The sequence below is a fragment of the Engystomops pustulosus genome, chromosome 4, assembly GCF_040894005.1.
Source record: "Engystomops pustulosus chromosome 4, aEngPut4.maternal, whole genome shotgun sequence".
NCBI lineage: Eukaryota > Metazoa > Chordata > Amphibia > Anura > Leptodactylidae > Engystomops > Engystomops pustulosus.
In genome coordinates this window covers 138,422,915-138,567,093 of record NC_092414.1, presented here as the reverse complement: position 1 = coordinate 138,567,093, position 144,179 = coordinate 138,422,915, and the positions used below count along the sequence as shown (strand labels likewise).

Here is a 144,179-nt window from a genome sequence, read left to right as displayed (position 1 = left end):
GTGTATCTACTGTCTATATCTGTATATACTGTGTATATGTGTATATATGCATCTACTGTCTATATCTGTATATACTGTGTATATATGCATCTACCGTCTATATATGTATATACTGTATTTATACATGCATATATTTGTATAAGCCTATATATGTGCACATTTAAATATATATATATATTATGTATATATGATTTATGTTTATATGCTGTGTATGTGGTATGTATGTATATGCTCTGTATACTGAATTTGTGTGTGTATTTCCCGTATGTGTGTGAAAATGCTGTATATACTGAATGTGTGTGTATTTGCTGTATGTGTGTATATTCTGTATGTATATGCAGCATGTGTGTATATGGTATTTTTATACTGCATGTATGTGTATATATGGTCAGTGTATACTGTATGTGTAAATATATATATATTTATTGTATATAATGTGTATGCCGTATGTGTGATGTATATATACTGTATGTGTGTATATACTTTATGAGTTTGTGTATACTCTGTGTATGGCTACATTCACACTACCATATGGAGGACGTATATATGGCCGATATACGTCCTCCATAGACGGCAATGGGCACACGTGCGGCACCGTACCGCACCGTACCGCTCCGTGCGCCATAACTTCCTATGGAAAGGGGCGGGGGTGAGCTGCGCTCACCTCCTCCTCCTCTCCCCGTGCACTGCCGTTGCCCGCTACGGTACGGTATGGGCGGGCAACGGTAGTGTGAATATAGCCTATTAGTGTATAAATGTATATGGGTACATAAATGTGTGAAGGTGGATATAAAGATGTGTTATTGGGGACGAGGCGGCTGTATGTAGCTGTGTTACTGGGGATGAGGCGGCTGTGTGTAGCCGTGTTACTGGGGATGAGGCGGCTGTATGTAGCTGTGTTACTGGGGATGAGGCGGCTGTATGTAGCTGTGTTACTGGGGTGAGGCGGCTGTATGTAGCTGTGTTACTGGGGGCGAGGTGGCTGTATGTAGCTGTGTTACTGGGGATGAGGCGGCTGTATGTAGCGGTGTTACTGGGGGCGAGGCGGCTGTATGTAGCTGTGTTACTGGGGGCGAGGCAGTTGTATGTAGCTGTGTTACAGGGGGTGAGGCGGCTGTATGTAGCTGTGTTACTGGGGGTGAGGCGGCTGTATGTAGCTGTGTTACTGGGGGCGAGGCAGTTGTATGTAGCTGTGTTACAGGGGGCGAGGCGGCTGTATGTAGCTGTGTTACTGGGGATGAGGCGGCTGTATGTAGCTGTGTTACTGGGGGCGAGGCAGTTGTATGTAGCTGTGTTACAGGGGGCGAGGCGGCTGTATGTAGATGTGTTACTGGGGACCAGGCGGTTGTATGTAGCAGTGTTACTGGGTGTGAGGCGGCTGTATGTAGTTGTGTTACTGGGTGTGAGGCGGCTGTATGTAGCAGTGTTACTGGGTGTGAGGCAGCTGTATGTAGCTGTGTTACTGGGGGCGAGGCGGCTGTATGTAGCTGCGTTACAGGGGGTGAGGCGGCTGTATGTAGCTGTGTTACTGGGTGTGAGGCGGCTGTATGTAGTTGTGTTACTGGGGGTGAGTCGGCTGTATGTAGCTGCGTTACAGGGGGTGAGGCGGCTGTATGTAGCTGTGTTACTGGGGGTGAAGCGGTTGTATGTAGCTGTGTTACTGGGGATGAGGCAGCTGTATGTAGCTGTGTTACAGGGGGTGAGGCGGCTGTATGTAGCAGCGTTACTGGGGGTGAAGCGGTTGTATGTAGCGGTGTTACTGGGGGTGAGGCGGCTGTATGTAGCAGCGTTACTGGGGGCGAGGCGGCTGTATGTAGCTGTGTTATTGGGGACGAGGCGGCTGTATGTAGCTGTGTTACTGGGGGCGAGGCGGCTGTATGTAGCTGTGTTATTGGGGACGAGGCGGCTGTATGTAGCTGTGTTACTGGGGGCGAGGCGGCTGTATGTAGCTGTGTTACTGGGGGCGAGGCAGCTGTATGTAGCTGTGTTACCGGGGGACGAGGCGGCTGTATGTAGCCGTGTTACTGCTGGGATAGTGGATAGTGAGCAGGAGGACGTGTATGCACGCTGCATTCAGTGGGGGCCTCCACCAGATTTTACGCCCAGGGGCCCCCACCAACCTTAATCCGGCCCTGATTACACCCCTATCCTGAGAGTCCATACCACTTTTGATACATGACAAGATCTTGCTGGCTTTAGAGGCATCTGATTGACATTGCATGCTGTTATTTAATTTATAATCTACTAGTACCACTAGGCCCTTCTCAGCGAGTGACTCTCTCAGATTTACTCCACCAAGGACATATGTTGCACGTGGTTTATTATCCCCCAGCTGCATAACCTTAAAGGTCTGTAATTGCCTAGCAAAGTTTTAGAGCTTTTTTAAATATTGGCACCACATTTGCCTTGGGCCAGGCACTGTACCAGCCATTAGGGAATCGTATTATTTATTTATTTTCCCCTTTTTGTTTTAACTTTTTTCACTATATTACTTTTGTGCCAGCGTAGGACATGAACAAGTGATCATTTGATCCCTTTTTAAGTGTAATATACCGCATTCAGCATAGGCTGACAGGATGATGATTTTGGCATGATCTAACAGGCATCTAATGAAGGCAGTCCTAGGGACCTTCATACGACCCCAGGGTTGCCGTGGTTGGCACCCCTGTGCCCAGTAATGCCTTACTGACGCAACGGTCACCATGGCCGCGGCGTCTATAGGGTTAAACATCCAGGATTGACAGTATCACATTGACAGTATCACAATTCCCGCTGTTGGTGTAAAAATCTGACTGTCACACACAGCAAATCTCCCGCAGCAATTGCACGGGCTCTGCTTTTTGCACATGCACATCAGGATATGGCAACAGGGCACATTTCCCATGTACATGTATGTCTAATTGTGTTAAGGGGTTAATAAAAGTCCAAAGTTTGGCTATTGAAGAGGAGCCAGGCAAATCTAAATACATTCAATAGATTTCTGCCCATGTGTGTAAATGAGTGTAAAAGTTACCCATAAGTAAATTACAAAAGCAATTTTTATGGATAAAATATTATTTTGATGAAAAATTTGGTGTTTTATGTTTGATGGATTTATAAATTTAAGCCTCGTTTCATAGTGTGTGCTGTTGTCTTGTTAAGCAGTGGTAAAGTACAAGTGGGGAACATTTCCAGGCTGTCAGCATTTTTAACATAAAAGCCTTTAGCTTTGCCCTGCGTGCTTGAATATAGCCGGTAATGGAGTTTGGAAAAAAACAACTCTCACGTGTGACTTTTTTCTGATGGAAAATAGAGTCTAATTTCTGAGAGGTTCTTTTTATAACTGAAAAGCCATGGCTAGCACACCAGTGATCAACATCAACTTCATATCATGTGTGACTTTCCATATGTCTATTATACTTTATTTATATGTCATTTTTTGGTCCACATGGGTTGTAAGTGCAGATTAATCACCTTTGCTTTAATGCTTTTTACAGATTTAGGTTGGCTGCATATGAATGTTTCCAACCTGTGGAACTAGACCCGTATATTTATTTGATTCCATTACACAGGATGGGAGTCCTTGCCCCATACAGAAATATGATGCAAGGAATACTGTATGTTGACCACACTGCAGTGCTTAGTTCTTACAGTACTGGTACTACAGTTTGGCCGGCAGACATGGAGTCCTTGCATCGTGATGTAAGGACTCCCACCCCATGCAATGTGTTCAGTCAATGGGATCGGAATAGCATACAGGTCCATTTTCTTGCATGACATGACCACAGAGTACATAAAAGCTTAGTACATAAGTGAAAAAATATTTAAAGTTACACATATCCATTGTACAAAGGTCTTCCAAAGCATACATTTCTCATGGGACAAGCAACATTTCACAATTTTCTTATCCCTTTCTCAACAAAGCATCTTAACAAACGCATCGCCTAACCAACCCCCAAAACATCAAACATTTTTAAGATCCCCCAATCCCTCCCCATAGTGTGCTTAGTGTCTATTCATCTACCTGGTTCCTGGTGACTGTACCACAAAGTATATTGGAATATCTTTATTAATGCTCGGATTTCCTCTGGTGCATAATACTTTTCAATAAAGCCTCTGTTTCTGAAAAAAACTTGTTTGTCTCTTTTTCTTTGTGTCTCACTGTTTTGGTTTTATCATACAACAGCTGCTTAATTGTGCAAATAATGGGGCTGTGGACTGGAGCCAATGTCTAAGTATACATTTCTTCACCACCATAGAAATAACATTTATTTTCTCCCACTGCTTACATCTTACTTCCTAGAGCATCATCTTCCAAGATTCCCTCCCAGCTAGCAAAAAATGTGGTCTTCCATTTAGCCAGCATTTTCTCCCTTATTCTAGCATGTATTTTCGATAAGCATTAGCATGGTGAAAAGTTCCGATCTACCCTGGTTGCAAAATCCCTTACCCTCAAATTACATAGTTGTGTGATATATATATACGAAGAGAAATGCCAAAGCTTCTTGATACAATACAATAACTGTCCCACCGAAATTTAACACCTTATTCTACCTCTTGACCACTAAGCTGTTACGGACTTGATGGAAAACAGCGATAGGCAAATAAGCAGAGTAGAGTTTCAGCAATACATTATCACCCAGTAACTGACTGCTCTGCACATGTTTGGGCAGACCTGCCCATTTAAGGTGTAATAAAACAATGGGGCACATTTACTTACCCGGCTGAAGGAGATCCCGAAATACGGAGTGTCCAATGATCATGCACTCCGGTGCGATTCACAAAGATCGCGCACCTGATTTCCGGCATCTGTTGCTTCCCCGCTCAGGTCTGCCGGAGTTCACCATCTTCTTCCTGGTGTATGTTCGAATAGGTTGAGACAATTTTAATTGTCAATCCCGACGACCCGTCCCCCGATTTCTGTTGCTTGAAAGCCAACGCAATTGCACCACAATCCGATCACGTGCGACACAATCCCCTGTTAAATACCTGTCAACAGTGGCGTAAGTCCTGTAAATTTCTAAAATCTGACAAAAGTGCGATCTGTGGGACCCTTAGTAAATATGCCCCACTGAGTCAAATGCTTACCCCCACATGCTCCTGTTCCAATACCGTGTTAGACTAATGTTGCGTACTGTGCACCCAATCTCTGATATGCCTTTTATCAAAGGGACTTGGGGAGTAGAATACCTCGCTCTCCTAAGATAGCGCTAATTTATTATATGCTATGTGTGGCCTTTGACTTTCCACAGGAAATAAACAAAAACCCTAAGTAAAGGCAGGGTCTGCAATGGATAAAGCAACCTCCCTAAAATAACCATGTGGAGAAGAGAAAGAGAAAGTAAAGACAAAGGTAGCATTGCCCTCCACTTTAACAGTATTTTTTGAATTAGCAGTGCATAATTGACATTATATAAGTATGTTGGCGCTTTACTTATCTTAATGCCAAGATTTGTAATGTGATGCATATTTGTGATGAGGCCAATGCCACACCTCTATTTCAACAAGGTGGCAGCCCCTGCCAATGACACTACCCTTCCTAGCATTAAAAGTTAACTCTTGGTTACATTTTATCTTGTAATCTGAAAGGGTGGCAAAAAAAATCTAATTTATCTTGGACTGTGCCTAGATGCGTTTGGGTTAACCACAAAGATAGTAGCATGTCACCGGCAAAACATGCCAGCTTGACCTCTTTCCCCCACCTTAATACCATCATATATTCTGTCCTCCACAAGATGCTTCGCCAGTGGTTCCAGGAATAGGTCAAACAGCAGGAGGGAAAGTGGGCAGCCCTGCCATGTCCCTTTCTGTAATTGGATAGTGGGTGACAAAAAGCTGTGGGTATAAACCCTTGATACAGAAACCGCATGTGCATGTTATTCAGAATTTGTCCAAGACAGCTCCCATACACGTCCAATTCACGTTATTAAAAGCCTTTTTGGCATCTCCATTCTCCACTGCCTCCTATACAGTACATATATTAATAACGTCTAGACTTTCCTGGACAAAGCTCACCTGATGCGGACTCACCAGGGAGAAGTGGTGCCAACCTATTGGACAGCAGTATGTAAAGGATTTAGATGTCCTGATCAATGATAGATATTGGCCTATTTGCTCCTGTATACAATAAGTCTTTATCTTGTTTAGGGAGTACTTTAATATATTCTGTGTCCTCATTCTTCAAGTATTCCCCCCTTTCCATTGTTAATTTAAATCCCTCTGTTAAAGCGGGGGATTTCTCAACTGTTAAGATGTTGAAAAATTCAGCGGGGTAAATGTCCGGCCCAGTGCCTTTCCATTGGCTAGGTTTTTTAAAACATTGCTGTGACCTCCTCCACAAGTAGGGGAGCATTCAGAGTCGCCTTGTCCTCCAACAACCTCAGAAGAAGCAGGGACTAGAGAAAAGCCTTACCTGTCTTTTCCATTTGCGTCACCTTGTGTGTACAGCGAGTCATAATATTTATATATTATCTCATTTATCACTTTTGGATCAGATAATCAGTTACCATCTTTCAACCTTAGGCCAGCAATATGAGTTGGCTTTTAGCCAAAATGACTCCCTCCTAATTTCAGAACCTGTAAAAGTCTGCTGCAACCTGGTCTCGTTTAAATCTCTGTTTCTTGTCAGCCCCAAAATCACTCTTGGACTCAACCCAGTTTGGATTTGTGAGGTTTACACAATTTTTCACTGGTGTGTCCTAGACTGCACTGATACAACATGATACATAATGCAGCTCTGTACAATTATTTTCACTCCCTCCCAGTATAACAAAGGGTAATCTGCAATACCCGCATGATCCCCACAATATTCCACCCTCCAAACCTTCAGTAGCAAGCGGAACACCTTGTCTTGTGACAGAAAGGTAGCAAAACGGCATTTATAATTAGCCCCACCTATAAATGTTATTTGTTCATTTATTTTGTTGTGACATGTTGTGTCTGTAAAGTAACTGCTTGGTATTGTGGTCATTGTTTGTATGCAAACATGACAGTCTCTTTGACTGCCTCTACACACACTTTCTTGTGAATATTAATATTTGCCCATCTATTTTATGTTGATGTATTAGTCTTACAAGCCTGAAGGAACATGGGTGGGGATGAACAAAATACACAAATCTTAACTGGCTGATGACTTCTATAACATGATTGTTAGCTTATTGCAGTCAGGAAAGATTTTATGTCCATAGACAGAATTATGGTCTGTTGGTCATGCTTCACAACGTAAGCTATGTGATTTACAACTCATTTCATGGTATTTGAAGCGTGCCTACCCTGCATAAAGGAACACCAATAAAGCATACTGGAGAGCTTCTGTCCTTTATTCATTAGGCTAATGGAGCTTTCGTTTGTAACACCCTTTTATTCTGTATGTGGCTTTAAAATTTGCTTTAAATCTACTGACAGGCAAGATAATAAGAATTGTACTAGAAGATTTTATTTCAAATTGGTTGTACCACCATGGACATTTATCAGCTATTTAGAGGTCAGTTGGTAAACCTCTCATCGCTGAGACCCCCAGGTTTTGATTAACCTTAAAGCCAGATTATAGGGGCACACAGGTGACAAGCCATTGAGTAGGAGGAGGGGGGAGGGTTATTAACTCCCTGCACAATCCTTATCCCTGGTCTCAGCTGCAAGTGTAAAGATGGCGGCGCTCTGTGGATGAGTGGACAGAGCCTCGTAGGTCAGGCCTGGGTCCTCCATTGTGAATTCCAAGGTCTGGACATAACCATGAAAATAGGACCAGTGAGTGCCAACAGGTGAGAGCAGCAGAGGTGTGAATGGATAAAAGTGCATATGTGGGATGGAAGACACAGATTTATGTTCTTGGGGCTGTTAAGAAATGGGTGATTTAAGATGTTCTGCTGCAGCTAAGGTTAGTATTATGAGGTTCAGCAGCAACTGAGGTGTGTATTATTAGGTTCTGCAGCTAAAGTATATATTATTAGGTAATATACACTGTGGAGTGCCATGAAGTACAGGTCGTTATAAACTCTAAAACTGCTATGAAGTGCTATGAAGGTGGTGCTGCAGCTGAGATGTGTATGAAGATGTTCTTCAGCAGCTGAGGTGTGTATTCTGATGTTGCATAGCAACCGAGGCGAGTATGGTAAGCCAGCTGTGCCAGAGGTGTGTATGTAGAGGTTCTGTGGCTGAAAAAGTCTGTAAAATTATTGTCACAAATGGCAGCCCTAGCGGATCCTGCTCTCCCTAACAGCAGCAGGAGCAGCCCAGTTAGTGGGTGAAGGGGACACTATAATCAGGAAAACGGATAGAATAATTTGTCACCAAGACCACCTCAACCAAATGGTTTGCTGTCTCCCTGGTGCCAGGGTTCGGCATGTGGTGGAAAGGTTGAATAAATTACTTGGAGGGGCTGGGGATGACGCAGCTGTCGTGGTCCATGTTGGTACCAATGCCAGAATAGGTGGTAGTTGGAGGAGCTTAAAAAATAGTTTTAAAGAATTAGGTTCAAAGCTTAAAGAAAGGACCTCCAAGGTAGTATTCTCTGGAATTCTACCTGTGCCATGCTCTAGCCAGAGCAGACAGCGGGAGCTCAGGGAGTTAAATTCATGGCTCAGATCCTGGTGTAGAGCATAGGGATTTGGGTTTTTAGAGCACTGGGATGACTTTTCATTGGGGTATAAGCTGCTTTCCACAGATAACTTACACTTCAATGGAGGTGTGCTGGGGGAGAAGATCCTAGTAGTAGTAGCAGAGTATTTAAACTAGGATCGGGGGAGGAGGAAAGAAAAGAAGCTAAAGTGGTAGACAGGTCGGAGAGGAGACAGCCAATGTTGGTTGGCGTTGAAAAGTGCAGTTAAAGGGGGAGTAAGGCAAGTATCCCAGCCAAATGGACAGTATGGATAATGGGAGACTTTAACTATCCAAATATAAATTGGGGTCAGGGCTCTTCTTTATCTGCTTCTCCTGATCTGCTTCTATGAAGAGGTGAGCAGATGCCTGGATGGAGGAGCTGCTGTGTATATTGTGTTCTTGGACTTTGCAAAGGTATTTGACACTGTCCCTCATAGACGCCTGATGGGTAAAATAAGGTCTATTGGTTTGGAAAGAATCATTTGCAATTGGATTGAAAACTGGCTGAAGGATCATAACCAGAGAGTTGTGGTCAATGATTCCTACTCAGGATGGTCACCAGTTATGAGTGTTGTACCCCAGGGTTCTGTGCTTGGCCCATTATTATTTAATTCATTTATTAATAATATGGATGTAGGAATTAATAGCACTGTGTCTATTTTTTCAGATGACACCAAGCTGTGTAGTGTGATACAGTCTATGGAGGATGTTCACAGGCTGCAGGGTGAGTTGGACAAACTGAGTGTTTGGTCGTCCACTTGGCAAATGAGGTTCAATGTGGATAAATGTAAGGTTGTGTACCTGGGGGCTAATATGACCTTGGGGGAGTAAATATTGGAGTGTTCCTTGTTAAGAAAGAGCTGGGCGTACAATTCTTATTAATAAAGAATTATTATTGTTATTAAAATCAGCTGCATCTAAAAGCCAGCAAGATCTTGTCATGTATCAAAAGTGGTATGGACCACTTGTCAGGATCGGGATGTAGTATTACCACTGTACAAGGCATTGGTTCGGCCTCACCTGGAATAAGCTGTTCAGTTCTCTGCACCGGTCCATAAAAAGGATGCCCTGGAGCTGGGGAGGGTTCAACGAAGAGCCACAAAAATGATAAGGGGTCTCAGTTATGAGGAAAGATTAAAACAACTAGATTTATTTAGTCTGGAAAAGAGACAAATACAAGGGGACATGATTCATTTATAGAAATATATTAATGGTCTATACAAAAATATGGTGAAAAGTTGTTTCAGATTAAATCAAATCACAAGACAAGGGGGCGCTGTCTCCGTCTGGAGAAAACAAGGTTTAATCACCAGAGGCGACAGGGCTTTTTTACTATGAGAACTGTCAATCTGTGGAATAGCCTGCCTCAGGCGCTGGTCACATTCCTCATTCAATCCCTTCCCTCCTTTGGTTGTACTTGATGGACATGTCTTTTTTCAACTGTATAAACTATGATACTGATATATATGATGGAATACTAAAATGAATTATATATAGATGAAGGGGGTGGTACTATAAAATATATACATTGGTAGAACCTGCTTGTGAGTATATAATTCATTCTATCTCCCCCTTATGTATATAATTAATGCTGGCACTCCCATATTTACAGTATATATTTACAAGTCACCCTGTATTCATAAATAATCCATAGCTCCGATTCCCCCTTATTAGTGGCTAGTAAGAAAAAATTATAAAATAAATGCTCATCCTTCATCTGCCAATGGTCGACCGGCTTCCTCTTCTGCGCAGGCTTCCACAGAGATGCAGGCGTGCGTGCTGCTGTCATTCCGCACACCTATGTCATGGTTAGGCTTCAAGCAGAGGTATCTCTGACGGCAGCCTCTCTGACATTTATCCTTTACTGAGACGGATGGTGTGGTGCCAACACTGGCTCTAGTGCCTCTGGCTCATTAAGTGGTATATGTCTATATATCTGTGTAGCTATCTATCCGTATGTAGGCTTGAAAAAGGATCCTGAATAGGGTCAGAAACGTTGCACTTGGGCTAATAAAGCACCCATCCGTTTGTTCACATTCAATCTGGAGTGCAGTCTCTTTTCTTTTTGGATTATTATTGTCTGGTGTGTCAAGACCAGTATTTTCGGGATCTGCACCCACAGAGTTTTTTTCATGCTTTTTGGTGCTGCTGGATTTCTAATGTTTTTTATCTGTATGTATGTCTACTTGAGGATAATTCTCAGCATCTCAAATGTAATGAAATAGCGGGTTCACCCTATCAGGACCAGGCGAACAGGTCCTCCAATATATATCCAAAGAAATAAGCCGCACCCCAACTAACAAAATTTGCTGCTTGCTGCGTTGGAGTTCTGCTTATTTCCTTGGATATATGTATGTCTTTCTATATGTAAATCTATCTATCTGTAAATCTATCTACAGTATTTTTCTGACTATAAGGCGCACTGGAGTATAAGGCGCACCATCAATACATTTTTGCTAAAACGTCTAGGTTCATATATAAGGCGCACCGGATTATAAGGCGCACCTGATTATAAGGGTGAATGACCATCAGGTGGCAGACCTGCGCAGTACAACGCAGCTGTTGTCTGTCAGTACAGTTCATATATAATTTGTGCACCTTATAGTCTGAAAAATATGGTATATGTCTATATATCTATATGTATCTTTGTCTATCTGTATGTCTATCTATCTACATGTCTGTTTATCTGCATGTCTGTCTATCTTTTTTCATGCGGCAGCCTGTACCTTCAGTATTTTCTAAAGTTACATCTAGCCCCTAGATTAACTTATCCAGCATCGTATGGAAGCATTAGTTGCTCACTCTGTAATAACCCCCCAGCTTAGTGAAGGTTGGTCATGTGAAATGATGTTCATCCCAAGTGACTCAGTATAATTCCGATGGGAAAATGGGTAGCCGGAATCCTGAGGGGATCTCCTTTGTGGGCCCGGTGTATCAGATTTCTGTCTGTGTATATCTGTCAGGTGTTGGAGCTTAGGCAGCAAGAAGAAGCAGAGCAAACTAGAATTTTAACTTACCTGGAGCAGTAACATTGATGTGAATTTGAAGATACATTTTCCAGCAAAAAAATAAACCCCACGGCTTCTCAAAGGGGTCCATGCTAACCTTGAATTCAATTATAAAGTATAAAGCTATGACTCAAAATGTTGTTTGTTTTGTCTTTTTGTTTCACAGGATTACATGAAAAAGTCTATAGTAAATGACTTACTTGTACTAAGTCCGGAGCCCCGGAAGAAGCCATATCAGGCGAAACTCGGAGTCGGGCGGTATACCGAGCGTGTTTGTTTTATCCATAAGGCCTTTTTAATCTTTACTCTTGTGAGTATTACCATTAAAACAATTTTAACGATCAAAAAAGTACTGCACCATCGTTTTTTTCCTTTCTCTTCCCAAATCGAATAGTAATTAGAAGAAGGAACGAAGAAAGTGGAACGAGTAGTGGAGGAACAAGTTCCCGGGTGGGAACAATTAGGAGTAGCACGAGCTACCTTGAGAATCCCCAGGAGGGACGCCGTGCCGAGCTACCGTACCCTGTATGAGGATTTTTCATGCCCTAGGCATGCAACGCTGAGAACATTGGGTATGGACTAAGGACTGTCCCCGTGAGTACCAAAAATCTCTGGTTGGAAAGGTACTGCATCTTTTTTTCCTAAATGTGGAGTGGATGAACGTAGGATTAATCAATTTTACTGGTTATTTTTTGGATCTTTTTAACCTGTATCCTCCTTGCGCCGTTTTTTTCCATTCTTTTTTGCGAGTAAGGGTAAACTGAATAACGTTCTTTTACTTGTACTAATGTTCATAAATGTATAGTATAAATATAGACAGGTACCGGATCTGTAATTGACAGCTTTGTTGTATCATGCATCGATGTCCACATTTTCATCATTTTTAAGCCACCTCAAAAAAAAAATCATAAATGAATGGGTCCTTTCATTACCTGGCTAGTGATACAGGAAGAAATATATAGTCTTAATTAGCAGCCATTGCCGCATTCGGGATCCACAGCAGGAGACCTGTCACATACTTGGTACTGCTGCATCTGCCTGGCAGGGAGATCTCTCCTTGGAGAGAATGGAATGGACAAAGGCACCAAATTCCAAAAGTCAGTCCAATGGAGGCTTAGCGTTCCCTGTCTTGAAATTGCACTATTTTTCAACCCCATCTTAATCTATCAGGAGGGCATTTTTTGGTTATCAACAGATCAGACATTATATACTTTGTATTTTAGGACCCGAGACAGCCTTGCATCCTACCCCCTTTGAGTTATTATGTGCCAGTGGCCCATCCACTAAAGGTCTGATCTCCAGTATTTATAATATCCTTAACCCCCCACTGTACCCTGCTTACCGACACATGGGTATATGAATAGGTGGGAATCTTGGGTGGATAGGCAATTTTCATTGGAACAGTGGCAGATCATATGGGCCAGGGTAAAGAAAACTCCTGTTAACTCCCTCTATAAGGAAAAGCAAGTTAAAATATTAAACAAATTTAACGTGAATATCCTGCTGACGCTGCGTGTTTGAGACGTATATTCTGGGGATGTCCAGCCATACAGACTTACCGGGACTCAGTTAGGAAACTTATTCTGGAATTGCTCTTGCTAGACATTCCTCTAGATCCTGCAGTGTATATACTTAACTTACTACCTAAGACTGTACAAGATTCCGGTGTCAGGCTGCCCCTACTTTTCTTATCGCGGCTATGTAAGTGTTTAATCTCCCTATTCTGTAAGAAATCTGTTCCATCCTCCACTATGGATCTATATGCAGGTATCAGGGACATGAGGCTAATGGAGCACTTTACTGCTCAAATGAATATTCAGATGGACAAGTTCAATGCTGTTTTGTCTTCATGTGATCTCTATTGCACAACACACAGACTTGGATAATTGTGCCGTCCACTTAGTTATTTTCTCTCCCTCCTTGTACTAAACGTGAGACAGGAATATTTGTTTTATGTTTTTGTTTCTTATCATGTTTTATATGTTATATCTCTACTTGGAAATATATTATTACATACTTTATATATATGGGAAATGTTTTTAATTTCATAAATATTGGATGCCTTCTTTCTGCCCTTGTCAGGGCTGATGTGTATGTGAATATTAAAATTGAAAACAAAAAGTTGATTAAAAAAAAACAGGTGGCAAAACAGCTGTTTTATTCTGTTCCACTGCAGGAAAGAGTTCATGCTATTTTTACCATAAAAATGAACCCATTACAAAATACAAATCTTACTGCAAAAAACAACCTCATATGCTCACGTCAGATAAAAAATAAAAAAATTATGTCCTTTGGAATTTGAGAACAGAAAAAAGTAGAAAAACCCTGTGTCCTGAAGGCCATTGGTACGTCCAGTAGCGGTGGGGACAGTATGAAGCGGGCTCACGGCCTGAGAACAATGCACAATGAAGCAAACACCTGTCCAAAAACACATGCGATCTGTAGGCTAGCAAAGATGGCTATGGTATTAACAAGCTGGAGGCGGGTGGGTGCTGCCATCTTGGCTCGGATCGCCCCTCCCCATGACGTCGTAGTATGGCAGTATATGCCGTAGTATGGCAGTATATGATAGGATCATTCAGACACCCTAGGGTTAAAGTACCTTAGGGGGTCTAAAAAATAATTTTAAAAAACCTAAGTTAAAAAAATTTAATTAAAAAGACCTAAAAATTCAAATTATCTCCCTTTCCCTAGAACTGATATAAATATAAATAAACAGCAAAAATCATAAGCATGTTATGTATCGCCGCGTCCTAAAATGTCCAATCTATCAAGATATTGCATTTACAATTGCATTACATTTTGCAAAATATAAGAAATTCAATAAAAAGTGATCAAAAGGCTGTACAGTCCTCAAAATCATAAAGTTCATCATCAAAAGTCACAAAAAAATAACACCACCCACAGCTCTGTACACCAAAGTATGAAAAAGTTATTCAGAAGAAGACAAAATGAAATTTTTTTTTTTGTACAGGAGGTTTTTATTTTTGTAAATGTATGAAAACATTATAAAACCTATAAAAATTTGGTATCTATGTGATTGCACCGACCCAAAGAATCAAGTAAACATGCGATTTGTGGTGCTTAGTGAAAGCAGTAAAATCCAAGCCCACAAGAAAATGGTTCAAATGCGTTTTTTCATTATTTTCTCTGCATTCAGAATTTTTTTTTCCCGCTTCCCAGTACACAGCATGAAATATTATATACTGTCACTATGAATTGCAATTTGTTACACAGAAAACACGCCCATACACAAAATTTATAGAATTTTGAAGGTGGGGAGTGAAAAATGAAAATGCAAAAATGAAAAAGGGCCTGGTTGTTAAGGGTTTAAGGTGTTAACCTAATTATCTTTGTATGTATCCCAAGCTAACATCAAAGTACATAGTGTAAAATTGGAATCAGTTCAGTTCTCATGACTCTGCTGGAATATCCTAGGTAAAAATTATATATGAAAATTGTTAAACCTTTTCATTTCACAAACAATATCAATTATTTGTTGAAAGTGGACAACAATTTTAACTGCTCACAAGCAATTCATTTAATCAGGGTCGGCTCCAGGTTTCAGTAGGCCCCTGGGCGACAGAGCCTCAGGGGGCCCCTCTGCACTCTGAACTCAAAATTCAGAAACTAAAACAGTCTCCTGTTCTCTACAATATTCCCTGTTTATCATCCCAAGCAGCCCCCACATTGTTATTTTATATAAGCCCCCCACCCTAACACCCCATGAATTCATTAGATACAGCCCCCCTCACAGCCATGGACTCCTTTTATACAGCCTTATGTGGCCTCCTCAGCAGCTCTGGGCCCCGGCATTTGCCCAGGTACGCCCAGTGCTGGCGCCAGCCCTGCCTATAATCAATTGCCAGGTTTACTTAATATAATGGCAACTGCATACAATTTATACATTTGGGCATTACACTGGTCTTTTCTCCCTGACTGCAAAAATCATGAAAATTTTTAATTATCCATAATGATATAAAACTAACATATTATAACAACCTATGGATACATAAAAATAGCTGTGATTCTTAATAGATCTTGCAACTTCACATTGAATTAGAGGGTAAACATTTTTCTGTCAGTCCTGTAATTTCCAGCTTCTTTTCTTTCCACCTTTATTCTCCTTGTCCTGCAAAAAGATGCATTGTCCATGCTCTAGTAATCACACATATCACCTCCTATATCATCTTCTGTAGAAGTGATCGTATTTTACACACACATAAAACTACCCAGGCTAGTTCAGTGTAATGGAGATGTTTGTTTTCTGTATTCAGAAGCAGATGGCAAAATAAATGGAAATGCAAATCATATGCCGGCTGTCTACATCAGTCTTACAGAACACATATTGTAGTGTTACAGATTGTGATTTCTATTTAGATGGGAGTCAAAGTGGACAGACACATGGAAATAACACATTTTGATTTGGTCTTAGAGGGCATATGTTTGAGATATAGAATTATTTTTAATTATATTAATGTACAGGATTTTTTGTCAGCTTATTATTATTATTATTATTATTATTATTATTATATTCTTAGCTCTTATTTATGTTCCAGATTTTTACAATATAGTAATAAAAATAGACTGAAATGAAAATTGCACTTTGATTATTACTGTAAACGTTGTTGTACATGTGTACAGTTTATTACAGGATGATATCAGAATGTATATATTTATATGGTGTTTTATTTGCAGTATGAACTTCTTTATTAATTATACTTTAAGCCATTTAAGACACTGTTATTTTATTGACTTCTAGATGTTTGTTTCCAATACTTGACCAAGGAATATAGAGGAGTTAATGTAGTTAAGTATGTGCATTGCACACTCCATAATATTTTACAGTTCAGTGTCTGTCAGGTTGTATTGAGGGATCTTTCACTCTCCATAATGAGTTCTGTCTCTGTAAGCTTTAAAGGGTCTGGTTTATAGCTTGGCTTTCAGAGTTAGGGCATGGTTCCTCTGTTCATATAAATCTAATACTCTGAAGCACAAATTGGATCTTGATTACATTAAGTGGACCTTCTCCTATGATTGCCTCTGTAGATTTTATTATAGGACCTTGCTGATGAGAAACATTCTTTTGATACTGTGATTCCCTTCGGTCTGTGTACTGTATATATGTATATATAAATAATTACTTTGATTATTATTCTTATTTATCAATAGACCCAATTTAAAACCCCAAACTATACAGAAGGGGAAGGAGGGACCTGTTCGTAATGCCTCAGAATGTAAATGTAGGGCAGATGGAAACACAGGGAAGGACGATAGCCATGGGGTTATTATTAGAGATGAGCGAACATACTCGTCCGAGCTTGATGCTCGATCGAGCATTAGCATACTCGTAACTGCTCGTTGCTCGGACGAGTATTTCGCCCGCTCGAGAAAATGGCAGCTCCCGCCGTTTTGCTTTTTGGCGGCCAGAAACAGAGCCAATCACAAGCCAGGAGACTCTGCACTTCACCCAGCATGACGTGGTACCCTTACACGTAGATAGCAGTGGTTGGCTGGCCAGATCAGGTGACCCTGGGATAGACTAACCGCTGCCCGCGCTGCTCGGATCATTCTCTGTCTGGATGCCGCTAGGGAGAGAGCTGCTGCTGCTCAGGGAAAGCGTTAGGGTGTTCTATTAGCTTACTGTTAGGCAGGAGTGATTCTAAAAGAACCCAACAGCCCTTCTTAGGGCTACAATAACGTTATATATTTTTTTTTTTTTTATTTGCAGCTAGTACCATATTGTGAGGAATTAGCAGGGGGACTTGCTACCGTTGTGTTTAGCTCTTAGTGACACACATATCCACCTCAAACACCAAAGTGGGAAAATTTATTAGGGGTTTGAGTAGAATTAGGCACAGTCTGCCAGTTTCTTTTTATTTTACGTTTATTTTTTTCATAACTCAGCGTCATCTCATCTGGCATAGTAGTGTGCTGTAATACTTGGCTAGAAAATAGCCATAGGAGAATACAAACGTCTTAATTACGCCTACAGTAGCGTTATATATATTTGATTTCTGGTTGATCTGCTGGTGACTGTACTTGCTGCAGTGCATCTACTATCAAATTGGGAGCAATTTGGAGTCAGACTTGCGACCACTGTGTTTTAGTGACGCACATATCCATCGCAAAGACCGAAGTGGGAAAATTTATTAGGGCCCGGGGTTGTATTTCAATTAGGCACAGTCTGCCAGTTTCTTTTTATTTTACGTTTATTTTTTTCATAACTCAGCGTCATCTCATCTGGCATAGTAGTGTGCTGTAATACTTGGCTAGAAAATAGCCATAGGAGAATACAAACGGCTTACTTACGCCTACAGTAGCGTTATATATATTTGATTTCTGGTTGATCTGCTGGTGGCTGTACTTGCTGCAGTGCATCTACTATCAAATTGGGAGCAATTTGGAGTCAGACTTGCGACCACTGTGTTTTAGTGACGCACATATCCATCGCAAAGACCGAAGTGGGAAAATTTATTAGGGCCCGGGGTTGTATTTCAATTAGGCACAGTCTGCCAGTTTCTTTTTATTTTACGTTTATTTTTTTCATAACTCAGCGTCATCTCATCTGGCATAGTAGTGTGCTGTAATACTTGGCTAGAAAATAGCCATAGGAGAATACAAACGTCTTAATTACGCCTACAGTAGCGTTATATATATTTGATTTCTGGTTGATCTGCTGGTGGCTGTACTTGCTGCAGTGCATCTACTATCAAATTGGGAGCAATTTGGAGTCAGACTTGCGACCACTGTGTTTTAGTGACGCACATATCCATCGCAAAGACCGAAGTGGGAAAATTTATTAGGGCCCGGGGTTGTATTTCAATTAGGCACAGTCTGCCAGTTTCTTTTTATTTTACGTTTATTTTTTTCATAACTCAGCGTCATCTCATCTGGCATAGTAGTGTGCTGTAATACTTGGCTAGAAAATAGCCATAGGAGAATACAAACGTCTTAATTACGCCTACAGTAGCGTTATATATATTTGATTTCTGGTTGATCTGCTGGTGGCTGTACTTGCTGCAGTGCATCTACTATCAAATTGGGAGCAATTTTGAGTCAGACTTGCGACCACTGTGTTTTAGTGACGCACATATCCATCGCAAAGACCGAAGTGGGAAAATTTATTAGGGCCCGGGGTTGTATTTCAATTAGGCACAGTCTGCCATTTCCTTTTTTATTTTACGTTTATTTTTTTCATAACTCAGCGTCATCTCATCTGGCATAGTAGTGTGCTGTAATACTTGGCTAGAAAATAGCCATAGGAGAATACAAACGTCTTAATTACGCCTACAGTAGCGTTATATATATTTGATTTCTGGTTGATCTGCTGGTGGCTGTACTTGCTGCAGTGCATCTACTATCAAATTGGGAGCAATTTGGAGTCAGACTTGCGACCACTGTGTTTTAGTGACGCACATATCCATCGCAAAGACCGAAGTGGGAAAATTTATTAGGGCCCGGGGTTGTATTTCAATTAGGCACAGTCTGCCATTTCCTTTTTTATTTTACGTTTATTTTTTTCATAACTCAGCGTCATCTCATCTGGCATAGTAGTGTGCTGTAATACTTGGCTAGAAAATAGCCATAGGAGAATACAAACGTCTTAATTACGCCTACAGTAGCGTTATATATATTTGATTTCTGGTTGATCTGCTGGTGGCTGTACTTGCTGCAGTGCATCTACTATCAAATTGGGAGCAATTTGGAGTCAGACTTGCGACCACTGTGTTTTAGTGACGCACATATCCATCGCAAAGACCGAAGTGGGAAAATTTATTAGGGCCCGGGGTTGTATTTCAATTAGGCACAGTCTGCCATTTCCTTTTTTATTTTACGTTTATTTTTTTCATAACTCATCGTCATCTCATCTGGCATAGTAGTGTGCTGTAATACTTGGCTAGAAAATAGCCATAGCAATAGGATAGCATCGTTTGGTTTTAAAAACTAAAAAACACAAAAAAAAAAAAAAAAAAAAAAAAGTTAAAAAAAAAATACAAGTTATAACTCTCATTTTCAAAATGTTTAACCCGAGGGCTAGGGGTAGAGGACGAGGGCGGGGACGTGGGCGTCCAACTACTGCAGGGGTCAGAGCAGTGGCGTAACTAGGAATGAGTGGGCCCCATAGCAAATTTTTGGCTGGGGCCCCCTCTAACCATATGTCCTCAGTGTTACATGGGTTTCCACTATCTTTTTCTATAATGGAGGGTAATAACAGACACCGGCAGTAGATGAAGCTCTGCAGAAGGTTTCCTTATACCCCGTCTACTGTATTAATCGCTGTAATAATAACGCCGGCGGCTGCTCATGTTATTCTGTTATAAGTAATGGTAACAGTTCTGGCGCTGGGGGAGGGGCTTCTATTTACTGCCGGTCTCTGTTATTCTCCATAATGAAAGAAGATATTGGAACCCCTTGATAGTGGTGAGAACCATCAGTATGGCCGCTCCTGCTCAGTACCAGCGTATGGGCCATGTGTCCTCATCGCCGACTAGTCAGGAGGTTTAACCCTTACACTGCTTGTCTGAGTAGCCATTAGCTGCAAGAAAGTAGGATAAGAATTAAATCTCTGGACTTCTTGCTTCATTTTACTAAAGTCACTAAGAAGCAGGAACAGGAGCAGCAGAACCTTCCGATTCATGCGCTACCTGCTGCAGAACCTTCCGATACACGAGCCAACTGCCACTTGCGGAACATTATTATACACAACTCAGATAGAATAATGTCACCTAAAGGGGCTGTTACTGCTTAGTCTGAACGTGCGCCACATTTATTACTGACTGCGTCACATTTATTACTGACCGCTCCACATTTATTACTGACCGCTCCACATTTATTACTGACTGCATCACATTTATTACTGACTGCGTCACATTTATTACTGACCGCATCACATTTATTACTGACTGCGTCACATTTATTACTGACCGCTCCACATTTATTACTGACTGTTCCACATTTATTACTGACTGTATCACATTTATTACTGACTACATCACATTTATTACTGACTGCGTCACATTTATTACTGACTACATCACATTTATTACTGACTGCTCCACATTTATTACTGACTGCGTCACATTTATTACTGACTGCATCACATTTATTACTGACTGCTCCACATTTATTACTGACTGCTCCACATTTATTACTGACTGCATCACATTTATTACTGACTGCTTCACATTTATTACTGACTCCATCACATTTATTACTGACTGTATCACATTTATTACTGACTGTATCACATTTATTACTGACTGTATCACATTTATTACTGACTGCTTCACATTTATTACTGACTGTATCACATTTATTACTGACTGCGTCACATTTATTACTGACTGCATCACATTTATTACTGACTGCATCACATTTATTACTGACTGTATCACATTTATTACTGACTGTATCACATTTATTACTGACTGCTTCACATTTATTACTGACTGCATCACATTTATTACTGACTGCTCCACATTTATTACTGACTGTATCACATTTATTACTGACTGTATCACATTTATTACTGACTGTATCACATTTATTACTGACTGCTTCACATTTATTACTGACTGTATCACATTTATTACTGACTGCGTCACATTTATTACTGACTGCATCACATTTATTACTGACTGCTCCACATTTATTACTGACTGTATCACATTTATTACTGACTGTATCACATTTATTACTGACTGCTTCACATTTATTACTGACTGCTCCACATTTATTACTGACTGCATCACATTTATTACTGACTGTATCACATTTATTACTGACTGCATCACATTTATTACTGACTGCATCACATTTATTACTGACTGCTCCACATTTATTACTGACTGCATCACATTTATTACTGACTGTATCACATTTATTACTGACTGCATCACATTTATTACTGACTGCATCACATTTATTACTGACTGCTTCACATTTATTACTGACTGTATCACATTTATTACTGACTGCTTCACATTTATTACTGACTGTATCACATTTATTACTGACTGCGTCACATTTATTACTGACTGCATCACATTTATTACTGACTGCTCCACATTTATTACTGACTGTATCACATTTATTACTGACTGTATCACATTTATTACTGACTGCTTCACATTTATTACTGACTGTATCACATTTATTACTGACTGCATCACATTTATTACTGACTGCTTCACATTTATTACTGACTGTATCACATTTATTACTGACTGTATCACATTTATTACTGACTGCGTCACATTTATTACTGACTGTATCACATTTATTACTGATTGCTCCACAACAGCTGCTGCAGAACATCATATTACTGTAGAATTTCAGTGGTGGGGGAAGATATGAGGGGATGATGCACAGGGGGTCTGTAAGGGACACTTAGGAGCTTCTTAGCTGCTCCTGCACACAGGACACTAAGGGGTTAAGGCAGAGTGTGAGGAGACACTGGGGGAAGGGAGCACTTATCTCTGGATGATTCCCGCTGCTATGGAGGCGGCTGCTGTGGCTGCTGCTGCTTCTTCAGGTACTGACATCTCTCAAGTTGAGTCTCCCGCGCTGCTGACATGCAGAGCAGGGATTGGCTGCAGCCAGTCTCCTCCCCTCCCTCTCTCCCTCCTGATAGCAGGATCCTCCGTGCAGGCTACACGGAACAGAAGGCTGGTGCCCGCCCCTAAATCCAGCCCTGCATCTCAGTACCGGAGCGCTGCCCATTACAGGGGCGTAACTACAGTCAAGAGGAGCCCAGGACACACAGCCTTGTACGGGCCCATGACCCTGCCGGGCCCCGTAGCAACGGCTACGTCTGCTACGGCTGTAGTTACGCCCCTGGGTCAGAGGCCGTGGTCCTGGGCGGGGTGAGACACCACCTGCTTATGAGGGAGCAGGGGAACGCCGCAGAGCTACACTCCCTAGGTTCATGTCTGAAGTTACTGGGAATCGTGGTAGAGCACTGTTGAGGCCAGAACAGTGCGAACAGGTGATGTCGTGGATTGCCGACAATGCTTCGAGCAATTTGTCCACCAGTCAGTCTTCCACGCAGTCCACCCATGTCACCGAAATCGGCACTCCTCCAGCTCCTGCACCTCAGCCTCCTCCCCCCAGTCTGCCCCCTCCCAGCAAAATTTGCCATTTGAACCGGCATACTCTGAGGAACTGTTTTCTGGACCCTTCCCACAGTCACAAACCACTTGTCCGGTTGCTGATGAGCAATTTTCCGATGCCCAGGTTTTCCACCAGTCGCAGTCTGTGGGTGATGATGACCTTGTTGACGTAGTGGAAGAAGTGTGTAAAGAGGTGTCCGACGATGAGGAGACACGGTTGTCAGACAGTGGGGAAGTTGTTGTCAGGGCAGGAAGTCCGAGGGGGGAGCAGACTGAGGGATCGGAGGATGATGAGGTGACAGACCCAAGCTGGGTTGAGAGGCCGGGTGAACACAGTGCTTCTGAGACGGAGGAGAGTCCTCGACCAGAACAGGTTGGAAGAGGCAGTGGTGGGGCCAGACGGAGAGGCAGGGCCAGAGCTGGTGCATCAGCGCCAAATGTGTCAACTAGTGAAGCTCCCGTGGCGAGGGCTCCTGCGGCGAGGGCTAGATTTTCAGAAGTCTGGAGGTTCTTTAAGGAAACACCGGATGACCGACGGACTGTGGTGTGCCACATTTGCCAAACCAGGATCAGCAGGGGTTCCACCACTACTAGCTTAACTACCACCAGTATGCGCAGGCATATGAATGCTAAACACCCCACTCAGTGGCAACAAGCGCGTTCACCTCCGGCCGTGCACACCACTGCTCCTTCCCCTGTGTCAGCTGATAGTCAGCCCCCTGCCCAGGACCCTGCCACAAAAACCCCATCGTCACCTCCACGATCCTCCACAGCATCCACCAGCGTTCAGCTCTCCATACCCCAGACGCTGGAGCGGAAACGCAAATATAGTGCAACCCACCCGCACGCCCAAGCCCTTAATGTGCACATCTCCAGATTGCTAAGCCTGGAGATGCTGCCCTATAGGCTAGTAGAGACCGAGGCCTTTCGCAGCCTCATGGCGGCGGCCGCCCCTCGGTATTCGGTCCCCAGCCGCCACTACTTTTCCCGATGTGCCGTCCCAGCCCTGCACCAGCACGTGTCAGACAACATAATCCGTGCCCTGACCAACGCCGTTTCTGACAAGGTCCACCTGACCACGGACACGTGGACGAGTGCTGCCGGGCAGGGCCACTATATATCTCTGACGGCACATTGGGTTAACTTGGTGGAGGCTGGGACCGAGTGTGACCCTGCGGCTGGTCATATACTGCCGACGCCGAGGATTGCGGGGCCTACCTCGGTCCAGGTGTTTGAGGCCTACTATGCCTCCTCCTCCTCCCACCCCTCCTCCACCTCCTCCTCCGAACGACCATCCGTGGGCATGGCGCCATCAGTCGGTAGCTCTAGGCACAGCAGCAGTGCCGTCGCTAAGCGACAGCAGGCGGTGCTCAAACTGCTGAGCCTAGGCGATAAAAGGCACACCGCCCAAGAACTATTACAGGGCATCACGGCGCAGACTGATCTGTGGCTGGCACCGCTGAACCTGAAGCCAGGCATGGTTGTGTGTGACAACGGCCGTAACCTGGTGGCGGCTCTGCAACTCGGCAGACTGACACATGTGCCATGCCTGGCCCATGTGTTAAATCTGATAGTTCAGCGTTTCCTCAAGACATACCCCAATCTGTCTGATTTGCTCACGAAGGTGCGCCGCATCTGTGCGCATTTCAGGAAGTCCAGCACAGATGCTGCCACTCTCAGGGCAGCGCAGCGCCGCCTCCAACTGCCCGCTCACCGACTGTTGTGCGACGTGCCCACGAGGTGGAATTCAACACTGACCATGTTATCCAGAGTTTACCAGCAGCGCCGAGCGATTGTAGACTGCCAGATGTCAACTTCCACCAGAACTGGTAGTCAGGTCAGTCAGCTTCCTCAAGTCTACAATGAGGAGTGGACGTGGATGTCTGATATCTGTCAGGTGCTGAGTAACTTTGAGGAGTCAACACAGATGGTCAGTGGCGATGCCGCCATCATCAGCCTCACCATCCCGCTGCTTGGCCTGTTGAAAAACTCTCTGGTCAGCATGAAGTCGGAAGCTTTGCGCTCCTCACAAGAGACAGGGGAAGAAGATTCCCTTGTTGATAGCCAAAGCACCCTTAGGTCTGTTTCTCAGCGCATATCAAAGGAGGTGGAGGTGGAGGAGGATGAGGAGGAAGAGGAGGAGAATGTTGGCGAGACACAAGAGGGGACCATTGTTGAGTCCTACACTGTTGAGCGTGTATGGGCAGAAGAAGAGGAGTTGGAGGAGTTGGAGGAGGAGGAAATGGACAGTCAGGCCAGTGAGGGGAGTGAATTCTTACGCGTTGGTACTCTGGCGCATATGGCAGATTTCATGCTAGGCTGCCTATCCCGTGACCCTCGCGTTCAAAGAATTTATTCCAGCACCGATTACTGGGTGTTCACTCTCCTGGACCCACGGTACAAGCAAAATCTTTCCACTCTCATCCCTGGAGAGGAAAGGAGTGTGAGAATGCATGAATACCAGCAGGCCCTGGTGCACAAGCTGAAACAGTATTTCCCTTCTGACAGCGCTAGCGGCAGAGTGCGTAGTTCTGCGGGACAAGTAGCGAGGGAGAGTAGGCGAGCAGGCAGCTTGTCCAGCACTGGCAAGGGTACGCTTTACAAGGCTTTTGCCAGCTTTATGTCACCCCAGCAAGACACTGTCACCTGTCCCCAGTCTCGGCAGAGTAGGGCTGATCTTTACAGAAAGATGGTGAGGGAGTACGTAGCTGACCATACCATCGTCCTAAATGATCACACAGCTCCCTACAACTACTGGGTTTCAAAGCTGGACATGTGGCACGAACTGGCGCTCTACGCCTTGGAGGTTCTTGCCTGCCCTGCCGCTAGCGTCTTGTCAGAGCGGGTTTTCAGTGCAGCTGGTGGCATCATCACCGATAAGCGTACACGCCTGTCGACTGACAGCGCTGACAGGCTGACGCTTATCAAGATGAATAAAGCATGGATTTCTCCTAATTTCAAATCTCCAGCAGGTGAAGGAAGCTCAACCTGAATAATTTATCCACTCCTCCTCCTCCTCATTTTCCTCCTTCTCCTCCTCTTTCTACAGTAAAGCAGAGGAAACTGGCTGTTTTTTGACAGGGCCCACTGGCTCTAGGTATAGTACTTTATGCATTTAATTTTTCTGGAGGGCCACCGACACGGTCCTCTGTTTTAAACAATTTTTGGGAGTGCCACATACAGGCACTCAATCTATTCAATTTTTCTGGAGGGCCACCTTTCCGGTCCTCTGTTTTAAACAATTTTTTGGGACTGCCACATACAGGCACTCAATCTATTCCATTTTTCTGGAGGGCCACCTACCTGCTCCTCTGGTTTGAAAAATTTTTTGGACTGCCACATACAGGCACTCAATCTATTCCATTTTTCTGGAGGGCCACCTACCTGCTCCTCTGGTTTAAAAACTTTTTTGGACTGCCACATACAGGCACTCAATCTATTCCATTTTTCTGGAGGGCCACCTACCTGCTCCTCTGGTTTGAAAAATTTTTTGGACTGCCACATACAGGCACTCAATCTATTCCATTTTTCTGGAGGGCCACCTACCTGCTCCTCTGGTTTGAAAAATTTTTTGGACTGCCACATACAGGCACTATCCAAATTGAATTGTCTCCATAGCAGCCTCCACACGTTGTCTCCATTGCTACCTCCAAAAGTCGTCCATATAGCTGCCTCCATACATCGTCCCTTTATCAAACGAGGTTTGTCAGGCCGAAATTTGGGTTGTTTTCATGGATTCCACATCAAAGTTGTTAACTTTGTCGCCACCCTGCTGTGTTATCCACAAAATACACTGGCAAACTTTTACCATTTACGGATATTATTTCAGCGCTTCTTGCGCATCTGTTTACATTCCCCTCACCCGCCATATCCTAAACCTATAAGAACGCTACTACACTTGATCTTATACAAAAGGTTCTTAGAAGTGCTGTTTGGGGAGTAGCCTAGAGACAGGGGCTTGGATTGGCGAAAGCTCGCCTAGCAGCGGAGCGCCAGCTCCATGCGCATCATGCGCTTCTTGCGCATCTGTTTACATTCCCCTCACCCGCCATATCCTAAACTTATAAGAACGCTACTACACTTGATCTTATACAAAAGGTTCTTAGAAGTGCTGTTTGGGGAGTAGCCTAGAGACAGGGGCTTGGATTGGCGAAAGCTCGCCTAGCAGCGGAGCGCCAGCTCCATGCGCATCATGCGCTTCTTGCGCATCTGTTTACATTCCCCTCACCCGCCATATCCCAAACTTATAAGAACGCTACTACACTTAACTTGGTGCAGGCTGGGACCGAGTCTGACCCTGGGGCTGGTCATATACTGCCGACGCAGAGGATTGCGGGGCCTACCTCGGTCCAGGTCTCAAAGGCCTACTATACCTCCAAATCCTCCCACCCCTCCTCCACCTCCTCCTCCTCCGAATTACCATCCGTGGGCATGGCGCCATCAGTCGGTAGCTCTAGGCACAGCAGCAGTGCCGTTGCTAAGCGACAGCAGGCGGTGCTCAAACTGCTGAGCCTAGGTGATAAAAGGCACACTGCCCAAGAGCTATTGCAGGGCATTCCACATCAAACTTGTTAACTTTGTCGCCACCCTGCTGTGTAAGCCACAAAATATACTGGAAAACTTTTTTCATTTACGGATATTATTTCAGCGCTTCTTGCGCAGATGTTTACATTCCCCTCACCCGCCATATCCCAAACTTATAAGAACGCTACTACACTTGATCTTATCCGAAAGGTTCTTAGAAGTGCTGTTTGGGGAGTAGCCTAGAGACAGGGGCTTGGATTGGCGAAAGCTCGCCTGGCAGCGGAGCGCCAGCTCCATGCCAAGAACCAACTAACATAGTTTTAACTGCAGTACCTTTAATCTACTACTAGTTCACTGCCTCCATACATCGTCCCCTTATCAAACGAGCTGTGTCAGGCAGAATTTTGGATTGTTTTCATGGCTTCCATGTTAACTTTGTCGCCACCCTGCTGTGTAATCCACAAAATATACTGGCAAACTTTTATCATGTACCAATATTATTTGAGCGCTTCTTGCTCACCTTCTTTGGTTCCTCTCTGCTACCCATTGGTTTGAAGCCTGAGTCCATTTAGGGTATGTCGCCATGCCACTCTCTAGCCTTCCGCTGCTGCCGCTGCCTCTGCATGCCGTCCCCTATAGTGTCAGGGTCAATTATTGGATGTTTTAGATGCTATCTAGCTTCATTCTGTCACTCTGTCATGGCCATGCTGTTGCCCATAATTTTGGCATAATGGTGCGATTAAGCAGCCTCAGAGGCATCCATGCATGCTGCCCCTGCTGTTTCCTGTCCATTTCCGTGGTGTTTCCATCCTTTTCTGAGGTTCCCAGGTGTTTGGCCAAGCTTCCCTGTGCAGAGCCTTGGTCCCCTTGAAAAATGCTCGAGTCTCCCATTGACTTCAATGGGGCTCGTTACTCGAAACGAGCACTCGAGCATCGGGAAAAGTTCGTCTGGAATAACGAGTACCCGAGCATTTTAGTGCTCGCTCATCTCTAGTTATTATGTATTGTATGCAATAAACATTTGAAAGTTCAGTTTGTGGGGGACACTCTGGAGCAATTTTGTCAAAGGTTCCAGAATATGATGCACAAGAGAAGAGACTTGTTTGAAGTCTGAAGACAAACAATATCCAGAAGGTTGTTTAAAAACAAATTCACAAATAAAATGCACATATTATTACAACCTATGGATGGATCAGAAAAAAGTGATGTTTATTAATAGATCTTGCACCATCATGTAGAATAAGGCCCCTTTCACTCAAACGTTTTACTCAAGCGTGAATCCCGCACAAGCTTGTAACAGCACTGTTACAGTGCTGGTGCTGCTATAGAAATGGAGAAAGTAGGGTGTGCCCAGCATGAAAGATTTACAACACAAAGGGGGGCAAAGGTGTGTCAGAGGAGAACAAAATGACACATAATAATAATCTTTACTTACTTAATATGCACAATACTATCTAGCCACATGAAAATATAAAAACAATTAAATCAGTACAAAATATTAGTACCGATAACCAACACTAAGATTAATGCAATGTCAATCTAAGGTGGCTCAAATGCTAATATAAAAGTCCTGATACTAAAGAAGTTATTGAAGGGGCAGGTAATGTAGGTAAGGAAAATATACACGGTAAAATAAGCAGACGACTATAGGGCAGATGTGTTGCTGCTGCTGTTCCATCAGCAGATAGAAAAATATGATGCAAAAACTTCACTGTGCTTGGTCCATGGGATCTGATCAGCAAATGTTCCATGGACTGAGCATGTTTGTGTACAGCAACCTCCGAGTAAACATTCTCTCTCAGTCCCGTAGTATTCAGAGGATAATAGGAGTCAGAAATAGAAGGTCTTATACAATCAGAGATTATGTAAGGGACAGTATGTGATAAGGTCAGCTATACATATTGTTAACTGAAAAGCACAGTCTATATTGGCGGTTCCCATGTTGTAAGTTGACTTTTGTAATTTGGTCTTCACCATGTTTGAACATGAATCAGCTTTTCTTTTTATTTCCAGAGAGCATATTATAGAGCAACTGAAGTGGAGCATATAGAGTTTCATAGAAAAACATTCAGTAGAAATGATATTTAATTAGATCCCTGATTATCGATATTGTGGATTACAGTATCTGATACTGCTCAGTGATAGTGATGACTGGGTTTGTTGTTCAGGTTTGACGAGTTTGCATGATATCTACGATAATGATGATGATAATGATGAAAACAAAGTATCAACTTCTATAGCTGTCTGCAGTGTAGAGACTGACAAGGATGGATGCCTTGAGGACTTGGTGGCCGAAGATCTGAGGGGGATAACAATGTCCTAGAACCAACATGGATTGAAGGCACGGATACAGCAAAAAAACATGGAAACACCTGAGGCTCTCTCTGTTGCTTCAATCGTCTCAGCCTCTACCACTGCTTCCTTAGTGACAAGACCACCTGTCTTCCCACAATGGGAGAATGTAAAACTACCAGCAGCAGCACCACCAACATCACCAAGCTTGTCCACAACATCTCAGGGAAGCTTGGCTTTCTATCCCCCAAACAATGGAGAAAAAGCTGAATTTTGCCTGTGTCACTTATGAACCCCGATCCTGACTTGGGAGTATTGCAGGCTATAGAGATCAGATGTGCACTGTGCAATGCCATGATTTGCAAGGTGCACATCACAACTGACAAGTGGACAAGTAAGTATGGGTATAGACGTTACATCTCTCTAACTGCCCACTGGGTTTATGTAGTAGTGTCTGGGTCTGAAGAAGGAAGAGTTTTGGCATATACATTTCCAGAATCTTGTAGCAGCATTAAATGCACATCCCATGCTTGGCACATGTACTGAAATTGGCGGTGCAAAGCTTCCTGGCCTATTATGCACATATGCCACAGCTGCTGCATAAAGTATGTACTGTCTGCATGCACTTTCCGCGTTTATGTCCTGCTGCTCCTCTGCAATACAGAGGAACTGTGGCCTTCCCACCATCACCCAATATGTGATGTGGGAAGAGCAGTTCTACTTTACTTATGTTGGAAAGGGTGAGTTCCAGTTAAAGAATACCTGAGGGAGTCGAAGTACTGACCATCATCGTTTCCTCCATGAGGAAAATTTGTGCCATGCTGCAGTGCTTCCAATACGCCAACAATCTGCGCTAGCAGGAAGAGGTGTCAGGCCTGTCCACACATGGCTTGCAGGGTGGATTGCTGTAATGGTGCCAGGACATGTGACCCTGCTCTTATACAGCAATCACAGCCATTTTTATACAGGGCGTGGCTGTGGCTGAAATCTGGATCTGTAAATATGAACCTGTAATGCTATAAATACATGAATATAACAAAACTTAATGTCATCATTCACAAAATGGAGCTTAAATAGTTTGATTTTATGATTCACAAAATGTTATGGGCTTTCTAAAGTATGCAGAGTTATCACCAAGATGGCCGCCACTGGGAACTACAAGTCCCATTATCCTTTAGTTCTCAGTAACTCCTTCTCCCTCCTATGCTCTACCCCCAGTGATGATGTAACAGACTGTCCTGCTATATTACTATAGTAATGTTGTGTAACTGCCATCACTGCACATCACCTCACTGAGGTGATGTCTCACCACAACACCGGCCATACTGGATGCACTGCAACCAACTCACTACAGCCAAACATAGTAAGGATCACATGGCAGCTGCAGGACATGTGATGTCGATATGTGACCAGCAGCCATCTTGTGTCTGCTCTGTCCAGAGGAAATCAATGGACTGAATAAAGGGCCAGTAGCATTTTAATTCTTCGTTACAGTGTATGTCAACACCATTTTTCTGCTAAGGGGAGCAACATTTGAAATAACAACTAATTACATATTATCTTATATTTTAAGGACCCATTTGTACATGAGTTATGCTTATTCTGGAATATCCCTTCAAGCATATGACTGACATTTGGCTTTGGGGTTGTGGGTGCTGAACTGGCTATGCTTGGTACAGACCCGAACTTGGGGGTTTGGGTTCACTCAACATTACTAAGTGACTGTCAGCTTTCTGTGCAGGAGTATGCATAACAAGATTGCTGGGAATCACTAAATAGTACCACCCACTAGACTTTGAAGCATTACAAATGAATTACAGTAACATAAATGCATAAAATACAAATTGTACTGAATCTTCTGCCACAAACCAATATCAAGCTGCTCAATAATAGAATGTATTTATAAATTAAACATCTTAGTGCCTCTGCCAGTGCAATGTTAGACATAAATGCACATTCATTTTCACTGCTGAGGCCTGCAGCATTTTCAGGCAAAAGATTTAATACTGTAAATTGCTTAGAGAAGAGAAATTATTTACTAAATGCTGCTTTGAAAATAGATTTAAAAGCACCTTGAAAAGCCCCTCCAGAACTAAATTTGCCAGTAAAAATGATTTAGAACATTTTCTGAAAATTTCTTTTACAAGGTAAACCAACAAACGGTCTTTTTTTTGGTCTTGTAATGTACTAAAATATTAAAAAAGATAATGTTAATAAAGATAATGGGGCACATTTACTAAGTGTCGCGTGGATCGTCGGATCGTGCATGTTCTCCATGGCTAAAACTGCTTGCACAGGTATTTAAGAAGTGTCTGCGCTGCTATTATGTTGCATGTGAGCCTCTTGTGGTGCAGCTGTGCTGGCCTCCATGCGGCACAAATTAGGGGGTATGCCGTCAGATGGTCCGACTGATTCGGACCGAGCACCTTATTTAAATTTCACATTGTATCGCATGGCCTTTATTAAAGGTACACCACAAAAAAGATGGTGAACTCTGTTGGTCATGAAAGGTGAGTCTTGAAAGGCTTCATTTGGGAAATAAACTCCTTTCAATGTGTCAGCCGTTACATGCCAAAACATTGAAGAATATAAAGGTTCATGTAATAAAGCCAGGGGCTAGTTCACACAGAAAGACACCATTTTTTTTTACCTCATATGCAGAGCATTGCCCTATTGTCCAACAGACACAATTATGTGTAATGAAGATAACTTAAAGAATAACTAAGAAAAGCATACATTCATCTTACAAACTATTATTTGTCAGTAGATGTTCTACAGTGATGCCTACAAGATTTACAGAGGATATTTATTTAGTTGGTATAAGAAGCCTAGAAAAGGTCATGGCCTTAAGATGACCCTTCATCATCATAAATGACAAGAGAAGCTCCTAACCTATTGATCCAATTAAGGAGGTGATTCCTTGGAATTCCATTAGTGTTTATGGGATCAAGTGATGTGTGGAGATAGAACAAACTACCTGATGTATGACCAAAAGATGTATGCAGAAGAGTACATCTTTTTATATAACACTGTTTGTGCTACCTTTCTGCCTATTAGAAGTTAGATACAACACAAAGGCCTGTCCATCCAAAAAATGCAAGTTGACCAATCAAAATTTTACTTCAAATTTCATATACACCCTTACATGCCATCTGAGAAGCTACATTTATATTGTACCATCAAAAGCTCTTATGTGTATCCCTGAAGGCAGTGAATAGCTGCAATAAAACATGTGAATATAACTCAGGATTGATGCTATCAGTTACAGATGGGCTATTAGGAAAGGACAGCTGGAGAGAACCTGCCAAGATCCCAAATTCCACTTGCCTCACGAATATGCAGTTTGCCTCACGAATATGCAGGGTGAGCCAGATTATTGAATACTGGTGCACGGTTTTCAATTATCTGGTGCACCCTGCACTGCCCGGAAAGTGTGCATCATCATTTTTAGGTGCACATTTAACCTCGTAAGGCTCCATAATGTTAATAATGAAGAGGGCTTGTGGGGTAAGCCTTTGTCATACAGACGTGGGGTTCACTGCATATTGCAGCAAACACCCACCGCTAACACCCACGATCCGTGCTGGCATGGGCGCTGCCATCTTGTTTTTTCAATCCCCCTTTTCCCTAGAACTGATATAAAAATAAACAGTAAAAATCACAAACATGTTAGGTATCGACCTGTCCAAAAATGCCCAATCTATCAAAATATAAAAATGTCCCGGAAGAAGCCTTGCTGGCGAAACCCTGGGTCGGGCGGACATGAAAGCTAGCGTCCCGCTATTTGACTTGTGATATGCACATTTTTAATTTACTCTTGTGAGTATGATGAACTTAAATACATTTTAACTTTGTTGGAATGTACCACACCATCTTCCTTCATATTTTCTTCGATGGTGCTAGTCTGAATGGTGACACACTTTCAGCAGGAGAAACTGAGGATTAGTGCCGTTCATCGGTGGTTAAAGATGGAATAACGAGGGAGAAGAATAATACTGGGAGCTCCGGTCATAGTGAAATATTTTTCTCTATTTCTTTGAAAATATAAAAACGTTTATATCTGTTGGTGAAACCCATAATGGAAAATAGCGCCCAAATCTCCCAAATGCCACTTTTACGCCATAAAAAAATGTAATAAAAAATTATCAGAAGGTCGCACAGACCTCAAAATTACAACTTATCTTGCAAAATATAACATCTTACACAGCTCCATACACCAAAGTATGAAAAAGTTATTAGCGTCAGAGGATAGCGAAACAAATTTTATTTCCGTACACAATGTTTTCATTTCTTAAAATGTATTAAAATACAATAAAGACCATATAATTTTAGTATCACCGTGATGGTAGCAAACCAAGCAATAAAGTAGACTGTTATGGCAGCAGATAACACCTGCCACACAGGAGGTCTGGCCATGTGCTGTAGGTGAATGATGTTGCGACAGAGGAATAATGGCGCTCAACAGGCAGGTGTAGAACTCAGCAAAATTCCCAATTGTGGGTGGGTCAAACCCCTTAATTTATACATTTTTAAGCAGGGTGCAACATCTTAACTATTAGCATGATTGGTTAACATACATTTGAACAATAGTTTATGGTTGGCTATTAAAATAACACCTCTGATTAATTTTCAATCCAACTTCTAATTGGTTAATACAATAGTGTAATACATTTGATAGGTTACTGATCAGCTCCTAATGCATACTTCACATAATGTATATTGGCTATTTTGTTATTGCTGACAGGTGCACAACTTATCTAATCTTAACACATGGCTACTAGCTAGTGAAGTTTCAAAGAGTCAGCGAGGTTAGCCGGCAGCTAGCACCATATTGTTGTTTTGTTTACAGAGAAATTAGAAACCCATAAAGAGAAACTGGGGCACATTTACTAAGAATGTGGGAAACTGGACTAAAAGTATTCTGCCAGTGTATAATGCTGGGTGTGCCAGATTCATTAAGAACATGCGCCAGAAATCATGAATCTGTCGCATCCCTGCACTGGCCCGACAATTTTTTTGTGGCGCACCTTTAACATAGGGCGTGACAGACTTTGCATGTTAAATTTGTCGCATGGTCTGACTGAGCGCCGGAACGCCACCTAATTTGTGTCACATGGTGGCTAGCGCTGACACTTCTTAAATACCTGTGCAAGCAGTTTACACCTAAAATAATGTGGAAAATTCATCAGAAAACAGGCACAAAGCCCTTAGTAAATGTGCCCCATAGTCTTTATCCAGCATATCTTGGGGGGAAGCAGATATCTCCTGCATCAAGACGTACCATTTGGAGTGCACAGTGAAAGTAGTAAAAACTGAGCCCACAAGAAAGTGATGCGTTTTTTTTGCCAACTTCACCACATTTGGATTTTTTTCCAGCTTCCCAGTACACGGCATGGAATAATATATAAAGTCTCTGAGAAGTACAATAAGCCCTCACACAGCTCTGTGCATAGAAAAATGAAAAAGTTATAGATTTTTGAAGGTGGGAAGCAAAAAACACAAAACTGGCCCAAACATTCTTTTCAGTGCAAAGTCAGGCAGAAAACTGGAGCAGCCAGTTTAATAGATTTGAGCCAATGTTGGCAACAGTTTATGCCACATCTTAACAAAGGATTGTATGTGCGATTTGTTATCTTTTATTGTGGAGGAGTTTGCACATATGTATACATGTAAGATCACCTTTTTGGTTCCACTGAAATTGGTAGGTTGAGGCTTTAATCATTGGTTAGGGGCATATTTAGGCCCAACTTGTCTAACCATTTTTAGGACTTTACGGATTTCAAATTCATTGTTAAAAAAAGTAAAAGATCCAGCAGGTTTCATCCCACTTTGTGCCATTGGGCTTGCCTAGTTCTTTATCAAAAGTCATTATCTATTGATACTTGGAGAAAAATTACTGAAGACACAGAATCAGCTCAAGGTGGTTGCCACTACAACAAAGTATCCATTCTTTCCTGTCCAAGTGCATTATGACAAAGCAAATTATGTTTACTGCCATTTAGTAATTGTTTAGTACTACAGCGACAGACCCCTAGAGGGCCTCCTAGGATAGCCTACCGGGGGAGCTGAACCATACCACTAGGCAGAGAGGTCAGGATGTATCCTGCTCAGCAGCTAACAACTGGATGCTTAACAGAAAGAGAGAAAGCCTCTAACCTCTGTTCTCTCATTTATACGAGAAGGAAAGAACAAGCGGAAAAGCCAGAGACAATACAGGGAGCTTGGTGGCTTGAACGTACAACTTCGCATGCTCAGAATGTGTGTATAGGCACTGGATGACTGCATGCAACTTTCACTAGAAAGGGGAAGAGCCAGGAAAATGTGTCTTCTAGCTACAGTGTCAAAATATAGCACAGCTCAAAAGAGGAAAGAATACTTATTCACTTACTGAAGGGGAACAGTGCTGAGCTCTTAATACACCTGTCCCAGGAGACGGGCAATGTTGGAAGAAAGGAGAAGGATGTATTAACATATGTTGTAAAAGAACTAACCTTGTAACCTGATTTTTTTGGTTTCCATGGGAAGAATTGACCTCTTTGTGTGCTTCTGCTAAGGATGTAATGGAGGGAATGGTTATATTTGTGCTCCAGTGAGTAGAGATATTTATGGTGCACTTCTCACAGAAGCAGGAAAGCTTCAGACCAACAATAGCCATCCAAAGGGAGAGATTCTTTGGCTATAGCAACAACTTTGACACCCTGGAGGAACTTACCTCCTGCTGGATCTGCGAACCTCCTCTATGCCTACTCCTCTCTGTGCTAACAAACTTTAGCTGCTGCTGTTGTCTATGTGATCCTACACTCAGAACATCCACCTGGCAGCTCCTGTTATCCTGGAGACTATCACACATCTAACCAGGTGCCTGGCAGAAGGACCAATCTCATGTACCATGGGGGATCTGACTGTTCTATTATTTGTGACCGGATTTCTCCTGGTAGACTGTAAGTAATGTAGACTTTGTGTTTATTTTGTTAAAGAGAAGAATGTGTCGGCATTACTGTTCAGTTTGTTTGAGGTCAATGAAATCAAGCTCGTAATTCTAAGAAATGACCTTATCTTAAATGATAGGGCTCAGTAGATAGGCTAGCAACAATCTAGACAACAATCTAGTAGATATTTAGCCTGTACGGTTTATTTTCATTGCTTATCATCTTGGAGCATGTTCAGACTTTGGTTGCATCTATTATTACAATGACACTTTCTTTTCTGGGTAAATAATATACAGTGGAAGATACAAAACACTAATAAATACGACAGTACCGTTTGTTTTCCTCAAATATTGTCCGCATATAATAAGCATACAATAAATACCAATAGAAGGTACCTTGTCATAATGGGCACATCGATCTGATATGACATGGCTACTTGCTAAAAACAGTTATTCTGTATTACAGGCAGTCCCCGGGTTACATACAAGATAGGGTCTGGAGGTTTGTTCTTAAGTTGAATCTGTATGTAAGTCGAAACTGTATATTTTATAATGGAAGTTCTAGACAATTTTTTTTCTTTTGCCCCAGTGACAATTGGAGTTTCAAAATTTTTGGTGTAATTGGACCAATAATTATCAATAAAGCTTCATTACAGACATCTTACAGCTGATCATTGCAGTCTGGGACTATAGTAAAGCATTCAGAGAGCTTCACCAGAGGTCACATGGGGCAGAGGGGTCCGTCTGTAACTATGGGTTGTCTGTAAGTCGGGTGTCCTTAAGTAGGGGACCGCCTGTATAAGTAATGTCAAGTTATCCTCTCTCCTGTATGTGTCTTCAAGCCTCTCAGCTAAATTTTGCGGTTTGTCTTCCTCTTTTATCTTCAGCTCTTCCACGTATAAACTATCTTTTCCAGTCTTAATAAAATATGACCAAAATTAAGAGAGCCTTCCTTATCATTGATTTTCATGCAGACGATTAAAGGATGTCTACCATCAGATCACTGGTGGTAGACTGTCCACACTATTATACTTGTTACTTTACGGGGATTGATTTCAGGCTTTTTCTCCCTTTCAGGGGTCCGAACTTATTAATAAAATAATAATAAATAATATAATAATGAAAAATAATAACAAAATAACTTTATTAAAATATGTAAATGAGCCTGAGGCGCCCAGGTTGACATCACCGGAGTGCCTCATGGCTCCGCTAGCGGCTAATTATTCACGCCCCCACCACTTGGTATTACTCCCCTGCGCCGCCCCACTCTTCACAGACAGTGACATCAACTGGCTGCCTGCAAGTTGCTGCACATGCGCAAGACTTGCAGCTATCCGTCTGACGCCGAAGAGCAGGGCGGCATGGAGGAGTGAATACCAAGTGGCAGGCGCGTGAATAATTAGCGGTCGGCAGAGTCATGAGACACTCAGGTGACGTCATCCTGAGTGCCTTAGCTTCATTTACATATTTTTATAAAGCTATTTTTCATGGCCTCCAGGACCACTGAAAGGGAGAAAAAAGCCTGCAATCTATCCCCCTAAGATAATGAGCATAATTGTGTGGACAGTCTACCACCAATGATCTGGTTATAGATGTCCTTTAAGTTCCATTTGGTCAGGGATCCGCTTGTTTTAATTTCATATGTGGCTCTCTCAAAGAGTGCAGTCACAGGAATATTATGAAACCTCTGAGTCATTGCTAATTCATTTATATTAATATGTCTATAGTAAGCTATGTATGTAGATATAAACCATACACATTGTAACATAAGAATACATTACTAGAATATTCCCCTCTCATTTTTTTAAAAACACAGAGAATATTAAAAACCAACAAGACACTGGTCACATTATGTGCTATGTTGTATCTATTATTGTGCCTTAGAAGTAGCCAATTCATAATGCTAGCATCTATTGCTAGAATTTATTGAGAAGATCAAGATCAAGATAAATCACATTTAGACAATGGTGACATCTAGTGGCTTTAAACATATATATAGCTTGTACGATATTGTATACGTTATATGACTTAGATAAAATTTCATGGGATAAGATTTATTGAGTTTACATGTATTCTGTAAAACGACGGGATACCAACATTTTAGGTATAACATTTTCAAAAGATTTCAACATCAGTAACACAGAAGGTGTATCATTTAGACTAGATGAAATGTGGAAGTCCTCAGTTGTTGATACCTTTTATTGGCTAACTAAAAAGGATTATTTAAGTTGCAAACTTTTGAAACTGCTTTGGTCTCTTCATCGGGCATGGTATTGATATTGTCTTATACCATGCCTTATAAAGAGACGTAAGTAGTCTCAAAAGCTGGCAACCTAACATCATCCATTTTAGTTAGCCAATAAAAGGTATCAACAACTGAGGACTCTCAACTTTTACATATTTAACCACTGGCTAACATGGTACAAAGAATCTTTTATCCTTTCGATTAGACTAGTTACATGAATTATAACACAGTGAATGGGGCTATTTCATCCTTCACCTTAAGAAAGCCAAAGAAGCTGCTGCAATTTGTTCTTAGCATGATTAAAGGGGCTAGCAATATGATTGATGAATGAAGAAACAGGAATACCTGAGTTTCAACAGCAAGTACCCCATAGATCAGGAAAAAATGGAACCATTGGCAACGGGCAAAAACAAGGTAAATAAAATAGAAAAAGTTTATTGGAAAAACATTAAAAATCTGATCACATGGCTAAAGAAAAGGTGACGCGGTTCGGAACAGAAGAACGAGGCCCTTATTCATACCTGTACCATGGAGTACTGTCAGCAGGTATATAGGAGGAAAAGGAAGTAGTCAGAGTGCTCCACCCTACAACACAGGCTGTGAGCAGTATACACATAAATGACGGCAGGGTGAATGTCAGAAGAAAAGCAGAGAACAATGGAACAGTATAATGAAGCATGCCAAAATGCAAGAAATGAAAAAAGAATATAACAAAAAATTCTAATTAAGTTAAAAGGGAGGCGAAAAAGATATGAAATGATTTTCAGTTTATATATAATTCAAATGGCTTTTAAAGTTTAGACCTAATGGATGGCGTGTACTAATAGACAGGATCCATTTGGCTTTCTTCAGATGCAGCGTTTTAACTCTGTCTCCTCCTCTTTTGTTGGCCGGTACATGACTTTAAGGGAGGACATGTTACCTGTGTTTAGACAGGCCAGTTATGCTCCGTGTGCTAGACACTGTTCTAGGGTTGGCACCTGTGATCTGTTCCAATAACCGGTCCTTAAGCTTTCTAAAAGTGCAACCTACGTACTGTAAACGGCACAGGGAGCATTCGGCCAAGTATACAACATAGGTGGTTTCACAGTTCATGTGCCTGAAAATTTTTCGGTGGTTATCAGTAGGCGAAAAATAGGTAGTTTTAATCATATATTTGCAGAAGTTACATCTGCTTCCCCCGCAGCAAAAACTACCCTTATATTTTAATTATGTGGGGGTATGGTCAGTGCGTGTAAACACATTAGGGGACAGGGAAGAAGCCAAAGTTGGTGCTCGGCGAGACACACACATTATGCTTTGAGACAATATGTTGTCATACTCTAGAATAGGCAGATGTTTTTTGATTATATTAACTACTTGGGTATACTGTTGGGAATATTGTGTGCTAAAGGTGGGTTTACACACTATATTATGTTGTTCAAAAGGTTTGTCTTGTAAGTAGTGTGAACAGGGCTCAGAGTTCAATATGCGTTTTGCACATTCACATGTAGAGGAGGAATAACCTCTCTGTTTCAAACGCACGGTCATATTATTACTTTCGATTAAATAAAAAGCCTTATCAGATGAGGCACGCTTAGCCCGAATAAACTCACCCATGGGTAAGTTTCAGGATGACAGCTCTCAGGCCCGAGAATGGTGTTCCCACCAGTAGGTTTGCGGTAAAGACTATTGTGGATAGTAGCCCAGTTGGAATCTCCTTTCAAAAAAACATCTAAGAATGAAATTGAAACACCACCATATTCATAGGTAAAAGATAAATTGAGATGGTTATGGTTGATATAGGAGACAAAATCGACAACTGCCTCCCAGTGCCCAGTCCACACCAGAAGGCAGTCGTTCATATACCTGCCGTACCATTTTAGATATTAGTAAGAAAAGGATTGTTGGAGTTATACAGGTATTGTTGTTCCCATGTAGCCATTTAGATATATTGGCCAATGATGGGGAAAAATAAGCGCCCATTGAACAACCGGCTACTTGGAATAAAAAATAAACATCAAACATGAAAACGTTTTTTTGTAACAAAAAATGGAGTACAGTAATGATATATTTTCAAAGTTCAGTGTCATATGCCGAATATTTGTCCAAATGGTAGGCAACTGCTTCACACGCTGAATGATGAAGGATTCTAGTATATAGAGCGGTGACATCACACAATATCCATGAGTCCTGTTCATACCATTTCATCTGATTGACAGCGGCAAGTATCGCTTTGGTGTCTCTGATATAACCTGGGAGTCGGGTAACCAGAGGCTGGAGCAGATTTTCCAACCAAATCCCCAATTTTTCTGTAAGAGAGTTGGAAGATACAATAGGGCAAAAAGCTGGAGGGAATCCCCCTTTATGAGTTTTGGGCAACATGTAAAAATTTGAGCAGACAGAAAAATCTGGGATTAAATACTCTGAGTTTTTTTTTTTAATCAAAAAACCTGACTGTAAGCCCTCTGCAACCAATTTCTCCATTTCTGATTTAAATTTTCAGGGAATCGATCAATAGGAAGTCGTCAATAGGTATTAGTATCCTGCAACATATGATGCACTTCTTGCCATTAAAATTTCTTATCCAAAACTGTGACTTTGCCCCCTTTGTCAGAGGGATGATAATATAGGGATTATTCTTTAATTCAAGAATGGCAGACTTCAAATGAATTCGACTTGATCTGCAGTAACCTGGTGTGAACTCTACACTGAATGTTCTGCATCTGGTTTTATATTGATGTGTAAAAGCTTTTTAAAAGATTTGGTCTTTGGGTTGCTGGATTTTGGGAAACCACTGATATGTGTAATATATTGCGTTTTTTCACCAATTTCACTGCATTTGGAATTTTTCCCCGCTTCCCAGTACACAGCAGGGAATATTTAATGCCACCATTATGAAGTGCAATTTGTTATGCAGAAAACAAGCCATCACACTGCTCTTTACGTGTAAAAATAAAAAAGTAATAGATTTTTGAAGGTGGGGAGTGAAAAATGGAAATGAAAAAACAGGAAAGGGTCTGGTCCTGAACCGGTTAATTTGCCATGAGAAGAATCTAGGACCCATTTTGGTGGGCATGCATCATCTATTGCTCACACAATATCTGTGGCAGATTAAAAATGTTTAGCAGTATATCTACAATGCTCTATGGCAGTGGTGGCGAACCTATGGCACGGGTGCCAAAGGTGGCACTCAGAGCCCTCTCTATGGGCACCCAGGCCATTACCAAACAGGATTCAAGTTATCTACTTGCACTCCCAGGCAGCCCAGGACTTGACATGCTTAATGTTATTATAAAGCAACAGCGCTGCCTGGGATTACAGGAGGGGTGGGAAGGTTTGGACAGATCAGAAATTTCATTGTTGCTCGTTCTCCAGGCAAAATATTTCTTACTGTTCTGGGGATCATTCTATCTACTTTATTGGTGTCCTCAGAACACTGATATGATTGAAAGTTACAACAGAGCGGAGATCAATAAGTTAGGGAATAAGTTGCCATGTTGGCACTTTGTGATAAACAGGTGGGTATGGGTTGTAGTTTGGGCACTTGGTCTCTAAAAGGTTCGCCATCACTGCTCTATGGGGACGGGGGGAAGGTCTCACCTTCTCTTGGTGACAGGTTCCCTTTAATGGAATCATAACCTTTGAGGAAATCTACCATCAAAATACATTAAGATTAACCAGGGATTATTACTAATAGATCCATGAAGTTATAGGGTGCACCCAGCAGAGCACACAGAGCTGGATCATGCTACTACTGAAAATAGAACAGGGGAGACGAGGAGCAGTGGGGAGAGGCAGAAAGGGAGGACTTAGTGTCGCTTGCCCTGCCTGGTTGAAGAAACAGGCTTGAATGAATAACATGATTGGGGTGTTACTCTTCAGGATTCACACTCTTTAGGAAAGACAGGGCAAATAGAAGAGGAGGTAGTTTAAGTGTGGGGAGGCTGTTCAGACCCCCCCCATCATCCGTTTTCCCTTATCCCCCGCACTGTGCACTGTTACAGTACGCACTTACATTGAACGCACTTTTTAGTTTTTTAGTGTGTTAGTAGGAGTGAGAGTAGGAGAAGTGCATGCCGTGTTTTGAGGAGGTAGTAGTGCACGCCTGTTTGGAGGAGGTAGTAGTACACGTGTGTTTGGAGGAGGTAGTAGTGCACACCATATTTGGAGGAGGGAGTAGAGCACACCGTATTTGGAGGAGGGAGCAGGGCATGCCGTGTGTGGAGGAGGTAGTTGTGCATGCCATATTTGAGGAGGCAGTTGTGCAAGGCATGTTTGGAGCAGGGAGTAATGCACGCCGTGTTTGAAGAGGGAAGTAGTGCACCCTGTTTTTAGAGGAGGTAGTTGTGCACTCTTGTTTTTTCAGGTCTGCGAAAATCATTGCCCTTAAAACGTATACAGTATTGGATTTGTATAGTTTTCTTGCCTCTGATACAGAATCTGCTAGTGGGAACAAGTGTCAATTTTATTTGTCATCATCGTCATCCCATAGTGACCCAGAGGAACCCCTGAGAAGGCACCATTGGACTAAAGAATGCTTGGGGCTTCGACTGAAAAAGTGCCTGGGATACACAGAGATACGAAAGGGCTCGGAGCAATAGACTATTATAAGATTTTTTTTAGTGAGGACCTAATTGGTATGATAGTATCCCAGACCAATCTCTATGTTGCACAACATATTGCCCCAAACTCCACTTCTTTTAACACATTGGAACCCTGTCACTGCAGCAAGGATGGAGAAATATTGGGGAATGGTACTGCTTATGGGACTGCTAAAAAGTAAAAAATCAGGGACTTTTGGAATACAGACATTTTGTGCCACACTCTAATGTTCCGCATGGCGATGAGATAGATGCGCTTTCAAGCCTTCTATAAATTTTTACATTATGTTGATAATACACATTACCATCTCAAAGATATGACCCCAGATATGATCGTCTATATAAGGTTAGGCCCATATTAATCCATTGAGTGCCAAATTTATGGAAGTATATACCCCCACACATATCTATTGAGTCCCTGGTAAATTTTAAAGGGAGACCACATTTCATTATAACCCTACATAAATTTGCACAAAATTTGCACTAAAATGGCACATTTGAGAAAAAAATGCTAATTTTGATCTGCATCATTCTTTTTGCATTAAACTTTGACCCACATCTCGGGGGTCAAAATTCTCAATACAACTCTAGATAAATGCTTTGAGGGGTGAAGTTTCCAAAATGTTGTCATTTCTCAAGGTTTTCTATTGTACTGACACCTCTGGGGCTCTGCTAACATGACATGGCACTCCACTTCCCTTCTGAGCCCTGCTGTGTCCCCAGCAAGTAGATTATTGACACATATGGGGTATTGCCATAACCGAGAGAACCTGCATCATTATTTTTGAGGTGTCTGTCCCTAGGTGAATGAGTTGGACAAAATATATTTGGCACTAAAATGGCATATTTGAGAAAAAAATGGAATCGAAAAGAGGCCACCATCCAAAAAAAAGTGCATCGCAAAGTGGCTCAAAGCCTTAGTAACTGTGCCCCAATGTGAGTAAGATCAGCACTCAGAAAGGATTTGTATAAATATGTTGGAACAATATACCAAGCAAGATTACGCTATTGGTTGCTGCTTATACCTCACATATGCATTATATAAATAGCTTGCTGCATATCACACTTTTCATCAAACTTTGCAACAAACAGTACTCCGTTGTGTGTACGTAAGGAGTAACACTGTTCCTTGTGATTATGAGACTTATCCCTGTAGCCCTGACTGTGAGTTTGCTGTGCACTTGTAGCTCCTGGGAGGAGACTATCTTCTGTGAATCACTGCTCTCTTTTACCTGATCTTTAGCAAGATGGAATTAAGTTGAAATTTAAAGTAAAATACGGACAACGATGAAAAGTGGGCCAATGACAAGGCACCAAAGTATGTGGACAAAGAAGCACTTTCCTCTAATAAGATATATTACAGAGTTTCTTGTAGTCAATTATGCTGTTGATTTATGCAAAGTTGGTTGTAATTGAAATAACCCTCACATTATGCATTATGCACACCTATGCAACATTTATTTTCTTTAACGTGAATAATTTAACAATACTAAATATATATGTTATGTCATTCCTTTATCTAGATAGCATAGCAGCGGATGCTGAAGAAAGATTAATGGACAACCTTCTACGGAAAGATAGATATAATAAACTAATCCGTCCAGCTTACAATAATACCCAGTTGGTCTCCATCCAGCTCCAGTTGTCACTGGCTCAACTCATCAGTGTGGTAAGAGTCTACCTTCTGTCTTTCACATGTGAGGAAATGCAAATAACCAAATATCATATCATCGCTATGCTTTTATGTCTACAAACAGAAAGGTCCGAGAAAATAAGTACATAATTATGGAATAAAAAGCAATGTTATTCTATGTGATGAATTTAGGACACTACATGTAAAGTTTTGTAATGTCTGACGTGGAAATATCAATAATGGCAATATGTCTAGAAATGGATCTAATTGATCAAACTAATGGACATTATATACCTTTCCATTTACAGATTGCATCTCCCAGCCCTAGCAAATTATATCATCTGAAGTTAGAGATGCTGGAATCTGTCAGTCACAGGCACGTCCTCCCCCCCCCCCAATCCTCCCCAGTATTTATGAAAATGTATCCCAGATTATGGAATGGGGTAAAATAAAATGTAAAAACTATACTGTGATAATAATATTACTCCTCCACAGTTTGTTATATATATATATTTTTTTTCTTTCTTTGTGTTTCATTCTGCCTGTTATAAATCATTAGGCTCCATTTGTTTAAGACCAGCCAGAAGATGAGCCTGGCAGGGTGGTTATAAAACCCTAGAGAGTCTGTGTTTGATCAGAGAAGCATGGTCTTCTAAGTGGTAAAATTAACACCTTTCGGCCAGAGTAGTCTAGCTAGTGGGGGATGAAAAGAAGCCACAGACTGCATGTTTTTCCCTCCAAATTCAGACAAAGGGGAATATCATAGCTGTCCATAACTGGGACATAATTCATAATTATAGGTCCCAAGTTACACAGGACAGTTATGGGGTCTAGACACACTTCTGGACCGAAAATCAGAACATTAGCTGCAATGGAAGGCAGCCAATAGCAGAACACCCCTGATATTAGGCTAAGACACCCCGAGTTTGGTATGGGGTTAATGGGAATAACATGCCCGTTTTGTTGGAAGCCATGGCACAATTGTGCCATCTCCCAATCAAAAGTTATGGGGTTCTGATAAAAACCCAGACCCAAAAAGTAGCTCACTGATGGGAGGGGGATAGAAAAATCCCCCTCACAGTGACATCACAGCCAGGGGTGGGGGTCAAAAAATCACCTGGGCTTAAATTAATGAAGCAGCCACATAGTAGTGTTCAGTCTGGGTGACTCTATGACAATAGAAGGCTGGATCGATGCTTATGCCCTGTCCTCGGGCCAAAGAATTTCTTCCTATTCCACTAGCAAGAATTTTTTGTTTCGCTCTTCCCTAACTGTTTGTAAGTATTGTATGTGTATTGTTTTAATCCTTTTTTCATCTTCTCTGACAATTTAATTCTTTGAGTGTACTGCATTTTTATGTAAATTAAAACTTTTTAATAAGCCTCTGCTTGTAGCCTTAAAGAATCTGAGTCTCTGAAGGGAATCACGTTACCAGAGGTCATTATTAGCATAGGCCATGTAGTAAACGATTTCATGTTCTGAGTTTATAATTGTAATATAGTGTAAGTAGTGAGTGCATGTGCTGAGTTATCATCAGGGTGCATTGTCTGTGTGGTTGAGGTGCCTACGACCTTCTTTGCATAAGTAACTCGTGGGTGGTGGCAGTGCGGATTCTGTGGAGTAAATTTAGCGTAAGGACGACATTTTGTGGAAGTGGGCGGAGCTTAAGGGCTAAATTCTGGGACTCCATAGAGTAGTTATCCCAGTGTGTGAACTCCGGTGAGTCGGGTTCGTGACAGATTGGTGGCAGCGGTGGGATAGTGTATAATTTTTTATTACACTGTTAAGGCTTTAAGTGTTTGGTTTAAGCAATTAACCCTTTCACTTAAGGGCTGAAGTATTCCTAATACTATAGTCCACAAGCAAGAGACTCAGTGCACTCAAAACTTGTCAGTCAATATACATACGTGCAAAACAGTTCCCCTCCCCCTCTTTTCTTATCTATCTTTTGTTTGCTAACTTGAGACCACTGCTAAGATGGCAGAGGTATACAGAAACAGATCCAAGGCTGATCTGCTGACTCTCTGTGCGGAGAGAGGGCTAATAACAACGGGCCAGAACGCTGGTGGCGTTTGATTTGCAGTCCCATCCTTCTGCAGAACCGGACCAGGGACCTCCAGCCTCAGAGGAACCGATAGGAGATGTCCTGCAGCAACCGGCTGGGCATGGCGGCGCCAGCGGTATGGACACTTCTTTTTCTCTAATTCTCCAGCAGATCGGTGACTGTGATCCTAGCCTTAGGATACAGCTGTTGATGCAGGAACGGGAGAGACAGGCAGCCCGAGAAGCTGCCCGAGAAGCTGCCCAAGCAGAGCATGAATTTGCTGAACACCAAACAGCGCTGGAAACTGCCCGAGCAGAGAGGGCGGCTGAGGAACGTAGACGTGAGTTTGCTGAACGCCAAGCAGAGCGGGAGCATGAGCTGCAGATGGCCCAGATACAGCTCCAACAACAGCAAAGAACTTCACCATCATCACAGAGTGAGTCCGTGGACAGTGTTTCTTTTAGGCCCCGCCTGGATCGTTTTCCTGTCCTGGAGAATGATGGGGACCTGGATGTCTTTTTGCAAGGATTTGAGAGGGTCTGCAGGCAATTTCAACTGCCGCCTGCTGAATGGGCCCGATACCTTACCCCTGGACTTAAAGGCAAAGCACTGGAGGCGTTTGTAGCCTTACCTGCCTCTGTGGAGCCCGATTATGAGGCAAACAAAAGGGCTCTGATACAGCGTTTTAACCTCACTCCAGAGGTATACAGGGAGCGTTTCCGTACTGTCAGGCGGACAGATACGGATAACTATGCCGAGTTTGCCAGGAAACTGCTAAACCTGGTGAAACAATGGTCCAGAGGATGGGGTGTGACCACTCTAGAGGAGATGGATGACCTGATCGCCATGGACCAATTTATTCACACCTGTACAGTGGAGGTGCGACAGTTCATACGAGAACGGGAGCCAAAATCCTTGGAAAAGGCTGCCCAGCTGGCAGATGTGTTTGCTGCCAGCAGAGTGCCCGAGAAACCTGCAGCTGCAGGATGGAAGGGGGGTAAGCCCCCTGTTAACTCTTCTACAGTTTCCCACAAAGCTTCTGGGGCATCCCCTTCTTCGTCATTTAAGCCAGCGGGAGACCAACGCAGGTGTTTTGTTTGCAACCGATCGGGGCACATCAGCATTACATTCCCACAGAAGAGGAAGACCACCCCTTTGCCCAAACCAACATCGTCTTCACTATCTGTTTTGTTTGTGGGTGGGAGTAAGCGGGTGGTTGGTGACAACCTACAGGAGGTTACTGTGGGTGACAATGTCACAATGGGGTTGAGGGATACCGGTGCAGAGATGACCCTTGTGCACCCCACACTTGTCAAGCCGGAGGATCTCATCCCAGGACGGACTCTTACAGTTGCGGGGGTTGGAGGCCTCACCCCTGCATTGCCCATGGCCCGGGTGTACCTGGATTGGGGGGCGGGGAGAGGGATGACAGACGTGGGTGTAACGGATAAAATTCCTACCAATGTGTTGCTGGGGACCGACCTGGGGCGTCTGGTCTCTAGATATGTAATCCAGGATGCCGATGAGGACACAGGCATCCCTGGTGCCCCACGTGAGTTAACATCTGATATTGTTGGGACTGTGTCTACTGTAGACTGTGACGATGATGCATCATGTGATATTGTTGAAATGTGTAGTAACCATTTACCTGTTTCTAACCTAGCTTTTAATGCCATAGACCATGAATGTGAACATAGTAATGATGTAGAGTTTAACTGTGTGGCTAAGAGTGGTAGTATGTTAACACCCACAGCTCTGCGCCAAAAGCTGGAGTGTGGTGTGTCCGTGTCCGCTGTAACCCGCAGTCGGAGTCTTCAGGAAGCTCACCGTTGCCTGAGTCCTGAACCTCCTGCTGTCCGGGTTACAGAGGAACAGGAGCAGACTGACAGCCTGTCACCAGTGGCTGAGACCAGTCAAGGGGTTAAACTATTAACCAGTACAGAGTCAGAGCGTCGCCAGTTTCTGGACGCCCTGCACTCAGATGAGAGTCTACACAAGCTACGTGAGAGGGCTGGTCAGACCCCTGAGGAGGGGGACAAGGAATGTATTACATGGGACCAGGGTAGGCTATATAGACAGAGCCTTCACACTGACCCCCAGCAGGATGTATCCCTTGATAGGCAACTGGTGGTACCTCGCCCTTTCCGGGAGCAGCTTTTGAGAGTTGCCCACGAGATACCACTAGCAGGCCATCTGGGGATAAGTAAAACCAAAAGTCGACTGAAGCTGAATTTCTATTGGCCCAATATGGGGAATGATGTGGCGGAATATTGCCGTTCCTGTATAGTATGTCAAAGGGTGGGGAAAGCCGGCCAGGTCCAGCGAGCACCCCTCATCCCTTTACCCATAATTGAGGAGCCTTTCCAGAGAATTGCTGTTGACATTGTAGGCCCTGTGAATGTCACCAGCAGCTCAGGTAAACGCTTCATCCTGACGGTTGTGGATTATGCCACACGTTACCCAGAGGCCGTGGCATTGTCATCCATCCGGGCTGACAAGGTGGCAGATGCGCTCCTCACTATATTCTCTCGTGTAGGGTTCCCCAGAGAGATGCTCACAGATCAGGGGACCCAGTTTATGTCTCACCTTATGCAGTGCCTCTGTAAGAAAATACAGGTGCAGCACTTGGTAGCCAGTCCTTATCACCCGCAGACGGGTGGACTCTGTGAGCGGTTTAATGGGACCCTCAAACAGATGCTCCGGACGTTTGCAGATACCCATGGGAAGGACTGGGATCGTTATCTACCACACCTGCTATCCGCTTACAGAGAGGTACCGCAGGCATCGACTGGATTCTCTCCCTTTGAGCTTCTCTATGGCAGGAAGGTACGGGGCCCACTAGATCTCATGAAGGAGTCATGGGAGGGAGAATTAGGGTCACCAGAGGTCTCTGTAGTTGACTATGTTCTGAAGTTCAGGGACAGACTGCAGGCATTGACAGGGATGGTGCAGGAGAAACTGACTCAAGCCCAGGCCGACCAGAAACGGTGGTATGACAGGAACGCCAGGGAGAGAGTGTATGAGGTGGGCCAGAAGGTGTGGGTCCTGATCCCCACTACCCAAAACAAACTCCAAGCTGCGTGGGAAGGCCCATATCCCATTCATCAACGCCTAAATGACGTGAACCATGTAGTCACGATCGACCATGTTCGCAAGAAGCACAAGGTTTTTCATGTCAACATGATCAAGGCTCATCATGATAGGGATACGTGCGTCCTGCCAGTTTGCAGTATACCAGAGGAGGGAGAAAGGGAGGCCTTGCCTGACTTAGTGGCATCCGCACAGGAGGGAGGGTCCATTGAGGATGCCATAGTCAGCGCTAAGCTGTCTGGATCTCAGAAATCCCAGCTGAGAGAGACCCTCAACCCATACCTTGACATTTTCAACGGTAAACCAGGAAAAACCCCACTAGCCTCTCATCATGTAGACATGGGGGAACACCCACCAGTCAGACAGGGTGCATATCGGGTTTCTACAGAAGTAAGGGCTGACATTAAGAGGGAGGTGGAGTAAATGCTGGGACTGGGGGTGATCCAAGAGTCTCAAAGTGCGTGGGCATCACCTGTGGTGCTTGTCCCCAAAAAGGACAAGACCACACGCTTCTGTGTGGACTACAGGAAGCTGAACAGCATCACAGTTTTTGACGCTTACCCAATGCCCCGCATAGATGAGCTTTTGGATCAACTCACCAGCGCCCAGTATATCACCATCATGGATTTAAGTAGGGGGTATTGGCAGATTCCCATGACAGTGGAGGCGCAGGAAAAGTCCGCCTTCATCACCCCCTTTGGACTATATGAGTTTAAAGTCATGCCTTTTGGCATGAAGAATGCCCCTGCCACATTCCAGCGCTTGGTGAACAAACTGCTAAGTAAGTCTGAAGGGTTTGCTGTGGCATACCTGGATGATATTGCAGTGTTTAGCCAGACATGGGAGGAGCACTTGACACACCTGTCACAGGTGCTCAAGCGCCTCCGGGAAGCCGGTCTCACCATCAAGCCTGGGAAGTGTCAGATAGGCATGTCTGAGGTGCAATACCTAGGACACCTGGTAGGTGGGGGGACACTTAAGCCCGAGCCAGGGAAAGTAGAGGCCATTGCAAATTGGCCTACCCCCAAAACGAAGAAACAGGTGATGTCATTTCTAGGAACAGCTGGGTACTACCGTAAGTTCGTCCCTAACTACAGTACCCTGGCCAAGCCCCTCACAGACCTCACAAAGAAGAAACTACCACAGGTAGTCAGCTGGACTGCCGATTGTGAGCGGTCCATGGCGGCTCTGAAATTGGCTCTGACTAGCTCTCCAGTCTTACAGAGTCCAGATTTCAGCCGCAAGTTCATAGTCCAGACTGACGCCAGCGCCTATGGCTTGGGTGCGGTACTCAGCCAGGTCAACCCAGAGGGAGATGAGCACCCCATCCTATACCTAAGCAGGAAACTCTTACCCAGGGAGGTGGCCTATGCCACCATAGAAAAAGAATGCCTTGCCATTGTGTGGGCCCTACAGAAACTACAGCCCTACTTATATGGCCGAAAGTTCACCGTGGTAACGGACCACAACCCTCTCAGTTGGCTTCACCGGGTATCTGGGGATAACGGAAAACTGCTGACAAAGGGGAATATCATAGCTGTCCATAACTGGGACATAATTCATAATTATAGGTCCCAAGTTACACAGGACAGTTATGGGGTCTAGACACACTTCTGGACCGAAAATCAGAACATTAGCTGCAATGGAAGGCAGCCAATAGCAGAACACCCCTGATATTAGGCTAAGACACCCCGAGTTTGGTATGGGGTTAATGGGAATAACATGCCCGTTTTGTTGGAAGCCATGGCACAATTGTGCCATCTCCCAATCAAAAGTTATGGGGTTCTGATAACAACCCAGACCCAAAAAGTAGCTCACTGATGGGAGGGGGATAGAAAAATCCCCCTCACAGTGACATCACAGCCAGGGGTGGGGGTCAAAAAATCACCTGGGCTTAAATTAATGAAGCAGCCACATAGTAGTGTTCAGTCTGGGTGACTCTATGACAATAGAAGGCTGGATCGATGCTTATGCCCTGTCCTCGGGCCAAAGAATTTCTTCCTATTCCACTAGCAAGAATTTTTTGTTTCGCTCTTCCCTAACTGTTTGTAAGTATTGTATGTGTATTGTTTTAATCCTTTTTTCATTTTATCTGACAATTTAATTCTTTGAGTGTACTGCATTTTTATGTAAATTAAAACTTTTTAATAAGCCTCTGCTTGTAGCCTTAAAGAATCTGAGTCTCTGAAGGGAATCACGTTACCAGAGGTCATTATTAGCATAGTCCATGTAGTAAGCGATTGCATGTTCTGTGTGAGTTTATAATTGTAATATAGTGTAAGTAGTGAGTGCATGTGCTGAGTTATCATCAGGGTGCATTGTCTGTGTGGTTGAGGTGCCTACTACCTTCTTTGCATAAGTAACTCGTGGGTGGTGGCAGTGTGGATTCTGTGGAGTAAATTTAGCGTAAGGACGCCATTTTGTGGAAGTGGGCGGAGCTTAAGGGCTAAATTCTGGGACTCCATAGAGTAGTTATCCCAGTGTGTGAACTCCGGTGAGTCGGGTTCGTGACATATACCTTACACTTTATATGAAATCTACCAGCACATTACAACTTTATTAACCATTAACACTGCTGACAATTATATGTTTATTAGCAGTGTTGCTCCGCTAATATAGTAATAAAATATACTTCATTATTTTTACTACATTTATTTAAATGAAACAAAATTGCTTTGGGGTGTTACCGGAGCACTGCCGAATTTTGGATTGGCTCTAGGCTATAGCTTCTCCTGCTATTAAACGTCCCCCAAAGCACTTGTGACCCCTCTCCGTGTTCCCTCGCCTCATCTTTGTAGGCTATCATCACATCAGCAGTGCTGAGGCATAAGGGAATTGAATAGTTCCTCTATTATTTTAACACTTTCCCTACTAGTGGGTGGGTAACTTTTGGAAACCCTTTATAAAAAAAAATAATGTGAAGTATAGTTTAGTTTTAACATTGAGGAAGTCAATAAGTAGAAACTTAACATGTATTTAAAAAAACATACAATGATGGGACAAATAAAATATTGGATTATCAGTATTAATGTATTATTTATATTGTACAGCCTGATATACACATCCTGATCAGTTTATGTTTAAATCTCTGGAAATTCCCTTTCCCTTATATATGTTGCATGGCTGAATGAATGTTATCTGGCCAGGCTGTAATGTGATTAGAAGCCTCCTTGATTATGTTAGCCTCCAGTGCATGTTCCTCTTAGTGAGAGATTGCATCTGTTTTCTCTCATGTTTTCTGTTCTGTTCTTTCCTATCCAGATGTCCATGTTTGTTATATTCTTCTCTGTCACTGATAGGTATCTTTTTGGTAACTGTGTGCAGCATAAACCTATGAGTTTCCATGTGTGACATAAGCCCTAAAGGACATCTGTCAAGAAACATTGTGACACTTTCTACTTACAATGATCTGACACATCAGAAGGGAAGGTTAAAGGAGAACATGGCTTTCTGAAGTCTTATGTCATGCTTCTTGTCATTCCCAATTTGCTAATCATATCACAACAAACATATAAACAACAAATTTAACAACAAATGTTGACTGGATGTTGAGACATAAATATTGTACAAGTGCCCTACATAAAGACAGAGCAGCTTAATTTCTGAATCACAAGACATTTCAGGGGTAACTTTAGGTCTAAATCTTTATATACCTACCCAGGGGTGTGCAACATCTCCCACCGGGGCCTAGCCTTTTCTTGGGGCCCGGAAGCAGCTGGGGCCCAGAATACCGGAGTGGCTTGAGGTTGCGGCCTAGGCACGCTGTGGCCACAGTGCTTGTTATGGGGACCAGAGGGCTGTCCTACAACCTGGCAGGTCTCCAGCAGTTGGTGTGTGCAAGAAATATGGAGGGAGAAGCTGATGTACTGGTTCTCCCTGAGGCAACCCCTCATTGTCTGTAATATATGTCCCTGGGTAATGGATGGGGAGCCCGTGGTGGTGATACAGCCATATCCAGGGATCAGACGGAGGCAACAAAGTGCAAAATAACACACAGTTTATTTAACAACAGCAGGCAACAGGCCTAAACGGTCTCACAGCAGATTCGGATTACTGGAGTGGTCTTGGAGAGGAATAGGAATAGGGCACCAGCCTGGTAGTAGATGCAGACCGGGATGGAGTTGTGTCAGAGCTGTGGAAGCTGCAGCTCTGAGTCTCCTGATTCTGGTTCTGGGATTAAGATAAGTGTCAGCACTGATGGTGTATTGACACTGTCTCTCTCTTCACTGTAACTCTGAACACTAACTGACTGGACTGACCTTGTGCCCCTCCCTGTCAAGGGGTTTTATTCTCCTGGTCAGGCGGTAGCACTTCTCCAATCACACTCCAGTTTACAATACAGCCAACAATTTGTCAATAACTTGAATCCACTTAACCATTGCTGCTATTATGTAATAACCAGGTTCTGGAACCTTCAAAGAGGTTTTGCGACTCCCCCTGTCAGCTCCTAACCTGGACAGGGCGTTGTTCACAACTACTAGTCTGCCTATGTATTGGCAGGGGTGTTGCAGGTGGATTAAGACTGCCATGGGCCCTGGGCTGTATGAATCTTATAGCCCCTACAAGTCTGTAATCACTTCCTACATGTGGTACTAGAATCAAGCTTCTTGGGGAATGGAGGATGCCTCCCTTCTACCTGCTTTCAATCTGCTGTTTCAGGGCCTTCAAAGGACCTGAAATGGCTCTTGTGTACATGTGTATTGAGAACAGGAGAAGATTTACGAGGATTTCATGGATGCAGATCCCTCTGGGTATAAAATTTGGTGGATAGTTTGGATGGCCATGGGCACCCAAAATGCCTGTTTTACTGTGCGAACATTTCCTCATTCTTAAATGCTACAGCCAAAAACTTACATATGTTTTATTGATATTCTATTTGATAGAGCAACACAAATAATGAAGTATTTGTAAAGTTTAAAGAAAATAATAATCGCTTTTTGCTAATTTTTGCAAATTAAAAAACTGAAATGGGGAGTGTGTATATTTATACATACTTTGTAGGACTCTACTTTGGTTGTAATGAAAGATGAAATTCTGTTGGGATGTGCCTTTAATTCTCACTGGGATTTAGGTCTGGATTTTGGATCATTTCAACACAAATACACTATTGTAGCTTTAGCTTTATGTTTATGCTCATTATCATGCTGGAAGCAGAACCTAAAGCAGTCTCAAGTCTTCATTCATCTTTTGATAAAATCTGACCAGCATCCTAATCCCTACTCACTTATAATAATTAATAATAATAATTCCTTTATTTATATAGCACACACAGATTACGCAGCGCTGCACAGAGCTTGCCAAATCAGTCCCTGTCCCCAACGGGGCTCACAATCTAATAAACCTAACAGTATGTTTTGGAGTGTACGAGGAACTTGGAGAACCCAAATGCAAACATGGAGAGAACATACAAACTCTTTGCAGATGTTGACCCGGGGACTTGAACCCAGGTCCCCAGCACCGCAAGGCTCTAATGCTAACCACTAAGCCACCGTGCTGCCCACCACATATAGCGTCTCGATAGAATGATGCTTTAATCGCCATTCTTCACAGTGGGATGGTGTGTTCAGTGTGATGTGCAATGTTGAATTTCTTCCAGGCTTTTGGCATTTAGGCCAAAATGTACCATTTTGGTTCTGAGTCCCTCCTGCCATATGTTTACTGTGTTCCCTCCACTCTTCAAAAAAGAACAGATTTTTAGAGTGTGCAACTAATAGTTTTCCTGTGAAGAGATTCTTCCATCTGAGCTTTGAATCTCAGCAGCAACTCCAGCGTGATGCTTGTCTGGGCTGTCAGTTTAGGTGGATGGCCGTGTATATATGGAGGATGGATTGAACAGTGCTCCATGAGATATTCAAACATTTTTCATTTTAAATATAACATCACTGCTCCCTCCCAACTACTTGGCATGAGTGTGGTGAAGGGAGTTAAAAAAATTTAAATTCCTGACTACAACTAGCCCTGCGAAATATGCAAATACGTTTTCCAAGGTGGGAAATGGAAAACAATGCCCCCTTAATCCAAGCATGACCTACAAGAAGTCTAATAACATGGTGTGGCTGCACATTCTAGGATAGCTTATAGTGAAAAAAACAGACATGTTTCCTTTGTACTGTAAGATGCTACAAGACTAGGTTGTTATCTGTAGATTATTATTTTCCTGTAAAAATCTATAATGCATTATATTTGTACTTTTTGTGATTTAATTATAAATTTTTACAAATGTGCATCACTGTTTCTACTCCTTTGCAAGCTTTCCTCATTATAAAGCAATTTGACACACTGTTGTATGTCCAGTGCTCCAAAGTGCCTGTAAAAAGCCTTATAATGATTGTAATCTAGTGTTTTCAGAGTAGCTTGAAATGTTGATATGTGCTCTTATACATCAGTGAGTTGTTTACAAATGAAATTACAAGGTCTATTAGATTCCATATGCATTATGTCTTCTATTGGATTTAACTACGCGCTCCGTTCTCTGACTCAGAAAACACTTTATTGTATGACTATAAAGCCTAAAAACATTAAGGTCAGCATCTGGAAAATATTTGCTTCCTTGTATCAAGTATGCTGTGGCTGTTAGGAAGAGGGAAAGCAGAATTTACATTAGAATAATCACAATTTTTCATTTATTTATCGTATCTTTATTTAATGTATTTAGACTGTAATTTTTTTTTTAAATCCTACATATTTTGTAAATGTCCTGGTCAACGACTGATCACAAGACCAGCATAGAAGTTACGTGATGGGGTTGTGTAAAGACATTCTTGGATTAAGGCCACATGCTCTTTTCAGTCCGCAAACAAGGGAATGTGATCTCTTGTCACACCGATAACAGAAATAGACTGCATGGGCCTTATTGTTCTACAATTTGTGGCACAGGCATTTGGCTTGGACAAAGAGTAGCGGATGCACCGGCACAAGCACATAGAGAGTAATGGGGATTTATGCTAGCCGCTGAAATAAAGACACTAGCACATGACCCTATTACACATTTGAGTGCATGAGGCCTTTCTCTCTTAACCCCTTAACGCTCTGCGCCGTAGCTCTACGGCGCAGAGGTATAAGGGATGTATGAAGAGGGCTCACGGGCTGAGTCCTCTTCATACAAAGGTGGGGGTTTTTGCAAAATGCATAAAACCCCCACCGCTAATAACCGCGGTCGGTGCTAGCACCGATCACGGCTATTAACCCCCCCGTTGCCGCCGGCAAAGTCGCCGGCGGCATTTAAAAGACGGCGGCGCGCGGGCGCCGCCATCTTTTTTTCGATCGCCACGCCCCCGAACGTCATCGGGGGGCGGCGATCGGTTGTCATGGTAGCCTCGTGTCTTCTTTTGACACGAGGCTATCTGGCAGCTGCAGATTCGTTACAATGAGCCAGTGGCTCATTGTAATGAATGTGCTGCAAAAATGCCATATATTGCAATACAGAAGTATTGCAGTATATGGTAGCAGCGATCTGACCATCTAGGGTTAATGTACCCTAGATGGTCTAAAAGATAGTGAAAAAAAAAAGAAAAAAAAAAGTTTAAAAAATAAAAAAAATTAATAAAATATTAAAAGTTCAAATCACCCCCCTTTCCCTAGAACGGATATAAAACATAATAAACAGTAAAAATCACAGACACATTAGGTATCGCCGCGTCCCAAAATGCCCGATCTATCAAAATATAAAAACGGTTACGGCCGGCGGTGACCTCCGAGGCGGGAAATGGCGCCCAAATGTCCGAAATGCGACTTTTACACCTTTTTACATAACATAAAAAATGAAATAAAAAATGATCAAAATATCGCACAGACCTCAAAATGGAAGCAATGAAAACGTCGCCTCATTTCGCAAAAAATGACCCCTCACACATCTCCGTGCGCCAAAGTATGAAAAAGTTATTAGCATCAGAAGATGGCAAAAAAATTTTTTTCTTTTTTGTACACATTCGTTTAATTTTTGAAAATGTATTAAAACACAATAAAACCTATATAAATTTGGTATCACCGCGATCGCACCGAACCAAAGAATAAAGTAGGCATGTTATTTGGAGCGAAGAGTGAAAGTCGTAAAAACTGAGCCCACGAGAACGTGACGCACGTGACGTTTTTTTTCAATTTTTCCACATTTGGAATTTTTTTTCAGCTACGCAGTACACGGCATGTTAAAATAAATAACATCACGGGAAAGTAAAATTTGTTACGCACAAAATAAGCCCTCACACAGGTCTGTACACGGAAAAATGAAAAAGTTATGGATTTTTGAAGTTGGAGAGCGAGAAATCGGCCGAAAAACCCTGCGTCCTTAAGGGGTTAAACTGCTGTGAATTTTCAAAACCACATTGATATGTTATTTTCTTAATCAATATTTTCTATTTGTCACAGAATGAAAGAGAGCAAATCATGACAACTAATGTGTGGCTCAACCAGGCAAGTATAATTTTCAATAAAACCCTTCTATGTGTAATGTTTGGGTGACCTGATTGCATTGTTTATAACTTTTTAAGATTTAGTTTTATTTTTACTGAAATCTAATTATAATAATGCCTAAGATACAGATTTTAATCTAGGGCTCAAACAGTCCCTCTACAATTGTAAGATGATTGCCAAATTTATAGATCTTTGTTCCCAGCACTGGGATACGGACACAGGGAATGACAGCATACTAAGTCATAAGCTGTACTCAAATCCTTCCATTTATTTCAAATAGGCAGTGATGTATATCAGAACAGAAAAAAACCTGGCAGAGGGTGTGAAAAGGCGATAAAATACTGAAACGCTATAGGTTAGCTTGAATATACCAGAACCTCCCCACTTCATGTATAGTTTTTACTGGAAAAATACTAGACTAGAGGGAAAGAGAATGTGTATACAAAATGTCCTTGTGTTAGCTCTTAGTCACAACATGGCCTTCAAGCAGAGAAGTTCAAGAAAAAGACAAGGTAAACAATAGCGAGGACAAAGGATTTTCTAAAAAGTTTATACAAAATGATGCTTGAATCATGACATGGCTGTACAACATGGCCCCAGGCTAAGACAACATGGCCTCTGGTTGGACAAAATGGCATCTGGAGAGAACTATGATATCTCTCACACCTACTAACTAATCCTTCCAAAAACTGGGCAGTATTAGGGTTAAATAGTGGACTGCCAGCATGTTGACTATGATTTCCACAGGCTGGGGTTGTAGTCGATCTATTTCATGCTTCTGCTCCCGTTATTATTGACTTCCTATATATTTATAATCTCTGTGAGACAAGTGTGACTTCATGGGGCACATTTACTTACCCGGCCAACGGAGTTCAACTGAAGTGCATTGTCCGACGACAATTTACTGTGCCGCGATTCACAAAGATCATGCGCCAGATATCCTGCAAGTGTCGCTTCCCCACTCAGGTCCGCTATAGTTCACCATTTTCTTCCCTGTGTATGTAAGTGCATTGGTTGCGACACTGTTTAAATATTAAATCCCGTGCTCAGTCCGAATCAGTCGGATCGTCCAACAGCTTGTGGGCGACACAATCCCCTTCTAAAAAGCTGCCACAGTGGCGCAAATCCCGAAAATTTCCAAAATCCGCCGAAAGTGCGTTCCACGGACCCTTAGTAAATAAGCCCCTATATATTTTGAGGGCAACTTGTGTCAAGGAATTTTAGGCATCACAACATCCTGCTAATCCCTCATGGTCTAATCATTAGTCTTATTCATCTTTAAGCAGGTACAACACAATGCAGCTAGGACATCAAGGCCTTGAAGCAATGAAAACCCCACTGCAAAGGTCATGGAAAGGAAACTAGTCATAGAAGCATTGTGTGACTATTTACTGTGTTTTTTTTAACCACCATGTAAATGTAAGGCAAATGCTATGAGGTTATTAATCTCAGGACATTATTACATTCATTATGAGGGCATTATTACATAGGTATAATAGTATGAAGAATTTTCACTAAAAGCCTGTATATTAACCTACTAAATATACCAATTTTACTGACAAGTCTTTTTTCAGGAGTGGGTGGATTATCGTTTGACCTGGAATCCAGCTGAATATGATGGCATAAGGAAACTCCGCATCCCTTCAAAACAGATCTGGCTGCCTGACATTGTGCTTTACAATAAGTAATAATTTTATATTTCTAGGTTTATATAGCTGAATGTAAGGGAATCAGTCATCAGGATATCACATTTTTCACTAATGACAGGTTCCGATAGTGTTTAATACTAATTCTCAATTTGCTTTTAAAATTAACATTAGAGGTTCCTCTCACTGATAAAAGTATATAAAAGTTTACCTGGCTCCTTTCCAGGAAACTGGATTGAGTCATGGAGTCATCATCAATTTCTGCGCACTCAGGGTTGGACTGGGGATCCTTATCCCACCAGATAAATTATGCTGGTGGCCCACCCACCATCAGCTTCTAGAAAACAAGCTCTCATATGCCACCAAATTAGGTTGTCTTCTTCTGTAGCTGTGGTGTCCAGTACTGGATTAGAGCCTGGGCCCACCGGAGGTCTTCTGGTACTTTGGTGGGCCATTCCAACAGTGTGCACAGTCCTCTTGCATCTATACTTCCTGCTCCCTCCTCCCCCTCCCTCAAGCAAATATGAGGTGACCCTGTGCTGTGAGAAAATCTGTCAACTTACGTCAGTATGAGGGGAGGGGGAGGAGTAAGTAAAGTTGTGAGAGCAGTGTGCAGATGATTGACAATGATTGACTGGATGCAGTTTACTCACAGAGAGCCAGGTGTACTTTTATCAACTTAAAAGTGAGTGGAATCAATAATGTCAATGTCAATTATAAAGGCAGATTGGGAATTAGTATTAATAAGACTATGGGAACCTGTCATTAGGTGAAAATGTGAAATCCTAATGACAGGTTCTCCTGAAGCATTGATTTCCTCTAATGCTGGCTAGAATTACATTATGTATAGCTTTAAATCTATTTTGCTTCCTGAATGCTAAATCATTCTATATTCTAAATAGTCTTTATTCACAAATATTGTTGCTATAGAATATGTACAACTCATCTATATTGCTAGCATTGGTGATGCTTCTTACATATCTGTCAGCTCAATGGGCCTGGCTGCAATGGTCTCTACTCCACCTTCCTAATGTTGGATGATAGCACTAGGCAGAGTAAACTATATTAGGTTAGGTCACTTCTGCATATCTTATATCTATCATTCTACTTATGCAATAAAATCCAAGTAGAAGCAACTCTCCAAAAAAATAACTCTTTTCATTTCACTAAAAGTGTCATACAGCAGGACAATGCCTTCATAGACAGGGTGTAACGTTCATGTGCTGTATGACACATTTGGTGGAATAAAAAGAGTGATTTTTTTTAGAGTACTGCTTCGATGTGGATCTTATTGTAATATTGGTAAGGCAAGGTTAGCCTGCCAGCCATATGTCCTCCTGCATGTGCTGTTCCATTTCCCCTGTTCCAGAAGGCAGGGGAATCAACAGGCTCAGCATCATTGGGTGTACCCTGGCACCTCAGAAGTGGCAAAATAACAATACATTGGTATATTACAGCCTGATTAAACAGAACATAGTATAATTTCCCCTTTTTGTTATTGCTCTACTTAGAGGAGCAGAACATTGAACAGTGTATGGATAGATGTCCATACATCTATGGACGGGTGATTAAACAAGGGTGTTATGATAACATGACCTTCCATAAATTGAATTATTTACAAAATCGCAGAAGATATAAGTTTACAATGTAGATTTTGGCTGCTAGTCACCCAGGTATTAAATGCCTAGAAAATGCATTCTCAAATGAATTTCTAATTATACAAAGATACTTTAATGCTGTAAATGATACAATTGTATCATAGTAAAGTATACATTTAGAACTAAGTTGTGTCATGTTCTCTAACATGTGCTATTTATGACACCAGTGCCGATGGAACATACGAAGTCTCGCTGTTCACCAATGCAGTTGTGCAGAATAATGGCAGCATTGCTTGGCTACCTCCAGCCATTTACAAGAGTGCATGCAAAATTGAAGTGAAGCATTTCCCCTTTGATCAACAGAACTGCACCTTGAAATTCCGTTCCTGGACTTATGATTATACAGAAATTGATCTTGTTCTTGGCACAGACTCCGCCAGCATGGATGATTTCACACCAAGTGGAGAATGGGACATCATTAAGCTTCCAGGAAGGAGAACTGTCAACCCTCTTGACCCGACCTATGTTGATGTTACCTATGATTTTATCATCAAAAGAAAGCCTCTTTTTTATACCATTAACTTGATTATACCCTGCATCCTTATTACTTCATTAGCAATATTGGTGTTTTACCTTCCATCTGACTGTGGACAGAAGATGACCCTGTGTATATCTGTTCTCTTAGCCCTTACTGTATTTTTGCTTCTAATTTCTAAAATTGTCCCGCCAACTTCTCTTGATGTTCCACTTATTGGAAAATACTTGATGTTTACAATGGTTCTGGTAACATTTTCCATAGTTACCAGTGTCTGTGTCCTTAATGTCCACCACAGATCTCCTAGCACGCACACAATGCCACTGTGGGTCAAAAACTGTTTTTTGGAAAAACTTCCAGTCTTCCTCTTTATGAGACGTCCAGAGCACAACTCATCTGGTCAAAAGCCACGGGCACAACTGTGGACAAAACAGACGGACTCGTGTAAAAACTCTGCATGTCTGGTCAATGCTGCATCATCAAGGCCATATGATCAGAGGCTTAATGAACAGGTGGAACATCATCGAAACCAAGATTTCCGATACAGACACTCAAGAAAGTTCTCTCCACAGGTTCAAGAAGCAATGGAGGGAGTGAGCTTTATAGCAGACCACATGAAAAGTGATGATGAAGACCAAAGTGTAAGAGCCATCCTTGTATACATAAAATGCATAGTCACATATACTGGTCAATAGTCAGCTAATGAAAATCCAGAGCAACAGTAAACAACTGCAAAGGATTAACATTACATATGCCTGTTTAAAGTATTATAAAATCAAATAATCTATTGGACCCCATTCTGATTCTTATCTATGATTATATAATGCAGATAGTTTACTTCCAGTGAATATAAATCTCCTCTGGACACAAAGTATTTAGAATCAAGCAGGATCAAGAATTAAACCAGGGACACATACTAATAGATATAACTATAAGAGGTAATTTTCTTAAATTTGATATCCATGGCCTCCTTTCTTCTAAAATCAACTTTTAAAAGTATGCCAATGAACCAGAAAGGCGCCTGTGTAAACAGAGCCCCTCCCACCTCTGGCTACACTGTCTCCCCCTATTCCTCTGCTCCCTCAACACTTCCCCCTCCCTCTGCCTGATGTAATCTCAGTGCTTCTTATACACTGTAATAACCTGTGTATCTTCAGCATGGAGGGGCTCTTGTGACACCCCCCGGAGTCCTTCAGGCTCATTAGGAGTAAGGAGGCCATAAATAACAAATATAAGAGAATAACCACAGTCACAGTGCCTGCATCTATGAGTAAGTGTCCTGGTTTATCATGCTTGATTTTCATTGCAGATTTTCTTTAATGAAAGGATGGCAGTTAATAAAGTGGTTAATACATATGGTATATATATATATTCGCAAAGTAATGCATATTTTAGGGTTTGCGATCCTAGTGCACTTTCTAATAATTTATAGGTGTATAGTGCAGAATTTAAATTATCTCTCTAAATTTTGTTTACATTTCCATATTGATTATCAGCCATAAATCAGATTAATAGCATTCTTTTTCTTCAGTGGGACAATAAAAATTGACATGTGTGAGATCTACTTATTTTATTGCTTGTGTAACTAAACAGATTAGTCTTCAAGGACTTGTGCTTTATGTGTACAACTGAATGGTCACATTGTAAAACACAGTGGCCCACAGTCTGTGTCAGTGTTCTGGCGTATATTGCATATAAATACATGTGAAAACCTGCACATGTATTTATGAAGTGTCTCCACTAGTATTGTGTTGCGTCTTCACTATGAATGCTGCGAAACAATACTATACAACTAGCGGGGCGTTCCGGTGTGTATTCGTGCTGCTAACCAAATTTATGTTGGAAGTCTGACATAATTGTGACGCACACCCAATAAACAAACGACAGAAAAGAAATGTAGGCCCTTATGATTACCTCACTGGGATGATGTAGAGAAAAACTAACAAAAATAAAGGGTGGAACAATGTAGACAGCCCCTGAAATAAATAAAAATGATTCCTACATTAAATCATATATACAGAAGGTTTAGTTCTATTATCTTTAACCTTTATATATTTCATGATCATTCAGCTTTACAGGACTATGGGCTCATTCAGAAAAAGTTTTTGACATGCAGATGGGAAAAAAAGCAGATGCGGATAAAAGACGGATCCACACAGATATCACACATCTGCATTTTTTGCGGACACACAATGGACACGCCCATTTGAATGAGCCCTAAATCATATTATATTCAGCAGCACAGAAACCTTTCACACAGGCATTTAGTCTTCCAAACATATGCTATGTAGGTGGTAACATACACAGCACAAGTCATTTTCCTTTTGCATTCAGTATTTTTGTTAATTAATTTATAATATAATTTACATTGACACAACCAAAAAATTACCATAACAAACGCCCAAATCATCAGAGATCATAACAGAGGTGGCTGCACCACCTTAAAGGACACCTGTCATCAGGTCTCTGCCACTAGTCCTGTCACCTCTACCTGTTGGAGCAGCTCACAAGGATCCCATCCCAGCCTTTATCTAATTATTTCATACATTATTCATTGTAAAATCATCTATTCTTTATCATGTAAATGAGGCTGGTCACATGGTCAGAGGCAGTGATGTCACCCCTGTTACCCCTCCCCTCTCCTCCCCCTGCTCATGTCTGTGTGTAATGTATAGTAAAGTATTGCTAGTGTGTGCTGCATCTGCTGACATGCTGCATCCTCCTAATATACAGGTGAGAGACACAGACATCAGCTACACATGAATCTGACATGTTCTGCTGTAACATGGCTGCACCCTGGAGCTGCTGTATCTCTCCTATATACACAGGCTGCAGGGGGCGTGGCCACCAGCACCAGGAAGGATATCATTATACAGCCTCACATCATTATACAGGCTGTCAGTCATGCACTGGGGGTGTGGCTGTACCTCCCACTCATGAATAGAGTGGACAGCTTGAATATGCTAATGCTTCATTGGACATTTCACAGGTCATTTGCATACAGCTTTAGGACCTCATTGCTTAGGTTTACAGGCATGTAGAGGGACAATGAAGGGATAGAGGCAATGCTCTCTAATGGCAGTTTATGAAAATATATTTAGTCTAGGGGGGTTATTTTGCATGACGGGTTCTCTTTAAGCACTAGTGATTTTCTCCATAAACCATTTAAACTTGGAACCAATAATGCCAATGTGAACAGAGCCTTGTTATGATGTAATTGGAGAGGTGAAGGTGAGCTATAATCCATTATGTATAAATTGTTTCTTATAACTTATAAACTTTATTATGGTCAATAGGTAGGTTCAATAAATTTGATTATAATACAATTTAACTTATATGGATATTTCTTGCAGATTATTGAAGACTGGAAGTATGTTGCCATGGTTGTGGATAGACTCTTTCTATGGATTTTCATCATTGTATGTGTTGTAGGAACTGTTGGACTTTTCATGCAGCCACTTCTACAGAATCAGGCACCGACTGGAAGTCATTAGAGGGAAGAGCACTGTGCAATATAACTTTAATAATAACGATGCTTCCTCATTTCTATTTATGCTGGATTCCAAGGGAAAATTCATAAGAAGCTCTTCTTGTGTAGCTAACTTTGGAATGTCTGGACTTGAGTTCCATTTATATCCAATAAAGCACTTTTTATAAAAATAGTCTGATTATTCAATGTAGTCCTCCTTTCTTTTTTCTGTTTGAAATGTTTTTATTTAGACATTTGATTGAAGTCACTGAATAGATGAGACTGAGTCCTTCTGTTTGAATTATAAATCAACACTAGTTATATAAACCTATAATTGCAGCCACTTCCTGTGTCAGATGAGGTTATCTTATTTAAATGGCACCAAATGCATGGTTTGAAAGGTGTGATTCTCATCAGTTCTAGCCTGCATAGAGAAAGATAGCAAAGGTAGCAAAATCTGAAGTGACATCCCCCTACTACCTCTTAAAGTGACTCATCAGCCACAAAATTACTTTGTGCACCACATTTGCATATGTTTTTGAAAGTGACTTTTTGTATAGGTAAACAGTTATTTTTTCACATAAAAGAAGGATGCTAGAAAGGATATTTCAGACCGATTTTCAGACTGATATTTTAGTGGTATAAAAGCTGGTGACAGAGTTCCTATAAAAGTTATTAATATGAAGGGCAGTTTAAAGGGGTTGTCTAGGTATATAACAATTTTCATGTATAGCTAAGGGGGGCTTTAAAAAATTTATAGACCATAAACCAACCTGTCTCGCCACTCCCGTATAGCTGCGGCCCTGGAGGTAAAAAAAAAAGTGCATGTAAAAATAACAGTCTTTCCTATCACTCACATGAAAAATGTGAAAAATAGTTTCAGGACCCTTGTAACAACCAAGCCTCTTAAAATAATATAACGGGTTAAAGGAAATCTAACATTTAAAAATGGTCATTCTGATCAAAACATACCTCCACATAGCGGTAAGCTGATGCTGGAGGTTGTCTTGTTTAGGAACAGAAATAGAAATAGAAATCAGCAGTTTCGTCCAAAATTTGATTTATAAACTTGATCATTAGCATAACTATGCACGTGCCTAGCGTACTTCAAAGTTCTCCCCCCACCCTCTGTGTCTAGCTCCCGAGAACCGGTGATATCACCAAGCTCTCGGGAGCTCTGGCGCATGCACACTGTATCTTCATTATGTACAGCTGCCTGCTTTGCAGTGTGGCTATGAGAACTAACCTGGAAGTCTCGTAATCTTGTGAGATTTCCACCAGATGATTGGCAGTGGACTTCACCTGGAGGAAGTCTCACGAGATTACGAGACTTTCGTGTCAGTTTGCAGAGCCACACTGCAGGCGGCTCTGTGTGATAAAGATATTGGGGCAGATTTATCAAGCAGTCTGAAAGTCAGAATATTTCCAATTGCCCATGGCAACCAATCACAGCTCCCCTTTAAAATATTCATGAGCACTGGTCAAATGAAAGCTGAGCTGTGATTGGTTGCCATGGGCAACTGGAAATATTCTGACTTTCAGACTGCTTGATAAATCTGCCCCACAGTGTGCATGCGCCAGTGCTCCCGAGAGCTTGGTGATGTCACCGGTTCTAGGGTTGCGAGACACGGAGGGTGGGGGGAGAACTTTGAAGCATGCCAAGCGGTGTGAGGAGCACAGGAGTGCCAGAGGGTCATTTGCATATTTTATAAATTGAATTATGGATGAAACTACTGATTTCTGTGCCTAAACAAGACAACCTCCAGCATCAGTTTATCTACCCCTATGTAAAGGTATGTTTGGGTCAAAAGGACCATTTTCAAATTGTAGATTTTCTATAATCCATGATCCTTCCTCCCACATTGGGGGTAAATGCACCAAAATAGTCTCAATTATATGTGAGAATAGAAAAAACTAAGATAAATTACCAGCATTGAGTTGCATTAGGAGCACATGTCCAATTAACCATGCAATTGCTTGATTGTTAGCTGATCATTAGGACATTTAGGGAACCTCTGAGTAGAAATTGACCTAAATAGCTCCTGACAGTATGTTGTTAAGTAACCTAACACCTTCAGGATCATTTTCTTTTATGTCCCAGCTTGGTGGCATCATCCAAAAAATCAACAGTGAAAAATATTGATTTTTTGAAGTCATGGAAACAGAGAGTTTAGAACTGAAGTCAAGCTCTCCCTGCCTCAGCACACTCCTTCCACTGTGATTAACATCTTGTACCAGGTTTCAATAGAGATGGTTAATGATGTCCTAGACACAGGGCTGTCAAGTACAGCGAACGTAGGGTTCTGAGGCAGGGAATGCTTGTCTTGAATGTTAACCTATCCACTTTTGGGACTTTATGCAACAAATTTATATCTCACTTCCAAGTTGGTTTTCTGGATGATGCCACCATACTGGGCCATAAAAGAAACATCATCTGAAAGGTGTGAAGCCACCTGCCAACAAAATGAGGCTGAGACTTCTGCTGAGAGGTTCCCTTAACATTTTTATATCTTTTTACATTTTTCATCTTTTTACAAAGCCTTTTGTATTGTTATTTTTACAGAGTCATATGTGTGCTTTTTGTCTGTGGGACAATTATTTTTCTAGTGACACCATTTTCTGTGTAGTTTAATAATAATAATAATAATAATTTGATTTTTTATAGCGCATCATATTCCGTACTGCTTTTCAAATCATAGAGGACAAATAAAATAATACATTACAAACATTTACATGGAACAATAGGAGTGAGGGCCCTGCTCACAAGAGCTTGCAGTCTATAAGGATGAAGGGGTGTCACAAGAGGTATAAACAGGGCTGCATCTGTCATGAGGCAAGATGAAATCAAGTGGCAGATGCAAAAGTCCTGGGGCACAGAGGCAAATAATGGACTGATCGATAGAACTTCTATGCATCACTCAGTATGTAGCACAGGACATAGACCGCCTGCATCCCTGCAAATAAGACGTTAAAATTGCTGGAGGAAGACCGGGAGAAGAAGAGATCAGCTAGCGCTCGTCATAGCATCACTACATGTACATTGGGGGCAGGATACTGGTTGGAGGGGGCTTTATAAATATTTTTTTCTGAATTGCATCTATTTATGGGGTTGTGTATACTTTCATAATGTAGTGGCTGTATAAAATATACCTGGGGACTGTGTATGATGTTCCAGGGTGGGGGCATCTGTATGTAGGGTTGGTTTATAATATGAGGGGGGACTATAAATAATATACCCAAGGAGGGGGCATGTGTGTATGGTGGCTGAATGATAATGATAATACCCATGGGGGACATCTGTATATGGGAGTGTGTTTTTTGGGGGTGTCATGGCTGTGTATAAAGGGGAGGCTGTGTATACTGGAGAGAGGTTGTGTATACTGGAGAGAGGTTGTGTATACTGGAGGGAGGCTGTGTATACTCGAGTGAGGCTGTGTATATTGAAGAAGGGCTGTGTATACTGGAAGGTGGTTGTGTATACTGGAGGGAGGCTGTGTATACAGGGGGAGGGCTGTGCACTACTGCAGGGAGGCTAAATTAGGGCACCTAATAAATTGTGGGTGCTGTATATACTATAATTTATTTGTATGACTAACCATAGGCGGGAGAAATCATAAAGAAGTCCTCTTCTTGATGGATCAGATCTTCACCTGTAAGGTAATAGGTGCTAGATGTCACTCATGTCTGTGTCCCTGACTGACTACTAGTGTGTAAGGTAGCATCATCGGGTCAGCATTTTTAAATTTTGCCTCAGGCAACAGAAAGGCTAGAATTGGCTTGGCCGAGGATGTGAGCAGTCACACGCTGGTGAAGCTCCCGCTGAACATCCTGTATTTATCTTGCACCCTGCCTTATTATTTGTCCAGCGGCACCCAAACGATGACCAGAGAGTGTGTGACCTACCATGGGCAGTGGAGGAACGAAAAAGAAGCACACACTCCACTCCACTCCACTACACACTGCGCACACACTCCACTCCACTCCACACTGCGTACACACTCCACTCCACACTGCGCACACACTCCACTCCACTACACACTGCGCACACACTCCACTCCACTACACACTGCGCACACACTCCACTCCACTCCACTACACACTGCGCACACACTCCACTCCACTCCACACTGCGCGCACACTCCACTACACACTGCGCACACACTCCACTCCACTACACACTGCGCACACACTCCACTCCACACTGCGCACACACTCCACTCCACACTGCGCACACACTCCACTCCACTCCACACTGCGCACACACTCCACTCCACTACACACTGCGCACACACTCCACTCCACTACACACTGCGCACACACTCCACTCCACACTGCGCGCACACTCCACTCCACACTGCGCACACACTCCACTCCACACTGCGCACACACTCCACGCACACAGTCCACTCCACACTGCGCACACACTCCACTCCACACTGCGCACACACTCCACTCCACACTGCGCACACACTCCACTCCACACTGCGCACACACTCCACGCACACAGTCCACTCCACACTGCGCACACACTCCACTCCACTCCACACAGCACACACTCCACTCAACTCCACACAGCACACACTCCACTCCACACAGCACACACTCCACTACACACAGAACACACTCCACTCCACTCCACACAGCACACACTCCACTCCACTACACACAGCACACACTCCACTCCACTCCACTACACACAGCACACACTCCACTACACTCCACTACACACCGCTGAACATCCTGTATTTATCTTGCACCCTGCCTTATTATTTGTCCAGCGGCACCCAAACGATGACCAGAGAGTGTGTGACCTACCATGGGCAGTGGAGGAACGAAAAAGAAGCACACACTCCACTCCACTCCACTACACACTGCGCACACACTCCACTCCACTCCACACTGCGTACACACTCCACTCCACACTGCGCACACACTCCACTCCACTACACACTGCGCACACACTCCACTCCACTACACACTGCGCACACACTCCACTCCACTACACACTGCGCACACACTCCACTCCACTCCACACTGCGCGCACACTCCACTCCACTACACACTGCGCACACACTCCACTCCACTACACACTGCGCACACACTCCACTACACACTGCGCACACACTCCACTCCACTACACACTGCGCACACACTCCACTCCACACTGCGCACACACTCCACTCCACACTGCGCACACACTCCACTCCACACTGCGCACACACTCCACTCCACTCCACACTGCGCACACACTCCACTCCACTACACACTGCGCACACACTCCACTCCACTCTGCGCGCACACTCCACTCCACACTGCGCACACACTCCACTCCACACTGCGCACACACTCCACTCCACACTGCGCACACACTCCACTCCACACTGCGCACACACTCCACTCCACACTGCGCACACACTCCACGCACACAGTCCACTCCACACTGCGCACACACTCCACTCCACTCCACACAGCACACACTCCACTCAACTCCACACAGCACACACTCCACTCCACACAGCACACACTCCACTCCACTACACACAGAACACACTCCACTCCACTCCACACAGCACACACTCCACTCCACTACACACAGCACACACTCCACTCCACTCCACACAGCACACACTCCACTCCACTCCACTACACACAGCACACACTCCACTCCACTCCACTACACACAGCACACACTCCACTCCACTCCACACAGCACACACTCCACTCCACACAGCACACAGCACACACTCCACACCACACAGCACACAGCACACACTCTACTCCACACAGCACACACTCCACTCCACTACACACAGCACACACTCCACTCCACTACACAAAGCACACACTCCACTCCACTACACTACACACAGCACACACTCCACTCCACTACACACAGAACACACTCCACTACACACAGAACACACTCCACTCCACTACACACAGCACACACTCCACTACACACAGCGCACACTCCACTCCACTACACACAGCACACACTCCACTACACACAGCACACACTCCACTACACACAGCACACACTCCACTACACACAGCACACACTCCACTACACACAGCACACTCCACTACACACAGAACACACTCCACTCCACTACACACAGCACACACTCCACTCCACTACACACAGCACACACTCCACTACACACAGCACACACTCCACTCCACTACACACAGAACACACTCCACTTCACTACACACAGAACACTGCACACTACACTCCACTCCACTACACACAGAACACTGCACACTACACTCCACTCCACTACACACAGAACACTGCACACTACACTCCACTACACTACACACAGAACACTGCACACTACACTCCACTACACTACACACAGAACACTGCACACTACACTCCACTACACTACACACAGAACACTGCACACTACACTACACTACACACAGCACACACAGAACACACTCACCCGGAGTCCCGACATAGACGCAGGCAGCTGCGGGCAGGTAGGGAGATCGAGCAGGAAGGGGAGCAGCTGCCCCGCTGTCCACAGGTCTCCCGGGGCCTGCGCTCTCGCTCCCGAGCGCTGATGACACAGATCACTGTGTCACGTGTCCCGTTGAGCGGCCCGGCGCGCGCTGTGATCGCGCTACAGACACTTACCTCTTTTGCAGCGCGTGCCGGGCCGCTCAGCCTGCGCGCTACAGGGAATAATTGCCATGCGTAACTTTACGCATGGCAATTATTTTGGGGGGTAATGGCGCCTCATCACGCGTCTATGACGCGTGGTGAGGCGTTAATGCGACCTCTGTCTGCTGTACTATACAATGTGGTGGCAGGGTGCGAAATGTGGGTCACGCTTTTCCAGTGACTCTGTTCTTTTTTGCAGTTTTTTTCACTGCACATACTCCTCTTATGCTAGAGGGGTGAGTATATTAGTACATAGAGCAATACCATTTAAATGTCTGAGCTGTAGAATTGACCCAGATGGGCGATTCATTGCCCTACACTGTATTTTGCTTACCAAGGAGATTCTTCTCATTGAAGTATACATCCCGCCACCCCACTCCTCTGCGGTTCTAAATAAAATTCTGGAGGAGTGGGTTAGATGCTGTCTGTTACGACGCACATACAAGTTCAGAGCGACATGTCCATAAAAAGGATGCCCTGGAGCTGGAGAGGGTTCAACGTAGAGCCACAAAATGATAAGGGGTATGGAGGGTCTCAGTTATGGGGAAAGATTAAAACAACTAGATTTATTTAGTCTGGAAAAGAGACGACTACGAGGGGACATGATTAATTTATATAAATATATGAATGGTCCATACAAAAAATATGGTGGTAAGTTGTTTCAGATTAAATCAAATCAAAAGACGAGGGGGCACTGTCTCCGTTTGGAGAAACCAAGGTTTAATCACCGGAGGCGACAGGGCTTTTTTACTATGAGAACTGTCAATCTGTGGAATAGCCTGCCTCCAGCGCTGGTCACAGCAGGGACAGCGGAGAGCTTCAAGAAGGGTCTAGATGCCTTTTTACACCTAAATAACATTGATTGTTATGCTATATAGGATTGTTTCCCCTAAATCCCTCCCTCATCCAATCCCTACCCTTCCTTGGTTGAACTTGATGGACGGGTGTCTTTTTTCAACCGTATAAACTATGAAACTATGTCATATAGGATTAGGGTTAACGTTTATTGGTAACCTAGGAACACAGCGCATTTCGGAGTATCGAAGACTCCTTTCTCAAGTGAAGTGAGATGTATATGATGACATATGACAGCAAGAAACAGCTCCCTGAGGGCGCATTCACACCTTTAGTTTTTAAGATGCAGTTTTTGGAGCCAAAAGCTGTCCTAAATAAAATTCTGACGGTGGCTCCAGAGTTTCCAGATATCTCCACCTGATTAATAGGAGACTTCAATAATTATATCAACCCATACTATGACAAGCACCTTCAAGGAAATATCCCTGCTGGTTCTCGCTGACGTGGGCTTGACAGACATATGGAGAAACAAATTCCCCACGATATGAAGATTTTCGTGTTATTCGAGCTCCCACAATTCCTTGTCACGGATTAACTTGGCAATTGGAAATGATAAAATGTTAGGAATGGTGGTGGAGGTGGAATACGCTCCCCGAAGTGTGTCCAACCACTCCCCAGTGTTGGTTACGCTGAAAATGGCTGCCTTTGGAAGCTTAACCCTTTCTGTTTACTGATCCTGCTCCCGACAGAGAGGATCCCTGGAGAAATAAGGGAATTTCTACAGTTCAATACAGGTACCACTTATAGGTTAATAGTCTGGGAAGCTCTGAAGTCATTTATCAGGGTCTGCTTTAACAAAGGCATTAATGCCCATATGTCTAAGCAGAAGGCATTTATGCAACTATTGCAAGCGAGAGTGCAGGACACTGAACGCTGCTTCGTAGACTGGATTGGGTAGATTGGGTAGAAGCCCAAGACCTATTGAAGTCTCATACGTAAGCAACAGCTGAGGCTAAGAAGTTTTTTGTCCAGCAGAAGTACTTTGAAGGAGGGGAGGGTACAGGCATCTATTAGCCTCCATAATAAGAGCACAGAGGGAGTCCTCCAGGGTACGATCACTGACTTCCAGGTCCGGAGAGGTAGTCACCTCAGATCAGGATATTCTTGAGGTCTTCCGGGGATTTTATGAGGACACTTATTCCTTTAGATTGAGAGATGGGACTGCAGAAATTGAGGCCTTCCTGGATACAATCACCATGCCTACATTGTCTAGGGAACAGAGGAGGATGTTAGAGTCCCTAATCAGACGGGAAGAATTAGAAGAGGCTCTTAAAACATTTCCAAATGAAAAGGTCCCTGGAGCAGATGGTCTGCCGGGAGAGGTCTTTAAAACCTATGGTTCCCTACTATTTCAAGAGTTGCGAGAGGTTATTAAGGTGGCAGAGGATGTGGGTGAATTGCCTGGTTCTATGGGAGATGTGGTTGTTGTTGTCATACCAAAGCCTGGCTGATGCCTGAGTTGTACAGGCCAATCTCACTGCTGTGTACTGATGTGAAGTTGATAGCTAAAGTACTGGCGAACAGGCTGGTTGGGGTAATATTGGCTTTGGTTCACGAGGACCAGACAGGCTTCATGCCAGGGAAGTCAACATCTATTAACCTTCGACGACAATAGGCAGCAGTATGCCTATTAGGTCTGATAGGTCAGGATAATCTAGAAGATGGAGTAACTGTTGGTAGAATGTTATACCAGGCTAGGAAGCTTATTGCTATGTACTTGCTTCGCCTTTCTGCACCAGAGCTAGAGGCGTATGTCAATAAATTGAACAACATTATAAGGTCAGAAAAAAGTGTTTATTGTAAACGTAGGCCAAATGCAAAATTTAAACGGATTTGGGGCACTTAGCTGGACTCACCGGGACTCCCTTTTCAACTTTTATGTAGTGAACTTATATCGAAATGATTGTGCAACTCTGTTCTCTTTGCTGTCATCTATGACATATGTACTAGCTATGTATCCATGTCACATTGGATTCCTATAATGCTGGGTTACTGTAAATAGAGGGGGTTGAAAGGGGTCCAAGAAAAGGAAGGACAATTTGGAACATCCGAGCAAAATTGTGCAATGATGTAAGGACGTCAGTATCAGAAATGGCAGCCCTAGCGGATCCTGCTCTCACTAACAGCCGGGGGAGCAGACCAGCTAGTAGTAGGGTGGATGGGAGTGCAGGTAAGCCAAGGCAGATAGTGGTTGTAGGGGACTCTATAATCAGGAAAACGGATAGAATAGTTAGTCGCCAAGATCGCCTCAACCGATTGTTTTGCTGTCTCTCTGGTGCCAGGGTTCGGCATGTGGTGGAAAGGGTGGATAAATTACTGGGAGGGGCTGGGAATGACCCAGCTGTCATGATCCATGTTGGTACCAATGACAGAATAGATGGTAGGTGGAGGAGCCGGAAGAATAGTTTTAAAGAATTAGATTCAAAGCTTAAGGGAAGGACCTCCAAAGTAGTAATCTCCGGAATTCTACCTGTGCCATGCGCTACACAGAGCAGACAGCGGGAGCTCAGGGAGTTAAATGCATGGCTCAGATCCTGGTGTAGAGCAGAGGGATTTGGGTTCCTAGAGCACTGTGCTGACTTTTCATTGGGGTACAAATGATAGATAACTTGCACCTAAATGGAAGGGGGGCTGCTGTGCTGGGGGAGAAGATCCTAGCAGGGGTGGCAGAGTAGGGGAGGAGGAAAAGGAAGACACAACAGGAGTAGACAGGTCAGAGAGGGGGCAGGTTATGTTGGTGTGTGGTGATGTGTGCCGTGTATGGGGAATAAGGCAGTGGATAAGGAGATCCACAAGTTACAAAACAATGTGCAGATATATGTGCCAGTAAAATTACTTTAAATCAGATAAATAACTATGGAAAATTATAGTGTATGTTCACAAATGGCAGAAGTATTGCAGGCAAAATGGGCGAGCTTGAGGCTCTGATATTAGAGGAAGATTTAGATGTTGTTGGTGTAGCAGAGATAAGGCTTGATGCATCACATAAATGGGGTCTTAATATTCAAGGTTTTACACTCTTTCGGAAAGACAGGGCAAATAGGAGGGGAGGTGATGTATGTCTGTAGAAGTCAGAAGAGACTTAAAACCAGGAGAGCATTGAAAAAATTATTTTTGGTGTAATTTATAGACCCCCTAAAATCTCTGAGGAAATAGAGGGTCACCAATATAAACAGATGGAGCGGGCTGCAAAGGAGGGGACTGTAGTGATAATGGAAGACTTTAACTTTCCAAATATAAATTGGGGTCGGGGCTCTTCTTCATCTGTGAAGGGGAGACATTTTATAAACTTTCTGCAGGATAAATTTATGTTGCAGCTTGTAGAAGATGCCACAAGAGGTGATGCTTTCTTGGACCTTGTGATTTCTAACAATGCGGAGATTGTCCAAAATGTCAGTGTCCGGGCAACCCTTGAGAACAGCGATCATAACATAATTATTTTCCTCTTAACCTGTTAACGCTCAGCGTCCGATATATCGGACGCTGAGCTCAGTGACTTAGCGCTCAGTGTCCGATATACCGGACGCTGAGCCGATGCCAGTTCGGCTCAAGATTTGAGCCAAACCGGCATCGGGAAACATGGGGTGCCGGCTGTGACTGATAGCCGGCACCCCAGTGTAACACCCGCGACCGCGGCATCTAACATCCATCTGGGGGGTCTTTCCCCCACGATCGGGCCCCCCGAATTGTTTTCCCTTGTGCAATCCCTTCCCTTCCTTGGTTGAACTTGATGGACATGTGTCTTTTTTCAACCATATAAACTATGATACTATGATACTACTGTCACTATGCATCTGGTCTGGAATGTTACGGGTAAGGGGGGAGGGTGTTTGTTTCTGAGGGCGGGAGGGGGAGGTGGGGATTTGTGGTTCTATAAAAAAAAATGTTAAAAAAATCAATAAAAAAAGATTTGATTTAAAAAAGAAAGTGACTGCAGAGAAGCCTGGAGCTTGGTAAATATCTGGTCTTTGCTGGATAACAGACGAGAGGAGGACAAAGGATGGGTTTGTACAGAGACAGTTGAAAGTTCATGTGTGCAATATTAATTTACTTCAAAACTAGAAATTTATTTTAAACTTTTTCTTAAGGACTTTTTTTAGCGGTCCACATTACATCCCCACGCTTTCTTTGTGGTTCAATAAAAATTATGTGGCACTCTTGAGGCAATACTTGTGCTGGTACAACGCTGGTGAATACAATGGTGAAAGTTTTACTAGGAGCACTCAAATGGTTACAAACAGTAGATATTACAACTTCTTCTCCCATTCCCTGGGTCCATCCAAATCTGACTATTACCACTAGCATGAAAGGGTATAAGGACCTCACAGGAATACAAGAAGCGTGTGATTAGTCTAAGGTCCTTAACCTTCTCCATACTGATAGTAATTTTCATGTAGGGATGGGCAGGCAGAGGGAGAGAACAATGCAGATGCACTGCCCTCTCAGGGATTGGGTGATTCCCCTGATTTCAGGACAGTGGTCTAACAGTGGTTTAGCAGTGCTGGGTCATCTTAAATTCTGAAATATACAGTGATGGGTGTAGAAAAAAAGGAGATTCAAATATTTTTTCATATTTTGCCATTGACCTTAAGGGGTTAGAATGATTATTTGTAATAGAGCAGACATTACTAATATTGTTATCTTTATTTCTTTAGTTATATGTTTAATAAATCCTAAAGAAACCTAGATTCTGCGCACCCAGCTTGCCCAGACCTTATACAATTGATAATCCAATCCATTTTTGGACTGGAAGTGAAGTAACTAGCATGCTATTTTATTTTCTGAATGTTTCCCCATCATGCAAAATGAGTGTACATATAGTACATGGGATTACGGCTTGTGACTGGCTCTATTATTTCTAGGTGGAATCCACAATAAAATCCATGTTAACATACTATTTTTTAAAAAGCCAAATTTACACTCTCCTTTTGTCTTTTGAGTATTCCTATGGTAATTTCAGCCTGTCTCTGCTGCCTCCTGCTTGTGATTCAAAGTTTCCTCTTTGTAAGCTCTTACTTACAGGAGGTAGGCGTGAAAATACCTAAATTTAGGATATACTGGAATCTCTCACTGGAAGAAATGGGCAGCATGAGTCAAATTTACAATTCTCTCTAGATTATCTCTGCAGGGGCAAAAAAACACTCATTATACTCTTGCATTTTTTTATATTTATTTATTTTGGTTACTCATAGAATACATCCTATTCATTTAAAGTACTATGTATATCTCTGAGGCTGTGCTTTTTTATTGGCAGAGCTGATATTACTTTTAATCTTCCTCTAAGAATAGTATTCTCTGTATTTACATTTTATGAAGTCCCAATAGACTACTGCAATTAGTTGAATTGTGTGTTTGGAATAGCAACATCTGGAACTGAAGATAAAGACATTGGATCATTATCAGGGAGGGCTTCATTTAGGAGGAAGGACACCCATGGGATACATTTTATTTGCTACTTAAACACAAACAATATTTTAACAAAGTAATAAGTTATAACAACCAAAGCATGACACAAGCAACTAGAGTGCAACCTAAGTAGCTCTTGTCTATTTTCTGTGAAATTTTGAATTACCATTGAGTGCTCCTTGTGTGATACTTTCAAATAATAGGATGATAGTCAGTTGTTTGGGGAATGATCATGTGGACATGTAAGTGCATCTTGGAGTGATAACAACAATGGAGTTACTATTTGTCTAGTTGTCCAAAAGGAGAGTTTAATTCAGAGCAGTTATCAAACAGAAAGGACAGGGGACTGCAGCTGTGCATTTATGGTCGCAATAGGGAAGAAAATTGGAAAATGTTAATGGCACTGTTCCAGATAAATGTAAAGATCCAATGAAGTATTTATTTCTATGAATTGCTGTATTGTTGAGTTTTTAAGGACCATGCCTTTTTTTTTGTTTTCATGTTTCTGTTTTTAACTCTGCTATAATAGGGATAAAGCAAGAATGAGAATTGAAGAGAGGGTTGCATTCTGACCAAATCACTCCAGGCAGAGCTGTTTGCTGCAGAAATCTGCTTCGCCAGGAAGATTCCTAGTGGGAAGCTCTGCTTGTCTTCACAATGAGCAGCTGAAGCTAATACTTTTGATACTTTAGGTCCTTGTGTGCTTGACACCCTTATTGCACACACTGCGAGATCTCAGCACTTACAAGCAGGGGTTGGGAACAAGTTCCTGCTTGCTTGAGGGGAACCCCCACCTCCTACTTACTAGTCCACTGATCCATCCTCTCCACTGTCCTTTTACTTAAGTTTTGTTCGATCCCAATTGCTGCTGCATTCTGGTTTATCCACCAATGATAAAAGCAAATTGTAAAGAACGGTTAGCTTAACCCATTATTGGAGTGTAGGGGGGTCATAAATTACATTTTAATTTTTAAAATGACTCCCCAACTGAGGAGCTGTTCCAGCCAACCATTTTTATAATGTGTTTTCTAAATTAGGGTGTATAAACTGTGGTCTGCAACCATCCTAGAATATGACTCAGAACACCTAAATAACCAATTCACTTTCCTCCAGATAGAAACATGGAATATGCTGGTAAGCATAAAACAATGGAACAAAAATCCAGCATACAGTGGCTGCAGAGGGAGGGAGACTGTAATCACAGGGTCGCATGGCAGCCCAGGGTCCAGTGTAGTACCCCAGGTCTGCCTGTGACAAGTATCTATTTGGCTGGGCCAAACAGATGCCTGTTACTTGCAGACATAATGCATAAGTAGTGCAGTACATTATATAAGAGGTCAAACAATGTCATGAAAGTGTCCCCTTGGGTGACAATGTTCTATAACAAAAAAGGGAAAAATATAAAGTGTAATATAAAATGAAAAAAAACCAAACACACAAAAATGGCCCACCCCTATAAAAAAAAGTACCTCTACGCCTGTAAATAAGGCATAGTAAAATTCGAAAGTTAAGGCTTTTGGAAGGTGCCGATGCAAACCCTTTTTTGTTCCTGCAAATGTCATTATGCAAAAGAAGGTAATTAAAAAAACTCTAGAAATTTGGTGTGCATTGAAAAAGGATATAAGCAGAACATTTTTATTAGAAAATACAATGTTAGATTTGCATTCTGTAGAGAAAGTTAATAATAGTTCACCAGTGGGGCATATGAAACCCCAAATTGTGATATTAAAAACTACATTTGGCCCCCCCAAAAACCAGACCACATACAATTATAGTGACAGAAAAATATAAAAAAGAAAAATATAAAAGCTTATGCTTATTGAGGGAATTGACAATTGACATTATAAAGACAATTTTTAACCACTTACTTTACAATTTTACTCAGTGATGGTCAGTGTAAAATTCTAGAGCAGACACTTCATGATCCCTCTAGTGCTGTGAGATGCTTTGTACTGACAATGTGGTTAGATTATTAGGGTCCAGGTTTATCTACACTTCCATTTAGCTTCTGAACATTTACTAGTATCTGAAACATAGAGAGATGAGACAGATCAGAGATGATGAGATCAATGAGATGGATATAACACACAATGACACTCTCATCTCTGCTATCTCAGCCATAACATACACTTTTAGGCCTGATATGCCTCATCCCCTGGATAAAACTGGTAGAATAAGTCTCCTCAAACTGCTGTTTGCCAGTAGGAAGTGTGTGTGTGAGCTCCTCTTGGAATGCAACGGGAGGGGATGATGCAGACAAGAGCTCAGTGCAGCATCAGACAGGAGAAGAATATGTCCTGCCCAACCTTGGACTTCTGATTTATGATCGGATCCCGGGGAAACCGAAATTGTATACACTGACTGATAGAGACAGGATGGAATTATATCTGTGAAATGCTATATTTTTGTTAGTTACAGTGAATTCGAGAAGGTGTTATTTTGTTATCCTAAGTATATTTAAAAATCTTGTCTTCGTGGAAATACCCCTTTAATGTGGAAAACAGGTGTGGGGATAATGGGTTAATGTTGTAAATAGAAGCTCCTTTTTTCACTCTGTGCTGAGCTGTGTGTTCTTTCTGGTGTACCTGCACACACATTGCCGATTCTAACAAATGACCTCTTTCTTCTATATTGGTACAAGGACTTCAAGTAGTGGGGAGTACATCAGGTAAGTTGTCACAGCTCCCCTATGCTCTCCTGTCTTAGGCAACACTCTGTGGAGAGTCTTGATGCCAGTTGTGTGTGCTCCCTAACGCTGCTGGTCTCAGTACCAAGCAAAGATTGGCACTCAAAGCATGAGAGGACCGTAGCACAGTGATTATACAGCAACAACACTGGCACCCAAATTGGGAAGAGGTGAGTATTTATTTAGTCAATTTTACTAAAGGTCTATTTTATTTATTGTTTGGAGTTTGTATAATTATTTATCACCTGCTTTGGGTTCTGTATTATTCTTTGTCTTCAGCTTCTAGGATATGATTTGATATTTCTGGGCGTTAAGAGGTATATATGTATATGGTACTAATATGGTGGTGGTTTAAATAGTGATCCATTGAGGTGGCAATGCAGCCCTCGGATCACAAAATGTTGTGCATCCCTGTTCTATATGGAGCGGACATATATCCTTGCATTTCATTATTATGTATATACAGGGTCATTATAGCCTCCAGCATCTCTCACTATTAACTTTTGTGATAATAATATAGACTAGAGCTACACACAGATTTTTGTTGCCAACTATCAGCTGCAAGATATACTTTTTCACCCTGTCTACTTTATATTCTCTACTTATTCTGAAGGGGAAATTATTTCTCAAATACAGAAACATTCTACAGCAGATATAAAGCAAGACAGACATATGTATAAAACATCTGAGATAAAGCCGAAACTTTGTATTCACAATTTGGATGCCATATGCAGCGATAGCCATTGTATTATTTGTTACAATTTTGCTTTCCCGGTTGTTTGGGTAACATTTATTTCCCAGTTGCCTGCTCTCATACAGCTGTTCAGCTGGGGGAGGAGAAGATCATTATGAGCAGAGCTCTTTTATTGTCAGATGGTCTCTGATATTGTAGTGCAGACCCTCCTCCAGCACATTCTACTAGTGTCTGACACAAGTAAAATATTCTATTTCACCAAAATCATGAAATGGCTGTGCACCTACATTACTCTTCTGGCACTAATTCATGGTAGGTTATCACTATTATATTTTATATCATCCATTGATGGAATGGGAGATTTTACATTACATATTTGTATATCTGTATATTGATACATAGATATAAGAGGGGAGGTTGTACATTTGAGTAATTTATGTGATCAGTTTCAATTGTATTTCTGTAATATACTCATGCTAGAAGTTAGTGATTTATAGGGTGTGTCTTTTAGATCATTATAGACCCAGGTCTGCTGCGTTCTTTATGTACTAGAAAGCAGCAACTGAATCGAATGAGTATATAAGTGTTTGCCTGCTTTTGGAGGACCTGGTTTCTTGTGGTGTAGTTAGAACATTTAATACCTGCTGCATTAGGTATATGACTATAAACTGTATTTTGTGTTATTTTACTTTGTGAAAACCACCTGTAACTGGAACTGATGCTTTAGTATCACAGATTTAATAATAAGCCCATAACTTGAAATGCTGAACATGATACATTAACACATGGCATGAAATCTTAGCAAATGAACATGAAAATTGAAGCTTCTCATATGTTACATGAATAGGTACTATTTTCCCCAAAGATAGATGGTGCTATGTAGTTCTTCTGCCACCATACGAATTAAGATACATGACTGGTCAGAGCGAATGTGCATATTAATCGAGAAGGGTGGGGACACATGTACGTATGGTTTAAAACTCTAACTAGACTCTAACTAATAGCTAGTAGTTGTTTTGGAAATTGTACTCAGTTTCACTTTTCATTTTTCTAATTAAAATGAATTATATTTACTGTAAAGAAGGAAACAATTTCAAATATCCTTTTTACCATTCACACAAGGCAACAGGTCATCTTTGTACCATTTACCCCTAATCTGTACAGTCGGGGGTACAATAACAATGGACACATAAAGGAAACATTATAAAAAACTGCCAAATAAATCTTTTGTAATAGATTTGGAGTAAAAAACTGCATGTGTATGTACAATTTATATCGATATACATTTGCTGCCGTGCTATGCTCGACTATATATGTATGTTGGCCAAAGAGCTTTCAGTTCTCATGTAAGGTTAAGGTTTCAGATCTGATTTTTAAAAAAATATAGCAAAATTTAGGCCAATGATGGATTTCCAGTACTACAATTTAGCTTGAATCACTTTTACAACAAGCCTTGTTAAAAATCCTTTCAAAATTCTAAATATGTGAACCCATTTTTATTTATGTAAATATTTACCATGGAAAAGGTCAGACAAAATAAAAACGCCATAGGCCTAGTAAATATGCTGCTGTATTTTATGGTCATCCTAAATTTTCTTGGCAAAGTAGAAGCTTGCCCTTTCACTAATGTAAAAAATAAATTCTAATTCTAAACTATGTAACCATGTCAATGTAAATATATGACCTATGTGTTACCGTATAACATACTATATACCATAGATTTGGACAGTATGAATAAACAGAGCAAAGAAATGTATAATGTACATATAGAAACCAAAGAAATTTATCAGTTTAAATATGTTAAATTACAACTCCACGACAGAAAATTCATCAAATAACTGGAAACCCATAATCCACTAAAGTTACCAAAATGTCTGTGGCATCCGAGTCATTTAAGGAAGACCTGTCACCAATTTTACCACCCTAACAAAGCCTGCTGATAAAGGGTTACAAGTCCTCCCCAAATCCCCTAAAATTAGCTGCCAGAGAGGCACTGTACCTTAATTACAGTAATTTTTCTGATATGCAAAAAAAACTCAGTAAAAACTTTCCGGACTCATATCTACTGACTTTGATTTTTCTCTCTCCCAGACTGCCAATGAACAGACCCCATTATTGTGACTTACAGCTCTGTGTCTCTTCAAATCACTTCTCTGTCTCCTTGTACTTAGAGACTGTCTGCTAATATTCTACTACAGACTGTGACTTTATGTGATCAGATACAGGCATGGGGTACAGTTTGCTATTGTTAAATAACCTGAGATTATGTCACCCTGGTCACATGACATGAACTGCTAAATAGTAAGGAGACATAAGGCATGAGGAGGAGTAGATGGGAGGGGCCTGCCAAGCTGGACATGACCCCTCTGATGCGAGGTAATATAAGATAAAATGTGATTCATGTGGATGTAAAAGAAACAATTTGTAGCTAAAAGAAAGGTGTCAGTTGGTTAATAGAGCTCTATAGGAACACCTGACACTAGCTGTATAAGTGAAAATGTGGTGACAGGTTCCCTTTAAGTCTTGCATATGAGCCTGGCTTCATTCTGTCAGTAAAAACTTTTTTTAGTGGAGTTTTTTTTAAAAGCCTCTCCACTTTCTGGGACAGGGCAAACTGAAAACTCTCTGAGATGGTCACTGAAGTTGCACCCTAATCATGGCCAATTTGAGACTATTGCCAAGTAATGTTTAATATCAGGAGGTAACTGGCAACCCGGCTAAGTCCAACCATAACCATTGTTTTTGTCAAAAAGACATCAGGAGGCAATCATTAATAGTGTTGCAGGGCCGTGATTGTCTAATAATCTTGGCTGGGAAAATTGAGTGACCAAATAAAAAATGGTGTGAGTGTCAGAAAAGGAGCTATATTGTGGTGGAGGCACTTCATAAATATGGCACACAAGGCGCAGCAAACAAGTCTAAAATTCATCCAAAAAACTATCGGAAAACTAAAAATAAATGCCTCCCAATGTGTAAGAAGTAAAGGCCTGGTGGAAGAAAAAGACACTTGGATTTCAAGAAGAGGTCTGTTAACACACAACGGTCTTCCAAACTACAACAAAATGATGACTTACAAACTCCTATTTGATCGATATTTACATTATGACATATATTGTATAGTTAGGTAAAGGAAATCAACTAGTTGAAAAAAACATAAATACACCTAGAAATACTCACCTGCGCTCCTCTTCATCTTGATGCCGGCGGTTTTCTTCACTAGTCTTGACATGCCGGGATCACCTAGAAAAGAAACTTATAATTAGCAGGCTGGACCACGAGGACAAGATGTCCGACGATGTGGGCTGCTAATTATGCACGCCCTCGCCACTTCCCTCTCCCATGCTGAGAGAGGGAGGTGACGTTACGTGGGGGCAGGGTTGTGCATAATTAGCAGCATGGAGTCCCGGACATCTTGTCCCTGCGGTACGTGCTGCTAATTATAAGTTTCTTTTCTAGGTGATCCCGGCTTATCAAGACTAGAGAAGAGCACCGCCGGGACCAAGATGAAGAGGAGCGTAGGTGAGTATTTCTAGGTGTTTTTCAACAGGCAGCTTTTTTTTTAAAGGAAATCTACCGTAAAAATCAAGCATGATAAACCAGGGACAAACTGCAGGCCTCTTGCACATTAGCGAGTTTGACGCATCAAACGTGCATCATGTGCTCACTACAATATCCAGCCAAATGTTCAGAAACCATAACTGAACTGACATGCTGAGTTCAGATGCAGTTTCTGAGTGTTAGGCTAGGCTATTGAAGCAAGTGCACAATGCAAGTTTAATCCAAGTTTGATGCATTAAATTCACTTGTGGGCAAGTGGCGTTAGCCCTCATCCACATGACAGTTATGGGGCTGGGATCTGTCTGCAAAATCACAGTCACAGTGCAATGTGAGCTCAGTGTCTCACCACAGCGTGACCAAGCTTGACCTTCTATGGAGAGGGGTGTGAAGCGCTCACCCCTCCTACATCCTCCTACCACCTGTGTTCTTGCCAGGGTTATGGCCTGGGCAAGTACATGGCCTTTTGTATGAGGTTTAACTCATAGATCCAGGCACCATGACTGTGGTAATCCTCTTATATTTTTTATCCATGTCCTCCTGCCTTCTAAAACCAATTTTTAACTAAATCAACTAAAAATGCTTATGAGCTTGAAGGGCTCTGGCGGTGTTAACAGAGCCCCACAGTGCTGTAGCTTCAGAGGCTGTTACTTTTTTGCTGGAGCCCTTCCCCATTTCATGGTGTGCTGAAAGCAGAGGGAGAGATTGAGGGGATACAGTGCAAAAGCCTATGAAGTTTGTGTGTGAAGCATGCCCCCAAGTGCCAATCAGGCTCAATAGCATTTTAAAACTTGATTTTAGGAGGAAGGAGGCCATGGAAAACAAATGTAATAAGATTACCACGACCACGGTGCCTGGATCTATGAGTAAGTGTCCCTTGTTTATTATATTGGTTTTTATGGTAGATTTCCTTTAATGTGAAGTTAGTATGATCTTGCCCCTTACCTGCTTAAACACTGAGTCTTGTGATCCCTGATGTCCGCCCTATTCATGCTGATTTCTCTGTGCATGATATCCCATTTGGTCCCATCACCTTTTTTGTAAGTCCCACATGTATCCTGTAAATTTACATGTGGGCACATCTTTGGTATCAGTGGAGGACATTATCAGGGTTTGTACAGTGTTACCTAGTGAACTGCTATAATTTCTCCCTTTATGCCACCTCCAAGGCAAGTGGGCATGGAAATGTGTGTAGGGGGTGCGCCCAGTGGCAGAAGGGGCCACACAGTTCCTGACCCATTTCCAGGCACCCGCTATTGCCTGCAACTATTAAAGCCTCTCGATGTAACCGGTGGCACCAGAGGGACTTGGTTTCATTGTACGCTGGTGCACAAAGCACAGGTGTATGATCAATGTCCTTCTTGTGACAGTAAGTGGTTTTCTTCAAGTCTGTGGGAAGCCTCATTGATTCTAGCTCCTGGTGCCTCCAAGTATATGTATTGTAAAAATACCTTTTACTACCAGCAGTAATGACCATTACCACCATTGCCGACAATTGTAATTTTTTATTGGATCATTGCATTTTATGTACAGTGATGTCTAAGTACTTATGGCCAGTTTACATCCTTGATGAGGATCTGCAACACCCCTTCCAACGCCCCTGCCAACTCATAGGCAAGGTGGTTGTTGCGAATGGCACCCTCTCCATATCAGGAGCTGTTAGGGAGACTGATCTCTAAGTCTGGAGAACTTTGTAATTGCAGCTGTAGCCAGTGCCTGGAAAGGCAAGAGTTAACAATGCCAAATGTTATTGTCTAATGCTGTTTCTTGTGATACTGTAAAGCAAGCTGAAAGCTGATTGGAGAGTGCTACCACCTGACCAAGGGAGTATATAAACCCCTGGTGGGCAGGAGCACAGGGTCTTAGGTCTTAGGTCTTAGTCTGCAGTTTTAGTCGCAGTGAGAGACTCTATCTTGGAGCACATGTCAGCTCCAGTAAGCAGAAGAGAGAACAGCACATTTCAGTGCTGCAACAGCCAGTGTCCTAACACCAGGAACCAGAGGTGCCTCAGGCAGGGCCGGCTCCAGGTTTCAGTGGGCCCCTGGGCGACAGCGCCTCACTGGGCCCCTTAGCAGTGAACTCATGTGGTGGCATTAAAAACACAAAACCTTAAGATACCAATATTATAATATGCTCCGTTAATATACAGTCCCCCAGGCTCCATTAAGTAATATACACCCCCCAGCCAGGCTCCATTAATTAATACCCCCCCCCAGCCAGAATACAGTAATTATTATACCCCCCAGGCGCCATTAATTAATATACCCCCCAGACAGGCACCATTAATTAATATACCCCCCAGACAGGCTCCATTAATTTATATACCCCCCAGACAGGATCCATTAATTTATATACCCCCCAGTTAGGCTCCATTAATTAATATACCCCCCAGACAGGCTCCATTAATTAATATACCCCCCCAGACAGGCTCCATTAATTAATATACACCCCCCCCCAGACAGGCTCCATTAATTAATATACCCCCCCAGACAGGCTCCATTAATTAATATACCCCCAGACAGGCTCCATTAATTAATATACCCCCAGAAAGGCTCCATTAATTAATATACCCCCCCAGACAGGCTCCATTAATTAATATACCCCCCAGACAGGCTCCATTAATTAATATACCCCCAGACAGGCTCCATTAATTAATATACCCCCCAGACAGGCTCCATTAATTAATATACCCCCCCCAGACAGGCTCCATTAATTAATATACACCCCCCCCCAGACAGGCTCCATTAATTAATATACCCCCCCAGACAGGCTCCATTAATTAATATACCCCCAGACAGGCTCCATTAATTAATATACCCCCAGAAAGGCTCCATTAATTAATATACCCCCCCCAGACAGGCTCCATTAATTAATATACCCCCCAGACAGGCTCCATTAATTAATATACCCCCCCAGACAGGCTCCATTAATTAATATACCACCCCAGACAGGCTCCATTAATTAATATACCCCCCCAGACAGGCTCCATTAATTAATATACCCCCCAGAAAGGCTCCATTAATTAATTAAATATACATTATTAGTGGCCAGAAAAAAAAAAACGCTAACTACCTGAAGCGTTGCACACATCTTCTAGGTGACAGCAGCGTCTACTGTGCAGCAGCAGGGATGCTGGTGGCGTGACGTCATCACGTCGGCAGCGTCCTGCACAGTATTAGACGCTCCCCGGCAGAAATACATCGGCCGCGTCGATGCTACTATGTTATGTGCGGGTCCGCCTGTGGTGCCGCCCCCTGTCAGCCCACCAGCACTGTGAGTGCGGCGCTTCTCTCAATTACATCGGCGACAAGTATGCCGATGTAATTGAGTTTACTTATGTTGCCAGTTTGTGCCGTGGGCCCCTCTGGGACCTCTGGGTCCCCGGCACTTGCCCGGGTAAGCCGGGTGCTGGCGCTGGCCATGGCCTCAGGCCACTGCCTAGCACGCAGGGCAAGTCCTGAAACTTCAGTGCCAGAGCAGAGAACCACCATCTGGTCTCAGCATCATCTCTTGCAGCCCAGCCTAAACTACTAACAAGCTGTAAACAACCTTCCTGAGGACCAGCTATCTCCCACCAGCTCACCAGGTTGCTTAATCTACTGCTACCGTTTGGCTGTTGCCTGCTGTTTAAAGTTGAATAAAGATTTGTAAGATGATTTGTACAACATTGCCTCAGTCTAATCCCTGGATAAGAGTGTGACAAGAAAGGGAAGAGGGTGGATGGCACTATTTTGTATGTTCAAATTGTCAGTCTCTGGAGGTCAGACTTGTATAAGAAGATAAGTCAGGTTTGGGTAGCCGGCAGGGTGGTCCTCTTATTCAAGACAAAGTACTAGTTTTAATGTAAAGGAAACAGTACTCACCACGAGTCTTCCTTTTCAATCCGGTTTACCCTCCCTCCGAATGTATTGACACGTCATGTTTTTGTGAGTATCACTAAATAAACCGGATTGAAAAGGAAGACTCCTGGTGAGTGCCATTCTACTGTTTCCTTTACATTAATTCCTGGATAAGGCTGCTCCCCATCCATCACCCAGGGACTTATCTTACATACACCTCAGGAAAACCAGTACATCAGCCATTCCCTTCATATTTCTTGAACACACCACCTGCTGGAGACCTGCCAGGCTTTAGATCAGCCCTCCGGTCCCCATATCAAGCACCGTGACCATAGCGTTCCCAAGGCCGCACTAGCCAGTCACTCCTGTATTTTGGCTCCCGGCTGCTTCCAGGCCCCAAGAAAAAGCTAGGCCCCGGGGCCATGTTGCAGATCCATTATGTCTGATGAGCTCCCTAAAGCACTTCTGCTTAATTTGAAAAAATATAAAAAGGATTTGTATAAGGCATGCAGTGTTCTAAAATACTGAAAGGTATGGTTGGAGTGAATATTTTTATGCCTACAGAACAAATATTGAATGGCAGATTGTCTTTAAGTGAAGGACTCTAATGAGGGCTGCATTATTTATTTAACCATATATATCCTAGTAACAACATACCAAAAGCCAGGTTTATATGGTGATCTCTGTTACCATATGTTTCACTTGTAGAGAGCATTTGCTTCAATGCAGAACACAAGCTCTATAAAAAGTTGTTTGACAACTACAATCCATACATCCGACCAGTGGAGAATGTGTCTGATCCGGTAACGGTACAATTTGAAGTGTCCATGTCACAGCTGGTTAAAGTGGTAAGAATTTTGCTGTTATTGGTTGTAATGTACTTTGTAAAAGCTTTGTATGTCTGTACGTGCTGATTTCTGTGACTGCAGTCCCAGACACAACCAATGGAAAGGTGTGGCGCTGTTACTTACAGGAAGTAGCCATGTTTTTCTTTCCAGTAAAGCCTTTTAGTCAACTAACCAACATCAAAATAAAATGTATACACAACTAACTCTTTCTTGTACAAAGGTGTTCTAATACAGTTTGGTTTTTATAAAGTTTAGGCTAATTTTTTTCTGACAGGTTCACTAAATGAGTTAAATGCTTTCTATTGCTGAAAAGTCCCCTGTCACTGTAGAGAAGAACCTGTATACAGAATTCTGCTATTACTTTCTTTTTACCATAAAGAGGAGCTTATTATATCCTTGTCACTATAATTAGTGGTCTGGATGAGGATATATAGAAATATATTATGTTACTGATATAATAGCACCAGAAAATGGCCCTGGAGAGGATTGCATTAACCTCACCAGTTATAAATCATACATTGACATTAATACATGTTATATTGAGTTGTAAATCTATTATCTTGTACTCTGTATATTCCAGATGAATGGTACTGTACTTCTGATAGCAGCCTAGTATTTTTTTTTAGCAATCTCTACTGATTTGAGCAGGCAAGACATGGTAAAGTTCTCACTCTCTCTGAAGTCAGCTTTAATTGTTTAAAAATCTGTAAAAAGTATATATTTTAGAGAAAATCTGTGATGCCTTGTGCCTGTTATGTGCACTATGAGGCATGTGAACAGTACAGTCCTGTTTTTTATAGAGAGAGTCTGGAAGATGTTTTGCAGTCATGTAGGAAAGCAGGGCCCTGGGATACATTTGTAGGCATCACCCATTCACACCAAGTCCAGCAGGTATAAGTTTTGGACATTGTATACATACTCTAATGCACATTACCCTGCTGATAAAATAGTGCAGATGTACTGCCATGCAGTTTGCAATGTATTCATATCAATTTAATAAGAAATAATATGATGTATATAGGAAATAGACTGCACTTCTGGTAAATGGCTTCCTGTTTTTTATAGGATGAAGTGAATCAGATTATGGAAACCAATCTTTGGCTGAAACATGTGAGTTTATATAACAAAGAAAACTGTGAAAGTATATACAGACGGGCCCCTACTTAAGGACACCCGACTTACAGACAACCCATAGTTACAGACGGGCCTCTCTGCCCACTGTGACCTCTGGTGAAGCTCTCTGAATGCTTTACTATAGTCCCAGGCTGCAATGATCAGCTGTAAGGTGTCTGTAATTAAACTTTATTGATAATCTTTGGTCCCATTACAGCAAAAAAATTTTGAAACTACAATTGTCACTTGGGGAAAAAAAATTTTGTCTAGAACTACAATTATAAAATATAAAGTTTACATACAAATTTAACTTAAGAACAAACCTATGGACCCTATCTTGTACAACTGCCTGTACATGAAATATCCATTCATTTTTATCAGTCTGTTTTCTGTATGATAGAAGTATTATATTTTGTGATTAAAATGGGGGGATTTCAGCCTTGTTTTCTATGCTGGTCTTTTTATCCTCTGTTCCACCTGCCCCTAATTTATGACAAAGTGCGCACCTTGTCATTAATTAGGAGCGTCCTCCGGCGGTGCGTGCACCTAGATGGAAATCTATGCCAGCCTTAATGATGATAAATCACACTTCTCCTGCCACCTGCTTGTAAACAGGCAAGGCCAGCGCAAAATTTGTGCAAACAGGCTCGCAGCTCCAGACTTTTTTTACACCAGTTTTTTGATGTATGGATTGGATAAATCTCTCCCTACTGCTTCTGTTGGAGAATAAAATTAATAAAATGATGAGGTTTATGTTGTGTTAAGCATAGACACATATAATACTAAAACATTCTTCAATTGTTCATACTAAAATGTTGTATAGTCATGAGAAACATATTTCCATATTAGAGGCGGATACATCTCATGTGTTACATGGGTAATAACACTAAATTGCTCAGAAAATGGAGACATATATCCAAGATATTTTATATTACAGCATAATGTCAGGTGCGAGTAGAAATACATGTTTCAGAAACGTTATATTTAATGAAATAAAACAATCGTTCAGCATCTAGGATTCGTAAAATGTCTTGTAGATTTTTGCTAAAGCAGAAAGGCTGCGAGCGGCGTGCAGTGCTAGGGCTCCCTCTGCAGGAGAAGCCTGAGAACAGCAAACCCTTTTGTTTCCTACAATCCTAGGGCTGGTTTTGTAGCGCAGCATAATGCACTGAGATGACCTTTGCTTAAGATTCTTTCGGTGCAAGTTTTTTAATAATTTAAGTCCACTCTCATTTTAACATTGGCCACAGGGTGATCATACATTCCTCTGCTGATCACTGTTTAATGTTTGCTTCTTTGACAACCAAAAAATAAATGTAAGCGTATTTATGTAATCATAAATATGTAATTATAAATGACATTAATGGTAAATATTACTAGTTACAATCAATCACTGTGGATCGCTGATCTGCTGATAGTGAATGGTATAATAACTCCAGGGCATATTTATCAAAACTCAAAAGTGTTTAAAAGATGCCCTCCATGGCTTGGATCCAAGTAAATCCAGTTTGCTAATAGTTAAAGGTGCATCCACACTACAGATACAACTGCTTCATAATCAGTTTTGATGAGTTTTTAAGTGCAGTTTATTTTTTTAACTGGTGAACGACATAGATTGAACTGGTGAATCCCATTTATTGAACTGATTATCCCTGAGGGTGCGGTCACACATCGCGTTTAATGAATGAGCACATATCAGCACATTGTAATGAATGAGGAGGAAAATCCCCTTAGGGTGATGACCCACGTGGTGTTTTGAACACGTTTTTGGGCCGTTTTTAAGTAGTCTGTCAAAAAACACATCAGTTTTTTTGAAAACGCATCAAATTTTGACAGGTTTGACCAATTATCTTAATTCAAACTGGTCATAAACGGATTAGTTTTTTGACGGACTGACTAAAAACGGCCCAAAAACGAGTTCCAAACGCCACGTGTGCCATCACCCTTATACTGCCATACTGTAGAATGGCAGTATATGATAGGATCGATCAGACTACCTAGCTTAAAGTACCCTAGGGAGTCTGATAAATAGTTAAAAGAAAAATAAAAAAAAGTTTTAAAAATAATAACTAAAAAAGCCAAAAAATTCAAATCACCCCCCTTTCCCTAGAACTGATATAAATATAAATAAACCGTAAAAATCATAAACAGATTAGGTATCGCCGCGTCCGAAAATGCCCGATCTATCAAAATATAATAAGGTTTTTTCACTGTATTTAACCCTGTAACAGAAAATAGCGCCTTTTTTCCGTTTTTGAAAAATATAAAAAAAACAATAAAAAGTGATCAAAAGGTTGTACAGTCCTAAAAATTATATAATTGAAAACGTCATCAAAAGTTGCAAAAAATGACAATACCCACAGCTCCGTACAACAAAGTATGAAAAAGTTATTAGCACCAGAAGATGGCAAAATTAAAAACAAAAATTGTATTAGAGCTTTTAATTTTTGTAAATGTATGAAAACATTATAAAACCTATACAAATTTGGTATCTTTGTAAACGTACCTACCCAAAGAATAGACCTTTTTAGCTCCCTAAAAAGTAGACCTGTCATTTAGGGCGCACAGTGAAAGCTGTAAAATCCAAGCCCACAAGAAAACAGCACATATGCGTTTTTTCACCATTTTCACTGCATTTGGAATTTTTTCCTGCTTCCCAGTACATGGCATGTAATATTCAATACCATCACTATGACGTGCAATTTGTTACACAGAAGACAAGCCATCACAGTGCTCTTTACGTGTAAAAATAAAAAAGTTATAGTTTCTTGAAGGTCCTTAACCGGTTAAAAACACAGTTTGGAGGGGGTTTGGCCAATTTTACACTCACAATATCAGACATAGTTGCAACAGAACCATATATATGTGTTTCACAATATCAGCCATAGATGCAACAGAATCATTCACAGTACCCCATAAGATGCAACATCTGGCCATGTAGTTACAATGCCGTATAGAAACCAACCATGACAGTAGAATCTTATAGACATCAGGGGGCTGCTTTCCCTTTTCATCCTATGTCCCTGCAAGGGAACAAACGTCTTTGTTTTCGCACAGCAAGAACTGGTCCAGTTTTTGTCACTGCAGTTGGAATGCGCAATAAACCTTGTGATAATAGACCTACTATCCACTGACAATGATTCTTCACAGTTTTTTCTATTTTTGCAGATATGGAACGATTACAAGCTGAAATGGGACCCAAAACAGTATGGAGGGATTGAATTTATTCGAGTTCCTTCTTCACAGATTTGGAAGCCAGACATAGTCCTCTATAACAAGTAATAACTCTCTGAATGTCCATATTTATGTATTCACAAAATAGTAATAAAAATCAATGTTTTATTCTGTAAGAAAAAAAGATTTCTACTGTGCAATATCTATGCTATAAAGTGATGCACTGAAATCCCATAAGACACTGACCAATGTGGTGTATGCTGTAAGGTGGTGTATGCTGTAAAGAAATGCCCATTCTGCGCTACATTGTCATGCGCTATTCCAGCATGTAGTTAATAAGAGGGTATGTAGGCTGCTGTAATTGTCCATCACTGTTGATTAATATAAATTTGATCCCCTCACACCATTAGGTTTATTGATATTGGTCAGATTCTAAAAAAGGGTGTGGTTTGAAATGCAACAATTTGTGCTAAAACCACGTAAAAGTGTTTGTGTTTGGGAGAATAAACATCTGAAATATAAAGCTGTTTGTTTTATCTGATACAGACCATCCACATCAGAATCCCTTCTGTTCTAGTCACAGATCCAGAGATGTTTCAGGAAATTTGTCTGTTTTGGGGGCCAGCCCCAGACACTTTGGCAGGCATTTATCAATTTGGGCACAGGGTGGTGCAGGTAGTGTGCTGTATTTTTCAGTGGGATGTAAGTTTGTGGCGCAAGGGATTCATGAATTGGCGCACAAACAAAAAGGTCAAGAACATTCTCCCCATTTATGAATTTTTGGCTAATTGTGTGCCATAAATTGAGCCACAAAACGAGTCGGAAAATTAGAACCGTCGGTATAGTGTCAAAAGCAGGGCTACAAAAAAGTCGAGAGTGTGGGAAAAGCACCAATATTGTGGTGCTTACACATAAATAAGGCACAACAGGTGCAGCAATAGAAAAAAAAATTGAAAGTAAATATCCCCAAATGTGATGCTTTACCATTTTTTGGCTGACCCAGAGATATCACAACTCTGCCCTGAACTTGGATGCCCATATCCGCCAAGTGTCTGCCTGTCTCATTCAAATACTAGGTCCCCCACTCAAAACAAATTGTTCCCTAGTGGACCCCTGTGGTCCTCTGGGACTGGGACTGCAGAACAGATGCTTCCTCTCACATACTAACACCAAGACACTGCTGTCTTACTATGTCCTATATGGGGATTCCCAACCTCCTTTGCCCACCTTCCTTCCTGATTCCACACCGTTGGTCTTGCACTTCCATGAATATGCTTAACTCATTTTTTAAAATCTCTTTCAGGCACTGTATTGACCTGAATCATTCTCCCTCCATCTGAGTCTCTTTGTTCACCTATCCCCCTCTCCCTTTTTGTGATGTATAATTTATTAGTCTCCTCTAGGTCCCAGACCCCACCATTTTGTACTGCATAGAAAACAGAATTAGGCACATGCTTTAATTTTGGATAAATGCTTTACCTTAACCCTTCTTGTGGCGAGTGCCACTAAAAGCCAGGAGTCTTTTATGAGGTTCTTTCCCAGTAATACAGAGTCACTTCCATAGTCCACCGCTGGTACCAAGTATCTGCTAATGCTGTGGGTTTGGTATCATGACCCATATCTAGTGGGAATGCCCCTCTCTGCAATGTTTCTAGACTACAGCCCTGTCCAACATCCATAGCATCACGAGTGCCACAATCCCAAAAGCTATCTCACTTTTCATGTTTGATACCCTTTGAATTGTCACTTCATTCACACAACTAAATTATTAATCCCCAGAAAGTGGCAGTCCACTTCTTCTCCCTCCGTTGAAGAATGGTTTTCAGAAATTGCATTCACTCATCGGCAGATGGAACCCATTACTTGTCCACCTAGATCTCCTGGCAAACACTCCAGACCTCCACATTCTAATACACAGTGTATCCCCCAGCAACTAACCAGCAGTTAAAAATCAAGATCACAACAACTGATTCCCCTTACTGGGATCCGGGACTACCTCATCCCTTGCTTAAAATGTTGGAAATCTATATGACCTAGATCGGTTTTATGCATTGTACAGGGGGTCTCCGACTTAAAGGACATCTACCATCATTTTAGTGATGGTAGATGTGTCCTAGAAAGAAGACTTCTTTTATTGTAACTAATGTGGGGGGAGGTGTGCATACATTAAAATACTAGGCTCCCTGAGGTGCATCAGAAATGTAGCCTGAGCACAATATGGGTAGCATAGGCAGTTATCAAACCCTAATGCCATCAGTTTCATCTGAATTCTATGGTTACATTTGGTGTGTTAGTAGCATATTATGGATGCTGTAACCATATTGCAGGGTTAGGTAGTACCAAGATAAAATCCACACAACCAAGAAGCTGCAAAACAGTAGTCTTAAGAAGAGGAGCACTCAAGTGGGCGTCATGGCAGAGGTTACTGAGGCGTGAAGCAGCCTCTGAGCCCAGGGCCTGGCTACTCCACGCCCCAGTAGCCTCTGCAGCTAATTTACATTTAAAGGTTTTAAAAAAAAATAATATTAGGTTTTCAGAATAGAAAAATAAAGATTAGGACTGATGTAGTTAGGAGAAATCTACCATCAGATATACACTCAGCGGCCACTTTATTAGGTACACCATGATAGTAACGGGTTGGACCCCCTTTTGCCTTCAGAACTGCCTCAATTCTTCGTGGTATAGATTCAACAAGGTGCTGGAAGCATTCCTCAGAGATTTTGGTCCATATTGACATGATGGCATCACACAGTTGCCGCAGATTTGTCGGCTGCACATCCATGATGCGAATCTCCATTTCCACCACATCCCAAAGATGCTCTATTGGATTGAGATCTGGTGACTGTGGAGGCCATTTGAGTACAGTGAACTCATTGTCATGTTCAAGAAACCAGTCTGAGATGATTCCAGCTTTATGACATGGCGCATTATCCTGCTGAAAGTAGCCATCAGATGTTGGGTACATTGTGGTCATAAAGGGATGGACATGGTCAGCAACAATACTCAGGTAGGCTGTGGCATTGCAACGATGCTCAATTGGTACCAAGAGGTCCAAAGAGTGCCAAGAAAATATTCCCCACACCATGACACCACCACCACCAGCCTGAACCGTTGATACAAGGCAGGATGGATCCATGCTTTCATGTTGTTGACGCCAAATTCTGACCCTACCATCCGAATGTTGCAACAGAAATCGAGACTCATCAGACTAGGCAACGTTTTTCCAATTTTCTAATGTCCAATTTCGATGAGCTTGTGCAAATTGTAGCCTCAATTTCCTGTTCTAAGCTGAAAGGAGTGGCACCCGGTGTGGTCTTCTGCTGCTGTAGCCCATCTGCCTCAAAGTTCGACGTACTGTGCGTTCAGAGATGCTCTTCTGCCTACCTTGGTTGTAAAGGGTGGCGATTTAAGTCACTGTTGCTTTTCTATCAGCTCGAACCAGTCTGCCCATTCTCCTCTGACCTCTGGCATCAAGAAGGCTTTTCCGCCCACAGAACTGCCGCTCACTGGATGTTTTTTCTTTTTCGGACCATTCTCTGTAAACCCTAGAGATGGTTGTGCGTGAAAATCCCAGTAGATCAGCAGTTTCTGAAATACTCAGACCAGCCCTTCAGGCACTCAAATCACCTTTCTTCCCCATACTGATGCTTGGTTTGAACTGCAGGAGATTGTCTTGACCATGTCTACATGCCTAAATGCACTGAGTTGCCGCCGTGTGATTGGCTGATTAGAAATTAAGTGTTAACGAGCAGTTGGACAGGTGTACCTAATAAAGTGACCGGTGAGTGTATGTCCGATGGTAAATTCCTCAAGGTAGGTTTCCTTTAACCAAAGTGCCCTACTAAAAAAAATAAACTTATAAATGTAAGTAAACTGCTGCCTCTTCTTATTTTCCAGATTGGTTGTGTGATTCATGGTTTTATTTGGCACACTGTCATTAAATTAGATAATAACAGCATTAACAGATGGGGATATTATTCATTCCCAGCAACTAAACCAATATATCCTTTACCTTAAAAAAATAAATCCTTTACATTTCATTAAATTTCAGTTCCTAGGCCACACCTATGGAAAATACAAATTACATAATATCCCCTAAGTGCAGTATTGATACACAAATGATGACTATCTCCAGGGAAAACATACTGACCCTTTTAAGGCTATGTGTTTCTTTACATTTCCAATTTTTCAATGGATCTGAGTTACATAGAAAAATATTTGGAATGTGTCCTATTTGTTGACCAGGGACACAATAGGGGGATTTATCACCATATTGTCTGGTTTCTTGTACTATGTTTTGAGGCTTTTTTTGACTCAGTTGAGAATTTGTTGTCTTAAAAAGAAGTACAAAAAACTGGATGACGTGCTGATAAAGCCCCCCATTGTGTCTATGGTCTACAAAAAGGAATGTGGTCATAAATCTCTTGTTTTCGTTGATGATGTTGGTGAACCAAGTGTTTTGTCTTTTAACTATTGTAAACCATCAGTTGTTTTTTTGCCATACGGACATTAAAAAAGTGGATGTGGATACAATATTGACACAAACCAGACTGAAACTGAGTTTTTTGCAGTTATGCAGCGGACATACCTGTGTGAATAAGCCCTTAGTATGACTTAAGTTATAGAATGAAAAATGTCAGTAACCTAATTCTACAATTAAAACAAAAAATCATGAGCCTGCTGAGATTGCTGCCTATTAATCCTTTTACGTTGCATGTGTATCACAAATGACTATTTATCTCTTATCTTCATTGATTAAACTATCTTATGGTTTCAGTGCAGTCGGCGTCTTTCAGGTGGATGATAAAGCAAAGGCAATATTAAGATACACAGGAGAAATAACCTGGATACCCCCAGCTATATTTAAGAGCTCCTGCTGGATAGATGTCACATTCTTCCCATTTGACTACCAGAATTGTACTATGAAGTTTGGCTCCTGGACATATGATAAAGCAAATATTGATCTGGTTATGATCGGCACAGAGATGAACCTAAAAGAATTCTGGGAGAGCGGTGAGTGGGTCATTATCAGTGCCCCGGGATACAAGCATGAAATTAAATACAACTGCTGTACAGAAATTTACCAAGATATTACATATTCTTTATACATCAGACGGCTGCCATTGTTCTACACCATTTATATGATCATCCCTTGCCTTCTCATTTCCTGCTTGACCATTTTGGTTTTCTACTTGCCATCAGATTGTGGAGAAAAGGTTACCTTATGCATGTCTGTTCTTTTATCTCTAACAGTATTTCTGTTGGTTATTACTGAAATTATTCCTTCAACCTCGTTGGTGATTCCTCTGATTGGTGAATATCTACTTTTCACAATGATATTTGTAACTCTTTCTATTGTTATAACTGTTTTTGTGCTAAATGTGCACTACAGAACTCCCAAAACTCACACAATGCCTGAATGGGTCAAGAAAATCTTCTTGGAAAAACTGCCAAAAATTATGTTCATGGCCAGACCATCAAAAGAAGATGCATTAAAATCTCATATTGTTGGCGATAGTTTTAATATAAGTAGTATCAGCAGTTCTGAGATTAGAAGTTGCGATGAACAGTTCTTCTGCCAAGACAACTCTTGTCCTTGTGGACAGATGAAAAGATTATATACATCTGATATTGCATGCAACCTTACCCGTGGGTCTAGCTTGGAATCTGTGGACAATCTACTCTCAAAATCATTACTATCTTCAGAGATAAAAGAAGCCATTGAAAATGTACATTTTATTGCAGAGAACATGAGGACACAAAATGAAGCCAAAGAGGTAAGAGTGAATTTCTCTATGTGTACATACATACTCTGAGAATCCACTTTATTCACTGACTTCTAGCACAGTCCTTGTCATTTAACACAGATCATAAAACAAGCCATACCTGATTTGTCTCCATGTTTAGTGGCACAGAAATCCTCTGGTATATGCAAAAGTATGAGTTTTAGCTATGATGTTTTGTTATGGTGATAAATGTCTACACCTGCCCCTCCACACTCCCTTTTTGGTGATGAGATGATGAAGCAGTTACACTTATGTGGGATGGCTTTATGGGCCCTTGATGATGTGCTGTGATTTATGACCCATAAGAATAGGCTTAATATGCAGTTCAAAAGCTGAATTTATTTGACATAAAATCAGTTAGCTACCAATGGATGAGACTGGTTCAGCACCAAAGGTAATGGAGATGGTGTACAGTAAATGATACTCAGGTCCACATATACATTGATATGACATTTATTTATTAAAAAATTCACATTCTGGAAGTGAGCCACACCAGAAAAAGCTGCAGTATCTGGCTACCTCAATCTGATGAAGGAGGTAGTTCACCTCCAAAATGCTAAACCTTCTAATAAATATATATTGTATAAACACATGTGTGCACCTCAGTATCGTATCCTGTACGCCATCTCCATTCCCTTTGGTGCAGATCCTGTCCCATCAATGGTACCTAACTATTTGCATCCCACGAACATGGAAGTCGACTGCAGGACAATCTATCCATGGATTATTTCAAGGTGTTGTCCCAAAGTAAAGCTCCACCTACATGGACACTTAAATCATCTTATAAATCAACCTTAGAGCTGCAGGGTCTCGCCTTTTGTATTTCCTTCTATTTGACATGATAAAGATAAAAACACATTTCTTGAATTTGGTGGCTGGTTGTTCTAAGTCCCCAGCACGTGTTGCATCAAACTGTACTTTTTACCCATAATTCTCAGATGCAGCATGTACGCCTATTCTTATGAACCCAACATTTCTGATGTTTTAGGGATCATGACTGGCCCAAGGCATATGGATTATTAAAATGCATTAGGGCCTAACAAATTCTACTGCACATCCAATATGTGTCCAATGTTAAAAGTTATTTGGATTCTAATATTTTTCTAATATTTCTTCATCTTTAGATCCAAAATGACTGGAAATATGTTGCCATGGTTATTGATCGCATCTTCCTTTGGGTTTTTGTACTGGTCTGCATCCTGGGCACAGCTGGACTGTTTTTACAACCATTGGTGCTCGGTGATTAAAGAAGAATAACATTTGAAAACTATGTATAAAAAGAAGAATCATGTATGGCCATTAGAAGAATCCTGGAATGTAATAATTGTAAACAGAGAACGGAACTAAACCTTTCTCCGTGCAGTACATTTACTGTTTATTGATGCTCAAAGGAGTGAACTATACACATAAACCTCCATGAAAAATAGGTGTAAAGAAATATTCACAAACAGAGTTTTGGTAGCAATATTACTGCTTTGGGTTTGTTATCAGAGCATTCACACACTGTGGCTTTTACTTTTTCATTAAACGAGCCATATCCACATTGCAGGTCTGCTATGGGTCTGCATTGTGTTTTAGAGCTAATACAATGGGGCAAATTTACTTACCTGGTCCTGTCGTGATCCCTGATCCGGACGGTCCGACCAAGATGAAGTCCGGCATGATTCACGTAGCTCGTGCGCCCGATTTCCTGCATCTGTCGTTTCCCCGCTGAGGTCTGCCGGACTTCACCTTCTTTTTCCTGGTGCTTGTAAGTGCATGTCTTGCGACACAATTTCCGATGTTAAATCCCGTGCGTTGTCTGAATCCGTCGGATCGTCCGAAGGCCCGTCCCCAATTTGTGTTGCGCCAAAATGTGTGCGCTACAATCCCGTTAATTGCGGCGCAAATCTGAAATCACCGGGAAACACAACGAAAATACGCTCCGCTGACCCTTAGTAAATGAGCCCCAATGTGCCCTAAAGAGCTTCACTTGCAGGCAGAAAATGTAGTTTTCTATGTTGTCCAGAAGTACTCCTTAAGGGATCCCTGGTAACATAGTAAGCATATGATTTTGTAGCAGTGTCCTGTTTTATAGGCATGTCTTTAATGAAAAAATCTTCAATGCAAAAAAAACTTTTTGCTTATATTCAAAAGAGAATAACAGTGCTCAATATGAAGAATTAATGTTTACAATAGCACAGACTCCAGAAAGGGTAATGGAATCCAATTGTATAATCTCTTTTTTGTCACTTTGTAAAAATTGTTAATATTTATAGCAATTAAAATGCTACTGGCCCTTTAATCAGTCCATTGATTTTGTCCCTATGGAGGAGACACAGGACAGAAGATGGCTGCTAGTCACATGTCCACATCACATGTCCTGCACCTGCCTGGGCAGGTCATGTGATCATCACTATATCTGGCTGTAGTCGGTTGATTGCATTGCATCCAGTATGGCCAGTGTTGATGTGAGACACATCTAAGTGGAGCAACGTGCAGTGGTGGCAGTTATACATCATTACTATGATTACAGAGCAGCACAGTCTGTTACATCATCAATGGGAGCAGAGCATAAGAGGGAAAAGCTGTTACTGAGAACTGCAGGATCATGGTACTTGTAGTTGTAGGTGATAGTCATCTTGAAGATAACTCCGCCTACTTTGGAAAGCCTAAAAAATGTTGTGAATCATAAAAAGTAAACTGAGTTTTGTTGTATTCATTTATTTGTAGAATTATGGGGGTTTGTATCAGACGTTTATATTCACAAAATATCTCTTTAAGTAGCTACGATTACCACATACAGTGCCTGAGTGAATATGTGGCAATCACTGAGATAGGGAAATGATGAAAAAAGAGAAATGACTTTGCATCTCTGTAATTTTGAATGAATCACAATTTCTGGATCTCAAGAGTAAAAGTAACCAGATAGAATACATTTTTTAATCAGCTTATGGTGTTTTGTTGTATTTTTGCACATTGGCCCACATTTATTAAAGTGTTTGCGCCGTTTTCTGTCTGACTTTGCACTGAAAAGTATGCACAAAACGCTTACACATGTATTTATAAAGTGTCTGTGCCAGTTTTGTGTCACGGCTGCCCTGTGTATGACAGAATAGAAAAAATGTGCACCAAAAGGGGCGTATTACTGCTTAGTCAGAGTTCTCACCACGTTTATTACTGACGTGCCCCACAATTCTGTCTGCGCCACAATTCTGCAGCATGAACAAAGTGCTTGATTGATCTGATGCACTCTGTACACCTAACAGGCAACTGCACACTGTACAGACTGCACTAGTTTTGATAAAAAAAAAAAAACTAGGGCCATCCTGTTAACATATGGTTTATATACAAAAATATGCATGTGAATAATAAAGAGATGAATGTAATACATCAAAATACATAAAAAGAAACACTGGACCTCAGTTGCTAAAAAAGGAGACATACACAGTACTTCATATTGCCATAAATATCTGCAATGTGTTGTTATGGATGTTTTTTATAGCTCAAATTACCTCTTTTTTAAAAAAAAAAAAAATACGTTTCTGTATGTGGAGTTCTGATCTATTACATATATTGCGTATCAATTTTTGCCAGAATTTAAAGGGAATCTGTCAACAGAATCTCACATATCAGGTTACAGGTCACATTATAATATATAGTATTGACTATATGAGTATTTGACTAAGAATTCTGCTATCAAGTTTTTAAGGAATCACATTTAGAAAACCTAAAAAGTCATGTGGGGGTGTTTTTAACAGTGACTGTATGGGGCAGATGTTTCAAGAACTGGCGCCAGTCCTTGTTGTTTTCCCTGCCCCTCGGCCTGCACCATCTGTACATCTATATTGAGAAGCTCCAGCCTCTTGATATATCTGTGGCGATGATGGCGCACTCCCCAGACGTATAGTGCATCTGGCTCAGTTCTACGCCAGGTCCACATACTGACCCACACCATGGCCCTGCACTGCCCTCTCAGCGCAAAGTGGCGCAAAGGCAGAATAGCCGCAATCAGAAATTTTAGACAAATACATGTTTGTGTTGTGTATAATGGAACCTGCAATAGCTGCCATTAACCTGAAATCCTGCTGACAGGTCCCCTTTAAAAGATTATATCAAAACTGAAGAAATCTCAACTTCAATATCTAATCTGTTTATAACATTCACAGGACAACTCCTTTTTCTCATACTCGACGGTCCCACAAATTCTTCTGGTGCAGCAAATGACCTGAATTAAAAAAAAAACACTTGGAATTGCAAAATAGCAATACATGTAACTGTTATTATCTGCTCTTCTCAATTGAATAAACATTCTGTAAGGGCTGGGGTTAGATGTACAACTGACAACAAGCTTTAAACTAAGGCTACCTTCACACAAATGTGTGTCATAGGCAGAGCTGGTGCCAGCACTGGGCACACCTGAGCAAATGCCAAGGTCCATGGCTGCTGGGGGGCGCACATCAGGCTGTACATAAGAAAGCCATGGGGGTGAGGGGGGGGTGTATCTAACAAAGGGTGTGAAAGGGGCTTATATAAAATAACCATGAGGAAGTTGTATAAAATAACCATGAGGGGGCTGTTTGGTGTGATAAACTAGGGAATATTTTAGGGAACAGGAGACTGTTTTCTTTTCTGAATTTTGAATGCTGCCACGTGTGTTCACTACAAAGGAGCCTACTAAGGCTCTGTCACACAGGGGCCTAATGAAACCTGGAGCCGACCCTGGTTATCGGTGTGTGAGGCCCACTCATGCACCAATGCAGGAGAGAGGGAATCGATCTTGTGGCTCAGGCACATAGAGAGCCATCTGTGTGAGCCTGATGAAATACTAGCCAGTGAAACAATTGGTAGAACACGCCCCAAAAACATGTTTCTGTATATCTAGCCTAATGGTTCAATCACATACCGCCGTGTGCTGGAGGTGACCCCTCCATAGGAAACAGCGGCCCACACCCGCACATTAGGGCAAAGATAGAGCACGTTCTATCCTTTCCCGGTGTATGGCACGAAACATTGCCATCTATGGGGACGTATATGCGTATTTGTACAAATTTGCAGCTGCATATACGTCCGCCCAGACGGCCATGTGAATGAACAGTAAGCAGGATTAATTGAACTCTTACATACACAGCAATAAGACAGTGGGGTATATGATAATATTACACAAGCTCTACATTTTTTTTTTAAATAGACTGGGGTCTAAATCCTCATGTATGACTTTACCAAATTACATTTACAACTTGGACAGGGACGAAATGTCAAAGCAAACCTGATCAAAACTCATAGATTTCAATTTCTATGATCAGGCTCCTTTGATACCTTTGGGTTGTCGAGCACCAAAGATTTCAGGGTTTTGAACAGACATTAAGCAAAAGGCTAAATACTTCATAGTGGTATGGCTAGATTTGTAAATTCCTCCAGGGAAATGTGCTGGGCTTTTTCTTAATCATGATGCTGAAATCTTGGATGCAATAAAGAATATATCTTTTTAATCCGAAGAAACCTTGCATGATGCTGGAGCTACTCTTTGTTTTTTGATTTTCTGCATGGCAAATTTGGCATTACCGTGCACCGTGAGGAAGGAGGATTCAAGTGGTCTAAAGGGGTGAGCTTGTTTAAAAGGCCTTTGGCTTATTACTTTTTCTATACAGTATACACATACAATATACACATATATGCTTTAAGTATAAGACAGCATACACACACATACAGCATATACATAAACATATAGCATATACATAGCAGATACACACACATACAGCAGTTACACAAATACATACAGCATATATATATATATATATATATATATATATATATATATATATAAATATATAGCAGAAACACACAAATATATAAAGCAGATACATACAAGCACACACATACAGCATACAGTGAGTAAAGAAAGTATTCAGACCACTTCAAAAACTTTTTTTTGCTTATTGACGTACACTCTGTACATCTTGACAGTAAAAAGAAAAAATTAAGATATTTTTGCGAATTAAACAAGAAAAATGAAATATCACATGATCATAAGTATTCAGACCCTTTGCTATGTATTGAGTAGAAGCAGCTTTTGACCCAGGTAAGTTTGAAAGAGGTTTTCATCCAGGATTGGCCGCATTCATCTTTCCTTCAATTGCAACCAGCTGTCGTGTCCCTGCAGCTGAGAAACACCCCCATAGCATGATGATGCCACCACCATATGTCACTTTTGGGATTGTTTTTGGCAGGTGATGAAGAGTTTCTTTTTTGCTCCACACATACCACTTAGAATTAACACCCAAAAGTTCAATCTTTGTCTCATCAGACCAGAGAATCTTATATCTCATAGTCTGGGAGTCCTTCATGTGTGTTTTTGCAAACTGTATGTGAACTTTCATATGTCTTGCACTGAGTAGAGGCTTCAGTCGGCACACACTGCCATAAAGCTTTGACTTTGTTGACTTTGTGGAACGTTATGCCATCTCTAAACTACATCTCTGGAGCTCAGCCACAGTGATCTTGGGGGTTCTTCTTTACCTCTCTCACCAAGAGTCTTCTCCCACGATTGCTTAGTTTGGCTGGATGGCCAGGTTGAGGAAGAGTTGTGGTCATCTTAAATTTCTTCCATTTAAGGGTCATGGAGGCCACTTTGCTTTAAGGAGCCTTGAGTGCTGCAGAAATTCTTTTGTAACCTTGGTCATATATGTGCCTTGCCCCAATTTTGTATCTAAGCTACTTGTGCAGTTCCTTAGACCTCTTAATTCTCATGTGCTCTGATATGCACTGTGAGCTGTTAGATCTTGTATAGATGGATGTGTGCCTTTCCAAATCAAGTGCAATCAGTTTATTTAAACACAACTGGACTCAAATGAAGGAGTAGAAGAATCTCAAGGAGGAGCAGAAGGAAACAGCATGGGAGTTAAGTACAATTCACAGCAAAGGGTCTGAATACTTATTACCATGTTATATTTCAGTTTCTCTTGTTTAATAAATTAGCAAAAATATCTACACTTCAGGTTTTTTTTCTGCCCAGATAGATTTATGTCCAGTTTTTAGTTTCAATAAAATGAACTTTAACTGAATTCCTATAATGAGATGTTTGACATACTTGGCATACTTTCCAATATGCTATTGTGTGTAATTATATAACATGATATCATTTCTAATTTTAGGTAATGAACCACCCAAAATCATTCACACACTCACCATGAACCTTCCTATATTGAAAAGGGTATAAAATAAAGATACACAGATGTCCAGATCAGATCTTGATTGTGTTTATGTTTATTTATTTGATTACTCTCTGCCTGATGATTGAACTGCTGTAACAACATTAATGAGAAAAAAAAGAACTTTTTTGATCTTACTAATTGGCTGCAATGAAACAAAATATAAAAATGTAAGGAGTCTGAATACTTTCCGTAGCCACTATATTGACACATACATTTATAGACGTATTCACATATGTGTATACTCACTGTCAGGCAAGCTTCTTATCCAAGTGTGGTGTCAGGGGCCACTGATATGATTTCATTCAACCAAGTAGCGGCAAACCACATCAGAGAAATAGACAGTAAGAAGTAGAGATGAGAGATTCCTAGTCCTGCTGTTCTGCTGTCTCCGCCCCTGACATTTCTAATCTCTGGAGCTGCAGGCTCACCTGTGTACTGTGGAAGATGTGCACTGTTACAATACAATGTGCAGTATAATATGTATATAACAGGTCACCTCCTCCATCCATTAGTGTGGCAGGTTGGGTAGATGGGCCGCATAGAAGCTGCTTTGGCTTCCACCCCTATCGTTACGCCCCTGTGTATAATTCAAGGAGACCATCAGTTTTCCTTTCTCAGATAGTTCTCTTATTTGAATAGTCAATGGGTGAGATACACTGTTATATTAGGCGTTGCCATTTCATAAGACAAACTTAATTTCCCCTGCTTGTATGAAAAAGAGAAGTCTGCATAGAAGACATTTACATACCTCCCAACCGTCCCGGTTTCGGCGGGACTTTCACGGTTTTTCAGCTGTGTCCCGCCGCCCCGGGAGGTTAAGAGGTTATCACGCTTTCCTCTGCATTGTCCCGGGCCAAGAGACTTTGTCCCGTCTCCTGGTCCCGGGACACACCGGCTGCAGAGACAGAGGAGGCAGCGCGGAGGCTGTGAAGGCAGAGCTCACAGCAGTGCACGGCCCCTCCTTCTCCTCCCCCGGGCCGCCCCCCTCCCCCTGTGTGAGCTGCCGCGGGATGTCTAAGGAGGAATCAACAGGGGGGAGGGGGGGTGTCACCTGGAGATCGTGAGCTCCCAGCACAGAACATGGCACAGCACGGCCCCTCCTCCTCCTCCCCCCCTGTGTGAGCTGCCAGCACAGAACATGGCACAGCACGGCCCCTCCTCCTCCTCCCCCCCTGTGTGAGCTGCCGCGGGATGTCTAAGGAGGAATCAACAGGGAGGAGGGGGGGTGTCACCTGGAGATCGTGAGCTCCCAGCACAGAGCATGGCACAGCACGGCCCCTCCTCCTCCTCCCCCCCTGTGTGAGCTGCCAGCACAGAACATGGCACAGCACGGCCCCTCCTCCTCCTCCCCCCCTGTGTGAGCTGCCATGATCTCTGAGGAGGAATCTTCAGGAGGGTCTGCTGCTGTGTGACCCGGAGACCCTCTGCTCATGAAGCTGTGGAGGTGGAGGGGGCACCCTGTGTGATGTGCCCCCCTCCAGAGGCTACAGACATCCATTAGGAGAATCTGCACAGCAGGGATGAGGTAGGACACAGCCTGACCCCCACAGTAACCTGTAGCTGTGTGACAGGACACCTCTATCAGGGCTTGTATGGCAGCTTTGTGACGTACAAGCCCTGAAATAATCGCAATGTCTTGTGAACCGCCAGACATTGCGATTATTTTTCCCTTCTCCACACCAAGAGGGATATAGCTGTCAGTGAGCTATTAACCCCTAGGCGCACCTGGACGTTATACCACGTCCCTGTGGCTAGATACTTAGCGCACCGGGACGTAGTATAGCGTCCCGCTTCTGGCACCGGCTCACGAACAGAGCCGGCACCAGAAGCCGCGGCTGGCAGCTGTCTATCACAGCTGACACCGCGCTGTAACACCCGCGATCGGAGCTGACTCCGATCGCGGGTGTTAACCCCTTACACGCCGCGGTCATGCCTGATCACGGCGTGTTAGGCTGTTCCTCTTCTGGGCAGCCCCGAGGACTGCCAAGTGCCCTGGGGCTGCACAATCTCCCTGGAAGACAGTTTACACTGCTCTACAATGAAGAAGTATTGTAGAGCAGTGTATTGGACTTGAATAAAAAATAAATACATGAAATTATAAGCCCCTAAAATGTCACTTTCCCATAAAAACACTTAATAAAGTATAAAACACACAAAAACACAACCCCCACACACATACATATACCGTATATTCCGGCGTATAAGACGACCCCCCTACTTTCCTGTTTAAAATATAGAGTTTAAGATATATTCGCCGTATAAGACTACCCCTTTTCCAACGCATACAAAACACAGATAAAAATTTTAAAAAAAACTGATTTGAATTTAACATGGTCCTTTTTTAATGTAAATTCTTATGACATGCAGGTATATAGCAGGAAAACTGTCGCTCATAGACATAAGGCATACAACAACATTACCATTACAGCACTGCCCCCAGTAGTATACAGCACAGCCCCCAGTAGTATACAGCACAGCCCCCAGTAGTATACAGCACTGCCCCCAGTAGTATACAGCACTGCCCCCAGTAGTATACAGCACTGCCCCCAGTAGTATACAGCACTGCCCCCAGTAGTATACAGCTTGCCCCCAGTAGTATACAGCACAGCCCCCAGTAGTATACAGCACTGCCCCCAGTAGTATACAGCACTGCCCCCAGTAGTATGCAGCTTGCCCCCAGTAGTATACAGCACAGCCCCCAGTAGTATACAGCACTGCCCCCAGTAGTATACAGCTTGCCCCCAGTAGTATACAGCACTGCCCCCAGTAGTATACAGCACTGCCCCCAGTAGTATACAGCACTGCCCCCAGTAGTATGCAGCTTGCCCCCAGTAGTATACAGCACAGCCCCCAGTAGTATACAGCACTGCCCCCAGTAGTATACAGCACTGCCCCCAGTAGTATACAGCACAGCCCCCAGTAGTATACAGCACAGCCCCCAGTAGTATACAGCACTGCCCCCAGTAGTATACAGCACTGCCCCCAGTAGTATACAGCACAGCCCCCAGTAGTATACAGCACAGCCCCCAGTAGTATACAGCACAGCCCCCAGTAGTATACAGCACTGCCCCCAGTAGTATACAGCAATGCCCCCAGTAGTATACAGCAATGCCCCCAGTAGTATACAGCACAGCCCCCAGTAGTATGCAGCTTGCCCCCAGTAGTATGCAGCTTGCCCCCAGTAGTATACAGCACAGCCCCCAGTAGTATACAGCCCCCAGTAGTATACAGCACAGCCCCCAGTAGTATACAGCACAGCCCCCAGTAGTATACAGCACTGCCCCCATTAGTATACAGCACAGCCCCCAGTAGTATACAGCACTGCCCCTAGTAGTATACAGCACAGCCCCCAGTAGTATACAGCACAGCCCCCAGTAGTATACAGCACTGCCCCCATTAGTATACAGCACAGCCCCCAGTAGTATACAGCACTGCCCCCAGTAGTATGCAGCACTGCCCCTAGTAGTATACAGCACAGCCCCCAGTAGTATACAGCACAGCCCCCAGTAGTATACAGCACAGCCCCCAGTAGTATACAGCACTGCCCCCATTAGTATACAGCACAGCCCCCAGTAGTATACAGCACAGCCCCCAGTAGTATACAGCACAGCCCCCAGTAGTATACAGCACAGCCCCCAGTAGTATACAGCACAGCCCCCAGTAGTATACAGCACTGCCCCCATTAGTATACAGCACAGCCCCCAGTAGTATACAGCACTGCCCCCAGTAGTATGCAGCACTGCCCCTAGTAGTATACAGCACAGCCCCCAGTAGTATACAGCACAGCCCCCAGTAGTATACAGCACAGCCCCCAGTAGTATACAGCACAGCCCCCAGTAGTATACAGCACTGCCCCCATTAGTATACAGCACAGCCCCCAGTAGTATACAGCACAGCCCCCAGTAGTATACAGCACTGCCCCCAGTAGTATACAGCAATGCCCCCAGTAGTATACAGCAATGCCCCCAGTAGTATACAGCACAGCCCCCAGTAGTATGCAGCTTGCCCCCAGTAGTATGCAGCTTGCCCCCAGTAGTATACAGCACAGCCCCCAGTAGTATACAGCCCCCAGTAGTATACAGCACAGCCCCCAGTAGTATACAGCACAGCCCCCAGTAGTATACAGCACTGCCCCCATTAGTATACAGCACAGCCCCCAGTAGTATACAGCACTGCCCCTAGTAGTATACAGCACAGCCCCCAGTAGTATACAGCACAGCCCCCAGTAGTATACAGCACAGCCCCCAGTAGTATACAGCACTGCCCCCATTAGTATACAGCACAGCCCCCAGTAGTATACAGCACTGCCCCCAGTAGTATGCAGCACTGCCCCTAGTAGTATACAGCACAGCCCCCAGTAGTATACAGCACAGCCCCCAGTAGTATACAGCACAGCCCCCAGTAGTATACAGCACAGCCCCCAGTAGTATACAGCACTGCCCCCATTAGTATACAGCACAGCCCCCAGTAGTATACAGCACTGCCCCTAGTAGTATACAGCACAGCCCCCAGTAGTATACAGCACAGCCCCCAGTAGTATACAGCACAGCCCCCAGTAGTATACAGCACAGCCCCCAGTAGTATACAGCACTGCCCCCAGTAGTATACAGCACTGCCCCCAGTAGTATACAGCACAGCCCCCAGTAGTATACAGCACTGCCCCCAGTAGTATACAGCACAGCCCCCAGTAGTATACAGCACAGCCCCCAGTAGTATACAGCACAGCCCCCAGTAGTATACAGCACAGCCCCCAGTAGTATACAGCACTGCCCCCAGTAGTATACAGCACTGCCCCCAGTAGTATACAGCACAGCCCCCAGTAGTATACAGCACAGCCCAGCATTAAAAAAAAAACTTATATACTCACCCTCCGGTGGCCCCAATGTGCAGCGCTGCTCCCCTGATGTCCGCGCGGCTCATCTTCAGTCTTCCGCGCCGTCTTCTTTCTTCTGCCAGGCGCCGCCATTGATCTTCCCCGGCAGGCGCCTAGTATGATGCGCCGCTGCTGACGTCATACTAGGCGCTGCCCCGGGGAAAAACATGGCGGCGCCTGGCAGAAGAAAGAAGACGGCGCGGTAGGCTGAAGATGAGCCGCGCAGACATCGGGGCCACCGGAGGGCGAGTATGCGCCCCGATGTCTTTTTGAGGCTGCCGGCAGATTTTTGAGGCTGCCGGCAGCCATCGCTGTGAAAACCGGTGTTTTCGCTGCAATATGCAGCAAAGACTTACCGGCTATGGTGAGGGCTCAGCCCGTGAATACACGGCGGGCGGTCGGGATTACCGGCGTATAAGACGACCCCAGACAAGACAGAAGATTTTTCTGTCTTCAAAAGTCGTCTTATACGCCGGAATATACGGTATTTTGGTATGTAACAATCTGTAAAAAAGAATCGTTACTGGACCTGCACGGTAAACGCCGGAGAAAAAAACGCAAAAAAATTTTCCAAAAAAAGATTTTTAATTAATACCTTTTAAAAAAATGCTCTAAAAAGTGATATAAAAAATGTTCTGCACTCTAAAACAAGACCACTAAAAAGAACAACTTAGCATCAGAAGATGGCAATATGAAGAGGAGGTTTTAATTTTTGTAAAAGTATAAAATCATTATAAAACCTATAATTTTGGTATCCTTGGGGACAGGAGAAGGAAACTGGAGGAGGCTGGGGTACAGGAGGAGAAGGCTGGGGGAAAGGAGGCTGGGGGGACACGATGATGCTGGAGGAGGCTGGGGGACAGGAGGAGAAGGCTGGGGGACAGGGGGCTGGAGGACAGGATGATGGATGCTGTGGTACAGGAGGAGGAGGCTGGGGGACAGGAGGAGGAGGCTGGGGGAAAGGAGGCTGGGGGGACACGATGATGCTGGAAGAGGCTGGGGGACAGGAGGAGGAGGCTGGGGGAAAGGAGGCTGGGGGGACACGATGATGCTGGAAGAGGCTGGGGGACAGGAGGAGAAGGCTGGGGGACAGGAGGATGGAGGACAGGATGATGCTGGAGGAGGCTGGGGGACAGGAGGCTGGAGGACAGGATGGTGCTAGAGGAGGCTGGGGTACAGGAGGAGGAGGCTGGAGGACAGGATGATGCTGAAGGAGGCTGGGGTACAGGAGGAGGAGGCTGGAGGACAGGATGATGCTAGAGGAGGCTGGGGGACAGGAGGCTGGAGGACAGGATGATGCTAGAGGAGGCTGGGGGACAAGAGGCTGGAGGACAGGATGATGCTAGAGGAGGCTGGGGTACAGGAGGAGGAGGCTGGAGGACAGGATGATGCTGAAGGAGGCTGGGGTACAGGAGGAGGAGGCTGGAGGACAGGATGATGCTAGAGGAGGCTGGGGGACAGGAGGCTGGAGGACAGGATGATGCTAGAGGAGGCTGGGGGACAGGAGGCTGGGGGACAGGATGATGCTAGAGGAGGCTGGAGGACAGGATGATGCTAGAGGAGGCTGGGGGACAGGAGGCTGGAGGACAGGATGATGCTGGAGGAGGCTGGGGGACAGGAGGCTGGAGGACAGGATGATGCTAGAGGAGGCTGGGGGACAGGAGGCTGGAGGACAGGATGATGCTAGAGGAGGCTGGGGTACAGGAGGAGGAGGCTGGGGGACAGGATGATGCTGGAGGAGGCTGGGGGACAGGAGGCTGGAGGACAGGATGAAGCTAGAGGAGGTTGGGGGACAGGAGGCTGGAGGACAGGATGATGCTAGAGGAGGCTGGGGGACAGGAGGCTACAGGAGGAGGATAGAGGACAGGAGGAGGATAGAGGACAGGAGGCTACAGGAGGAGGGTAGAGGACAGGAGCTACAGGAGGAGGATGGAGGACAGGAGCTACAGGAGGAGGATGGAGGACAGGAGCTACAGGAGGAGGATGGAGGACAGGAGTTACAGGAGGAGGATGGAGGACAGGAGCTACAGGAGGAGGATAGAGGACAGGAGCTACAGGAAGAGGATAGAGGACAGAAGGCTACAGGAGGAGGATGGAGGACAGGAGGCTACAGGAGGAGGATAGAGGACAGGAGGCTACAGGAGGAGGATAGAGGACAGTAGGCTACAGGAGAAGGGTAGAGGACAGGAGGCTACAGGAGAAGGGTAGAGGACAGGAGGCTACAGGATTAGGATGGAGGACAGGAGCTACAGGAGGAGGATGGAGGACAGGAGGTTACAGGAGGAGGATAGAGGACAGGAGCTACAGGAAGAGGATAGAGGACAGAAGGCTACAGGAGGAGGATAGAGGACAGTAGGCTACAGGAGAAGGGTAGAGGACAGGAGGCTACAGGAGAAGGGTAGAGGACAGGAGGCTACAGGATTAGGATGGAGGACAGGAGCTACAGGAGGAGGATGGAGGACAGGAGCTACAGGAGGAGGATAGAGGACAGAAGGCTACAGGAGGAGGATGGAGGACAGGAGGCTACAGGAGGAGGATAGAGGACAGGAGGCTACAGGAGGAGGATAGAGGACAGGAGGCTACAGGAGAAGGGTAGAGGACAGGAGGCTACAGGAGAAGGGTAGAGGACAGGAGGCTACAGGATTAGGATGGAGGACAGGAGCTACAGGAGGAGGATGGAGGACAGGAGGTTACAGGAGGAGGATGGAGGACAGGAGTTACAGGAGGAGGCTGGAGGACAGGAGGCTACAGGAGGAGGATAGAGGCCAGGAGACTACAGGAGGAGGCTGGAGGACAGGAGGCTACAGGAGGAGGCTGGAGGACAGGAGGCCACAGAATGAGGAGGATAGAGAACAGGAGAAGGATATAGGGAAGGGGGCTACAGGAGGAGGATGGAGGACAGAAGGGAACAAAATGAGGAGGATAGAGAACTGGGACTACACCATGTGAGAAGGGGTAGGTGTAGGAGTTCAGATAGTATTATGTGTAAGTTTGGGGAGATAAATAAAAGTGCAAAACCAAATGTAAAGGCAGAATAAAATTAAAGAGGGGTCTTATATGGTTTACATGTTGCAGAGTTGCATTAGGGGATATTATATTGGTCCACGGGAAGGGGGGGGGGGGCAAATTAAGGGGTGTTGTACCATGGGGGCAAATTAAGGGGTGTTGTACCATGGGGGCACCATCAAGGTAGATATTATACTATGCCTGTGGGTGGGACAGTGGGCGTGGTTTAGAAAAAGGTGGAGGGGCTTTGTGTCCCTCTTTCTCTTGCCCAAAAGTTGGGAGGTATGCATTTAGCATATGTGTAAAGAGGCCTTGGAGTAGCTGAATAGCTAGTGTTCATGTAGTCCATGTGATTTCTATTCATTTTGTTTAGATAAAATACTGTAGTTCAGTTACGCGGCAGTTTATATGTAAAGGATTTATTGTGAATGTGGATTACATTACTGACGTCAGAAGTCAGCATGCAGATGGGATTCTGAGTGTTTAAGGAATGTGGAAGAACAGAAGGGTCTTTTCATGTAAGCAATACAGCTTCCTCCAAACATTTACAACATTTATGTTTAGATAATGCTTAAAAAATAGGTTCCACTCTGCCATAAATCAGTACTGTCCCTTGTTAGGTCATATGTAAAACATGAGAAGGCATCTAACTGAATAACCTGTGTGACTGGAATATGCTGAATCTTTATATACGTTATTATTTACTTGACAATGAACCTTGAACTCGTTTCATATTACTTCATATTGCTGTGGCTTGCTGGGTGTGTAGAATTAGATAATGATATGCCAGACAGAGATAAGGAAGTATTGTGTAAGTAGTGTTAGTACAGGGGAGGAGGTTCTTGGCTCTTTTTGTTCATTATTCAGCAGCAGCATGGCAGCAGAGCAGTCCTGTCTGTGTACTCAAGGCTTTACCCTCTTTGGGATACTAGTAGCAGCTTATATAGTAATAAAGCAGACATGGAACATATTACGGGGGCTGCGGAGCCACATTTTATCTCGGTGCTGGAGGACAGACCTCAAAACGTATGGACAGTGGGCAGGTAATGAGTAAGTGCTTATGGTTGCTTCTCGCTGTTGTGTGACTGCACATGAGACACTACTAAAGCCAGTGGAAGGGATTGCATGCTATATGTAGAGTAGTTAGCTCTTAATCTGTTACAGTCAACTGCTTTGTACTGATTCCTTGGATTAATGAAAATCAGGTTTCCTCTTTAATGTGGGATGTCAGCCATAAGAAATTATCTGTTTCTTAATGAGTAAACCAATTGCAAAGTCAAGTTAAAATGTGATATAGCTCACAGTATGACCTGAATTTAGCACTACTGTTCCCTGGATATAACAACTCTTCTTTGCACTAGTTTAGCACATGTGGATACAATACTGTACATCACATTGCACATATTCTGGGAAAATAGTAAGATGGAATAAACAGCCCACATAGAGTGTGGACTGCAAAAAACTGTTCCATGTGATCACCATATATTATTGGCAGCTATTGAAGAATACTATCTATCCCATTCAACCTACACTAGTACAAGGACTCTGTATGTAGGTGGACTCTCCATATCTTTGATCATTGAGATTTTATGCATTTATATTTTTTGTGAACTTCATTTTATGTTTCTATTACTAATTTTGAGGTTTGACCATATACAACATCATATTGATATTACATCAATGATGGCTATAAGAATTTATTTCCTAATGAATTATTGCCATTTGTAGACACGATAAATGTAACAAGATCAGGTCTGTTCAATTGTTATGAGATACAAATGTGATCTATGCATTATAAATAAATGTTTAATTGACAAGTAGATTACTATTATAATTATTGGGAACTAAGGTTGGTGCCAATGCGACTTTGCAAACACACATCGGGGTTCACTTTTGTCAGACTGTGCACCATTTTCGGGGCTAAAACGGCTTGCACGGGTATTTGATAAGTGTGTGTGCTGGGATTGTGGCGCACATGACCCTTATTTTTGGTGCAGCTACACTGGCTTAGATGCGACACAATTTATGGGGCGTGCTGTCGGATAATCCGACATATTCATACTGAGCGCAGTATTTAACTTCCAAATTGTGTTGCAAGCCCAAGCACTTACATGCACCACTAAAAAGATGTGAACTTTGTTGGGGCAGGTTCATTTTAATAAGATGCAGCTCAACTCGACATGCAACGCTTTTAAAAAAAGATTTGGTCCCCTTAGAGAAACGACACCATTGGAGTTGGCAGTGGCAGTGGGAGCCCCGAAAGCAGTCACCCTGTCATACCTTTATGATTGCATAGCAGCTTCTAAAGCTCTGGGCCCACCTCTATACATATCCTCTTGGGAGAAGGAGCTGGGTCTAAATCTTTCCAAAAAGGAAAAACTATGGATAATGCAACACCCATACGGATTTTACAGGTGTGTACGTCTCCAAGAGAATCACTTTAAATTACTAGCACGCTGGTACAAAACACCTGAAACCTTATATAGATGGGGGCTACATGATACAGGCCTCTGCTGGAGGTGCAATAAGGAACTAGGTTCATACCATCACATATGGTGGACCTGCACAGGTATTCAAAACTACTGGCCAAATATCCAAGACAAGATTCGGCAGATAAGCTCACCAAAATTTAAATTGGACCTGCCGATGATATGTCTTGGACTATCCCCAGGGGGTGAGTACCTGTCAGCCTCAAAATTGGTAACATTTCTCATAGCAGCAGCAAAATTGCTCATACCTACCCATTGGAAACAGACAACCACTCCCCCTCTGAAAATGTGGGAAGACAAGGTATCCGAAATGTACCGCATGGAAGAGATCTCTAGTTGGTCTTCACACACGCATGCAGAATTCAATAAAATATGGTTACCATGGAAGAATTACGTAGAGAAACAACGGAGTATGGTGCCAGGGTGAAGTGACCACTCACGACAGAGTAAGGACACAAGATACAGGCTTCCAAATCTGTTACAGGCTAGTAGCACTCCCCAGTCAAACCACTCAGCCAGGATATAACTAGATACACGTATGATAAAAAATACACAACTACAAGATATGATAGTGTCAAGAACTTAGTACACCCCCCCCCTAGTTCCCCCCACGCCCAGCCCCCAATTCCCCGCCTTTTTCCCTCCTACACATGGATCTTCCCACCAAAGAAGGTCCGTACACGCTGTTATCTGGAATGTTTTTTTTTTTTTTTTTCCAGGATACTATCAATATATAAACCAATATGTTTGTAACTCAATGAATGAAAATGTCTGTGACACTTATATATTGTAGACCTTTGCAATGTACAGTTTATATTGTTATTTTATTGAAAAATAATAAAAAACAGAATTGTTAAAAAATAAAAAGATGTGAACTTTGTGACTGGGTATTTAAACGTGCCCCATTAACTTCAATCACCTAGAATACCTTGGTAAAATTAGAGCACATCAATATCCACTATCCGCAACACTGTAGGAGACAAAGGAGCAAATAATACATTTACTTTCAAATAGAGTCATTCTCCTTCCGAGATTCCATAAAAATTCTTTCAACCACAAATCTTTGCAGAATTTGCTCCCCTCCCCTATACAAATTGTGACCATTCCACATGCTGGTCATTTATCTTTAGTCTGGGTTTTAACCCCGTTCAGCACTTGCAAGTGTGATGCGATGAACTCACATCACACTCGCAACGCGTGCTGCCCAGATCTCTCGGCCTGAACGCTGCAAACCGGAACTGAACTCAGCATGTCAGTTCAGTTCCGGTTTGCAGCGTTCGGGCCGAGCGATCCGGGCAGCACGCGTTGCGAGTGTGATGTGAGTTCATCGCATCACACTCGCAAGTGTGTAACGCACCTTAGACTTTTTTGATTTATCTGAGGGAGATAAATCTGACATGGATTCCAAAGATAAGTCAGGTGCAACACTGGAAACATTGCTGGGTGGATGAAAAAGTTGCAAAAAAACATGTAAATCCACCAAATGCACCAAAAAAATAGAAACGAATGTGATCAATCTCCCGAAACAATAGGTCCACAGTTGCCATCTGAATATAATGCCACAAAAATGACACCTAAGAATGGTCTCACACACTAAAATAAACTGAATTCTCATATATACTGCACCACAAAATAAAAAAATAAAGTCCACTGTGGTTCTATAAATAAATAATAACTGCCACTATTTACCCCAGAAAAATTGTTGAAAAACTATTCATACCCTTTGAACCTTTCAGCCCACCTAGTTCGTTTTGCATGCAACATGTTTTTTAGGATTGACACCACCTGGGCCTGATAGTGGACTGATTGTGAGTATCCATGACTACCAGAGGTACTGGATCATAGTAAATGGAAATTTATGTTAATTTTTTTTATCTTTGACATCTCACGTGGCCCTTGTTTTTTCATGACCTGTTATCTAGACATTTTTGTGGACTGTGATTCTTCAGTTTATTCAATGGCTGTACATAGATACATTACTTGCTTTCAAAAACATTATAGATAGCTTTAATTTTCAAGTCTCTCCACAAACAGAAAAAGAGAAAGATCTATGCATTTCAAGCCATAGTGTACAGCTCATGATCTTAAAATCTTACTACACACACCTGTCGACATGTTACATGTTACATGGTGGAGCTGTTTGTTTTCTGCATGACAAATTGTGCTTCAGTGACAGTATTTAATATTCCATGCCATGTACTGGAGAGCAGGAAAATTCCAAATCCAGTTAAATTTGTGAAAAAACACATTTGCGCCGTGTTTGTGTGGATTTAACGGCTTTCACTGTGCACCCCAAATGACATGTCTATTTTATTCTTTGGGTCAGTACAATCACGGGGATACCAAATTTGTTTTCATACACAAAAATTAAAACCTCCTGCACAAAAAAAATATTCTTCATTTTGCCATCTTCTGGCACTATAATGAGGACTGTACAGCCTTTTGATCACTTTTTATAGATTTTTTCAAAATGGCAAAAAAGTGGCATTTTCGACTTTGGGCACTATTTTCCGTTACTTGGTTAAACGCCCGGAAAAAAGTTATTATATTTTGATAGATCGGACATTTTGGGATGCAGCAATATCTAATGTGTTTATGATTTTTACTGTTTATTTATATTCATATAATTTCTAGGAAAAGGGGGTTGATTTGAATTTTTAGGTTTTTTTCAAGTTAAACTTTTAAGATTTTTTTTTACTGTTTTTCAGACCTCTAGAGTACTATGTGTAATGTGTAAATTGCATATTGTAATAAATGGGTTAAAACCAGACAGCCTCAAGTCTTTGTATCACTCAAGGTTGTCATATTAACCAATCTCCACCCCCCCCCCCCGATGACCTCACAGGGGGCCGCGATCTAATCCAATATGGTAGCGCTCATGCCTTTTGCCGGAGGCATTTACATGGTTAACGTCCGCAATCAGTGCCAGCACCAACCTTGAAAGACAAGTGGCACATTGTAACAGATCTTGCTCAAAAATGCCATACACTGCTGTACTGCAGTATAGAAGTATATGGTAGGATCAGTGAGACAACCTAGGGTTAAAGTACCCTAGGGGGTGTAAAAAAAATCCTGATCTATCAATATATAAAAACAGTAATTCCAGGTGGTAAACCCCGTAATAGAAAATAACACCACTTTTTTGCTATCTTGCAACACATAAAAAATTTAATAAAATGCAATCAAAGGGTCATACAGTCCCCAAAATGTTATCAATGTAAACACCATCATGTCCCGCAAAAAAACTTACATCTTTATACATTTTCAAAAAGTTATTGGCCTCAAAATATGGCAAAATTTATATATTATTTGTACATTTTTTAAAGTCTGCTGAAAACTAATAAAAATTATATCAATTTGGTATCTCTGTGATGGTACTGACCCACAGAATAAAGGGGGTGTAATTTGGAACACTTAATGAAAATGGATCCCAAAAGAAAATGGCACATGTTTTTTTTTTATCTATTTCACCGCTTTTGGAATTTTTTCAGGCTTCCCTGTACACGGCCTGGAATATTAAATACCATCACTAGGAAGTACAACTTTTTACATAAAAGAACAAGCCCACACACAGCTCTATACACAGAAAAATAAAAGAATTATGAAACTATTTCTTTGAGAGAAGAGGGGAACAGCAACAAAGAAAGGATGATGAGAGGGAGCCACAATATGAGGGGGAGCAGCTGGGAGATATAAAATGAAGTGAAACTTGTGGGCGGCACAATATGAGGGGGAGCTTCTGGGGAGACATAATTTGGAGCTGCTGGGGGATAATATGAGCGGAAGCTGTTAGGGGCAAAATATAAAGGGAAGCTGCTGGGGGCACAATATAAGGGGACCTTAATATGAGGGAGAGCTGAGGGGTACAATACGAAGGGGGCACAACTAGAGGGGGATTTTGCAGAGGCACAATGTGAGAACACCACAATGTAACAGGGAGCTTGGCGGGGCACAATGTGAGGGGAGAATTTTACTGTGTGTGGGTGACCAAAAGGCAGAGGCACAAAGGACAAAAATAAGTTCTTCTGCGTCCTTAGTCCCTCTTCTGCTTCTACAACGAAAGTTGGCAGGTACTGGACAGTACTCAACGAGAAGTTCACAGCTTGAGCTATTTTTTCAAAACTTTATTCCATTTTTTATTATTTTTAAAGATCAATTTTTTTTTTATACAAACATAAAACTTAAAAAGAATAAACAATAATATATCATCAAATATATTTCATATTTCTTTGAGGATTGTTAGGTCCATGTTTTATAAAGAATGGTGAAAATAAATAAGTACAAGACCACAATGGCACAATTCAAAGGTTCATTGCCACACAGGGCAGAAACATGTCTGTATATCTATGTAATAAGGAGTCAGAGTGCACTTCCACCTGCCATTAATAGATAAGGCTCAGACTATAACAATAAAACAATTTAGAAACTTAAATCATACTCTATAAAAGAAAGCAGTCTGTACAGGGGTGAAGAGAAATACATGGGGTGGTATGGGTGGTGGAAGATTAATTTGCATGAAAGTAGAGTATGGTGATGAAATAGAAGAAAATCAGCCATGTGTATATTTATGTAATACACTGGAAGATTCAGAAACCTATGTTTAATGTCTATTAAACTATATACTTTGTAAGGTCTTTTTCACTGTCGTTTTTTTGCTTTTTGTTTTGCAGTGGTGACTGGTGCTACTGATGGAATTGGGAAAGCCTATGCTCTGGAGGTAATCAATTGTGGGTGTAGGAAAACATGCAAATATTTGATATAATTGATTGAAATATATTAGTGGTAGATATACAAATTGTTATGCACGCCTCTTGCGTGACATCACCTCGCTCTCCCATGCTCCCAGCAGTTTAGAGTGATGTCTTACAGCTGCCACATTTACACAGATATTTTCATTGACTTGTGTAAAGGTAATTGTGCAGGAAGAGGGAGTAGATAGTGGCTATGACCAGTAGTGAACACTGCACCATATGATATCGGTGTTTTCTTGTATTCTAATCCTGCCTGTGAGGATATTGAGATGTTTGCTGAATAGCAGAATTCTTAAATTGTCACTTACTTTTCAATAAAAATGCATAAATCAAGTGAATACAAGATAAAAGAACTTTTGTTCTTTTTCAATAATACTTCTCCCTCTTAATCATATTTTATCAGATATAAATATGTATTTATCTTTTAATCTTATTGACAATGATTTCTTCATTCTCAGCTTGCAAAGCGAGGCCTGAACGTTGTCCTTATAAGCAGGACCCTGGAGAAACTGAAAAGAGTAGCTGTAGAGATAGGTAAGGTTGGGTATTAAATTTTTATGAAACATTATTAACCCCTTTTTTAGACCAAGTCCATTTCTGTTTGGGCATTTCAATTTTTTTACTCCCTGCATTCTAAAACCTATAACTTTATTTCTCTCTTATCAGAGCCATAGGAGTTTGTTTGTTGACATAATTTTAGATTATGTGCAATGGACGGAGAAGTTGGGTGTCAGGATCACCCACTTTATTCTTTGGTGTTTGAAACCTAAGGGGTCTGATCTTTCATACAATTCAACCTAATACTACTGTTTCAAAGAACACTTGTGCCTAAGTACCTATTCTCGAGTAATTTGCACAAAAAACTGTCTAAAAAGCCTTGAGCCATATTTATTATGGGTTTTTACACCGATAATCTCAATTATCAGGATGTAATGCTGACTCTGACTGGCATTGTCAGTGTTAGGAAGAAGATCTAGGTTAGGAAGAAGATCTAGGTCAGTGATGGCGAACCTTTTAGCGTCCGAGTGCCCAAACTGCAACCCAAAACCGCCCTTATTTATCGCGAGGTGCCAACCAAAAATGAAAGCAGTAAGTTATTGCTCCCCATTTTTCAACAACTTTCGGTGACATTGGCCTCCTGAGGACAAGATGGAAAATTTCCATCATTTTATCTTCTTTCCAGTGTCCCTTTGTACACAGAGAATCGTGGGGCCAGCAGAAGGTCCTGCATAGATAATTCGGCCCTGTCGACTCAACCTCCCTCTTCCTACAGTCCCAAGTAGAGAAGCAAGTATCACTTTAGAATATGACTGAAAGCAGCACCTTTTAAGTTGCTTGGAACTGCAGGAAGATTCTTTGAGTCTTGTCTGGTGTGCTGGGGCGATGGCCCGGGTGCCCACTGAAAGGGCTCTGAGTGCTGCCTCTGGCACCCGTGCCATAGGTTCGCCACCACTGATCTAGGTGGTGATTAGTGATTATAATGGCTGCTGTAGCAGGTTCCATATGCATGGCCCAAGTTAACTTAAAAAGTGAATTTGTTAATCTGCATTTCCAGAGTGCAATAGCAAATTTAAGCTTCAGCAGTACATTGATCATTAGTTCTGGGGTATTCCCAGCTGGGCCAGAATTGTCAGAGTCACTAGGGCCTACGGCGGCCATTAATTGGCTGCAGCAGATCCTGTGACCCCTAACAATTCAGGCCCAAGTGAGGAAATCTTGAAAACGGATCAGCTCTGTGATTCTATAGCAAAAAGCAGAGTCATGACAATTTTGTGAGCAGAAAACGGCCACCACAAGTTTTTGCTTTTAAAAAGGACTTTAATAGGAAATACAGCTATGTATTTGATCACCGTGTTTCTCACCGCACTATGAACTGGCTGTCAGATTGCGACATAAGGCCTCATGCACACGACCATTAAGCCCCATAGAGGCTATGGCACCAGTTCATGGTGCGGTGAGTACTCTGTGTATTACCATGACTAGGCCGGGCGGTCACAGGGCAAAATATGGGCCATGTTCTATATTTTTCCACTTTGCTTTCTACAGAGAGGTATCACCTGGGTTACAGCCCGGGTAAGCACACATATGTGCATAAGGCCTAAAAAATAGAATAGCACATGTCCTATTTTTTTATGTTTTTGTGACGACTCACCTTGGCAGTCTAAGGGAACACAAAAAAACAGCCTACATATGGTGGTGTTCACTGTATTCAACCAGTTTTTGAGGTGGACAGCCAAGAAGACCAGGTCACGTGGGTGCAAATACGGCCAGTTTGTGGTAGAAAATGGGTTACATACAGGTGATACATGGCCCATATTTGTGGTCAAAAAATGGCCAAAAAATGGGACTGCAAAATGCAAAATTTTCTCAGGTGATACAGCAGAGATTTTTGCGACTGTCTCATGGCTCCATGTATTGCTATAGCCTCATACACACAGTTTAGGATTCCTCAGCCCCGTGTCTCAGCCTACTGCCCGTGAGAAATAACTCAGAGCCGCTACTACTTTTGGACATGTTTGAGGCTCTGCACTCCCATAGAGGTCTATGGGGCTGTGGGAAATACAACTGACACACGGTGCGTCATCCATCTGTCACCCGTATTTGCAGTAGCTTGCTAGGTAACAAACTTGTTTTATTTTGTGGATCTGCAAATACAGATGACATACGGCCTGTTTTGCGAACATTCGGTGGAGACAAAGGGAAATGCAGTTGACACATAGGCCACAAAAATGGACAATACAGTTGTATTTTATGGGCATAGAAAAAAAACATTTGTGTGCAGGAGGCCTAAAGGGTACATTAACAAACAGCATTAGAATGGCTTTTTAATGTGTTAATAAATTATTGGATTTACAACAAGTTTACACAAACACTATGTAAACTTGATGTTAACATCTTTTAACACAGTGTAAATGTAATTTTTTTTTACATTTACAATGCGTTAACAAACACTGTGTGTGAATGTGACCTAAGAGAGGATCTACATGGACAGGTTTTAAAGCCAAAAGCATTTTGCTATTTTTTGCCACTGCCAGTTTGGACATCAAAAACTGTATCTGAAAACCTAAAGATATGGACATACCCCAAGTCTCTTTATTGTATAACTAAAGCAAAATTATTTGTCTGAAAGTTAATGATTCACAACATAGCTATGGATAAAGTTCAGTAAAATAACACAGCTTGAATTTTATTATTTGGTTCAAAGGTTTGCAAGGTTATTGGCTTTAATTGTCTGAATTGCTCCACTTACATATGTGCACACGTTAACTATAGTCGAATACTCCTGGGGGGAGATTTGATAGAGGTAGGTGTAAGGGGGAAAATAGGCGCAATTGATGGCTGTGCACCAAGAATTGCGTCTATTTCAGGGCTTGTATGCCAGAAAACTGGGGTATAAGCCCTGATAAATACCCTCTTGTCCCTAGAACTATAGAGGGTACAGTATATCTTACATTTTATAACAAGTATAGTAAACTTTATGCAAATAAGTAAAATCAAATATACCAAAGTGTTTCGTAGAAATTAATTGTTTTGTACATAATTAAAAAGAAAAAATAGAGAAAAACAGACATATCAAATTAAAATATACACCTAACAACCCCAACCCCCAATATACTTCAGTCCCCCAGCACAATTAAAAAAAACCCAGAAAAGAAAATTAAATAATAAGGAGACAAACCTAGACCCCCAGGAGAAACTATTGTTTACCTCTTCCTGATTTAAGGTTACATCACAATTTTTATCTCTCTCCTTGTTGGATCTTAACCCCTTCACGACTGCCATACGACTATATACAGGATGTTTATAAACGTCATGACAGGACCAAATTCAAACGGCCATATCTCCTGAACCATTGCGCCTATTCTGGTGTCATATTAAGCAGGAGAATCATCCCCTTTAATATGATACATGGATTGTGTATGGATGCTTCACAGAAGAGATTTCCACTTATAAAGTTGAACTAAAAATTTTTGATTGTGTTTCTATGTGCCAGGGTTCAGGTGATATAGGCTTTTGAATTGTGCCCCCCTCCAGCCTGCCAGCAGATGGCAGAATATAGCAGGAGCTGCAGGAAGGAAATAGCTTACAGTTTGCAGAATTGTAGAAGTACATGCACCTTTTGAATCTTTAGCTGAACTTGGGGAAAGTGTGATGGAATGATTCTGTACATATTTATAACATATTTTGGTAAACATTTTTCCACATCATAATAATCTAAACTGAGAAGAGACAAATACATTGATGAAGGGAGAGAGGGAAGCAAAAAAGAGGTGGAGTAAAGACAAATAAGAGTGGGAGTAGAAGAAACACAGGAGCGTGTATTACCATCCTAGCTGCTGGAAAAAAGTAATCTTGCAATCTCGGAGAGAAACCAATAGAGACCAGAGCACCAGTTGTGCAGACGGGAGGCCTCCATAGAGGGGAGCTTGGGTTTTAATTCATGCTGTACCCATTCTAACAATTTACATATTAGTGAAGGGTTTGAAAAATATAACAAATATCTGTGAGCTAAAATGTTTCATCTGCTTTGTTAAATATTCATGCTGCAGCTAACTTATTTCCTCTATGACCTCTGTGTTTGTCTGCTTTTGTCATTATAGGTCAGCATGTATGTGTCTCACAAACACTTAGTAATCGTTTTCTATACAATATTTCAATTTTTATTCACAGAGAAAGAGACGGGACGCAAGGTCAAATATATACAGGCAGACTATACAAGTGGAACAAACATTTACCATAAAATTGAAGAGGAACTGAAAGGCTTGGAAATTGGAATTCTGGGTACTTAACTTTTTTATTACCTCATGAAATAATAGTCTGAAAGATGCCTTAAAGAACAAACTGTAAAGTTTTCTTTTATCACAAATTATAAGCTCTTGGGATAAAGAACAACTTTCCCTATTATTTTAGTTACCTATATCCAGCAGTTTCTTTGCTATACCCCTCAGATTACCTCAGTGCTGAAGTAGCTCCTTCCTCAGCCAGTGCTGACAAGTCCTGTGAATTACGGACTCATAGAAGGGGAGGAGCTGCTGCTCCCTGCTTGCAGAGGAGGAGACCATGTGCTGTCTGTGTATGTAGCAGTGCTGAGTGTGTTCAGGACTGTGGATACAGACGTCTCATGCACAGAATAGTGAGGTACAAGATTACCCCTGTTCCTTTTCACTCCCTCCATCCCAGTTTGTGATTCTACAGAACTTTCTCTGTCTCTCTCTCACCTCATGCTGAAGCCCTTCCCCCACCTTTATAAACTCTGTGGAGAGAAACAATTAACCCTTAGAGCTCATACAGCACAGACTACACACTGCATGTAACTGGTTTACTTATGATTTCTTTTACTTATTACATGTTCCCAGCTCCTCCATGTAATGGAAGCTGCAATATTCATCAAGTCACGATATACATCCTGTATGTACAGTGTGCAGTGGATTTACTTGTCGGAATCTAAGTGGATTTAATGCTAAATTAATTTGAGAGAGAACACAAGGCATCATTGGATCTACGGACAAATGAAATTGGACTTAGCTTCAGGGCAGGCACATGAAGATGTTAGTCTCCGCCCACCTTACCTCTGATGAGAAAGATTTTGTCCAACACTTTAAGAAGAGAGCCATAACTGTGGAAAGAGAAGTGTGAGCAGCACAATATGGTCAATGTTCATCTTATTGTTAAAGGGGGAATTACATATGAGAATTTGGTAAAATCATTATATTTTTACAGTTACACTTTAACTGTGGATATAATATTAAAAAAGGGGTCACATAATAGAAAAATATGCCTACTCTTTTCTGGTAATACCAACACAGGTAATGCCTGGTATTGCATGTCATCTCTATTGATTAAAACTGCAATCAAACAACATTACGGGGAGTATGGCCATGTTTTTCTCATCCATGACAACCTCTTTAACTTCTGGAATGCTATGAGGCTTTGTAGAATCCATTCCTGGATTGTCTAGGGCTTCTTATATAACATACATTTCTAAAAAAAAATGTCTCTATTTTCTCCACCCAAATAACTTCAAAGAAATCTACCATTTATATCAAGCATGATAAACCAGGGACACTTACTCATAGATGCAGGCAGAGTGACTGTAATAATATTTTTTTGTTTTCTCCCTTCTAAAATCAACTTTTAAAATTGTTCTATTTCTACTCAATTTCTGTTGGGGATAGAAAACAAAGAGCTTCACATACTGAAAATAGGCTTACTTACGTAAGGTGCATTCTCTTTATTTTTAGGTATAAATTATAAATTATGATACATGGAGGATAAAGGCTCTCATTGGGCCTGGCTTGTAGAGAGATTGTGGGGCCCTCAACGACTTCAAAATGTAAAAACTCAGATGTATACCCCCTAGCTCAGTGATGTCGAACCTTTTTGAGACCGAGTGCCCAGACTACAACCAAAACCCACGCATTTATCACACAGTGCCAATATAAGCAGTAATTTGTTTATTTGTTGAACTATTCTCCTAACATACCAGCCTACGGAGGACACAGATACAATTGAAAGCGGGAGGGCAAATCCGGACTATCACTGTAGCTTCTCTCCAGATTCCCGCTGTACAGGAAGAGTTGTGGGGTCAGCAGGAGGACCTTCAAAGATATTCTGGTCCTCTCTTCACCTTCTCACTTTTTCTTCAGTCCCAAGCTGCCCAGAGATTCTAGGTGCCAGAGATTTAAATTTATGGCTCCTATTTTCCAGGATGTATCTCATACATGAGTGGCCATTGGGGGGCCACCCTGTGAGGACATATGAGATACTTCCTTGGCGATTAAAGGGTTAAAATAGGACTGAGATTAGTGAAACTTGACTTGTGTGGAACTGCAGTTAGATTCTTTGAGTCCTGTCTGGTGAACTCTGTGCTGAGCTGAAGTGCCCACAGAGAGCACTCTGAGTGCCACCTCTGGCACCCGTTCCATAGGTTCGCCATCACTGCCCTAGCTGTAATCCAGCTCTACTTCATCTCCAGCAAAACCTACGTCATCTCCAGCTAACCTTCAAAAAGCACCCACACCCCAATAAAAAATACTAAGAACACCAGCACTGCTGGTTTATATTTGGAAGGTAGACTTGGTTTATTGACACTATGTGAATGAACCTAAATACAGGCGGTCCCCTACTTAAGAACACCCGACTTACAGACAACCCCTAGTTACAAACTGACCTCTGGATTTTGGTAATTTACTGTACTTTAATCTTAGGCTACAATAAACAGTTATTAAAGGTGTCTGCAATTAAGCTTTATTGTTAATCCTAATTCTTATGACAAACCAACATTTTTAAAATCCAGTTTTCACGAAGACCAAAAAAATTTGGCTGGGGTTACACTTATAAAATATACATTTCCGACTTGCATACAAATTCTCAAGAACTCAAGAACAAACCTACAGAACCTATCTTGTACCTAACCCGGGGACTGTCTGTATACTGAGAGTTATACCACACTAGACAATCACGCAGTGACCCCTATACTGATCAAACACAGGTGGAAGTTACAAATTATAGGTGACACGTCTTCCCCATCAGGTACAGAACTGCAAGATGACATCTCCTAACCATGATTTTTTTTTTTTACGCTCTTGGATAACCTCTTATAAATACTGCATCCTAAATTTATTTAACAATATGAACACACACCATGATTTATGTACATACCCCAAATTAATATACCACATCTCAATATTAACCCATTTTAACTTCATACCACAAGTACGTTTTCACAACCCCTAGAAAAATGGCCGCCAGCACAATGTGTTGCATAGGGCAGGGAACTTTGTTCATCACTGTATGGGGGTAGTGTTCCTCACTCTATGGGGGTAGTAATCCTCATTGTATGGGGGTAGTGTCCCTTACTGTATGGGGTAATGTTCTTCACTGTATGGAGGTAGTGTTCCTCACTGTATGGCGGTAGTGTTCCTCACTGTATGGCTGTAGTGTTCCTCACTGTATGGCTGTAGTATTCCTCACTGTATGCGGGTAGTGTTCCTCACTGTATGGGGGTAGTGTCCCTCACTGTATGGCGGTAGTGTTCCTCACTGTATGCGGGTAGTGTTCCTCACTGTAAGGAGGTAGTGTTCCTCACTGTATGGCGGTAGTGTTCCTCACTGTATGGCAGTAGTGTTCCTCACTGTATGGCGGTAGTGTTCCTCGCTGTATGGCAGTAGTGTTCCTCACTGTATGGGGGTAGTGTCCCTCACTGTATGGCGGTAGTGTTCCTCACTGTATGGGGGTAGTGTTCCTCACTGTATGGGGGTAGTGTTCCTCACTGTATGGCAGTAGTGTTCCTCACTGTATGGCGGTAGTGTTCCTCACTGTATGGGGGTAGTGTCCCTTACTGTATGGCGGTAGTGTCCCTCACTGTATGGCGGTAGTGTTCCTCACTGTATGGGGGTAGTGTCCCTCACTGTATGGCGGTAGTGTTCCTCACTGTATGGCTGCATTCCTCACTGTATGGCGGTAGTGTCCCTCACAGTATGGCGGTAGTGTTCCTCACTGTATGAAGGTAGTGTCCCTCGCTGTATGGCAGTAGTGTTCCTCACTGTATGGGGGTAGTGTTTCTCACTGTATGGAGGTAGTGTCCCTCGCTGTATGGCAGTAGTGTTCCTCACTGTATGGGGGTAGTGTTCCTCACTGTATGGCGGTAGTGTTCCTCGCTGTATGGGGATAGTGTCCCTCACTGTATGGGGGTAGTGTCCCTTACAGTATGGCAGTAGTGTTCCTCACTGTATGGGGGTAGTGTTTCTCACTGTATGGAGGTAGTGTCCCTTGCTGTATGGCAGTAGTGTTCCTCACTGTATGGGGGTAGTGTTCCTCACTGTATGGCGGTAGTGTTCCTCGCTGTATGGGGATAGTGTCCCTCACTGTATGGGGGTAGTGTCCCTCACTGTATGGCGGTAGTGTTCCTCACTGTATGGCGGTAGTGTTCCTCACTGTATGGGGTAGTGTTCCTCACTGTATGAGGTAGTGTTCCCCACTATATGGGGTAGTGTTCCTCACTGTATGGAGGTAGTGTTCCTCACTGTATGGGGATAGTGTCCCTCACTGTATGGCGGTAGTGTCCCTCACTGTATGGGGATAGTGTCCCTCACTGTATGGGGGTAGTGTTCCTCACTGTATGGCGGTAGTGTTCCTCACTGTATGGCTGCATTCCTCACTGTATGGCGGTAGTGTCCCTCACTGTATGGTGGTAGTGTTCCTCACTGTATGGAGGTAGTGTCCCTCGCTGTATGGCAGTAGTGTTCCTCACTGTATGGGGGTAGTGTTTCTCACTGTATGGAGGTAGTGTCCCTCGCTGTATGGCGGTAGTGTTCCTCACTGTATGGCGGTAGTGTTCCTCACTGTATGGGGTAGTGTTCCTCACTGTATGAGGTAGTGTTCCCCACTATATGGGGTAGTGTTCCTCACTGTATGGAGGTAGTGTTCCTCACTGTATGGGGATAGTGTCCCTCACTGTATGGCGGTAGTGTCCCTCACTGTATGGGGATAGTGTCCCTCACTGTATGGGGGTAGTGTTCCTCACTGTATGGCGGTAGTGTTCCTCACTGTATGGCTGCATTCCTCACTGTATGGCGGTAGTGTCCCTCACTGTATGGTGGTAGTGTTCCTCACTGTATGGAGGTAGTGTCCCTCGCTGTATGGCAGTAGTGTTCCTCACTGTATGGGGGTAGTGTTTCTCACTGTATGGAGGTAGTGTCCCTCGCTGTATGGCAGTAGTGTTCCTCATTGTATGGGGGTAGTGTCCCTCACTGTATGGGGGTAGTGTCCCTCACTGTATGCATGTAGTGTTCCTCACTGTATGGCGGTAGTGTTTCTCACTATATGGGGGTAGTGTCCCTCACTGTATGGCGGTAATGTTCCTCACTGTATGGGGGTAGTGTTCCTCCCTGTATGGGGGTAGTGTTCCTCACTGTATGGGGGTAGTGTTTCTCACTGTATGGCGGTAGTGTTTCTCACTGTATGGCGGTAGTGTTCCTCACTGTATGGCAGTAGTGTTCCTCACTGTATGGGGATAGTGTCCCTTACTGTATGGGGGTAGTGTTTCTCACTGTATGGCGGTAGTGTTTCTCATGGTATGGCGGTAGTGTTCCTCGCTGTATGGCAGTAGTGTTCCTCACTGTATGGCGGTAGTGTTCCTCACTGTATGGCTGTAGTGTTCCTCACTGTATGGCGGTAGTATCCCTCACTGTATGGGGGTAGTGTCCCTTACTGTATGGCGGTAGTGTTCCTCACTGTATGGGGTAGTGTTCCCCACTATATGGGGTAGTGTTCCTTACTGTATAGCGGAAGTGTTCCTCACTGTATGGGGGTAGTGTTCCTTGCTGTATGGCGGTAGTACTCCTCACTGTATGGGGTAGTGTTCCTCACTGTATGGGGGTAGTGTTCCTCACTGTATGGGGGTAGTGTTCCTCTCTGTAAGGAGGTAGTGTCCCTCACTGTATGGCGGTAGTGTTCCTCACTGTATGGGGGTAGTATCCCTCACTGTATGGGGGTAGTGTCCCTTACTGTATGGCGGTAGTGTTCCTCACTGTATGGAGTTGTGTTCCTCACTGTATGGGGGTAATGTTCCTCACTGTATGCGGGTAGTATTCCTCACTGTATGGCGGTAGTGTCCTTCACTGTATGGCGGTAATGTTCCTCACTGTATGGCGGTAGTGTTCCTCACTGTATGGAGGTAGTGTTCCTCACTGTATGGCGGTAATGTTCCTCACTGTATGCGGGTAGTGTCCCTCACTGTATGGGGTTAGTGTTCCTCACTGTATGCGGGTAGTGTCCCTCACTATATGGCAGTAGTGTTCCTACAGTGAGGAACAAACCTGGTCAAATCGAATTTTAACTAATTCGCCCATCTCTTCTCATAATCAATAGTATCTGTGTCTTAAAGAAGTAGATTACAGTACAAATGACCTCTAAATAGCCCTCATCATGTCCATAGTTCTGCGGGCCGGTTACATTATAGTCTGCCATAATAAGTAAGTAATTGCAAATTATACAAATCTTTGTAGAATACTTAAAAATTATACTGAAATATATTACAGCAAACTTAGGAAGGTAGCTATATGGGCAAGAACATGGAAAATGAAATGTTATATTGATGCATTTTAAGGAAATCTACCATCAAAGTCAAGCATTATAAACCATGAAGACTTACTCATAGATTCAGGCACTCCGGCTTCAGCTGCCAATGCTTCTTATATTTGCTACCCATGGCCTCCTTCCTTCTAAAATCAACTTTTACAATTATGCTAATAAACCAAAAGGGCATTACCAGAGGCCATATGTGCTGCAGCTTCCCAGGCTGTTAGTGTCTCCCCTTCCTCTTACTAAGTACTTGCCCCTCCCTCTACCCAATGTAATCTGACTGCAACAGAGGAAGTTTCAGCACACAGTGGGAACGGAAAGTGCTCCTGCAAACTGTAACAGCCTGTGAATATATGAAATGGAGGGGCTCTGGAAACGCTCCAGGAATCATTCTGGTTCATCAGCATAGTTTTAAACATTGATTTTAGAAGAAAGGAGGACACAGATAACAAATAACAGTGCCTGGATCTATAATCAAGTGTCCCTGGTTTATCATGCGGGATTTTGATTGTAGCTTTCCTTTAAATTAATGCACCTACTCATGGAACGTACAAAACAAGTGAAAATCACAGGCGTTTAGTACTATAAACATTGTAAAACTTCTAACTGTTTGTGGGGATCTTCTCCAAGTTTTTAGTACATATCTGAGTTTTGCTTTTTTCAGTATCTTGTTGGGGATAACAGTAAAATACAATATAAGAGTCTCGGTGCACAGGTGTTATGTTGTATTCAGGATTTTGTGGACGTAATAATAGACTGCTATAAATATCTGTGGTATTTCACAATTGAGGCTTTGTAGTATTGGAATTTCTTTTATAGGGAGTTTGAATGAACCAAAGTTTCATATGGGATTATAGACTTGGATTTTTAATATCATGAATGTCTTTGAGACCAAAATAGATACAACTTGTTAACCCTCTCCTGTGCTTATCATCTATTGTATGTAGCATTTATATAGAACAATCGCCCCAACATGGCAAAGCAACGGGGACAATTACTTGTAATCCAGTTTAGGGAGGTGCTTGCTTGTGACAAATACTTTTCTGAAAAACTACCTTGTGAAAATGGCTTCTATGCTAAACCTGTAACATTCATATTTAGTCATTTTTCTGTTGAAAATATTATAATAACATAAGAAATTGTTTAAAGGGGTTATCCGGGTTTAAATTTTTTTTTATGTCCGGGCTGGGGAGGGCTAGTTAAACATAATAAACATGGACTTACCCCCTCCGGCGCCGCCGTTGTCCCGCGCCGCGGCCCCTTCGATCCGTGCCCCTGTTTGTTTACAGGGGCACGGAAGCCGCGCACAGGGAGCTTCCGGTCCACGATGTGGACGGCTCCTCCCATGCGTCCCTATCTCTCAGCGTTGTAAGCGCTGAGAGATGGTGCGCATGGGAGCTTCCGGCCGGCCGGATGCTCCCTGTGCGCCGGTGTAATGAAACCGGCGCACGGAGAAGACGGGCCACGGCGCGGGACATCGGCAGCACCGGAGGAGGTAAGTACATGTTTATTATGTTTAACTAGCCCTCCCCAGCCCGAACATAAAAAAAAAATTAAACCCGGATAACCCCTTTAATGTTAATGACCTGTTTTTTTGTTTTCTTCCCAGTAAACAATGTAGGTATGAAATTATCTGAAATGCCCTGTAAATATCTGGATACACCTAACATTGAAAAGGTATGTGCTGTGGATTGTAAGGGAAGACTATTTTATCCCTTTTATGAAACATTCAATATCCCTTTTAAACTATTGCTTAATTACATTACATTATTCATACACAGGTTTATTACACTTACTGCTATACAGATTAACAGGACATTATTTGAGCAGTGAGACCTCTCAGGTATAATGGTGCTCCTTTCTTTTTTTCTGTAGCAAGAATCATAATGCTAGAAATACACAATAGCTCATTCCATCACATCCATCTCAGAAAGAAATCTAAGATGTATATCTAACTGTACAAGAAGGCAGGCTAGAGCTTGGGGAGGTGCTAAGATAAGCATGGTACTAGTCTTAAAAAAGGGGATAAGCTTCCGGACGCTGTTATACAGCATATAAAAAGGTACATATGATAACAATATTCAACCACTGCAATAAGTGGAGCAGCTACTCACTAACAAAGCTAAACATATGTCATATAAAAAGTCCAATAGTATAGCTAGATATTAATGAACAAGAGCTGTGCTGACCACTTACTTTTGACCTTAAACTAAATCATATATAAATTCATATGTTCAAATAGTGTAATAAAGAAAAAATTATATAGACTGTAAGCTCTTGCACGCAGGGCCCTCACTCCTAGTGTTCCATAAGACTGTTTGTGCTCTGTAATGTTGTATTTTATTTATATATGTCCCCTATGATTTATAAAGTGCTACAGAATATTATGGCGCTGTATAAAGATTATTATTATTATAATTAAGATTTTTTTTTCAATAAAATGGAATAATAGCTGTAAGGGATCATACAGTTGAAATAGATGCTCCCAATACCAAAACTATAAAAGGTGGAATATTACCTTATTTAGGGCACCCAAACCTCAATTTCATTTACCCTAGTGCTAATGTATGTATTCGGTTTATAATTGTATGTGAATCTTTGTCTTTACCAGATGCTGAATAGTCTAATAAACTGCAACATACAGTCAGTCGTACAGGTAAATATCACTAATGTACTAAGAACAAGATCATGTTGTAAGCCTACATTTGTTTAAATTATGTCCATATATTTGGCCACATTTATTATAATTTGACACTTCTTTATAGATGAAGAGGCACAATATGCACCATGTTTACAAAAGTTACACATAGGTTCCCCATAGCTATAAAGCTGAAAGTCATTACAAAATCTGGAAATAAATGTCCTAAGGATGATAAGTACTGCAAGTGCATAAATTTCCATTAAACTCGATAATGCAAATATATTTAATGGGGTATTCCAGGAATAAGCATAATTCAGATACAAATGGGTCCTTAAAATATAAGATAATATCCCTAGCAGAAAAATGTTGTGGACATACACTGTAAGGAAGAATTAAAATGCTACAGGCCCTTTAATCATTCCTGTTACTTTGTCCCTGTGGAGGAGACACAGGACAAAAGATGGCCGCTGGTCACATGTCCACATCACATGTCCTTCACCTGCCTGGGCAGGTCATGTGATCACCGCTATGTTCGGCTGTAGTTGGTTAGTTGCAGTACATCCAGTATGGTCAGTGTTGTGGTGTGACATCACCTCAGTTACACATCATTACTAATGGTAACAGAGCAAGAGCAAGAAAGTCTGTTACATCATCACTAGAGAGCATAAGAGGGAGGAGGAGTTACTGATAATTAAAGGATCACCTGACTTGTAGTTTCCAGTGGCGGCCATCTGGGTGATAACTCCTCCTGCTTTAGAAAGTCCATAACATTTTGTGAATCATAAAATCAAACTATCTAAGCTCCATTTTGTGACTAATAACATGAAGTTTTGCTATATTCATTTATTTTTAGCATTATGGGATTTTGTATCAGACGTTCATGTTCCCGGAATACCCCTTTTAAATAACTGTAACAAAAATGTTGGATTTGTGATTTATTTATTTTTTTTAAATAAAAAGTTGGCTGTAACGTAGAGTATGCCTTGCCTGAACAATGTTTGAATAAGGAAATATGGCAAAAGAACTGTATGAAGGGGCAGCCTGTAGATAAAGAAATGTACTGGCCCATATCAAAATGGACCAAACCAAATCAGAGTTGAGAATAACATGTCTAATGCCTATAAATATACAAACATTTTAATGCCTATTTGATATACAATTTATATTATGCCACTTTTTAGCTAAAACAACCTAAATTTGCTGGTCTTGTTACTAACAATTTGCAACAATGCCAAAAAATTCTGGACTGTTTCAAATCAATCAATCCTGCTCTGGAAAACTGAACTCCATATTGTTTGATATGGGCTGAACGAAGAATATGTACAATGTATCTGCAATGGCCACGCAATTTTTAAAAAATGCTCTTATCTCTTTAAGATGACACGGATTATCCTTCCTCAAATGGTACAAAGGTAATTTTAAATAAATTATACTTTGATTTTGAGCCAGTTTTCTGAAGCCCTGAAATAATTGCAATTCCTGGCTCACGGCTAGGGATTGCAACTTTTTCCCCCCTTATGCCACGTCCACAACAAGAGGAAGTGGAGGGGTGTCAAGGGGGCCTGTGCAGGAACTGCCTGGCAGCACACCATTATGCAGGGGGGGAGATTACATCATATGCTGGAACACCATGTGCCAATGGTTAGATATATAAAAATGAAAGGCCTCAAACATTGATATTCATATTAGATAACTAAGAAGACTGATGACTGTTGCAGGCTTTCTAGAGTTTTTCAAGTTTCTATCAGACATGGAATAACACAATATCTGAAGAATCATATATTTAAACAGAAAGCATACAGCAGTACAGGCGGTCCCCTACTTAAGAACACCCAACTTACAGATGATCCATAGTTACAAACGGACCTGGATGTTGGTAATTTACTGTTCTTTATCCTTAGTCTACAATAAACAGCTATAATAGTTCTTAAAGGTGTCTGTATTGAAGCTTCATTATTAATCTTGGTTATTATGACAATACAACATTTTTAAAATCCAATTGTCACAGGGACCAAAAAAAATTCTGTCAGGGGTTACAATTATAAAATATACAGTTCCGACTTGCATACAAATTCAACTTAGGTCCTGAAGGTTTGTTCCTATCTTGTTCCTATCTATGTATTATGATTTTGATGGATTGGACAACATCATTAAAGGTATTAAGTGGCAACATTGTAATTGAAGATTTCACTATTCCTCCCTAGGAAGAAAGGGCTGGTTATTAATATTTCCTCTGAAGCTGGCAATCGTCCTCATCCAATGGCACTCATGTATAGTGCTTCTAAGGTACGGATAACACCTCCTGAAGACCGACCCCTACAGATTATACAAATCATACAGATTATATTTGGAATAATTAAACAGTCTCCTAAAGCTATTTTATGAAAAAGGATATTGTCAGGATCACTGGTAGTGGATCCTCTGTACCACCGCAAACCATGATGTAAGTTGAGACCTGGGACTAGAATCTAAGTGCTCCCCGGTTTTCACCAGAGCCCGCCGCAAAGCAGGTTGGACTTGTTGTGGCGTGGTACCACAAGGTCGCCCAACAGGCATGACTTGGTCTGCGGTGGTGGCCAAGGTGAAGTACAGAGTCGTAGAACAGAATCCGGATCAGAGTCAGGGACAAAGGAGCGTAGTCAGGAATGGAACCGGGTCACAACAGGAATTAATCAAACAATCTTAGAGCATATGGACAAGCTTTTCACTAAGGCACGAGGCGGATAGGTGGATGTAACATTTCACTTAGTCTAGACAAGGATTGTTTTTCTTATATAGTTGGACTCACATTAATTTGTCAATGTGGTACCTGCAGGACTATTACCATTCAGATCCTTGTCATCAGTGATCTGAATCGAGGAATACATAGCATGTATAATATGGGTGACCCTATTAGGGTTTTCCACTTACCCTGTTAGAATTTACTACATATGTGGCCAACCCCTTTAATCCTGATGAAACTACATGTATCTCATTCTACTGCATACAGTTGTATATTTTTTAGTTTTTCATTGTTTTTGACCCTTTGCTGCAGAACAAACAAACTATAAGCTATGAGTAGCAGAAAAATAACCATGTGCTTTTTACATTTATTTTTTTGCCAGGTTTTTGTGGATTTCTTTTCTCGTGGTCTGCATGTAGAATACAAGACACAAGGAATAACAGTACAGGTATGAATTTTACTTCTAAGTGCCATAACACAATAGTTACTGTTTAAAATATCAAATATTACTCTAAAAGTGGTACCCCAGGATATATTATTACACTTATAGAAGAATTGTTACTAACCAATTGTGGTTTGTTTTTACCTTCTCCTGGATCCACAGTACTAGATGGACATTTTGAAAATCTGATTATGTAGGTGCATTGTATTAAAGGCATTCAACTAATATATTGTAAAAGTTTTTATTTACAAGTCTATTTCACAATTTACTCTTGAAGTCAACTGAGGACAATGCAGTTCATTCTGCGACAACATAACATCCCATATGTCACTCAAATATTTGCTCTTCTGAAAGCTACCACATGAAGGGGGCAAGTCTTTTATTTTACACAAACAACCCCTTAAAATACAACTGTGGACAATTACAGCAAATGAGAGCCAGGACAGTAACATGCAGCATGTGGGACAGACAGCATAGCAATTGCTGAATGCAAAACACAAACTGTAAAATATTTCTGCAAATATATTGATTGCCTCTTCTCAAATCTTTTTTCTACATTCAGTGTGTGATGCCATTGTTTGTCTCCACCGAAATGACCTTTCAAATGAAGACAAACATTTTTGTGAAATCTGCTGCTGCCTTCGCCAGTGAAGCTTTGAACACTGTTGGATACACAGAAAGAACCAATGGATGTCTCTCACACTCTCTACAGGTAAAACCTATCATACTGCTTGGACAAACACTGTACTGTATCCTTTCTTCTTGTCTCAATCTCTGTATTTGTATTGACAAGCTTCTTAAAAAAAAACAAATAATAATACATGTTTATAATGCTCCGTAAAATTCAACACCACTTTACAAATCATTGGGAACATATAAAAACAATGGTCAGTAGAGCAAAAACAAAAAAGGGATAGTCAAGTATATAACACCTGATGCGTTTCTGCTCTGAAAATTATTTTCCTTTCCACAGTGGTGTTATAATGAGACCTTTGAAGTGACCATAGGTAGGTGCCACATGCCCCATACCACCCAAATAGTGTTGCAAGGCAAAATGTTGGTAGTATGGAACATGTGGCGCTTACAAGGCACAATAAACCTTATTCAGTCCCCCCCCCCCCCCCCCTAGTGTGGAATGCAAGTTTCTTTTCTTCTGCTAATGACGCTGCTTTATAAGATATGAATCATACAGAAGATTGCATTTTAACTGTGGATACTCATAATGTTTTACCATGTTAAAACACCTCCGAGAAGTACTGTAATTACGGTAAATAATTTTCAGTGTTCGATCACATACCCGACAAATTTGTAGCAGAGCAAACACATATAGGTTTTGTAAGACAATCATTAAATCTCATTCATTATGATATATTTGTAAAACCTTTTTCCCGTGCTGGCTCAATAAGATAACATGGCGCTGCTGCCATATATGAGTGGATAAAAATGATTTCACTTCAGAGACTTACCTTCATCATTTCCTTTCAATGAATTCACTGGATTTAGCCTGAATATAGGAGACATTTTGGCTTGGTTGAGCACAGTCTTTTACCGTTTTATAGTTTCGTTATTAATATTCTAAATAGCCCGAATTTTCTTTTTTTATAATAAAATTGTCAGATGACACAGGACAGTGCAATATCCAATATATCTAATAATTACAACTACTATTATAGAAAGAAGTATTCTATTATTACACATGTGGAGTTCATTATTATTCAAGTTCATCTACCCTATTCACCATGTATAATTATTATTTTTTCTTAACAGAGCTATGCTGCAAACCTCATCTCAGATGACCTTTACTACCTTCTACTGGAATCAAAATCAATTGAGGAATATTTCAAAAACATGAACACCAGCTATAAAAATAAGGATAAATGAATATAAGCTGCAGATTTATGAATATTTGCAAATATAATAAACACCTTGTTGTGAACATTCATTCTGCTGAGTTATTATTACTGTTCTTTTGAGTATTCTATTATAGTATCACCTGAAGAAGCACTCCAGGGAAAGTATATATCCTTTGCAACATCGTTGAATGACAGCAGTTGTGGTGATTCTGAGAGAATCAGCTCTATATTGAAAATGATCTTTGAACACTGCATACAAACGACCTAAAGAGCCATGGAAGTGAAGAAGAGTCATGCTGTGATGCTGCCTCCTGGCTTGACTGATATTCTGTAGGACTACATCAGCATAAGCTATTCCTCATCATGAGCTGAAAAGCATAATTTTGATAATATATATGGAACACCAGTCAAGCCATAAGGGGACAGGCCACCATAATTCTTCTCCACCCGGTGACTCCTTATAGCTCAATTGAATATGAAGTTCAAGTAACTTCTTCTGCATAATGCTGAATCTCCCAGAATATAGAAAGACAGAGGCACATTTACGAAGACTAGTGCAAGCGGCACTAAGTGCAGTTTACATGTGTATAGTGCAGCGTGTGCCAGATTCAAGATTTATGGCGTACTTTCTGCATGAATCTGGCGCTCCCTACACTGCCCCGACAGAGTGGACCGTCAACATTAGGTGTGCAGCACAATTCTTTCGGACTTTGTATGTTAAATCTGGTGCACGGTCTGACTGAGCGCCGGCACGCCCCATAATTTGTGTCGTGTGAAGACTAGTGCAGTTGCACCACAAAAGGGTTGCGTGTGACACAAATGTGGCGCAGACACTTCTTAACCCCTTAGTGACCAAGCCCGTTGTCGCCTTGTTAACCAAGGCCTATTTTTTAAAACCAGCATGTGTCACTCTATCCGGTTATAACTTTAGAAGGCTTTAACTGAACCAAGTACTCTTGAGTTTGTTTTTCAGTTACATTTTGTACCTCAAATTAGTGGTAAATTTTGGTTGATATATTTTAAACTTATATTTTCAAGAAAATTTTAGAATCAATTATTTTAGGGACCATTGGATTACTATAGCGGTTTTGGAAGTTCTGTTAATAGAAAGCCCCCACACGTTCTATTAACCCCTCAAACTATTCAAAACCGCAGGTAGGAAGCTTGTTAACTCTTAATTTTGTTTGATTTTTTCTGCAAAATACATAAAAGTTTGTTTTGGAATTCATTAATATTTATCATTAATACATCCATTTAGCTGCACAAACTGAATAAAAGTAGAAAATGCATCTATGAATATATTGGGCAGTTTTTCCAAGTAAGAGGATGCCCCATATGTGAATGTAACCCACTGTAAGGGCACATGGCGAGGAACGGAAGGGAAGGAGCATTATTGAGCTTTTGTAGGGCAGAATCGTTTTCAGGTGCTATGACGTGTTTGTAGAGCTCCTGTGTCACACGTCACATTTTGGTTGCATTTTGAAACACAATCCAAAGGCTCCACCTGCGATCACACGTTGAGGTAAGATTGCATTTACTTTGCATTTAGTTAACGTGGAAACACAATGTTACCAAAATATGTGATCACGAGTGGAGCCTTTGGATTGCTTTCCAAACGTTAACAAAATGCCACGTGTGAAGGTTGCCTCAGGTACTGCAAACCTTTATCTCAGAGAATTTGTAAACTTTTTATCATGTGGTATCGGGGGAATATTAACCCCTTGACACTGATGGGCTTTTTCAATCTTACTTTATGTTTATCGATCCCCACTCTCAAAAATTGATAACTTTTTTATTTTTCCATGTACAGAGCTGTGTGAGACTTATTTTCAGCATAACAAATTGAATTTCATAGTGACGGTATTTTATATTCCACCCCTTGTACTGGGAAGTGGAAATAAAATTCAAAAAGTGATAAAACTGACAAGAAACCGCATTTATGACATTTCCTTGAGGACTCTGTTTTTATGTCTTTTACTGTGCGCTCCAAATGGCATCTCTAATATATATATAAATGTGGTATCCCTGTGAATATAGGTTTTATCAGTTATTAATAGATTTTACCAAAAATGAAAAAATTATGTACCCCCAAAAAATGATTACCTTTACCATATTCTGACTCAAATAACATTTTTATTCTTCGGTGTAATTTTTTCGGGGACGAGCTGACGTTTTCATTGCTCGGGACTGTGTGACCTTCAGATCACTTTTTACTATGTTTATTATGTGTTGCGAAACGGCAAAAAAGTGTTGATTCGGACATTTGAGAGCATTTTCCCGGGACGGTGTTCCCCGTCGGGAATAACCGTTTTTATATTTTAATAGATTGGACATTTTGTGACGCGGTGATACCCAACATGTTGTGTTTTTTCCACTTCATACTAATGCACTGCAACCCGGGCCAGCCAGGGCAGATTCCCTGACAGATGACCTTCATTAAGTCCCCGGCTTCCCGGCTAGGAAGACGGCACCCCGCGATCACCAGAACTTAGGCTAGGCTGACGGAGAAACCACTAAGGGGTTAAATACCTGTGCAAGAAGTTTGCACTAGAAACGTGCAAAGTCTGACACAAAACAGGTGCCCTATAATTGTGTTCCTGACACTGTCCTGGAAAACAGGCTGGCTTGTGCGCCTTAACCCTCATGATCCCTCATGAACCCTCACGAGCCAAGCTCTCCCCATAAACAGCAGGTGTCAGCTATATAATACAGCCGACACCCACTGGTTGCTGCCACAGTTGGTGCTAGCACCGATCACGACAGTTAACCTGTTAAGTGCCGTGGCTGAACCTGACCGCGGAGC

General features: G+C 42.1%; 3 protein-coding genes and 1 long non-coding RNA gene across 6 annotated transcripts; 3 read left to right on the top strand and 1 right to left on the bottom strand.

Annotated features, from left to right (window-relative positions):
• Positions 1-35,611: 35,611 nt before the first annotated feature.
• On the top strand, positions 35,612-65,869 carry CHRNB4 (cholinergic receptor nicotinic beta 4 subunit). The gene is made up of 6 exons (XM_072147669.1): positions 35,612-36,456; positions 44,795-44,940; positions 58,403-58,447; positions 60,022-60,131; positions 61,919-62,867; positions 65,580-65,869. The coding sequence occupies exons 1-6, from the start codon at positions 36,405-36,407 to the stop codon at positions 65,718-65,720; spliced, it is 1,443 nt and encodes a 480-aa protein (XP_072003770.1). The 5' UTR covers positions 35,612-36,404; the 3' UTR covers positions 65,721-65,869.
• Positions 65,870-67,304: 1,435 nt separating this feature from the next.
• On the top strand, positions 67,305-102,644 carry LOC140127234 (neuronal acetylcholine receptor subunit alpha-3-like). 2 transcript variants are annotated; one of them, XM_072147666.1, is made up of 6 exons: positions 67,305-67,488; positions 90,109-90,248; positions 91,314-91,358; positions 94,530-94,639; positions 99,313-100,312; positions 101,446-102,644. In XM_072147666.1, exons 2-6 carry the CDS (start codon positions 90,228-90,230, stop codon positions 101,566-101,568), a joined length of 1,299 nt encoding a protein of 432 aa, XP_072003767.1. In that variant the 5' UTR covers positions 67,305-67,488; positions 90,109-90,227; the 3' UTR covers positions 101,569-102,644. The 2 variants fall into 2 exon arrangements, with proteins under 2 accessions (XP_072003767.1, XP_072003765.1); XM_072147664.1 differs by lacking the exon at positions 67,305-67,488 and adding an exon at positions 82,199-82,318.
• Positions 102,645-103,021: 377 nt separating this feature from the next.
• On the bottom strand, positions 103,022-118,424 carry LOC140127237 (uncharacterized). 2 transcript variants are annotated; one of them, XR_011854967.1, is made up of 3 exons: positions 118,135-118,424; positions 107,761-107,949; positions 103,022-104,528 (listed from the first exon to the last, which is right to left on the bottom strand). It is a non-coding gene; the product is annotated as an uncharacterized lncRNA (long non-coding RNA). The 2 variants fall into 2 exon arrangements; XR_011854968.1 differs by lacking the exon at positions 118,135-118,424 and adding an exon at positions 108,566-108,611.
• On the top strand, positions 116,239-141,465 carry LOC140127236 (17-beta-hydroxysteroid dehydrogenase type 3-like). The gene is made up of 11 exons (XM_072147668.1): positions 116,239-116,436; positions 122,553-122,599; positions 123,092-123,167; positions 127,305-127,415; positions 135,328-135,395; positions 136,330-136,374; positions 137,737-137,771; positions 138,564-138,645; positions 139,464-139,529; positions 140,086-140,235; positions 141,291-141,465. The coding sequence occupies exons 1-11, from the start codon at positions 116,268-116,270 to the stop codon at positions 141,402-141,404; spliced, it is 963 nt and encodes a 320-aa protein (XP_072003769.1). The 5' UTR covers positions 116,239-116,267; the 3' UTR covers positions 141,405-141,465.
• The last annotated feature ends 2,714 nt before the right edge of the window (positions 141,466-144,179 follow it).

What these genes read in the sequence shown, in the direction of transcription:
- CHRNB4 (XM_072147669.1), top strand. Translation starts at nt 36,405, where the DNA reads ATGGGGGATCTGACTGTTCTATTATTTGTGACCGGATTTCTCCTGGTA. An exon ending in CGGATTTCTCCTGGTAGACT is followed by an intron (nt 36,457 to 44,794) that starts GTAAGTAATGTA and finishes TCCTTTATCTAG; the next exon opens with ATAGCATAGCAGCGGATGCT. An exon ending in GTGATGATGAAGACCAAAGT is followed by an intron (nt 62,868 to 65,579) that starts GTAAGAGCCATC and finishes TATTTCTTGCAG; the next exon opens with ATTATTGAAGACTGGAAGTA.
- LOC140127236 (XM_072147668.1), top strand. Translation starts at nt 116,268, where the DNA reads ATGGCAGCAGAGCAGTCCTGTCTGTGTACTCAAGGCTTTACCCTCTTT. An exon ending in AACGTATGGACAGTGGGCAG is followed by an intron (nt 116,437 to 122,552) that starts GTAATGAGTAAG and finishes TTTGTTTTGCAG; the next exon opens with TGGTGACTGGTGCTACTGAT. An exon ending in ATACACCTAACATTGAAAAG is followed by an intron (nt 135,396 to 136,329) that starts GTATGTGCTGTG and finishes TGTCTTTACCAG; the next exon opens with ATGCTGAATAGTCTAATAAA.
- LOC140127234 (XM_072147664.1), top strand. Translation starts at nt 82,273, where the DNA reads ATGAAATGGCTGTGCACCTACATTACTCTTCTGGCACTAATTCATG. An exon ending in TCTTCTGGCACTAATTCATG is followed by an intron (nt 82,319 to 90,108) that starts GTAGGTTATCAC and finishes TTTCACTTGTAG; the next exon opens with AGAGCATTTGCTTCAATGCA. An exon ending in GACATAGTCCTCTATAACAA is followed by an intron (nt 94,640 to 99,312) that starts GTAATAACTCTC and finishes TTATGGTTTCAG; the next exon opens with TGCAGTCGGCGTCTTTCAGG.